The 120,352-nt window shown below is 48.5% G+C and overlaps 4 protein-coding genes across 16 annotated transcripts; 2 read left to right on the plus strand and 2 right to left on the minus strand.

Moving 5' to 3' along the window:
- The first annotated feature begins 3,737 nt into the window (after positions 1-3,737).
- GLYCAM1 (glycosylation-dependant cell adhesion molecule 1) lies at positions 3,738-6,625 on the plus strand. The gene is made up of 4 exons (XM_004006268.5): positions 3,738-3,801; positions 4,777-4,821; positions 5,638-5,862; positions 6,356-6,625. The coding sequence occupies exons 1-4, from the start codon at positions 3,738-3,740 to the stop codon at positions 6,484-6,486; spliced, it is 465 nt and encodes a 154-aa protein (XP_004006317.2). The 3' UTR covers positions 6,487-6,625.
- A 25,605-nt stretch (positions 6,626-32,230) lies between these two features.
- PPP1R1A (protein phosphatase 1 regulatory inhibitor subunit 1A) lies at positions 32,231-40,280 on the plus strand. Of its 2 annotated transcripts, XM_027967219.3 has the most exons (7): positions 32,231-32,428; positions 36,069-36,129; positions 37,113-37,150; positions 37,490-37,553; positions 38,155-38,310; positions 39,243-39,349; positions 40,143-40,280. In XM_027967219.3, the coding sequence occupies exons 1-6, from the start codon at positions 32,345-32,347 to the stop codon at positions 39,317-39,319; spliced, it is 480 nt and encodes a 159-aa protein (XP_027823020.1). In that variant the 5' UTR covers positions 32,231-32,344; the 3' UTR covers positions 39,320-39,349; positions 40,143-40,280. The 2 variants fall into 2 exon arrangements, with proteins under 2 accessions (XP_027823020.1, XP_060270012.1); XM_060414029.1 differs by having other exon boundaries at positions 37,490-40,280.
- An 835-nt stretch (positions 40,281-41,115) lies between these two features.
- On the minus strand, positions 41,116-67,798 carry PDE1B (phosphodiesterase 1B). 10 transcript variants are annotated; one of them, XM_060414025.1, is made up of 17 exons: positions 56,071-56,241; positions 54,269-54,329; positions 53,987-54,030; positions 51,580-51,693; positions 50,255-50,437; positions 50,008-50,074; positions 49,563-49,679; positions 47,080-47,220; positions 46,562-46,662; positions 46,349-46,474; positions 46,130-46,231; positions 44,971-45,091; positions 44,587-44,668; positions 44,185-44,293; positions 43,673-43,803; positions 42,861-42,979; positions 41,116-42,407 (listed from the first exon to the last, which is right to left on the minus strand). In XM_060414025.1, the coding sequence occupies exons 3-16, from the start codon at positions 54,028-54,030 to the stop codon at positions 42,876-42,878; spliced, it is 1,542 nt and encodes a 513-aa protein (XP_060270008.1). In that variant the 5' UTR covers positions 54,269-54,329; positions 56,071-56,241; the 3' UTR covers positions 41,116-42,407; positions 42,861-42,875. The 10 variants fall into 10 exon arrangements, 9 of the variants coding, with proteins under 9 accessions (XP_060270008.1, XP_004006318.1, XP_042102561.1 ...); XM_004006269.5 differs by lacking the exons at positions 53,987-54,030; positions 54,269-54,329; positions 56,071-56,241 and adding exons at positions 67,483-67,605; positions 67,693-67,798; XM_042246627.1 differs by lacking the exon at positions 53,987-54,030.
- A 5,100-nt stretch (positions 67,799-72,898) lies between these two features.
- NCKAP1L (NCK associated protein 1 like) lies at positions 72,899-116,927 on the minus strand. 3 transcript variants are annotated; one of them, XM_004006271.5, is made up of 31 exons: positions 116,792-116,927; positions 115,613-115,723; positions 114,824-114,916; positions 109,996-110,052; positions 109,218-109,360; positions 108,211-108,301; positions 107,983-108,120; positions 107,133-107,181; positions 106,877-107,033; positions 102,015-102,071; positions 101,634-101,730; positions 100,970-101,079; positions 100,662-100,794; positions 100,204-100,285; positions 99,970-100,028; positions 99,291-99,436; positions 98,006-98,138; positions 97,574-97,693; positions 94,888-95,033; positions 94,451-94,582; positions 91,423-91,641; positions 89,803-89,933; positions 87,385-87,482; positions 87,164-87,257; positions 86,926-87,008; positions 86,544-86,624; positions 82,215-82,308; positions 81,233-81,349; positions 80,805-80,914; positions 78,786-78,875; positions 72,899-74,370 (listed from the first exon to the last, which is right to left on the minus strand). In XM_004006271.5, exons 1-31 carry the CDS (start codon positions 116,891-116,893, stop codon positions 74,239-74,241), a joined length of 3,405 nt encoding a protein of 1,134 aa, XP_004006320.2. In that variant the 5' UTR covers positions 116,894-116,927; the 3' UTR covers positions 72,899-74,238. The 3 variants fall into 3 exon arrangements, with proteins under 3 accessions (XP_004006320.2, XP_042102558.1, XP_042102557.1); XM_042246624.1 differs by lacking the exon at positions 114,824-114,916; XM_042246623.1 differs by lacking the exon at positions 78,786-78,875.
- Positions 116,928-120,352: the final 3,425 nt, after the last annotated feature.

The following is a 120,352-nucleotide window of genomic DNA, read 5'->3' on the forward strand; positions in this document are numbered from 1 at the left end:
GGGTGCATCCCAGACTTATTAAATGCAAAGGAAGGGGGAGTTTCCCAGCGGACCCTGTGTGCACTGAAGTTCAAGGCTAACCAGCCTAACGCTACTATCCTTTTAGAAATGGCAATCTCCAATAAGCCACTACACCTGACCCAAGAGAGTGTCAGATCCTGAAAAACAGGAACCCTAGAGATCCTTGGAGATCCCTCAGGACCCTTCCTCTCCTTGCTGGAGAGGAGAACGAGGCCTAGAGGTGGGGAGTGGCTGGCCAAGGGCCGTACAATGAAGTCACGGCAGACTGACCTTTGGACTTGGGTGTCCCGACTAAGAGCTAATTTTTAAAAACAAAATAGGCTTTTCCAAGTTTATAAGATTCACTCCAATTACATCAGCTGACACAGCAGGAAGGGTGATCAGGAAAGCATCTCAGCAGGCCCTGTAGAGTGCTGAGCAGGGAACAACCAGGGTGGGCTGTGAGCCCCTCCAGCTGCTCCGGGGACGCTCGTCGTGCCGTGACATCAGCCCCAGGGTGCATATGTCAACCTCCCTCTGTCTCATTGGCATTTCTCTGCCTCCCCCTTCCTCCTCTGCAACGACCACTTTTACATCTCATTGACTTTTCATTCTGTCGACCTCACATTCAGAATTCACTGAGAAGGATCTCATTGACTTGGTTAGAGACCATCCTGTATGGAGTACCAGAAGTGGACACGGCTCTCACCCAGGTATCCTCAGAAGCCACTGGTCTTCTTTATGTCCAGCCAGGTGATAGCTCTCTCTGGATAAGACCCAGGCTTCCTCACCAAATATGAGTGGCCAGAGGAACAGGGTCATCTGACGCAATCGGGAACTTGTGCATTAAGAACCACTGTGACCTCTTTTCTCAGAAGGAAGCTACAGGCCTGGCACCTGGACTTCAGTTCAGTCCATTGTTCCCCTGCCTGTGAGCCCTCAGGCACAGAGGACAAAGCTCCAGCTAGTAGGGACAGGTGGCAGAGGGTGGAGGCTTCTCTGGAGCCTTGGGGTAGGATTGCCAAGCTTAGCCAGCAAAATACACAACACCCAGTTAAATGTGAATTGAAGGAAAATGATAAGCAACTTTTTAGTATGAGCTGGTCCCATGCAATATTTGAGTATATACTTACATTAAAAAATTATTCACTGCTTATCTGAAATTTAACTGAGCAACTTGCATTTTGTCTGGCAATCCTATCTAGGAGAGCAAAAATCCCAGAAGTTTTGCTCACTGTTGAAGCTCAAGTACCTATCACATACAATTCTTGTTGGAATATTCAATTATTGAAGAAGACCTCTCAGAGGTCCCTCCCTCCCCACTAACAGTAAACATATCCTCCAGGGGCCAACTTTGAACAGACAAATTGACTCATTCAATTTACCAAGCTGGAGCACTTAGCAAGTGTCAGGATCAGTGCTAAATAAATTGAGATACAGAAATAAACTATGGCTCCTGTCCTCAAAATGGTAATTGACCAGTGGGAGCAATCGATCAAAGCAGAGAATTACAATCAAGTGTGATAAATGCTAGACAACAAAGCCTTTGAGACAGGGCCAGGAGATTTTGCTCACCACCGTATCGCCAAAACTTATAACACAACAGCTACTCAAGAAATAGTACTGGGATGGAATCACAAAAAGACGAAGATGTGAACTTTATCATGGGGACCACAGGGGTGTGGCAATTAACCAAGGGAATCGTCATGGTGAGAAGGTGGGGCTCACTCGAGGGAGGAGGTATCATTGATGTGGATTGTGATATAGAAGTGCAGCTGGCAGATAGAGGGACAGCTTGAACAAGAACACTCCAGTGAGCGAGGAGTAATTCAAAGGGCCAAGAGATAAAGTCAGAAAGGTGGAGCACCTCGAACACATGCCCAACGCGTTTGGACTTTACCCTGTGATTGGTGGATGGTCATTAGACACTTCTGAGTAGGGAAGAGGGCTTGATTAATCCTCCAGCATTAGCACTAGAGTGGAGACAGACTGGACGCCAGAAGGGCAGTGAGAAACAGTGGGAATTAGCCTAAGCTGGAGATGGTGGAGGCCTGAACCTGCCAATCATGAAGTGTGTTAGAAATCAAGCCCACAGGGCTACAGACACGTACCGGAGAACACTGTGAACACCCTCCTCTGTCCCTGCCCTGTTTCCAAGTGCCCTCTAAGAGGGGAGGTGGCCCATCAGTGGGGGAAACTGGGGAGGAAGGAGAGGTGCGAGGCAGCCCAAGACAAACTGCCTTCACTTCACAGCCTCGCTTAGGGAGAGAGCAGTGCCCAAGTCATTGGAGGAGGACTGCTAGCCCCCTGGGCTCTTCCCTCCTGCAGCCAGAGAGAAGGGAAGGCCCTGGTTGACACAACTCACAGCTCTCTGTGGTCCACAGGTGGGACCTTACCCTCTGCGGGACCCCCACATGCCCAGCAAGCCATGCTTTCTGCTGAGGACAGGAAGTTCAGTCACAGGGACAGCAGCCCTCACCTTCCTGGACATGATCCAAAAACAGGCTCCAGAGGGATCATCAAATCCTCCAGCCAGAGGAGGGCACAGGAGGTCAACCGGTTCGGTTCCAGGCCCAGGAACAGGCCTCAGGCCCTAGGTGCATCCCCCACCACCTCTCCAGATGCCTCTGGGAGTCCTGCTATTCCATCTCTTCTGCTTCTAGAACTACCAGCCCCTGTATGATAAGACATAGGGTCTAGAGTCAGACTAACATAGGTTCAAATTCACCCAGGTGTGTGACCTTGTGTAAGTTGCCTCACCTCCATGAATGTGTTTTTTTGTTTGATAAATAGCATATATTTTAACAACCATCATGACTTAAATAAAAGATCCCATATGCACAAACTCAAGACAATGTCTGGCATATAGCTGGAATCCCTATAAAAGCCTGGCCCTGGAACTTCCCTGGAGGTCCAGTGGTTAAGAATTTGTCTTCCAACGCAAGGGATGTAGGTTCAATGCCTGGTGGGGGAACTAAGAGCCCACACGCCATGGGGCAAATTAGGCCTGTGCACCGCAACTGGTAAGTCCATGTGCCACAGTTGGAGAATCCACACGTCGCAACAGAAGGTCCCGCATGCGACTAAGACTCAGTGCAGCAAATATATAAATAAAAATAAATATTTTTTAAAAAATCCTGGCCCTTTCTTTCCTGAATGCCTGGGGAGTGTTCATCTGTAGCCCCAGAGGATAGCCTAGCCCTTTCTTTATTCATTCACTCTGCTCATCTAATCTGTCCCTACTCTCCTGGGGAGATAGATATTAATTTAATGATCACTTAAACAAAAGTAAAATTTTATCAGTAATACGTACCATGAAGGAGGGAAACTCAAACCCTGGTAGTTACTTTGAATGTGTTTTTTTGTTTGACAAATAGCATATATTTTAAAAACCATCATGATTTAAATAAAAGATCCCATATGCACAAACTCGAGACAATGTCTGGCATATAGAGAGCCTGGGGCTGGCTCCCTTGGCACATTCCAGGCCAGGGGGAGTGCTGGCACCTTGCTTTCCTGTTAACTGGTTTCCCAGAAGTTCCAGTTCCCCAAAACATATGTATTCAGAATAGGGAAATGGGGAGGGGAAACCTGGTTTGTTCCCAGGTCCAATCCTGAACTAGGTTCCCAGAGCCGATCCCTACCCTCAAATAAATAAGGCCCCTGCCAAGCAGCAGCCTCCTCAGCAGCACCAAGCAGCCTGCCCCGGGGAAAACGGTTGCTGCTACAGCCCCACCATGAAATTCCTCTGCGTCTTGCTTCTGGCCAGCTTGGCCGCCACCTCTCTCGCCATCCTTAACGGTGAGTCTGGCTTCCATCAACCTCCCCCTGTCCCCTGGGGTCATTAAGCCTTGGCTGGAGAGGCCGCAGTGCTCCAAAGGCCTTTCCTTAATCCTTGTGATGTGTTGTGTGAAGAGGTCAGGAGATACAGTCAGAACCAAACATTCACACCTGGATAAACTTAGGGACGGAGGCAGGGAGCTAGGACACGTGACCCCAGGAATCCTGCACCCTAGAAAACCTGCAGCTGGGGCCAGAGGGGCCAAACAGAACCCAAATCAGGGCAGACTATGGGTCAGCAGAGATTCAGATTAGATCCCAGGTTCAGATGATGCTGGAAACCCCCGGTAGAGTCACTACCCCTCCATGGAGCTTTCTGCTTTCCTCTGTACAGTGAGGCCAAGACATAGACACACATACATTCAACAGCTATTTATTGAGCACCTAATGTATGCCAGACACATAGTTCTAGATGCTTGGAATACACTCTCAAAATACAGAGATATCGGTCATCATTGAGATTACACCCTAGGGGAATAAACCAACAGTAAGCACATTAACGGAGAAGACGATGGCACCCCACTCCAGTACTCTTGCCTGGAAAATCCCACGGACGGAGGAGCCTGGTAGGCTGCGGTCCAAGGGGTCACAAAGAGTCGGACACGACTGAGCGACTTCACTTTCACTTTTTACTTTCATGCATTGGAGAAGGAAATGGCAACCCACTCCAGTGTTCTTGCCTGGAGAATCCCAGGGATGGAGGAGCCTGTAGGCTGCTGTCTATGGGGTCGCACAGAGTCAGACATGACTGAAGCGACTTAGCAGCAGCAGCAGCAGCAAGCACATTAAATAAGGGCCAGTGTGTTAGAAGTGCGAAGGAAAACATAAAACATGGTAAGGGAGAGAAGAATGCTGGGGCAAAAGGGGCTGCATAAGAGCATCTCACATGTTAAATGTCTTCAGAACTTTGGAAAATTTAACTGTTTTATTTTTCAGAGCCAGAAGATGAAACCCACCTGGAAGCTCAGCCCACTGATGCCTGTAAGTCTCACACTGGCACCCTTTAAAGTAAGTCAGTGGTGGTAAAGGATTGTTCAATGAGTGACGAACAATGACGAATTCTCCACCTGAGAAAGAGGTGGAGCAGAGATAATCCCTTCTGATGTTGGATCTTAATCCTTCCTACAGCACTAACTGGCCAAGCTCTAGGGGCCAGAAGCTCTTTGAACAGCACTTCATGCTGGTTAGTCATTGGAGATGGGTATGGAGACTACATCTCACACCTGAATGCTAGCAGGTGAGGAGTTTCAGCTCACCCTGAGGTGAGGCTGCTTCTGGGGCTCCTCGGTCCCAAGCTCCCTATCCCACAAAAACCTTGAACATTGCAGGATTCTGCTTTGTGGATTATCCGTAAATATGGTTTAGTCTCAGGCTAACTTCCTACACACACACACACACACACACACACACACACACACACACACACACACACACACACACAATTTACATGGCAAAAGCCAGAGAAGGCAGACTCAAGCAATTCCCAAATGAATTTCAGGGGGAAAAAACTGAACCCCCTCCTATGCACCAGACAATGGGACAGGTATTTGCATAGCTATTCTCTTTTCACTAGGAAGGTAAATTTGCTAAAAGTGCAGTTCCTAGTCAAAGGCATCCAAAACCAGGTGCTTGTGGATTTGGATGCTGGCATGGGACGTCAACCCTGCTCTATGATAACTGGGCAATGACTCAACCCTGGCGGCCACCAGTATTCAGGGAGATAACAGAGCACCGACTGGCTACTCCTCACCATGAGCTCTTTCTCTGCCCTCACCTCCTCCATCATCTTGGTCCCAGCTGCTCAGTTCATCATCAGCAACCTCCAGATCTCCACTGAGGACCTTTCTAAGGAGCCTTCCATCTCCAGAGAAGATTTGATTTCCAAAGAGCCAAATGTGATCAGATCTCCCAGGCAACCACAGAATCAGAATCCCAAGCTGCCTCTATCCATACTCAAGGAAAAACATCTCAGAAATGCTTCCCTTGGATCAGAAGAGACTACAGAGCACGCTCCCAGTGATGGTAAGAGATGGGGGAAGTGGGAAGGGGCTGGGAAAACAGTAAGCAGCAAAGGAGGGTGGAAATGGTTGGGTTAGAAGAGAAAGGAAGCTGTAGCAAAAAGGAATGAGAGAGGAATTGAGAGAGTAGCATTGAAATATATACGGTACCATTCGTAAAGTAGACAGCTAATGGGAAGTTGCTGTATGACACAGGGAGCTCAACCTGGTGCTCTGTGACAGCCTAGAGGGGTGGGATGCAGCGGGAGGTGGGAGGGAGGGAACATATGTATACCTATGGCTGATTCATGTCGATGTATAGCAGAAGCCAATACAACCATGTAAAGCAATTACCCCCCAATTAAAAATAAATGAAAAAACATTTTAAGAAATGAGAGTGAAAAGCAAATCAAAGAACCCATTAGTTGCCTTTGCCAGCACTGTGGCAAAGTGTGGGGGAGCTGTGAGGGTGCAGGGCAATAGCTCTTCCCTGACTTTTCTCTCCTGAAATTCCCCAGCATCCACCACAGAAGGAAAACTGATGGAGCTCGGTCGTAAAATCATGAAGAATCTGGAAAACACAGTGAAAGAAATCATAAAATATCTGAAAAGCCTATTCCCTCCTGCCTCTGAAGTCGTGAAGCCGTAGTAATGGGGATGCCCACAGCCCAGGTGGGCCGCTGCCAGTGCCTGCAGCACCCACACCACTTGCCCCATCACCACCACCTCTCAGCTCCTCCAGTCCTTTATTAAAGCCTTGCATCCCAAGCCTGGCTCTGTGTTGGCTTTGTAGCACCAGGAAGGAAGGCCCAAGGCCCCCACTCTGCCAGGATTCTTCCTTTAGTCACCCCATTTGATTTTAAACTCCTCCTCCACCACCACCGGCTTCTCTGATGGTTCCGTCGATAAAGAATCTGTCCGCAGTGCAGGAGGCCTGGGTTCAGTCCCTGGGTGGGGAAGATCCCCTGGAGGTGGGCATGGCAACCCACTCCAGTACTCTTGCCTGGAGAATCCTCATGGACAGAGGAGCCTGGCAGGCTATAGTCCATGAGGTTGCAAAGAGTCGGACATGATTGAGCAACTAACACACACTTACTTACTTACTTACTTACTTACTTACTTCCTCCTCAGTTTACAAATGTGTTCAAGTCTCCACATCCCAAAATATTCTTTGTGAAGTCTTGGCCCTTCTCTCCAGCTGCCCCTCCACCTCACACACCACTGCCCCCAGGCTCCCTCACCCACCATGCCCACCTCACTGGCCTGTAGTCTACCTTGCCCACCCACCAGCCTGCAGCAACTGCTCTCCCAAAGCCCACTGAGCCCAGTGAAACTTGTGCCTGTTTCACAGTCCTGATGCTCTTCACTCTGTCTGTAGAACTGGACAGAAGATTCTAGAATGTTCTTCTCAGGGAGATGCTGCTCTGCCCTGGTTCTCCAAGCTCCAGGTTCAGGTCCCTGCACATTCTGTGACTGCATGCTGTGCTCCCAGGCCCCATCCAGTGCCTTCTCATTCCTTCTTCACTTTTCTTCCTCATCTATACCCTCATCTGCCAAGACTTCTGCTTCTACTCAGGGTGGGCGACTCCATCTATACACACAACAAACATCCACCAAGTGCTTCCTACGTGCCAGATTCATCTACAAATGTGTGCCAATCTCCCTCAACTGCAGCCAGTTTTCACTGTCAAGGCATATGGAACTCATTGTGGGGGGAAGAGCATGGGAAAATAAAGTAATACACCTCTTTTTTCTTGCAACTGGAGAGAAGACTCTTCACTCCAGGACAGATGGGATGACAGGAAGGGAGACGTGAGATAATAGAGCTTGTTCTTGGCATAGAGCTCCTAAAACCCTCATAACTTCCTAAGTGATGAGCACATTTAGGAGCATCTCTTATTCTAACATTTGGTCTTTGGCCACATCTATGACAGGCCCCTAAAACCCTTGTATATTCCTAAGTGATAAGGGCACTAGGAACATCTTTCATTGTATTGAAGCATCTCTGGGTGAGCTCCTGGATGGCAAACCGTGGGTAGAAGCTGGGAATTTTCAGCCCCTCCCCCCACTTGTCCAGAGTGAGGGCAGGGCCTGGAAATGGAGTTAATAATTGATCATGCCTATGTGAAGAAGCCTCCATAAAATCCCGATAGTGCTGGATTCAGAGAATTTCCAGGTTGGGAACACATCCACGGACCAGGAGGGTGTGCAGCTCAACTCCATGGGGACGGAAGCTCCTACCACGGACCCTCCCAGACCTTGCCCTGTGTATCTCTCCACCTGGCTGTTCATCAGTATCTTGTATCACATCTTTTAATAAGTTGATAAATGTGTTTTCCTGAGTTCAGACATCAGGGCCATTATGTGTCCAAAATCTAGTGCATGGCTATTTGTAGGGTTTTTTCCAGGGCTAAGGAGGAGGCCAAGAAACTCTTAGTGAAGAGTTCAGAGTGCAAGAGAAAGATATTGTGGAAATGCCTCTTGAGTGCACAGAGGCTCTCCAGTACTGCTGCGCCTGCTCCTTGGGGAAGAGCCTGTCTGGTCAGTGCTCCTTTTGAATGTGGTCTTCAGTGGGCAGCTCATGGCAGAACAGGGGCAGAAAGCTAGCTTACTCAGTCAGGGCAGAATACAGTTGGAACACAAGAGGTGATGGCTAGGCATCTCCACAACAGTTTCCTCCTGACAGGTGGGGACACTGAGCTCAGCCAATCAAGCTGCTAATGCTTGCACCGCACATAGGAGAAACTCAGTGGTACCTGAGAAAGTAGCACCTCACCAGGATGCTCTCAGTCTATGCCATCTCTTTCCCAACATGTGAATTTAAACTCCAACCAAGAGAAACCTCCAACTGTTACGGAGTCCAAGCTCTCTGTGCTAGCCACATGACAAGCCAGTGAATCGGAGACAAGGCGTTGAGTCAGCTCACCAAGAAGACGGCAGACTAATGTCTCAAAATAACCACCTTATAGGGGTCTGGATGCCAGGTTCTTTTGAACCCCCAGAGATGGGGGGAAGTGAGGAAACAAACCATGCTGCTGCTGCTGCTGCTAAGTCGTGTCAGTCATGTCCAACTGTGTGATCCCATAGACAGCAGCCCAACAGGCTCCTTTGTCCCTAGGATTCTCCAGGCAAGAACACTGGAGTGGGTTGCCATTTCCTTCTCCAATGCATGAAAGTGAAAAGTGAAAGTGAAGTCACTCAGTCATGTCTGACTCTTTGCGACCCCATGGACTGTAGCCCACCAGGCTCCTCCATCCATGGGATTTTCCAGGCAAGAGTACTAGAGTGGGTTGCCATTGCCTTCTCCATATAAAGGCCATTAATCTTGTAAATATCTCCTAGAATGGCAAGGGGAGGGTGTGGGGAGAGGAGAGGGATGAGTTAGTTTCTTCCTTCCTGCCATCTACATGTAGACGGGGTTCTGAACAAAGGCACTTTACTTTAACAGCCAGGCAAAGTGGCTGGATTCTGAGGCAGACCATTATGTATGATTATAATAACAAAAGCAATGGAAAGCAAGTTAAGGAAACAGTTCCAACCTGGAGTCAGAATTGGCTTTTCTCTGCAACACAATGGAGGATTGATTTGGGTGTCAATTTTGCCATAGAGGGATGAGGGCATGCCTACTATGTCTTCTCTCAAAGAGGGGCACTTAAGACATTTTGTCATCCTGCAATACGTAGAAATTTAAAATAATTCTGCCGGTAGTTCCAATTTAACTCAGATGTGACTACATCTATTTCTTTCCTGATTAATTCCCCTTCGTGTATGTTTCATCTTCTCAGTGACTATGTGTCCTGACGCCACAAATTCCTAGGTGTGGGCATGGGCAATACACACACCACTCAAATAACCATGGCTGTTTAAAAGTTATCTACCTAATGACACTCACACTGCTCCCACCAAACCACCTGGTCCTTTCCTCCCTCTTGCTGGGCAACTGTCTACACTAGTTCCCTGGGTCCATGCTCCCTCTAGCGGCCTCACTCCACTTTGCATTGTCAAATCTACCCCTTCGTCCTTCATCATCTAGAAACGAATATTGTGCTCCTTTCCAGTTCTGCCCTTAAAATCATTGAGGTGTGAAAATATTTCCTTTTTCTCTTCATACATCCCAAGCATACTCTCTAAAATCTCAACATTTTTCTCAAGAAAATCTTCTTTTCCCCTAGTTTGAGCAATAGAACTTCCTTCTTTTTCTCCTTCCCCTTACTTGCTGACTTTTCTCACTACGAGGCCAACACTTGTATCTCACATGGACCCCACGCCTGCTTGATTTCCTGAATAAGTCTGATTTCTAGAGACAGAATGTTCCAGGTACAAGATTTGTTCATTTCTCTCTTATCTTTCATTTTGTGATAATTCCAAATTGAGTTTTTTTCCACTTTCACACACATTGGCATTTTCTCCATATGGGGGGTCCTGGTCTGTTTGTCAGCATGAGGTCCACCACACCTCTGTGGTTAATCCCACAGCAAGTTGCATAACGTCTGAATACACAGGGCCAACTTAATAAAGGTACAACTCCAAGCCAACTTGAAACTGTGTAGCAGGAAATAATTCTAGGAACCTGGGGACAGGCCATAAGCAAAACCCCTCCACGGTTCCTTCTGTGACCCTAGGTGAAATTAACAATAGCATAGATAATCAGGACCTGGGACACTCAACTGAGCATCACTTACTCATGCTCCTACTAAAGATGAGCACAAATAATCTGAAGTAAAATTAAGTTTCGTGCTCTGTACCCACATGGAACTGTGATAATTTCCTTCCAGCTTCAACTGTACCTATAAAGCTGCAGGCCAGAGGTAACTTCAGAGCCTGTTGCCTTTTTAAATCCACTGTACTGGGTCCTCACAGGCTTCCCCGGTGGCTCAGTTGTAAAGAATCCTCTTGCAATGAAGGAGACTGAAGAGATGGGAGTTTGACCCCTGGGTTGGGAAGATCCCCTGGAGGAGGCCACGGCAGCCCTCTCCAGTATTCTCGCCTGGAGAATCCCGTGGACAGAGGAGCCTGGCGGGCTACAGAGTCCATAGGGTCGCCAAGAGTCGGACACGACTGACGTGACTGAACACACAAACACGCAGGTACTGGGTCCCCATAGGCCAGTCCTTGATTTTACCATCAGGGCCATAGGAAGGCCCAGCATGTTGTCATCCCTCCCCACTCTGAATCTGGTCTGTGGAGAAAGCACCCAGAGAACAGAGGGCAGAAGGGAGACAAAGTATCAGTTTTATTTATGACGGTTCCAGAGCCAGACAACAGCACTCTGCCCTCCCTGGCCAGCTGAGCTGGAAAGTACAATTGAGACAGGAGACTGAAAAGGGCATCCTCTCCTTCCTGCCTGCCTAAGCCCCTGCACAGAGAGGGAAAGAGCAGACATTCTCAGGGGAGAGGCGGGGCGGGGAAGCCTATCCAAGTGTGTATGTTTGCATTAGGAGAGGGCAGCAGGAAATGGCAACCCACTCCAGTGTTCTTGCCTGGAGAATCCCAGGGAAGGGGGAGCCTGGTGGGCTGCCATCTATGGGGTCGCACAGAGTCGGACACGACTGAAGCAGCTTAGGAGCAGCAGCAGCAGAGAAAGAGACAGTGCTATTCAGGAACGTTCCTGTTTATGCATCAACTCCACTCCTGGGTGAAACATGGCCTGAGAAATGTTCTGCCGTACCAGCTGCCATAGAGTCTCATCCCACAGACACCGAGAGAAAAAGTTTTTCATCTTGTATTAGTTTTCTCTTTTTTGTTGAAGCATAGTTGATTTACAATGCTGTGTTAGTTTCCGGTGTGCAGCAAAGTGATTCAGTTATATATATATAGGTATGTACGTACATCAGTTCAGTTACTCAGTCATATCCGACTGTTTGCGACTCCATGAATCGCAGCACGCCAGGCCTCCCTGTCCATCACCACCTCTCGGAGTTTACCCAAACTCATGTCCATCGAGTCAGTGACGCCATCCAGCCATCTCATCCTCTGTCATCCCCTTCTCCTGCCCCCAATCCCTCCCAGCATCAGAGTCTTTTCCAGTGAGTCAACTCTTCGCATCAAGTGGCCAAAGTATTGGAGTTTCAGCTTCAGCATCAGTCCTTCCAATGAACACCTAGGACTGACCTCCTTTAGGATGGACTGGTTGGATTTCCTTGCAGTCCAAGGGACTCTCAAGAGTCTTCTCCAACACCACAGTTCAAAAGCATCAATTCTTCGGTGCTCAGCTTTCTTCACAGTCCAACTCTCACATCCATACATGACCCCAGGAAAAACAATAACCTTGATTAGATGGAGGTACATGTATACATACATATACAGTGGCTACACTTTGCTGGAGCAGCTGTGAAGAGATACCCCACATCCAAGGTAAGAGAAACCCAAGTAAGACGGTAGGCTCTGAGAGAGGGCATCAGAGGGCAGACAGACTGAAACCACAATTTCAGAAAATTAGCCAATCTGATCACATGCACCACAGCCTTGTCCAACTCACTGAAACTAGGCCATGCCGTGAGGGGCCACCAAAGATGGACGGTCACGGTGGAGAGGTCTGACAGAATGTGATCCACTGGAGAAGGGAATGGCAAACCACTTCAGTATTCTTGCCTTGAGAATCCCATAAATGGTATGAAAAGGCAAAAAGACAGGATACTGAAAGATGAACTCCCCAGGTCGGTAGGTGCCCAATATGCTACTGGAGATCAGTGGAGAAATAACTCCAGAAAGAATGAAGGGATGGAGCCAAAGCAAAAACAATACCCAGTTGTGGATGTGACTGGTGATAGAACCAAGGTCCGATGCTGTAAAGAGCAATATTGCATAGGAACCTGGAATGTCAGGTCCATGAACCAAGGCAAACTGGACATGGTCAAACAGGAGATGGCAAGAGTGAACATCGACATTTTAGGAATCAGCAAACTAAAATGGACTGGAATGGGTGAATTTAACTCAGATGACCATTATATCTACTACTGTGGGCAAAACTCCCTTAGAAGAAATGGAGTAGCCATCATAGTCAACCAAAGAGTCCAAAATGCAGTACTTAGATGCAACCTCAAAAACAACAGGAAGATCTCTGTTCATTTCCAAGGCAAACCATTCAATATCACGGCAATCCAACTCTCTGCCCTGACTACTAATGCTGAAGAAGCTGAAGTTGAATGATTCTATGAAGACCTACAAGATCTTCTAGAACTAACACCCCAAATAGATGTCCTTTTCATCATAGGGAACTTGAATACAAAAGTAGGAAGTCAAGAGATACCTGCAGTAATAGGCAAATTTGGCCTCAAAGTACAGAATGAAGCAGGGCAAAGGCTAATAGAGTTTTGCCAAGAGAACACACTGGTGGTCATAGCAAACACCCTCTTCCAACAGCACAAGAGAAGACTCTACACATGGACATCAACAGATGGTCTATACTAAAATCAGATTGATATATTCTTTGCAGCGAAAGATGGAGAAACTCTACAGTCAGCAAAAACAAGACCAGGAGCTGATTGTGGCTCAGATCATGAACTTCTTATTGCCAAATTCAGACTTAAATTGAAGAAAGTAGGGAAAACCACTAGACCATTCATGTATGACCTAAATCAAATCCCTTATGATTATACAATGGAAGTTAGAAACAGATTCAAGGGATTAGATCTGACTGAGTGCCTGAAGAACTATGGATGGAGGTTTGTGACATTGTACAGGAGGCAGTGATCAAGACCATCCACAAGAAAAAGAACTGCAAAGAGACAAAATGGTTGTCTGAGGAGGCCTTACAAATAGCTGTGAAAAGAAGAGAAGCAAAAAGCAAAGGAGAAAAGGAAAGATATACCCATTTGAATGCAGAGTTCCAAAGAATAGCAAGGAGAGATAAGAAAGCCTTCCTCAGTGATCAGTGCTAAGAAATAGAGAAAAACAATAGAACGGGAAAGACTAGAGATCTCTTCAAGAAAATTAGAGATCCCAAGGGAACATTTCATCCAAAGATGAGCTCAATAAAGGACAAAAATGGTATGGACCTGACAGAAATAGAAGATATTAAGAAGAGGTGGCAAGAATACACAGAACTGTACAAAAAAGATCTTCATGACCCAGTTAATCACGATGGTGTGATCACTCACCTAGAGCCAGACATCCTGGAATGTGAGGTCAAGTGGGCCTTAGAAAGCATCACTACGAACAAAGCTAGTGCAGGTGATGGAATTCCAGTTGAGCTATTTCAAATCCTGAAAGATGATGCTGTGAAAGTGCTGCACTCAATATGCCAGCAAATTTGGAAAACTCAGCAGTGGCCACAGGACTGGAAAAGGTCAGTTTTCATTCCAATCCCAAAGAAAGGAAATGCCAAAGAATGCTCAAACTAACACACAATTGCACTTATCTCACATGCTAGTAAAGTAATACTCAAAATTCTCCAAGCCAGGCTTCAGCAATACATGAACTGTGAACTCCCAGATGTTCAAACTAGTTTAAGAAAAGGCAGAGGAACCAGAGATTAAATTGCCAACATCTGCTGGATCACTGAAAAAGCAAGAGAGTTCCAGAAAAACATCTACTTCTGCTTTATTGACTATGCCAAAGCCTTTGTTTGTGTGGATCACAATAAACTGGAACGTTCTGAAAGAGATGGGAACACCAGACCACCTGACCTGCCTCTTGAGAAACCTGTATGCAGGTCAGGAAGCAACAGTTAGAACTGGACATGGAACAACAGACTGGTTCCAAATAGGAAAAGGAGTATGTCAAGGCCGTATATTGTCACCTTGCTTATTGAACTTATATGCAGAGTACATCATGAGAAACGCTGGGCTGGAAGAAGCACAAGCTGAAATCAAGATTGCTGGGAGAAATATCAGTAACCTCAGATATGCAGATGACACCACCCTTATGGCAGAAAGTGAGGAGGAACTAAAAAGCCTCTTGATGAAAGTGAAAGAGGAGAGTGAAAAAGTTGGCTTAAAGCTCAACATTCAGAAAACGAAGATCATGGCATCCAGTCCCATCATTTCATGGCAAATAGATGGGGAAACAGTGGAAACAGTGTCACTTTATTTTGGGGGGCTCCAAAATCACTGCAGATGGTGACTGCAGCCATGAAATTAAAAGATGCTTACTCCTTGGAAGAAAAGTTATGACCAACCTAGACAACATGTTCAAAAGCAGAGACATTACTTTGCCAACAAAGTTCCGTCTAGCCAAGGCTTTGGTTTTTCCAGTGGTCATGTATGGATGTGAGAGTTGGACTGTGAAGAAAGCTGAGTGCCAAAGAATTGATGCTTTTGAACTGTGGTGTTGGAGAAGACTCTTGAGAGTCCCTTGGACTGCAAGGAGATCCAACCAGTCCATTCTAAAAGGAGATCAGTCCTGGGGGTTCATTGGAAGGACTGATGTTGAAGCGGAAACTCCAGTGCTTTGGCCACCTGATGTGAAGAGCTGACTCATTTGAGAGAACAGCATTGAAACATGTGTGTTATCATATGTGAAACAGATCACCAGTCCAGGTTCAATGCATGAGACAGGGTGCTCAGAGCTGGTGTACTGGGATGACCCAGGGGGATGGGATGGGGAGGGAGGTGGGAGGGGGGTTCAGGATGGGGAACACATGTACACCCATGGCTGACTCATGTCAGTGTATGACAAAACTACTGCAATATTGTAAAGTAATTAGCCTCCAGTTAAAATAAATAAAATTTTTTAAAAAGAAAAGACCTTGATGCTGGGAAAGATTGAGGACAGGAGGAGAAATGGACGACAGAGGATGAGATGGTTGGATGGCATCACTGACTCAATGGACGTGAGTTTGGGTAGGCTCTGGGAGTTGGTAATGGACAAGGAGGCCTGGTGTGCTGCAGTTCATGGGGTCGCAAAGAGTTGGACACGACTGAGTGACTGAACTGAACTGAACTGACTGATATACATACATGTATATCTGTTCTTTTTCATATTCCTTTCCATAACAGTTTATCAAAGGATGTTGAATATAGTCCCCTGTGCTTGTACAGTAGACTTTGTTGTGTATCTGTTTTATATAGCATGCATCTGCTAATCCCAAACTCCTAATTTATCCCTCCCCTACCCACTTTCCTCTTAGTAATCATAAGTTTGCTTTTTTATGTCTGTGAGTCTGTTTCTGTTTTGTAAGTAAGTCCATTCATATCCTAATTTAGGTTCCACATATAAGTGATACCATATGGTATCTGTCCTCCTCCTGACTTATCTCACGAGGTCCATCCATGCTGCTGAACTGGCATTATCTCATTCTTTTCTATGGCTGGATAATATTCGCTGTGTGTGTACCACATCGTCTTCATCCATTCACCTGTTGGTGGCCATTTAGACTGCTTCCATGTCTTGGCTATTGTGAATAGCACTGTTACGAACACGGGGGTGCATATATTTTTTCAAATTAGAGTTTCCTCTGGATGTATGCCTGACAGTGGGGCTGCTGGATGGTGTGGTAGCTCTATTTTTAGTTTCTCAAGGAATCTCCATGCAATTTTCCATAGTGATGGCACCAATTTACATTCCTACCAACAGTGTAGGAGGGTTCCCTTTCTGTCACCCCTTCTCCAGCATCTGTTATTTGCAGATGATGGCCATTCTGACTGGTGTGAGGTGACACTTCATTGTAGTTTTGATTTGCATTTCTCGAATAATTAGTGATGGTGAGCATCTTCCCATGTGCCTATTGGCCTTCTGTATGTCTTCTTTGGAGAAATCTCTATTTGGGTCTTCTGCTCATCTTCTGGTTGGGTTGCTGAACTTTTTTGTTATTGAGTTGTAGGAACTGTTTGTATATCTTGGAAGCTAAGCCTTCGTCGGCCAATCACCTGCAGATGTTTTCTCCATTTTGTGCGTTAGGTTTTCATTTTGTTTATGGTTTCCTTTGCCGTGGAAAAATTTATAAGTTTGATTAGGTGCCATTTGGTCTTGGGGTGTTTGTTTTTGGTTTTATTTTGGTTTTGATTTATCTTCTATGGCTTTGGGAGACTGATCTGAAAAAACACTGGTATAATTTATGTCAGAGAAAGTTTTGCTGAGTTCTCTTCTAGGTGTTTTATGGGGTAATCTTATATATTTAGACCTTTAAGTCACTTTGAGTTCATTTTTGTGTATGGTGTGAGGGAGCTGTATTCGTTTTCTAATTACAAATGACCACAAATGTACTGGCTTAAAACAACACAAATTTATCATCTTGTAGTTCTGGAGTTCAGAGGTGCAAGATGGGTCTCACTCAGGCTAAAACCAAGATGTCAGCAGAGCCACATTCCTTTTTGAAGGCTCCAGGGGAGAATCCACTTTTATGTCCAGCTTCTGGGGGTCACCCACATTCCCTGGGTCATGGTCCCATTCTCTCACTTTCAAACCCAGCAACATCCAGCCAAGTTCTCACTTTGCTATCAATCTGTTTCTCTATTCTGAATCCCTCTTCCGCACTAAGGTGCCTTATGATTTCACTGGATCCACTCAGATAATCTGGGATAATTTCACTGTCTTAAAGCCAGTTGATCAACCTTAACCATCTAAATCCTTATTTCCCCTTTGCCACATAATCTCAGATATTCACAGGCTCTGAGAAATCTCCAGTTCAAGAATCCCACGCTCCACCTACAACCTCCTGAGAAGTCCACGTGCATTCACCTTGCCCAGACCTCCAATCTACTGATTCTGCCATGATTTCCATGTAGCTAATGACTACATTTCCCAGACTTCCTTGCAGCTAGATGTGACCCTGTGACTAGACTGTGGCCAGTAGGGTATAAGCAAATATGACAAAGGCAATTATGGGCGAGGTCCTTGACAAAGGAGTGTGTCCTCCCCTTCTCTCTTCTCCGCTTCGCAATGACTGGAATGAGATGAGGGGTGGGCGTTGGAGCAGCCATCATAAACCACTAAGTAGAAGCCACATTAAAAAAAAAAAAAAAAATAGTAGCAGAGACTTCCCTGGCGGTCCAGCAGTTAAGACTCAGAACTCCCAATGCAGGGGGCTCAGGTTTGATCACTGGTCAGGGAGCTAGATCCCACATGCCACAACTAAAGATCCTGCATGCGGCAACTAAGACCTCGTACGGACAAATTGAAAAAAGGAAAAGTTGCGAGACAGAAAAAGCCTGAATCTTGACTATTGCAGAGCCACCACACTACCCCTGTTTAACTTTTGTTAAAGCTGCCAGTATTATGACCTTATTACTGCATCTGAACTAGTATCTTAATATACTTGTCCACTTCATCTTGCTAGCTCACTAAATATAACCTCCATATAATCAATTATTCAAGCCAAAAACCTGAGTCAGTTTTGATTCGTGCTTTTTCTTCAGTCCTCACATCAATAAGGCTTTGAATTCTATCTCCAGGATATATCTTGACTTCCTCCCTCTCTCACCTTCTCCTTAGTTCCACCACCGTGATTCATCACTTGGATGTCAGCAACAGCCTCCTGACTAAACCTCTCTACCTCCACCCTTACCCCTTCCGAGCCACCCTCCCTTCAGCATTTAGACAAGTGATATTTTCAAGGTATATACCTAATCAGGTCAGCCAGTCTGCTGCTTAAACCCTTAAGTGTTCTCCAGTTGCACTTTCAGGCAGAATCCAGACCCTTTCCCTGGGCCTGCATGCTGCCACCTATATCTCCCCCCCACCTCATCCCGCCCTACTTTTCTACTCCATACTGCACAGCCATGCTGGCCTCCTTTGTGCGACACGGTGTTTTTCAGCTCAGAGCTTTCACCCTCATGGCCGCGCCCTCTGCTTAGAACCCCATTCTTCTTGCTCTTTGCTTTGCTGACTCCTGCTCATCCTACACGTCTCAGCTGAAACATCTCTTCTCAGGGAGAGCTTTCTCAGCAGCCCGACTCAGTGCCCAGCCCATCTCCCTTTCCACCAGTTACTTCTGTCACCCACCCCTGTTTATTCCCTCATTGTACTTACTGTGCTCCGACATTATTTATGTACTTGTTTACTTGTGTATATGGTTTCCACCTCAGGAACATGTAAGCTCCATGAAGCCTGAGAACTTGTCAACCATTAGCATTCACCGTTTTCTCCCTGGTGCCTTGAACAATAATAACTGGGCAAACAGTTGGAGTCCAACGAATGAGGCTGAATTGACTTCATGAGTGAATGGAATGAATGAATGACCGGATGAATGAGTGATGAATTTAGCCACTCCTTTCCCAGGAAAGAACAGGTAACAAACCAAGAGAAGCTGGAAGTGTTCACTCAAAATCCCATGCCCTGGGGAATAAGGGAGCAAAGTCCTCTAATGGAAAGAGGCACGGGGAGAGGGCTGCAGATAACGGTCTCCCTCCCTGACAGTGGTTGGGAAGAAAAGATCCCGGGAAGGGCTGAGAAGCCTTTGCTCAGAGGTCCGGTGCTCGCTTCCCCAGCCTCTACAGGATTAAGGCAGATATGAGGCCACCTTCCCAGAGAACAAGGTGCAGCATCAAATATACAGGCTCTGCAGCGTGGAAGCCTGAGGTTGCGTCTTAAGAAGGGCTTCTCAACACATGTACAGATAGTTGCTGTTGTTTAGTCTCTAAGTCTTGTCCATCTCTTTGTGACCCCATGAACTATAGCCCATCGGGCTCCTCTGTCCATGGGATTTCCCAGGCAAGAATACTGGAGCGGGTTACCATTTCCTACTCCAGGGGATCTTCCCGACCCAGGGATCAAACCTGTATCTCCTGCATTGGCAGGGGAATTCTTTACCACTGAGCCACCAGGGAAACCTCTGTACAGGTAGGGGAACCCCAGAATCAGGACTTTCTTTTACTGGGGGTGAGGGAAGGATCTTTAAAAAGAACATCCCCCTCTAGACTTCCTACATAGAATCTGCAGTTCAATCACGGGGAGACAGGAGGGAGACAGAACACCTCCACAGAGCCTCCTGCCTGCACTCCCTCACCCAGTGAGACAGGAAAGCTAAGGCTTCTTTCTGGGTGTCTGGCCCAGGACCAGGACAGACACTGGTTCCCTCCACTGTCGGCTCCATCTCCCCTGTCCCAGGGGCCCTTCTCCTCCAAGGGGAATCACAGAAGCTTCCATTCATAGACTCCAATGCACAGTTTCAGAACAACGTAGGATCCCAAAGAAGAGTCCTTAAAGGTCCAACTCTGGGCCTAATGTATGGAGCCCCCAGACAGCCTCTGGGTACTTCCAGAGACTGAGATCTCCTTATACACATGCAGCTTCTTCCAGGTTTGGGCAGCTCTGCTTACAAGAGGGTCTTCCTCCCAGGCAGCTGAAATCTTTCTTTCACACCAGCGTCACTAGTTCAGGCTGGTTGTTCCCACGTGACAACCTTTGAAACATCTGAAGGCAAGTATCATTCTAATAATAAATGCTGCCATTTAATGATGCTTACCAGGCTAAACATTAGCTTACCAGGCTAAATGTTTACTGTGCTAAACATTTTATGTATATTATCTCATTCAGTCCTTGCTGCATCCCTATCTTGGAGGACTTATTGGTCCCATTCTGGAGATTAGGGGAAAAGCTTGAGAAGTAATCAGCCCAGGGTCACCCAGGTATTGGAAGAATCGGGATTTGTTCCAAGGCCAATCTGACTCCATCCAAAGCCCATGCCCCCACTTCTCCTGTTATGCAAGGTCATCCATCCCTAACAGAGTTGTCTTTAGTCCTGGCTGGATGACAACAAATCCTTCAAGTGCTTCTTCTCTGAGAAGCTCAGGGCACCCATCTCCCCATTTGCTCAGAGAACTTCCACTTTCAATAAAACCCTTGCGATATCTAGTCTCAGACCTTCTTCTGGAGGCTGGAGAGTGAAAAGGGAAGCTCTGCTTCTGTGACAGCAGAAAATGGGAGTCTTTCCAAAAGTCCCCCACTGGGCCCCAGTGCCCCCTCAGTCCTCAAACAGCCCTGATGACCCACCAGTTTCCACTACCCCTACCTCCCTTATCACCTATCAACTCCCCTGTCTCCCAGGATTTGTCAGTCTGGCTCCTCCTTATCTCATGCCTCTTCTACCCTAAAGGTCCACTCACCTTTAAACAAACCCAGCTCCAATTTCCCCTCCTCCGGGAAGCCTTCTCCAGCTCCTTCCCCTTCCTCAGTGCTCCCAAAGCCCTCACTCTTCCTATTTCCAGCTTCACTGAGATATAACTGACATATAACACTGTATACACTTAAGGTGTACAATGTAATGACTTGAGATATATATATATATATATATACATATATATATATATAATGAAATAAGTACCACAATAAGTTTAGTTAGCACATCCATCACCTCACATTGCTACAATTGTATGTGAGTGTGCGCGATAAGAACATCTAAGATCAATTCTCCTAGCAACTTGCAAACACGCAATACAGTATTGTGAACTGTAGTCACCATGCCGTATGTTACATCCCAGAACTTGTTTATCTCACAGCTGGAAGAAGGCCCCTTTGGATCCCCTTCATCCATTTTCGCCTCCCCCACCCCTGGCAACAGGTAGCCTACTCTCTGTGTCTATGGATTTGCTGCAAAGCCCTTGTTTCTGCCTCTACAGCAGCAGCTGCTCTTTTGCATTTCATCATGTCTCCTGCAGCTCCGGCTAGGCTTCTCTGGGGCAGAAAGTGTGGATTTAATGACTAGGCCCGTCACAGAGCAGGTGTTTGCTAACTGGATGCTACTGTCAAATGCAGACTGACATCTTTGATCCTTCAACTGGAAGAACGGTGGTTAGACTGCAGAAAGTCAAAAAGCAAGGCCAACACTGAAGAACCAGTTGAGATACCAGAAGAGTGAGCCCCTCCACGTGGCCCAGCACCTGAGCACCACCTGGTCTCCAGGAATTGAATGAAAGAACCCAGCCCCAATGAGTCCAAGGAACAAAACAAGGTTTGAAGCAGGATCTGCTTCTCTCTGGTGACCATTCCACCTCAGGGCTATGTGCTTGGTATTCTCTCCTTCCTGACACAGAGAAGATGCTAGTATGAATTTAAAACCTAATGGCCCTTTCTCCAGGCACAATCTTAACTGTCCCAAATGATTTTGTAACAGAATACTAAAATCAGAATTTCAACTGGGCACCAAGATACCATAGATGACATTTCAAATCATCATATGAAGAATTTCAAAAGAAATGTTTAAGAACTAGTTTCTGACCCCCAGATCAAGGCTACAAAAAGGATCAAGGATACAAAAAGGCATCATTTTAGGGAGAGGAGGTATTAGCAAGACAGTAACAAGGAAGTGTGTGTGCGCTTAGTCGCTCAATCGTGTCTGACTCTTTGCAACCCCATGGATTATAGCCCACCAGGCTTCTTCATCCATGAGGATTCTCCAGACAAGAACACTGGAGTGGGTTGCCATGCCCTCCTCCAGGGAATCTTCCTAACCCAGGGATTGAACCCAGGTCTCCTGGATTGCAAGCTGATTCTTTACCATCTGAGCCACCAGAGAAGCCCAAGTCATTAAGTCATGTCTGACTCTTTGGGACAACATGGAATAGTCCATGGAATTCTCCAGGCCAGAATACCAGAGTGGGTAGCCATCCCCTTCTCCAGGGGATCTTCCCAACCCTGGGATCAAACCCAGGTCTCCCACATTGCAGGTGGATTCTTTACCAGCTGAGCCACCAGGGAAGCCCAAAAATACTGGAGTGGGCAGCCTATCCCTTCTCCAGTGGATCTGCCCAACCCAGGAATCAAAGCAGGGTCTCCTGCATTGCAGGCGGATTCTTTACCAGCTGAGCTACCAGGAAGGGATGGGGTTAAACCAGAGTATATCATATCTTACAGCAGTAGAATACCAGGCAGTAAGAGAAATTGCAACATGCACTAGACAAACTTAAGAACCAGAGCATACATTCCAGAACCCTTCTGTGTTCTCTTTATTGATGCTTAGCGGAAAGGTGAACTATGACCTCCTAGGTCTTCAGGTGGAAAGAATAAGTCTCAGTAATTAATGATTTTAAAAAGAAAAAGACTGCAGAAACAAACAACTATTTTCAGGAAAAGAAGTAACCATAGGAAAGATAATAAATCAGTCTAAAAACGTCCAATTCAGAGACTTCCTTGGTTGTCCAGTGGTTAAGAATCTGCCTTCCAATGTAAAAGACATGGGTTTGATCCCCAGCTTGGGAACTAAGATCTCACATGCCGCTGGGCAGTTACTGAGCCAGGCACCACAACTAGAGAGAAGCCACAGCAGAAAATCCTGCATGCCTCCATGAAGAACCCTCTAGGTGCAACTAAGACCTGACACAGCCAAATAAATAAATACATTTTTGAATAACAAAAATGAAGGCACTCAGTTCTGTTTCAAAGGTAAAGATCAACCTGAAGCACATTCTTGAGCTGTTCTGCAGGATCCAAAGCCCCTCAACCACTCAACCAGCAGATTCACTGGAGCCCAGGGAATGAGGATGCTGACCTTGGCTGACCCTCATGACTTCACTCAATGAGCTGCCCGGATTTTGTCAGCCTAGAGTGCCCTGTGCCTCATTTTAATGCTAAAACCTCCCCTCCAAGGACCGGAATTGCCGCCATGTTTGAACATGCAACCTATGTTTGAACATGTCACACTGCACATGCATGTCTGGAATTCCACATCTACATGGATGATCACATTCAGCCTTTCGTGAATATGCATGCATTTTAGCTTAAAACTTCCCTGATCCTGCTGTTATCGGAGACAACACTTTGAGAGCTATCTCCGTGTCTCCTTACCTGTCACAAGTAATAAATTCTTCTGCTTGAATCAAAAGTACTTGATGTGTTCATTGGCTAAGCACCCCAAGCAATGGATCCATTGCATCCGGTAACAAAGGGAGGATTTTGCAAGGAGGAAATGCATGCAGGAAGCTGTGCTGTGAACCCCATCCCCTCTCTCCAGGGAAAGGGAGGGGACCTACCCCCTTACAGGAAGCCTAGTGGATGCTAGCATGGTTTCCCCAACAACAGAATATGTGGCCCCTAGAGTGAGGGGGGTGGAAGTATCCTGGGGCATGGATGCTTTCCAGAAGTTTAGAAGGAGAGACAAGGACGAGGGATCAGCCTGTGAGCAGGCTAGCTAAGCTGGTGCCTTGTGGCAGCCTGGGCTCCCAGAGTTTGCCTGGCCAGGGAAGAACCGAGTCCCCGGTCCTGGGAGAGAAACAGATGTGTCCCCATACATCCATGCTGGGTGCTTCCAACACAGCTTCCTCAGGGCACAGAGACCTTAGCAGCTGAGGAAGGAGGCTCAAGTTCCCAGGATAAGGACATACAGGTGGACGGGGCTGCTCGCAAAGCTCTGAGGAGCCAGGAAAGCACCCGTGCGAGAATGGTCAGCAGAGAACATCCGAGAGGAAGGGCAGGAGCACTGCCAGCTGAGGGAGGAGGAGGCTGAGCGCCAAAGGACGTAAAGGCTCACCTACCCCTTCCTGTCTGCTCTGCACCACCCGCACCGGGCAGGGCTGGGAAGTGGGGGCAGGGGAGGAGGGAGCCGAGAAGCCCGCCGCTGGCCCCTTCACAGCCGCCAGCTGAAGCAAGGCCCAGCAGGCTACGGAAGAGTGGTGGTAAATAGAATATTATGCTTAGTGAAACGAGTCAGAGAATGACAAATACTAAATGACATCACTCGTGTGGAATCTAAAAAATAATAAAATCAATCTATATGCAAAACAAGTAGACTCATAGACATTGAGAACAAATTCATGGTTACCAAAGGGGGGAGGAAAGGAGAGAGGGACAAATTACAAGTATGGGATTAACAGATACATACTACTACACATAAAATAGATGAGCAACAAAGATGTACTGTATAGCACAGAGAATCATACCTAATATCTTGTAACAACCTATAGCAGAATGTAATATGCAAAAAAAAAAACCAGAAACAAAACTGAATCACTATGTTGTACTCCTGAAACGAATGCAATATTGTAAATCAATTGGACTTCAATTTTTTAAAAAAGACTAAAAGAACAGCAAGCCAAAAAAAAAAAGAACACTTAAGTTTCAGGTTTTGGTTCATATATTGATTGATGTGGTCATTGTAATTTCTGAATTGAGCCTGTCTCTTATCTGAGAGCAAGCAGAACAGTTAAAAGGCTTTCCTGGGTTTTCTCCAAGGAGCAAGCAAATAAATTCTCCCTGCCCACCAGCCCGATAAAGTATAAAGGATTGCATCATGAAATCAAACTCATCAGGTATTCAAAGTGCAACTTTATTCTCCTATTACAGGACAAGTTGAGGTTTTCATATAATATATAGTATATAACATACACAGAAATACGTGTAATATAGAATATGTACAATGTATAATGTAATGGGGTTACACTCTCCCCTGCAACGGGACTAAATTACAGGGACCCAGGGTTTCCCCTTCAAAGTCCCTTCAGCCTTCTTTCCTGCAGTCCAGAGCACCCCTACTCCCATCCCTTCGTCTCTGTCCCATCAGTAGCCTTTCTTTCTAGGCTTCCTGAGGGCCAGTCCACCCCCACCCATGGGTCCTGAGCACTTCCTCTCCTCCTTGGGGAGGGGAGAGATCTCCCGCACCAGCTCCAGCACAGCCTCCTGGAGCACTCACCACCTCCCTGCCCCACTAGGCACTCTCACCATCTGTCATGGGTTGAAGAGTCTCAAAAATGTTCACGTCTACCTAGAACCTCAGAATGTGAACATACTTGGAAACAGAGTCTTTGCTGCTGCTGCTGCTAAGTCGCTTCAGTCGTGTCCAACTCTGTGCAACCCTGTAGACAGCAGCCCACCAGGCTCTGCCGTCCCTGGGATTCTCCAGGCAAGAACACTGGAGTGGGTTGCCATTTCCTTCTCCAATGCATGAAAGTGAAAAGGGAAAGTGAATTCGCTCAGTCGTGTCTGACTCTTAGCGACCCCATGGACTGCAGCCCACCAGGCTCCTCTGTCCATGGGATTTTCCAGGCAAGAGTACTGGAGTGGGGTGCCATTGCCTTCTCCAGGGTCTTTGCAGATGTAGTTAATTAAGGATCTTGAGGGGAAATTATCCTGGATTTAGGGTGGGTCCTAAATCCAACAACTGATGTCTTTACAGGAAGAGGAGAGGACGCAGAAAGACATACAGTAGGGAAGAAAGCCATGTAGAGAAAGAGGGAGAGACTGGAGTTACGTTGCCACAGCTCAGGAACGCCTGTGGCCATCAGAAGCTGAGCGAGGCAAGGAAGGATTGTCTCTGAGAGACCTCAGAGGCAGCAGGGCCCAGCTGACACCTTGATTCCAGGCTCCTAGTCTCCAGAACCGTAAGAGAATAAATCCCTACTGTTTTAAGCCATCCAGTTAGTGGGACGTCGTGACAGCAGCCCGAACTAACACACCGTCTCCCCCTGTTCTTCTGGCTGGAGCCGCATTCAAGGGCCAACCCCTGGCAAGAGGAATGCCAAGGCTTGGGCTGGGGCCCAGTGACCTCTGCCAAGCCTGGGAGGAGTCGGGGAGGAGGATGGGCTGTGACTTTCAAATGACCCCTTCCATCCTGCTCTTGCTGAGCAGCCCCAGGAGAAACCAGGCATCTGCTCCCCAACCACCCACCCTCAACAACGCCCCATCCCTCCTAACTCGTAGTAACCTACCTCAGTCCAGTCCTGTGGCTGGGGAATTTTCCATCCCACTCCCAAGTCAAAGTCATTAGATTTAATCATTAACAGGGCGGGTGTTAATTAGCAGGACAGGGTGATCATCCATGCTGATGAGGACACAGCTGGCCATCAAGAACAGCTGACCAGATAAGGGTGCGGAGAGCAGGCTCTGGCTAAAAAGGGGCAGGGGGTGCTCTGCAGACCCCTTCCCAAAGCCCCCACTTCTTTATTTTTCTTTTTTTTAAATTTATTTTAATTGGAGGATAATTACTTTACAATATTGTGATGGTTTTTGCCCTACACCAGTATGAATTGGCCATAGGTATACAGGTGTGCCCTGCACCCCGAATCCCCCTCTCACCTCACTCCCCACCCTATCCCTCCCGGTTGTCACGGAGCATCGACTTCAGGTGCCCTGTGAAGCTCCCATTTCTTTATCCCTGCCTTTTCCGGAGTCAAAGGAGAAAACACTAACTAAGGTGACCTCCTTGCTACTCATGTTCATTTCTCAAGAGCTTGATGGGTGCCAGGCACTGAGCTAGTCACTCCTGTGGACATCACCTCATCCCATCATCACTAGGATAATAGAGGCATTAATACCTGTTATTTACAGATGAAGAAACTGAGGCTCAGAAAGGGTAAGCATCTTGCCCAACATGGCAGAGCTGGGATCTGAACCCAGGAGACTGTTATCCAAGCGATCAGAGGTCACATTGACCTTCCTCCTTCCCCAACTGCACCTCATCCTTGCACTTTCACTTTACAATATCTATCATTTATAATAATATAATATATAATATCTATTATTATAATCACTTACTCACCCGACTCCACCTGGAGCCCTGCTAGGCCGTAAGATGCCAGTGGACAGAGACTGTACTTGTTTTGTGCTCCACTGTATCCCCAGCACTGAACACAATGCCTGGGACACATGAATACCTGAAAACAATTTGTTGGAAATATAAATTCAACCTGTTAGAGAATTGAGGTAGAAGGCGAGAGATTGGGTCTTCTAGACTGGTGATGATCACAGGGCTAAATCATATCTCAGGAGGTCCTGGGGTCCATGCCTCTGTGTCAGGTCCGGCTGTGGCCCTGCCATAGCCTTCAAATCTGGGGAAAGTATGGCCTCGGGTTTGAGTCCCTGAGAGAGCTGCTGCTTCTCTCTTGGCCTCAGTTTCCCCTCTTGAGCTCAAGGGGGTGGGTTTGGCTGATCTTTAAGTCTCTTCCATCTCGACCAGTCTTGTGGTTCAAGAAGAGGCAAAGCACTTGGGAAATGAGCATTCCTCGGTTTGAATCACCAGCTCTGGCCCCATTCCCAAGAGTGCCAGCTGCAAGGGGGTGTGCACCCAAGCCTGGTAGAATTGCAATGACGGGATTTTTCACAGGCAAGCTAGGACCCATGCAGTTGGGGGAGGCTGGGCCTTCTGAGTCCTCCCCTAAGAGGCCACACATCTACCCCAGTGGTGCTGCTGGGGCTCGCAAGAAGCTCTGGAAACTTCTCTTGGGGAGATGCCTTCTAGATGGGGCTTGGAGCCCAGGGAACAGACAGTCTCACCACAGGGTGCCCACACCTTGGCTCTAGGTCCAGTTCTGCTCCTCACCTGCTTCCCCTCCTTCTTCATAAGGCACAGCCCCTAAAGACTCTCCCTCGTTTCCAGAACAGCAGAGCCACCCCAAAGGAGAAAGATTGGCTCCCCAGTAAGGATTTACAGAGCAGATGCCACACATTCTGAGCTGATTCCAAAAGAATTTCCAGAGATGTTTGAGAAACTGCAGCAAATTGGTGGGAACATATGGCTTCCCAGGGGGACCACTTGGCTAGAGCTCTCACTCCTACGGGTGTGTAAAGTCTCAGCTGAGTGTGTGCAAGTGTGCACGCATCATGTTTTCAACAGACAGGAATTCCGCCCTGCCACACTGGCCAGCAGGGAGACACAAAGATAGAGGTAAGGGCTCCAACTCCTGGGTTCTAACCCTAATTCCGAGACTTCCTGCCTGTGTGACAGTGTGTGTGTTCAGTCACTTCAGTCATGTCCGACTCTTTACAACCCTATTGGACTGTTGCCCACCAGGCTCCTCTGTCCACGGAGTTTCCCAGGCAAGAATACTGGAGTGGGTTGCCGTTTCCTTCTCCAAGGGATCTTCCACACCAGGGATTGAACCCGTGTTTCTTATGTCTCCCACAACAGCAGGTGGGTTCTTCACCATTAGCACCACCTGGGAAGCTCTTGTGTACATGTGTTGGTCGCTCAGTCATATCCAACTCTTTGCAACCCCATGGACTGTAGCCCACCAGGCTCCTCTGTCCATGGAATTCTCCAGGCAAGAATATTGGAGTGGGTTGCCACGTCGTTCTCCAGGGGATCTTCCCAACCCAGGGATCGAACCCAGGTTTCCCGCATTGCAGGTGGATTCTTTACCATCAGAGCTATCTGGGAAGACCGCCCACGTGACGGGAGCATACCTAACTCAGAATGACAAAAATTAGAACAGGAAGAAACCTGCACAATCACCTGGTCTTCCTCATTTTACAGATGAGGAAACCAAGCCCAGTGTGTGTGTGTGTGTGTGTGTGTGTGTGTGTGTGTGTGTGTGTGTGTTGGGGAGAAGGGCGAGTGATTGCTCCAGGATGGCCCAGAGAGTTGGAAGCAAGGGGAGGAATTGAACTCTGACCTCCCAAATCCCAACCCAGACAGACCTTCCCAGCATCACCTCTCTACACGCCCTTGCTTTTGAAAAGTAAAATAAAGATCATAATTCTACCCTTCTTCCTGGTTGGGTGTGGGGATTCGTGAATTAACATGGGAGAAGGTTAGTGAGGAATGAAGAAGATAGACAAATAAAAGCAGAAAGTGCTGAGAGCCACAAAGAGCAGCCCCCATTAAGCCCGAGTCCAGCTCCGGAGAGTCGGAAGGGTGGGAGGTGCAAAGTAATTGCGTGGCCGCCACATCCCTGTAACCTTAAATATTTCATGGACCCAGAAGTACACCACGTGGAACAGCCACTGCTCCTCCAGTGGGCCAGGACTGCAGCAGGGGCGTGAACGCTTGCACACACACACACAAGTACACCTTGCACAGACACGTGCAAGCGGGGAAGGGCTGGGACAGGGCAGGCACTGACTCTCACTCACTCTAGGAAGGGCTCCAAGAGCAGGCATGGCAACCCCCTGCCCCGCGTGCGAGCAACACACGTTGTCTTCTTCCACCCACAAGCAACAGACACCCACAGTCACGCGCCCAGCTCTGGGCATTAGAAAGGTCAAAACAACACCACCCAACACCTTCACAGACAGACACCTTCCAGCTCGTGCGGCAACCCCAGCACCCAAGGCTGCAGCCAGCCACACTCCCCTCCCCGCTCCCCCATAAGCACTTGCCCCCGCCATCCCCAGCCTCCTCCTGGAGCCAGAAGCCGGAGCTGCCTCTCCTCCCTCCCGCTCTCGCCTCCTCTGCCTCCACCCCAGCACCGGCTGCTCCCAGGACCCCTCGTCCCACGCAACCCCCATCAGCCATCTCTTCAAAGCCTGAGCGCTCTGGGCCCTCTCCTGACCTGAAGCTTCCAGGGAAGGGAGTCTGAGAATCTGAAGCTTGAGAAGGGAACACGAAGGGTGGATGTGAGGTTTTGATAGGAATTTCCAAGACTAAACCCAAGTTTGAAGGGCATGTAACAAATTGGGTGACGGGTGGGTATGTAGGGTCTTCTTATGAGAACCTGGAAAGGTGACTCCCCTAATTCTGCTGTCTGCCAGGAGATACCACGACAGTAATGGTGTGTGTGTGTGTGTGTGTGTGTGTGTGTGTGTGAAGTTGCTTCAGTGGTATTGACTCTGAGCAGTTATCGGTTAACTGAGAGCCTCCTACATGCTAGATACCTTACCTCCTATGACAGTCAATCCTATTGTAGGGAAAATTCTGCCCATTTTAAGTGTGGAAATCAAGCCTCAGTGAAGGGCATCTGAGGGCCTAGATGTCTTGATGTTCAGTCGCTCAGTCGTGTCCATCTCTTTGTAATCCCAACATGTTGGGCTGCTCTGTAGGGCTGTGGGAATCCTGACTTCAAGTTCTAGGTTCCAGGGTCCTGGCGGAATAGGCGAGGGGAGGGGAGGAACAAGTCACCTATATAAAGGACACTTTGGCCCCGGTTCTGTGTGCATGCGGTTAGGAGAGAAGTGAGTGCAAGGAAAGCCAGAGAGCGCGTCCTGTTGAGCCCCTGTGTCTCCCACCCTACCCTATCCTCTTCGCTTCAGGGCCTGCACATGTACTCCCACCACGGCCACTTGTGCGGAGGAGAGGAGCAACTGGGGGAGGGGGGTGTCTGGGGCTCACAACCAGCTGTTTTCTGGTCTGGCCCTGCTACATCAAAGAGAGCACAAAGGGACCACGCAGTCATAGGTTGGGTGTAGGAGGTCATTCCTGGAGCAACAGCGAAACAGAGGTTAGTTCACAGCAGACAGACCCAGCTGACTGGGTCCCTTATAACCCCAGCCTTGCCCTGAGAAAGCTGAGCCAGGCCTGTGGTGTGTAAAGGGATACGTTAGGGGGAAGGCCAGAGGTTATTTTGGGAGGTAAGAGGGAAAGGGGCAATGTGAAATCCAGGCCACGGAAAGGCTGCCCGGGAGAGGAGGCAACTGAGGATTTAGGCTGACCCCTTAGAGGGGAGGATGATCCCAGGGTCCCCAGAGGACCAGGCGTCAATCTGTGCAGAAGGAGCCAGTTGTTTGGTTTAAGGTTAAAGAAACAGATCTCTGGCCCAGGCCCCTGCTCAGCGCCCCCTCAGAGTTCCCTGTCCCTGCCCCCTGAGCCCAGTTCTCCCCCTCCCCCAAAGAGGCATCATCCAGCCTCGCCCCGCCCCCGGTGCCCAGCGCCTCTCCTCCCTCTACCCAGTGGCCCCCCAGCCCCTGGCAGAGTGCCCAGCAGGTCTGGTGAATATTCCGTCTCCCTCACTCACTAGTATTGGCATCTTGGTCCTACACAAAACTAGCGAGTTCTTCGCAGTCTCACCTCCATCTCCTCAATTACGGCAGATCTTTTCATTACTCTGCCAACAGTGGAACTAGAAACCAAACCCATCTGTAAACAAGCCACCCCACCAAAGGCATGCCCCTCTCCACCAGCAAGGAATACTCTCCGCTGGCAGGCCTTCCACCTGCTTTACATCCCCAGAATTTAGCAAGCAGAAACAGAAACCTATTTCACAAGCATTCCTGGCTCCCCACCCGTTTCTCCTCCTACTGAGTCCCAGATGGTCCTCCCTCCCTGAGCCCTCCACCCACTGCCATCAAGACAGAGGCTCCGGGGACCCTCTAAGATCTTCGTTTCCCCCTCCCCCCACAGAGTGAAACCAGACCTGTGCCCAGACCCCAGACCTCCCCTCCAAGCTTTCACCTCCGGGCTAGCGTTTTCCTTTCAATGGAAAGTCCCTCTCCTGGTCTAACTTTAATCCCTCCTGCTGCAAGCCTAGATCCCCTTTCTTTTCTCTTTGAAGCGACCCCTTTAAGATCAGAAAGGAAATCTTCCTCTCGCGTGTGCAGCCTCCTCTCTCGCAGCGCCCCTCCACCTTCCCAGCCCCTCGATTTTGCCCCAGGTTGGAGAAGTTCTTCGTGACCGCTCCGCACCTCCACCCCCCACCTCCCTCCACCCCACTAGAACTCAGGATTCCCCGCCCGAGCCGCGTCTACTGCGACCCGGGCCGGGCCACACCCGCCTCGCCCTTCCGCGGGGCGGTGACCCCCGGCAGCCGGCGGCGCGGCCACGACGGGGTTAAGGCTCCGGGCGGGGGGAGGCGGAGGGGGCCGGGAGGGGCGGCGGCCGAGCCAATCGGCGGCGGCGGAGTCCCCTGGGCCGCGAGCCGGGACCGCTGAGCCGGGAGCCGGGAGCCGAGCGCGCCGGGCTGGGGCCGGGCCGGAGCGGAGCGGAGAGGCAGCGCGCCCGCCCCAGCCCCGAGTCCGCCGCCTGCCCGCCCGCAGCCGCCGCCCCCGCCATGGAGCAAGACCACAGTCCCCGGAAGATCCAGTTCACCGTCCCGCTTCTGGAGCCGCACCTTGACCCCGAGGCGGCCGAGCAGGTGCGGAGCGGGGCGGGGCGGCAGGGGTCTCGCCCGGCAGAGGACGAGGGACCCCGGACTGTGCGACCCCAGACCCCCGCTCAGTCCTCCCTTGGCGGTGCGCCCTGGCGAGGGCCAGCGCGGTGTTGGGGGGGGGGGTCTTCTCTCCCCTCCCCCACCGTGGGAGCCCCATCTCCCCATCTGTGTTTCTCCAAGATGGACAGAAGGACGAACGGCTGCCCTCGAAGCCGGTCCCCACGAAAGTCTCTCCCTTCCTTCCCCAGCCCTGGGGGAGGGGGCTTGCCTGAGCACACGACCCCTCCCCCCCTCCACCAGTCTTGCATCCCCCACCCAGTCAAATCCCGCCAGAGTTTCTGAGCTCGGTGGGGACGCTCAAGGGTGTCGGAGGGGTTAAGGGAGAGGGCAGGTAACCGAGGGAGTTGAAAGAGGAGAAAGAGCCCCCCAGCCCTCCCCTAACTGGAGGCGATCCTGCCGGAGTCCAGAGAGTGAGGACGAGAAGGGGTTGAGGAGAACTGGGAGGGCTGGGGCTTTGGGGCGAGGAGTGGTCGTGCGTGCAGGCTGGCTCCCCTCTCTGCAAGTCTGGACACGTGGGTCCTTGTTCGCAACTCCTGCCCTTTGGATCGGTAGTGGGGAGGGGGGGCGGGGAGGGCATGGGAAAATGGCCTTCGGGAGACCGAGGCGGGGGCTTTCTGGAGGGCTAGGGTCCAAGCCTGAGTGGAGACACGGAGAAGCACTGTGCTGGCCTGGGCTCAAGGGTGGGAGTCCAGGGCCCTGGCCCAGCCTCCCGTCCTGGCCTATTTTTAGCTCAGAGCAGCCTGGCAGAGGCGGCAGTGTATGAGAGTGTGTGAGCAACTGTGTGTGTCAGGGAGAGTGAGCATGTGTGTGGAGACAGTGACCACCCGTGGTGGCTACTACCACCCATTTGCCAAATATTTGCTCTTTGCTCCATCGCTTTTGGTGTTCTCTGTCCGTTTGCCTAGACATCCCTGCTCCTAGAGAATATTCGTTCCCGCAAGGTCTCTGCCCTCCTTCCCCACCTAGCTGCGGGGGCTCTGGCTGGGCCTCCCCACCTGAAAAGGCTCTGAGCTCTTGGGATGGGCTGGAGAGCGTGTTCTTCCTGCTGCTCCAGCTGTTTGGGGAAATAAGGTCTGGATGTGAAGGTTCAGTACACTCCCTGTAACTTTAGCTTTCCAGAGTGTGGGGAGGGGTTAGGGACCTGCATCTCCATCCCTCTCCCTGGCCTGGTGGAAGCCACATCTCCAGACCTCAAAGGTGTGACAGCAGGGAGGGAGGGTGGGGAGACTGCAGACCTCCTGAGGATGAGGAGTGTGGAGAGCCAGGAGCATGGGGAGCATTCCCTTGGGGTCAGGGAAAAGGCTGTTATGCCTGGAGGCAGGAGACTGGCTAAAATAACCTCAGATCCAGGGAAAGGGGCCCAAGAGTGTGAGTGAGCCAGGGGCTTAGGGGTGAGGTTCCAAGCAGAAATGCCTGCCACTGACGCAGCCAGTGCCCATGCCTGACACCTGCCTCTGTTTGGTGTTAGAGGAGGCAGGTGGAGGTGTGTGTTGAGAGGAGGAAGGGGTAGGCCAGCTGGCCTAGAGATCTGGGGGGACAGGGGAGGAGGAGGAGGCCATGCTATAAAGCCAGAGAGAAAAAGAGGCTGGGACTTCAGCCTGCTTTTCTCTCCTCTTCAGAAATCTGTGTCTGCTCGGCCTGAAATTCTACCTGTAGTCCAACTTCAGCCCCTCTTGCTGTTACCCAAATGTGTAGGCAAAAAACTCCAGGCTTGGCAGGAGCACCTAAGCCAGATCGACCTGAGAGGGTGGCAGGGTTGGAAACTCTGAGTTATGGAGCACAGAGTGGCAGGGGATGGAGGGGTGCCCACAGCTACCAGGTCCTTGGCATAACTGGTTTGGAAATAAATCAGAGGCAAAGGCACCAAGCGTCCTTGAGAGCTAGAATTTGTGATAGGGGCAAGGAAAATGAAAGAGACCGACACTCGTTTCCTAGTAGTTCAGGGACCTGGGAGTACTTCCAGAAGTCTAACTTCCCTCCTCCTGTAGGACATCAAAATTCTCAAGGACTCTGAGCGCTTAGAAATCTTGTCCAAGGCAAGGATTTGGTTATGGAAGGGACCTGTCCAAGGTCAGAGTCCTCCTGCCCTCTCAAGGCCCTTCCCATCATACTTGCAGTGTCCTTCTCAGGCTCCCAACTCCCACTCATCCCCACCCACCACACCCTCTGCCTGCCTCAGCGCCCCTCCCCCAGGGCGGACGAGTTCTCTCCTAGGAGAATGGCCTCACTCCGCTTGCAGGAAGCATACTTGCCCACCTGAGGGCCCCCAGCACGTTTGCACCAGGAATAGCCAGAGGTGGACTCACAAATAATGTCTGTGCAGCACATGCCTATATGTGTGCACGATCACACACACACAGAACTGGTATTGCAGGGACCTTAAAATGTCACCCCAAACAGACACTGCTGGCTTGTCCTGAGAAAACAATGCCTACCCCAACCTACCCCTATTCCCATTCTTCTTTGGGGAGCCCCTCAATAGATTAACCCTGCCCCCTGCTATACTTGATACCCACTTTCTGGGCTAAGAAAAGGGCAGGCGTCTTTCCAATCCCACCCCACCCCTTTACCCCACTCCGGTAATGATTCTAAATAATGGATACAGAGAGATAGGGATGTGATCATTCAGTGTCCTCAGCCTACTCCTCTCAGCCCTGGATAATTTTAGCCTCTTTCCTAGTCCCATTAGTCTTCCCTCCCCTCCTCTGCCCTGGAGGGAGTTGCAGGGACTCCAACCCCACGGTTCCCTTCACTTCCAGACCTCCAGAGAAAGGGGGAAAACTACACGTCCCAAGAGTCCTTGGACTGGCTTTGACAACAACCAACTTTATTGGCAGCAAAACCGAAGAACAGAGGCAGGGGAAGAGGGGCTCAGAGGCCCGGCAGTCAATCAGCTGTTACCTGTTAATTTCTTAGACTGGGACCTGGGAGCCCAGGATAAGATTTTTCAGCTCAGCTTTAGTCCCTGGCCATGGTCCTGCCTCAGGCTCCTCCTCATATGATATTTACCATGACAAGAATTTCTCCAGACCGTTATTTCCTGTGTGTGTCCAAAGACAGGGAGGAGATGAGGGAGGGAGGGGCACAGGCCAGAAGAAGGTGCATTCAGATCAGACCTGCCTTCTCTGTGCTGCCCCTCCAGGCTGGGTGGGGCTGGAGGGGTGCTCTCCGCTGGTGCTGGCCCACAACAGGTTCATGTCCTTTTGGGGAGTGGGCTGGGACACTGAGGGGAATGCTTTCTTCCCTCTCGGGTTATTTCTGACCATTGATCCAGGATGGACGGAAGGACAATGGGCCGGAGATCAATGCATTAGCACAGATATAGATGCTGAGATGGAGAGCTGGGCCAGGACCTGGGGAGATGCAGAGACAGAAAGGGGGCTTGGGGAGCAGCGAAGAGTGGGGGAGGTCTTCTGGGTCCCCAGGGCAGAGGGAGGGCCCAAGAATGTCCCCCAGGGACCGAGGGTTCAGTGTAACGTGGCGTGCTAAGTGGGTGGTGTGGATTCTGTTGCTGAGTGTGCGTGGGGCCGTGACGCTTCCACATGTACTTGACCTCTTCCCTCAGATCCGGAGGCGCCGCCCCACCCCTGCCACCCTCGTGCTGACCAGTGACCAGTCATCCCCAGGTAAATCCCAGGATGGCCACTAAAGGGAGTGGGGGCTGCTGAAGACAGCTTGGTCCCCGTGAGAGAAGGCGAGTGCTAGATACAGCAGGGCAGGTCTGAGGAGCCAGAGGTCTGCTCAGTCCCAGAGGCACGAAAGTAGCAGCTGGATTAGCAGGAGGGTTTTCTTTGCCTTGGAAAGACCGAGCAGGAGACCACTTGGTTCCTAAGCCCCCCAGCAGTTGGGGTGGTCAGTGGAGTGCTGGTTGCTAGGGCAACAGCCTTCCAGGTTTCTCCAGCAACTGAGAGGCCGCTGCCCCCATCCCCAGAGGCGGTGACAGCTGTGAGGGGGAGGGACCGCCTCCATCAGCTATTTTCACAGCCCCCAGAGGGGAAGGGGAAGGTTAGAAACAGCTTAGGGAGCAGCTGGCATTCTGGTCACCAGTGTCCCCATCAAGGTCTGGAGAGACAGCAAGGTCTCAGAGAATGTCAGGGGCGCTGGCTGGAGAGTGGAAGAGAGATGGTGATGCTAAGAAGCCCGACTGGCAATCCAGATGCCTGAGCCTCCAACTTCCCTCCAACTACTTAAAAGGATTGTCCTGTACAGGACAAGTTTGCCGTTCTCTCCTCTGCTCGGTCCAATTCTCGAGCCAGGGTAGGGAGAATGGCTGGAAGGAGGCAGAGATGGATATTTCAGGAGGAAAAGAGCAGGAGGACCACAAAGCCTGCCTTCAGGAACCTCCAGGTTTGAGGCAAGGATGTAGGTGCAGGCTAACTACAGAGACAAGGACCAGACTAGAAGCAGGAGATAAAGCCAACCAGCAGAGCAGGCTGGGGCTGGAGGGAGGAGGCCAGGGCAGCCCATCAGGACCAGCTTCCTAGGGGCAGATGTGAGGGACCAATCACAAGGGAGGTGATTGCAGGGGCTCCTCCCCTTGAGAAGTCAGACTGCCCAGGGCCCCTCTGGACCTCCCATCCCCATCACGTTCTCTCTCTCCTTCCCTCAGAGGTAGATGAAGACCGGATCCCCAACCCACTTCTCAAGGTGAGCTGGCCCCTCCCGCTCAGCCCAGTGCAGAGAACCCCCAGGCTTATTAGAGGGTTATACCTCCAGCCACGGCCCCCACCTGCAGGACCTTGTCTCCCTCCTGCTTGTGCCCTTCGCATGTTCTTCTTGAGTGGAGGTGCACGCGCAGTTCCCTGCATTCCCCCGACACAGCCGTCTTGCTCACCATCATGGGCAGGGCAGGGGCTGGGGAAGCGAGAGTTTCCTTCCCCCTACTTTCTGAAGCCCACGCCTCCCCAGTCCCCATCTACAAGCATGGCAAGGCGGAGGGGAGGGCGAAAAGGGTGGGCGCCCACCTGTGCCCTGTGCCCTTCACAGCCCACTTTGTCCATGTCTCCACGGCAACGGAAGAAGGCGACGAGGACCACACCCACAATGAAAGGTTGGGAAAACCCTTCCCCTCCACACCTGATGCTGAGCAGTAGCCAGGACGGCATCCCTTTGGAAGGAATCCTTGGGAAATCATTAAACCTGCCTTTGAGAAAGGAGAGTTGCTGGAGCCTGAGGGGGGAGGCGGGGTGGGGAGGTGTTGCATTCCAGCTCTGCCACCGACTAGCTGGAGAGCCCGGGAGAACCCGCTTAACCTCCAGGGCCCCTGGATACTACCTCACTTTGGCCGTTAAATAAAGTATGTGCAGTCACCCAGCACAGTGCACTGCACAGAGAAGGTACTCAAATTTTTCTTGAATCTAAATGGAGTCTTTTCTCTTGCCCACAAGGGAGAATAGGTATCCCAGCAAGTCAGGAGGATCTTTTGTTCTTAAAGGCTCTCCCCTTCCCCTCTCTCAGCTTTGAAGAAAGTACATTTTATTGTCTAGCTTTAGTCCCTCTTTATTGGCCAATGAATGTCCTTCCTTGATCAGGAAAGTCAGATCACACAGGCAGTGTGCACTGGCCCTCTAGTGGAGCTGTTGAAGCTGAGGGTCCACAGAGGAGACAGGGCAGTCTCGTCCAATGCTCTCCCCCTTTCTCTTCGCCCCCAGAGCTCCAGATGATGGTTGAACATCACCTGGGGCAACAGGAGCCGGGAGAGGAGCCTGAAGGAGCCGCTGAGAGCACAGGGACCCAGGAGTCCTGCCCACCCGGGATCACAGACACAGCAGCGGAGTCACGGCCGGGCACCTCTGGGAAAACATACAGTGCGTTCAGGCTGCGGAGGGACCAGCCCAGGGGAGGCCAGTCTTATTGGCTATGGGGAGGGGCCTAGCAGTAGCCAGAAACTGTCTTGAGAATATGGATCCTTTGCATAACCAGCATGTGTTTGCATCTCTTCACCTTTCCTTACTAAATGACACCATCCCCTCCCACTTGGACTTCCCAGCTCCCTGATATATGGGGGCGGGGGGGGGGGGGGGGGGGGCGGGGGCAGGAGGTGCCTGCCAGAATGGAAGCAGCTTTCTGGGCTTGAATTCTGGCTCTGCCACTACACCAGCCCCGAGGCCTTGAGCTACCTACTTAACCTCAGTCAGCTAAGTGATAATGATGGCGCCTATTGCATTGGGTTGTTTGTGAAGATTAAATGAGACTGGTCCTTAGCTCAGCAGCGAACACACAGAAAGCACGCAAGAAATGGAAGCTGCATGTCCATGGGTCCTTATCCCAGACGTGGGTCAGAAGTCAGAGTTTTTCCAGCTTTACCAAGGTGACAACGGAATGTATACTGTGTGTTCCATCATACTCCCAGCAGAGTCCCCCTGTAGTCAAACACATGAATATTTCTGCAGGGAAATGATTGGGCACACTAAGTGGGATACATACGCTATCAAAAGCTTCCTGTCTGCTCAGGTCAGGTTTAGCCACACATTGAGATCATACCCAAATTTTTAAGCTTTTTTTAGAGGTGTTGGTTTGTTTTTTTTTTTTCCTGATTGCAGACTTCAAAAAACTAGCTAACCTAAGTAGTCATTGAGACCAGGGAAAACCCTGTGGGTCTTGCCCCCTTGCCCTCAGCTGGCCTTGGGCTCCTCTGAAGGGTGTTGGAGTATGGGATGGGGAAAGCAGAAGCACCTCCCTCTCTCCAAGCCCTGGTGAACTCTAGCTCTCCCTGCTGCCACCTGCTCTCCCTCCTCAGAGCCTGCAGAGTCCATCCCTAACACTCAGGAGAGGGGCAGTGAGAAACCCAGCACAGAGGGGCCCTCAACCCAATGACCACCGCTGGATTCCCAGGGAGCCAACGCGGTAAGACCCCCGGGCTGCGTGCCCAGTCTGCAGGGGAGCAGGCTGTGTGAGGAGGGCAAGGGCTGAGATCTAGAGTCAGGGAAAGGGAACAAAGGACCAACTTCAGCCTCCGAAAAGCCGTCCTCTGTGGCTGGCAGATTTGCATCTCCTCTGATGGACAAATGTGCTTCCCAGGTGGCTCGGTGGTAAAAACTCGGCCTGCCAGTGCTTAGGAGAGGCAAGAGAAGCAGGTTATATCAATGGGTCCAGGGTTATATTTCCCCTGGAGGAGGAAATGGCAACCCACTCCAGTATTCTTGCCTGGGAAATCTCATAGACGGAAGAGCCTGGTGGGCTACCGTCCACGGGGTCACAAAGAGTCAGACACGGCTGAGCACATACACCTGGTGGATAAAGAGAAATGGGATTCAGCTGCAGCAGGGGTCACTGAGGTTAGACTCGTCTGAGGACTTCTGGCTCCTGGAATCGATGATGGAAGTAGACCATGGATTTTCTGATAAAGGGCATTTGGAACCCAAAGGGAGAGCCTCATCTGTCCAGGCTGGATGACTGCTCCAAGACCGTTCCAAGTGGTCTTGCCTGGAGTGGAGACATGGATGAAATGACCCCATGAGCTCTGATTTGACATTCTCCCCTCCACTGTGTAGACAGGACGAGGGGCCAGTGACTGGTATGGGACGCTACACTTAGATGCCTGACTAGCGGGATGGCTGGGCACACCAGCGGGGGAGGGGACCGTAGGACCTCAGGCCTCTCACTCACTTTCTCTTCCTACCCGCTTCCCTTGCAACAGGTCTGAGAGTGAGGAGGCGTCTTGGAATCAAGACCGCAGTTGAGAATGCATGGACACTGGATTTGTTTCTTATTTCCTCACTTTGGGGGAAAAGTCTCTTGTTTTTAAAAAGTGATAAATTTGGTGTTAAGTCCTTGACATTTTCCTTCTTTCCCAACTTGAAGAATCTTTTCTCTCTCCCCTCTTGTCCTGCCTTCTCTGCAGCCCCCTCCCTTCTGCCCAACTGCCTCCAGGAAGGAGGGAAAAGGGAAGCTGGGCAGGAGCCTTGAGAAGGGAGGTGTTTTTCTCCAGCCCTACCCTTACTTTGCTGGGAGAAGAGAGGCCTTGGAACCCTAATGCCTGGCCAGCTGTGATGGTGCTGTGCGCGCCCTCTGCTGGACAAAGCCCGGAACTGCACTCTGGCCCTTGGCCCTTGGGAAAGAGGGTCTGTTGCTTCAATGCTTCCTTGCCTGCCCTCTGAGACTTGGTGATTCCCAAGCTTCAGGATGTGTTCCCTCTGCAGCTGGGAGGAGACCACCACCCAGATTCCAACCTGTTAGCCAAGCTAGATTGAGGCCACGGGAGCCATTCACGAAGAGGCGCTTGCTGGGAACTGGAAAGGTCACCTCTCCCCTTGTCCTTGGCACTGAGGGAGCAGGGTAAACGACAGAAGCTGAGCAGAGGTGAATAACCTTTCTCAGACACCACAGCCAGGCCTCTCCTGCCCACCGCTTCTGCTTTTTCCAGGCAGTGGAGGGAAGGCAAGATTCACCCCTCTTTAGAAGAAGTGGTATGCTGGAGAGAATAAAAAGCGCTTCAGAAGTGGAAGGTCCCTTCTGCCAGCCCTGCTGTGCACCCTCAGGCAGAACCTCCCCTCTCTGGCCTCCGTATATAACAGGGCACACACAGCACCAGGGTTTTGTCCGCTTGAAGAGACTTTGCACGTGAAGACGCCCAGTGCACTTTCACCCGGCAAACAACACACACAGCCAGGCCTGGTCTCCCTTCTTTATTGACCTCTGGCTATAGCAGGGTTCCGAGAGACCGAGGACAGGGGTCAGTCACATGCGTCTCTACCCCTCTCTGGGTGGGGTAGGAGGAACGAGTGGCAGGTGGCAGGTCTCAAAGACCGTGGCTACGACTTCACACGCACAGGGCCCACTGTACAAATGCATGTCTGGTATTTACAAGGAAGGAGGAGGGCAGTCACTGGACTTGGGCCTTTCCTGGGACAGAGCGGGGCCAGAGGAGCCTGAGGAGAGGAAGGGGCGGGGGCCTGGCTGGGCTGCCGGCTGCCTTCCAGCCGCCACTCCCCACTTGCCCCAGGAAGGGGCCTCCTGGGCCGGGGCTGGAAGGGCGGGACCCTCTCTGTCAGCAACGCAGGACTGCTGAGGACACCTCACCCTCCCCATGCGCCCTTGACCCCAACCCAGCTCTCCCGCCTGTGCTCTAGGATGCATCCTGAAGGTGCTCTGCTGGGGAGACCTCAAAGCACTTTACAGACATTGGTCGGATGGGAGCCTCCCGGCCCCAGGGGAGGGGAAGGAGGCGACAGGTTCAGGACTCGGCCAGGGCAGGTGACAGGTCCTTGAGGACCCCCCCACTCAGCCCCCTCTCTGGCTCCTCCTCCCCCAGTCACCATTCCAGAATGGGAGGGAGGGAAGACTACAGAGTCTGGGCGGGGGTGGGGGTGAAGCAGTGCAGGTCTGGGGTACAGAGGATGCCCCCATTCCCAGGCCCTAGAAAGGTGCCATGCCCTGAAGGAGCCCACGCCCCTCCCTGTGCAGAGCTCTGAAAACCCCCAGCTTCCTATCCTGTTCCAGCCCCTCCCAGGGGAGGAAAAGGGGAACCCAGACCTGCCAGCTAAGATCTGGGGTAGGGGGCTGAGGAAACCCCCAAAATGTATTGCTTAGAAACTTGGAGGCAAAAAGGATGGGGGAGGGCCCAGGGGGCTGGCATCTCTGACCCTCCCCCCAAGCCCTGGGAAACCTCCAGGAAGCTCCCCTCCAACCAGTCATCTGGCCACGGGGAGAGTCCAGAGGCAGGGGAATGGACACAGTGACCATTGGGAGCCCGAAGTTTCCCAGTCTTGCCACCGGGAGAGTATAGTGCGCCCCAATGGGTGTCGGGTGGGGAGGGGCCCTTCCCCCAACCCCACAATCTCTCGCATTCATCCTTCGGGTGGGTTTTCTGTTCCTCGACGTCCACGCTCCCTCGGAGCATATGGGGGAGCCAGTCCCGATGGATGGTGCTGATGACATCGAACACTCTGGACTCAGTGAGGACCTAAGGGAACAGAAGACCTCAGTGCTCTGATCTCTGCCTTCATCTCCAGCCTGCCTTACCTTCAGGCCCGCCCCCAATCAGCGCCTGGTACAGCTGCACAAAAAATGTCCTGCAGAAGAAGGGCACGGGGGGTGCTGGAATGAAGTCATGCCCTGCTGAGCTCCGGAGCCTGGGGCCTGGCTGTGCCTCCCCTGGCCCTCACTCAGAGCTGCTCAGCCCCACCCCGAACTGAGGAGCTGCCCCCTCTCTTCCTGCAGGGCCTGGACCAAGAAGCAGGACACCCCTGTGTCCCACCTAGGCCCCGGCTTGGGCCTTTGTGTTCACTTCCTCCAGGTTCCCACCTGGAAGGAGCGAGGGAGAACCTCGCCTCTGCTGAAGCCCAGAGATGCCCCTTCCGAGAGGCCTGTCGGACGCCCGCCTCGCCCTCCTGCCCGCCCACCGCCACAGGCCCACCTGGGCCAGGCCCCGCTAGTCCAGATTCCCGTTCTGGTTGTGCTCGTCTTCGGCAGGGGAGGCTGGGGCCTCTTCCTCACAGGGGGACAGCTCGTCAATGGACATCTGGTTGGTGATGCCTGCAGGAGAGCGGGAAGGAAGCTGGGACCAGACCGAGCAGGAAGTTTTCCCCAAACTCAAGGAATATGTGGAGAGAAGGGAGTGATTCTCACGCACTTCCCCTTCCCTCAAGCTGAGCTACATTCACCTGTGCCCACCTGGGGAGAGGCTCCCCAGCCTTGCTAAAGTGCACAGCCCTCAGCCCCCACATTAAGGAAGAGATGCCTCAGCCAGGGCCACCTGGTTACCACAGCCTCAGGGCACCACTGGCAGGCCGCCAGTGTGCACGGGGCCCCTCGGGCGGTGCAATACTGCTGTCCCTATCTTTCTCCAGCCCCCATACTAGAACATTCCAGGTGGGTCAGCCTGTGCCTGATCCCTTTTCCCAACCCGGGGAAGGCGTCGGACACAGGGCTGCTGAAGGGGTGTCGGGAAAATGGACCCACTGCTGCTTTGGCTTCCCTGGTGGGTGGCTCAGGTGGTAAAGAATCCGCCTGCAACACGGGAGACCTGGGTTCGATCCCTGGCTTGGGAAGATACCCTGAAGGAGGGCATAGCAACCCACTCCAGTACTCCTGCCTGGAGAATCCCCATGGACAGAAGAGCCTGGCGGGCTACAGTCCACGGGGTCGCAAAGACTGAGCGACTAGGCACAGCACGGTTGCTCCATCAGCCGCCCTCCCGACAAGGCCTTATCCTCCCAGTGGACCCACCGCTTGCCGCCCGTTCCTTCCATTTCTGCTTGTTCTCCTGAATGTATTTGGTCCAGGTGGAGCGGAAGCTGACCACATCAGGGTTGGGGTCTCCCACTTCTACATCCAGAGAAGGCTGGCGCCACTGGAAGCTATAAGCAGGACCCGCCCACATTGCGGAGGTGAGACCCCGCCCGCGCCAGGATGGTCTTCCCAGCCCTCAAGAGCAGAGGGGATGGAAGCTTCATCCTTCTCTTTTCCCTCTGCTAAGTACCTCCCAGTTCCCACCCCTCTCCATACCTTCCCTTCTACTAGAAGGAAAATGAAAACAGCATTAGCCAAAAAGGCAGAAAAGACAGCTAATAGGAGAGGTTAAAATATGGTGGAGGGGGCGCGGGCGCAGGCCACACCCTCTGCCCGCATCCTTTCGCCGCCACGTGTGGCCCACAACAGAGGAGTCACTGTTTCTCCACCTCCCCCACCAGTCGGTTCTCTCCGTGGGCCCTCAGGCTACCCCAGCCACCCTCACTCACCTGGGCTGGTTTTTAGACTTGGAGTCGTCGTCCCCGGTGGGCTGGACACTCTTCTCAGCCACATCAGTGAGCACAGAGAACGTGGGCTCCACAATGAAGTCGATGAAGCCTGCAGTGCAAATAACACACGGACAAGGCTGACCTGGGGGCGCTGCGCAGAGGACTCTGCCTGCACGCCGGTGCCCCCAGCTGCAGGGAACAGTCACCTGGGGCTCAAGAGCTCCCAGTGGGGGCAACCTTTGTGATGATGTATGTGACCCCAGAGAACTCCACCCCAGCCCTCCACACTCCAGCAGAGCGGCTTGCCTTGACAGGAATGGGGACTGGGAGCCATCTGACCTGGCCCAGCCAGCATCCTTGACTTTTCCGAACCCTCTCCTCCCTGCAGGAAGGGACACTCACCAATCTGGGACTGTGCCACGAGGGTGGAAGTGCGGTCACAGAGCGGAGAAAAGGGCAGGCCCAGCTCGGCCTCTTTGTCACCCTGGGGGAGCAGACAGGGCGGGGACTTATTTCAGTCTACCTGGTTGGGGTGCAGCTGCGGGTAGAGGGGCTGCCAGGGAGAAGAGGGGGCTCTGTGCCTTTGACCTGGAAATGAGCCGCATACAAATACCACTGCCAGCAATGACTGTTAAGCTTTTCGGAGATGACATTCTATCCCATGGGTCTGGGATCAGGTTGGCAGCTGCAGGCAGCTGAACAAGGAGCTGGAGGAGCAACGGGGAACTTGGAAAACATGGGGGAGAGAAGGCCCCGTGGACAGGGGTGGGCAAAGATGCCCCCTACCTGGCGGAAGAATTCCTCCATGAGGGCCTTGGTCCAGCGGCTGTGAACCGACCACTGCTTGGTGGGGTGGCTGATGTCAGCAGCATGAAGCAGCAGAGAGAGGGCCTTGGACTTGTCAATCCTGTCGGGGCAGGCGGCAAGGGAAGGGAGACTGATCGTTTAGGAAAAGGAAGCCTGGACCATTCCTAACTTCCCATCACACTCTCTCTCTCAGATCTAATGTCAAATACCCTCTGAGATGAGATACACACACACATACACACACACACACACACACACACACACACTTACATATGTATAGGAAACACCCCAAGTTCTCAGAATCAGAGGGCCCAGAATCGAATCCTCACTATACATTTCATACATTGGCTGTGTGATGTGCAGCAAGTTACTTAAAATTTCCATATTTCATTTTTCCCAGTTCTAAGTAGGAATCAAAACAGGATCTGCCACAGAGAGTTGTTCTGAGAATTAAATGACATACAACATATAGGTATTTAGAATAGTGTCTGGCACCTAATAAGTGCTTGGTAGATGTTAGCTATAATTATTATAATAATAATTATTATTATGATTCGCCAACAATGACACGCTCTGACCCTGCCCACTCTCCCACACACAGACACCGTACATTAACACATACCTTCAGGACACACACAAACACAGTCTGTTCTCTCTTACATTCATATACTCCCACCCACTTTTAAGCAACATTAGATGTAATTATGACATTTGTTCTGTGTTTTTTTTTTTAACCTCACACAACTCTCCCAGTAGCCCTGTTAGAGCGGGGGCTGGCAGTGAGCTGTTGTGGAGGGGGGGCACATCATTTTCACTTCTCACACATGGGGAAACGAGTCCAGAGGGTTGAATGATTTTCCATTACATTCTAGAGTATGCCTGTCCTGAAGCTTCCCTGAGGACACCAATCTCAGACCCTCGACTCAAACGCTCTCCAGTAGTCCAGCTGCCTGAGCTGTCCACAAACCCAAGGCCAGGTGCGTACATCCATCACATACACCAGATACCCTCAGACACCTGGAGCCAGGAGAGTATCTACATCCTGGTAAAGACCTGGCACACTCACTGCCCTATGGATGCCCTCCGATTCACAGCCCCCTCACTCGCCTCTCCCCAGCCACACCCCACCAGAGGCCACCTCTCCAGCTGCTGCAAGGCTGTCTTCATGGACTTCACTTGCTGGAAATGGCAGGACATGTCTGTGGCCAACACCATCTCGATGACCAGAGCCCGCAGCTCTCTGAAGGGACAGAACCCGAGGAGTGATCAGCACTGCTAGACCGGAGGCCTAGGGAGCAGGAAGAGGGGGCCGGGGGGAGGGGGTCTCCAGGGATGCCCACGCCTGGCTTCTGCTCACACAAACTCATCCTTGGTGAGGTTGATGAAGATGTTCATCTCGTCGTCCTGCATCATTCGGAAAACAGAGCTGATGTGGTGATTCTCCAGCACGGAGCGGTCGTTGTACAGGATGGCACACTCCGACCTGCAAGGCACAAGGTCACCAGGCCCAGCCCTCTGCCGGCCACCGCTGCCCACCCTCCCCCGCCCCTGCCACATCCCCACCCCTCACTTGGTCTGGATGTGGAAGCTGTTGGTGGTGCCAGTGTGCTCGTAGTCGTGGATGGCTGCAGCAAAGATGATGGCCAGGACCTCAATCTCCGACAGGCAGTGCTGGGAGAAAGAGACAGACGATGAGAGGGGGCTGACCCCCTGTCGGCCGCCCAAAGACCTCCACACACAGGCTGGACCGCTCACCCCAGCCCGTCCATTCTTCATGTCCAGCTCTTGGGCTAAATGCAGTCAGGTTTCTCAGCTCCCAGAACAGCCAAAGACCCTCCTCCATCCCTACTAACAATATTCCCTCTGCATCTGGCCACACAGCCCCAGCGCTGTCCAGGAAGTTACGGTCCACCCAGGAATTCTCTAGAGTGAATAAGTCCAACCTGACTCTGTAAAGACTTTAGGATGCCAAAGAAGACGACCCGAAGAGAGAAAAAAGGAAATGAGCGTATTGACTGTAGGCTGGACTCCCCGATTCTGCAGCCATAAGACCCTGAATCCCAGAAGCGTGACCTCCGGGGCACCTACCACCATCCCTGTGCGGAGCAAGAAGCAGTGGACCGTCTGGGTGACGTCAGCTGCGTGGATCTGGTTGTGGTAAGGGTTCTTGTACTTCCCGTAGCCTGTCTCCAAGGCATCCAGGAAAGTCATCAAAAACACAGTGGGAATCTGCAGCGGGAGAGGGGCAACTGAGATCTGTGGAGGGTGTACAAATGGCAGGCCACCACGGACAGAGGTCAGTGAGGCCCTTTCGTGAAGAGACAGCAGGGCTAGGGGAGCACTGGCCCTGCAGTGAACCGGGCTCGCACCCTGGCTCCACACCCGCTGGCTGCGTGACCCTGGGCAAGCCACGCGCCTCCCTGTGCCTCTGATGCTTAATGGAAGAGTGAAGATACTACCACCTACCTTGAATTTAATGAGATAAGTACAATACAAGGTACTTAGCAAGTGCTCTCCCAAGGGTAATTATTATTATTCCCCTGGAGATTTTTAAGAAGAGGAAAGAAAATTTCCCTCCTACCTTCCAATCACCCCACCCCATCCCCAAACCAATACCATGGAGAGGGGCTCAGAAGCAGGGGAAAGAATAAGAAGGCCCGGAGAGGACCCTCTAGCCAAGGTAGATCACCCCTACCTCTGAGAAGCCTTCCCCCATCCTCTGTCCACCAAACACACACACACACACACACACATACACACACACGCACACGCACGCGCGCGCGCACTTGCCAGCGCCAGGAGCCAGAGCTCTATCGGGCTCAATCCTGTCTAGGTCTCTGCATATGCCCTGGGGTATGTTCACCTCCTTCCAAGGCCCAAGGCCCCCAGAGGGCAAGGCTGGTGTCTGCACCTGTCCCTGGATCTCTGGGGCTGCGAGGAGAGCAGGGTTCAGGGCTTGGGGAACCCTCTGTAGAGATGAGCAGCGGTGGCGAGACACAGAGGCCGTGCCCTAGTCAGTCAGACCCTAACATCCCCCGCCCCCACCCCTGGAGGGCTGTGCCCCAAATTCAGGGAATTTTAAAGGACTGTTTCCATGACAACTGCCCTTGCTTTTGCGTTGCCATGGAGTCCCTGGAGGAAGGGAAGGGAAGGGGAGGGGCAGGAGAGGGGCCGGGTGCCCAGAAAGGGAATGTGGAGCTTAAAAGAGCTGCTCCAACTGGGGTCCCTACTGGGCAAGGACGCTAGAGCACGAAGACTCCTCTCTCTAACTGCCTTGAGGCAAGGCGATTTGGGGCTGGGCCAAACCCAACCTGAGGTAGTGACTCTTGGGGTCCCCCAGAACCATCCTTCCTTGGTGTCTGGAGGAAGTCTGAGAGCCAGTTTGGAGAAATGTGAGCTGAGAAAAGTCTTAGGAAAAAGAAGACCCTGCTATTCTCTGTCCTGGAGAGGGCAGGATTGCAAAGAAGAAAATGAAACGGCAGAAGAACAGGCCTTAGGGAGGCCTGAAGAGAATCTCAGAGCATCCTACCAAAGTTCTGGGGACTCCCTTGAGAGTTGTTGGGAAAGGAGGAGTCAAGGGTCAAGGAAAGGCTCTCACACACCAGTACTCTGCTATAGTGAGGTGGAGGCAGAGGGTGGCAGGGACCTTCCAGAGCCCTCTGGGAGGGCCTTCCTACTGGACTCCTTTGACCATCCCTCAAGCCCCTCCATGGGACATGGCAACCCACTCCAGTATTCTTGCCTGAACATTTCCATGGATGGAGGAGCATGGTGGGCTATAGCCCATGGAACCGCAAAGAGTCAGACACAACTGAGCGACTGAGAGCACACTCATACATCCCCCTCAAAACACACACTTTCTTCTCCGACCTAACGTCTACTGTCACTCCACCCAAGTGCAGACCTAATATCCCCCTCATCCTCCAACTGCGGTTTCTCCACAAGGAAGTGATTTTTTTTCCAGTCCCTGTTCCCCAAAGACGCTCTCTCCTGGCACAGGATCTGAAGAAGATTTTAATCCCATATTCTTCCCGGCCAGCCAAGCTGAAGAGCAAATGGAGTTCACACCCTCCCTCCCCTCCTCCAGCCCTACCTAGCCTTGCCAAGAGCTGATCCTTTCCATAAAATTCCTTGGACAGAGCCGGAGGGGGAGGGGAGAAGAGCCCCCCCCAACCCCCCGCCAAAAAAAAAAAAATGGAGAGACATTAGTCCTGCAGGGCACCAGCTGACAGCCTCTGGACCCCAAGCCTCCAGTGTCCACGGGAAGGAGGGCTGAAACAGGGGGCTGAATTGCAGCCAGGCTGGAGAGGACGAGTTAGGGGACAGAGCAGAGGAGGAGAAGGCAGAACCCTTGGCTGGATAGCCACAGGCTAGAACCTTCCCCTGGAAAGCAATACATGAAGCCAGAGGCTGGGACTGCAGCAAGAGGAGGAAAGGCCAGACTGCAGTGGGCACAGGGTGACTTCCCCGACAGTGAGACCGAGCCAGAGAACCCATAGAATCTGCCTGTAGGAGCAGGGCGGTGGGAGTGGAGAACCCTGCCCAGAAGCAAAGGGAGGAGGCTGCCCAACCTTAAAGCGGCTGATGAGGTTGTGCCGAGTCAGCAGCTCAAAAACGATGGTCCTCAGGGCGTGGTCATCTGCTGCCCGGTTCAAGGAAAAGACATCAAAGCACCAAAGGTCCACGTTCTATGGAGAAACAAGGAACTAAGCAGGGAGACTCCCGAGAGGGACATCCCAGCAGCAGCAAGGGCTGCAGTTAGACTTCAAGGAGGACTTCCCAATGATTACAGACACATGGGAAGCAGGAAAATAAGTGGTAAACAGGCCTCTTTCTTCCCGGATATCATTCAGTACGGGAGTGACAAGAAGTCAGGAGTTTGGCTCTTAAGTGGGTCAAAGTTGTTTTGAGAACCAAGGAAATGACAATTTAAAAAGGAAGTAAAAATCGCCCCATAGGAGTCTGAAAGTCCTGAGGACTATTCTGCACAGCCCCCAACCTTCTCCCCAGGATCACCTTGAGACAGTTGAGGACCGCAGTGGAGTGGGTGGGGCCCACAGAGGTGTAGGTTCTCCGGAACATCCTGAGGGAAAAGAAGGAAAGGAGCCTGGGAGTGAGATGTGATCGTGGGGTCTGAGCAGGCGGGGCTGGGTGGCTGGGCCAGGGGTGCGTGGGCTGGTGATACAGCGGAGTGCTGGAAGACCCCACTGGGAAAGAGGGCCACAGCCGGGGGCCGAGGGAGGCGGGACGCGGCGAGCCTCACCGCTCCACGAAGATGCCAGCCTGCACTGCGTGCACAATGCTCCGGAACTTGGGCTTCTCTTCCGCTCGGCGGCCTTTGGCCCGGGTCTGCTGGGTGAAGGTGGAGGCCAGCCAGTCCCGCACCTCCGAAGGCACCGCGTCAGACCGCAGCTCCTGCAGCTCATCCTCCGTGTCCAGGATTTGCCTGAGGCCCCAGAGGGGGAGTCACAGAGGAAAGACTGCAGGTGCTTCCACAGGCTGGAGACCCTGAGCCCAGCCACACCCCACACCCTGGAAACTCTCACAGCAGCCTCTCCCTTCGCTCGTCTCTCTTTTGGTCTCCCTTGTCTTTCTTTTGCTAAGCCTTTTTACTTCCGTTTCTCTATCTGATGTTGCCAAGGATGAAACAGGTCACTATGTGAGAGTGAACACCCCAATTCTGGAAGCATTCAAGCAGCCAGTGGCATGGATATCACCTATCAAGGATGCTCCAGACCAGCAACACTGTCCAGCAGAAACAAAATGCAAGCCATATATAAGTGATTCGAAGTTTTCTAGTGCTTGTGTGTGCTAAGTTGCTTTAGTCACGTCTGACTGTTTGCAACCCCATGGACTGAAGCCCGCCAGACTCCTCTGTCCATGGGATTCTCCAGGCAAGAATAGTGGAGTGGGTTGCCATGCCCTCCTCCAAGAGATCTTCCCAACCCAGGGGTTGAACCCAGGTCTGTTGTGTCTTCAGCATTGACAGGTGGGTTCTTTACCACTAGCGCCACCTAGCTCAAATTTTCTAGCAGCCATATTCAAAAGGTAAAAAGAAACAGGTGAAATCTCCTTAAATGATAACTTTCCTTTAACCTAATATGCTCAAAGTACTATCATTTCAACATGCAATCAATATATAATATATTAATGAGACATTTTACATTCTTTTTTCCAAGTCTTTGAAATCCAGCATGTTTTTCTACATACACATGCACATCTCAGCTCACACTTGCTACATTTGAAGCCTCACTAGCCACGTGTGACCCGGGCAGAGCAGGTCTGGAAGGCCTCTGCCCTGGGAAGAAGGTGAGGACGCGATGAGCTTTAAAGTCCCTGCCAGCTCTGGAAAGGTCTTCTCCTCCTGATAATCTGTGTTTGTCTCTCTCTCTGCAAGTCTGTTCCTCTGCCTCCTTATCTCTGCTGATAATCCTACCTACAGATCTATCTGTCCTCACTTCCCGCCTCCCTATCTATCTATCCCCAGCCTTCTGTCTGACTCCCCGTCCCTGGATCACTGTGTCTGGCTGGCATCTTTCTCCTCTGTGTGTGGGTTTTCCCCCCGCCGCTCCGCGTCACCACTCTCACCGAGTTTCATCTATATAGACGGCCTCCAGCAGAGAAGCTGTGTACTCCAGGTTTTTCTTCAGCTCCTCAATGTTTACCTCCCCGTTCTCCAACTGCTTCACCATGTAGCGCAGCCTGTGGAGGGATTGGGGGTGGGTGGGCACAGAGAACCTGCTTAGGCGCCGCTACCTTGTCAAAAGAACAGGATACCTCTAATAGGATGCGTGTTCCAGAAACAGCCACAGCCTTCTATAGCGCATTAATCTTTCTAACAGAATAACAGCAGCTAATGTTTTTCATCACAGGCCATTGCCATCGCCTGTACTAAGATTATCTACCCTCCAAAGTTAAACCCCAGGCTCTTCCACAGTCCCCACCCACCTTTGACCTCTCAACACCTCCCCTTTAGTCAGTGTTTCCTGAAAACTCTTGTTTAGATTGCCTGGGGCCCAGCAGAATTAGGCAGGTACAAGCCCCTGGGGTGATGTTTTGAGGATGATCTGTTTCATAGTCTGAATAACCAAGAGATGAAACTGCCTATTTCCCTCTGATGGAGGGCTTTGGGAACAACAGCCATCAAAAGGGCCCCCAGCATTCTTTTATTATGTCTCTTGGTTTGGGCAGGGAGGGGGTACATGTCCACAGCCCCTCTGTCCCTTGCAGGGATGGCGAAGACACAGAACAAAGACCAATCTGAATGCTTTCGCCTGGCCTCACTCCATCCAGGCAGAGCTAATGGATTATGATTCCAGAAACCATCAACCGGGACAAAGCGCAAGATTAACCCCTGCCTCCCTGGTGTCACTCCAGAGAGAGCCTCTGGCAAAGAGTGACTATACCCTTCCCCTACCTCTGCCGTGAGGCAGCTTCCCCCAGAGCCAAAGTGGTGAGGATGGGGTCAGGGGTCTCACTTACTGGATGCTTTGCCTGAAGAGACCATCCCTCATATTTTGCACTCGCGAAGTCAGGGATTAACCGGGTGGTTTCTTAAAAGTCTGCTTTATGACTACCTGAGACCAGCCCAGGCAGTCATAGGTACACAAAGCTCTCTGACTTTAGGTGGTGATTTTAAAGAAAGCGATGAAACATCCCCCTCTGGCTCCTTCTCCCAGCTCTGCCCCACCCCACCTAAAAGCAAGGTGAGGTGAAACAGTGGCCAGCACAATTCCCCACTGAGAGGGGCTTCAGAAACCCAAGGTCACCCTATGAGTCAGGGAGAAGAGTATGAGTCAGGGAAGAGAGGCTGAAATTAGCATCGATTCCCAGGGATGCTGGGGGAGGGAGAACAATGGCATTCCTGAACAGAAGCAGCTCTAGAATCCTGGGGTCTCAGCAGCTTTGGAATAGGGGCGCCCAAAATAGCCAGCCCCAGGAAGCATCACCGGCCAACTCTCACCCCAGGGACCAGCAGTCCTGGCCAAAGACAGGTCTGAATTGCAGATGAGGCAGAAAGGAAAAAGGGAAAATGGCGGGGAAAGAAGCTGGAGGAAGGCTGCAGCCTCCTCAGTGGGTTATCCTCAAACTGCACCCCCAGCCTCCCTGCTGCACCTTCTCCACGTGAAAAGAGCAGGCAGTTCCATGAGGAAGAGCCCTGGTTCCGTACAGCTCAGCCCCAACCCAGGCTTCACTAGGGAGGAGGCGCAGAGGCTGACAACATAAAGGCTTTCCAGCCAATAAGCTGGAAAGTGGCGACTGAGAGCCGACCAGGGATCACACAGCAAAGAGGTACCGCTGTCTCTAGGGCCCAGGCACAAGCTGGGGCTGCCCTCTCCCGGTCAGTCCCCATGGCCAGGGACACTCGAGTCTGGGGACACAACCCAGGAAGAAGGCCCCTGCTCCGATCTTTTCCCATCCCAGCCCTAATCTTCCACTTCAATCAGCCCTTTTTACAACGGAAAACTCTACCCACTAGTGGTCAATGCCCACCACCCAAGTTCTGCCTTCTTTCTGGAGCCACCCTGGGAAACACACATCCTAGCACGGGCTCCCAAAGTGAGCAGCCAAGCCCACGGGTGCTCATTTGCATGTATTCGCATAATCTCTTAACAATGCTGCCAGCTCTACATTTTAAAAACTGCTTTCTCCTACATTATCTCCTTTTATCCTCACAGTGGGCCTAGAGGGAGGGAGGGGGGGAAAGCTGTGCAACCCTATTTCCAATGCAGAAACGCAGGATCCCAGCACAGCTCTGGGAGGTAGAAACCCCACATTCAAACTTTTCACTTCCTCAATATGAGCCCTGGCCAAGTCACTTCTTCACCAGTGTCTACCAAAGTGTGGCCTATGGACCACCGGCATCGGAATCACCTGGGATACTGGTGAAAAATTTTATTCTGGGTCTCCCCACACACCTACTTCACCAGATTTTCTAAGGTTTGGGTCCAAGGATCTGTGTTTTTAACACACATCCCAGATAATTCTAACTCACCCTAAAGTTTGAGAATCTTTATTTTCAACCTTCAATTCCTTCATCTGTAAAATAATGAGGATTATAATAAACTACCTGTGGTGGTCACGTGGGCAGCACTAACCACCCCCACCCCCACCGTGAAGAGCTGCTGCTTAGTAGCTCACTCGTGTCTGATTCTTTTGCAACCCCGTGGACCGAAGCCTGCCAAGTCCTCTGTCCATGGGATTTTCCAGGCAAGAATACTGGAGTGGGTGCTATTTCCTTCTCCAGGGGAACTTCCCGATCCAAGGATCCACGCACCTCCTGCTTTGGCAGGCAGATTCTTTACCACAGAGCTATCCGGGAAGCCACCTGGGAAGAGCTGTTAATAAGAGAATTAAACGCAATAACTCATGCAAAAAGGCCTGGCATATACACTGAGGCTCTACAAACATGATGTGTATTAAAATTAACTGACCAGCATCATGCCTGCCCTACCCAGCTCACACCTCACTCCCTTCGAATCCAGCAAGCACCTGCCTTCTTGATCCAAGTCCAGGTGAAGAACAGTGAGCCTAATTTGGATGGAGGCTGGTAATTAGGAAGCCCTCTAGCAGAGGAAATGAGAGGGTGATAATGACCATGATCTCTCCTTTATAATTACATACCACAGTCACCTTACGGGGATGGTTATATGATTCGTCTAGGGTCACACAGCTTGTCTATCTCAATCAGGTTGGCCAGCCTAACACTCATTCTACTGGAGCCTAACTGTGCCCCAAACACCAAAAGTGAGGAAGGACCCCACTGCATCATAGCTCCTTCAGTGTCAGGCATCTGTCCTTCACGGGGTGATGTTGTCTGTGAACACCATCAGACTCACAGGAAACTGGGGGTGTCTTGATCGCACTGACTTGTCTGTCCTAGCAGCTGTGCTCAGACCACACAGCATGTGCTCAGTAAATGTTCATTGAACAAAATAAAAGGGAAAGGGGGTAGATTAATCAGGTGGGGGGCTATCTGCCAGTGCTCACAATTGAGATCTCAGCCTAGGGAGAAGAGCGTGGTTGTAGGCTGGCTTTCAACACACCCCTCCCCCCAAGTTCCTCCCGCCTCCACCCCTCGATCTTGTCCAGAAGTTCTTTTACAGCTCCTGTTGAAATCTGAACCCAACATGATCCAGATACCAGAAGGAGAGGGGAGGGACGGAAAGAAAGATTAAAGAGTAAATTTGACAAGCCGGGTGTCCAAGGAGGGGGCCTGGACTCGGGCAGCTGGAAGGATCCAGGTGCTAAATTTCCCCCTCTTGGAGTTACATAACCTTCCCCACGACACTTCCTGGCCTGGTGGGGGGCCTCTCGGATTCTGACGCGCTTTAGAATTAGGATCTCCCCAGACCCACCCAAAGTCCTCACCTCGCCATTCGTCTGCTTGGATGGGTAGGATGCTGACCCCTGTCCAGTCCTCATCCAGACCTAAGGAAAACTGGAAGCTCCCTTCCCAAGAGTCCTCCCACTCCACTCCTAGCGCTGGTCCACCATCTCCCCTTCTTCCTCCTTTACCTTCCCCACACCATGGGAAAGTCTCAGGGCCTGACCCCTGGAGGACTCAGTCTCTCCCAGCTCTAGTAGCCAGCTGGAAAAGGTAGCTTCTGGGCAGTAATAATCCCAATGCCCCAGACAAGTGCAGCTCTCCAGCCCCCATCAGATGCTCTGGTGATTTCCAAAGCCCCTTCCCATTACTTCTGGCACCCACACTCCCTGAAGGATCACTGTAAGTAGAGAGCTTAGGACAGTAGCCTCAAGCTAAGGGACTGGGAGTTGAAAGAAGAATCCTATCTCCTTTTTGTGTTTTTAAGACCAGATGAGGAGATACTGGAGGAATGTGAGGTCTTAAGAATGCTGGGGTTCAGGAGGGAGAGAAAGAGGGAAAATACTGCTAAGTCACCTGCCACTGCTTAGTCACACACACACACACACACACACACACACACACACACACACACACCGATATGGGACTGTCAAGTCTTGATCCTGCTCTTCTACCAAACTACAAGTAGTAGACCCACAGCAGCCTGTCCTCCGGTCCTCCTCCTCCCCTCTCCCTTCCTCCCTGGAGCCTACCTGAGGATAGGACCCTGGAGGTGACTCCTCTGCACAGGAACAGGGCTGGCCATAGGAATCAAAGTTCTCTACTTCAGAGTATCAAAATGCTGCCCCCCAGGCCCCTGGGCCCCTGAGGGGAGTGGTTCCCTTTTAGGCCCCTGACTTCCTTCTCTAGGTCTCAGCAAAAGTGACTGACTGACTGAACAGAGAGAATTTAGGGGAGGGGAACAGGAGGAGCCTAGCCGGAACAAGTGATGAGGCAGAGACCCAGCCCACAACTGGGTGAGAGGCCGCGGGAAAAGTTTCACATCTGAATCGGACTGAAAACAAGAATCTGTTCTCAGAAGAATCCCAGAAAGGACAGAAATAGCATAAGCCAGCCCCTTGCTCTGAGGAGGTGGGGCTCCTCTTTCCGGGGAAGGAAAGGGTTAGCAGGAGGCTTAAGGGGACAGGGACAGGGAGCCATCCTGACTTTGTCCTGAAGAGGAAGTCTGCAGTGGAGTGGAAGGAGCCCTCCAAGAGCGCCCCAGCTAGGCGAAAGCAGATTTGGCTCCCTCCCAGGGTCTTTTTTCCGGGGCCACTCTTCAAAATGAGCTTTAACCCACCTGCAAGGACGGAAGCAAGACAGGAAGAGAACTAGAAACTGCAGAAAGGGGGCCTGCTGAAGTTACGGATCCGGGTATCCTTACCCAGAGACCCGCTCAACAAGGAGGAAAGCCCCCACCCAAGCAGTGACTGAAAGTCAGGACTTGCTCATCGAAACGAAACCGAGAGGCTAGGAGAGTTGAATACTCCCAGCACCAGTTTTCTCATCTGTCAAACGGGGACTGGGAAATAACCGTGAACTGACTGGAGAGAGGTCTTTCCAGCCCAGAGGCAGAATGACGGGATAGCCCACGAGGAGCCTGCGGGACCAAGGCCCCCTCTCTCTCTTCCAGGCTTTGCTCGCGCTCAGGTTCTAGGAAAAAGAACCCGGCCTCTGCGGTGCGGGGTGGATGTGCGCAAACAGCCCCAGCCCGCCTCCCGATTGGCTATGGGGTGACGTCACCAACACAAGCGCATGGGGGCTGCGATTGGTCAGCGGAGGGGCTGGGCGGGGCCTAGGAGAGCCCGGGTGAAGCCTAGCGCAGCCGGTGAAGAGGGTTCCGCGCAACTACAATCTCCTTCATCGACGGTCTAGGGTTGATGTAGGGGTGAGGAAAAGCGACTAGAGGGGATGAGTATGACAGAAGAAAGAGAAAAGAAACGGGCTAAGAGGCAGGATTTTATGATGGGAAGTCTTGCTTCATCGTCCACTGCACCCCTACCCACCAAAAGCAGGGAGAAACTAAAATACCCTGTCACTGTGCTATAGCCTTGAAGGATTATAACCAAATGAAGTTTGGAGAATTACTGGGACGAGTGGAAGTTGGCTTCAGCAGCAAAGAGGAACGAAGGTTAAATGTCTACAAGGTTGTGTAAACTCTTGGTAGCCATGAAGCAAGTGTTTTTAGAGAGAAAGGACCTGGAACTGCCCCTCGGGGATGAAAGACAAGTCATTCGGCCTGCTCTGTAGAAAAGCTCGTTTGGAGAGAGAGAGACGGGGTGGGAGTGGGGGCAGATGGTACACCAGCAAACACCAACTCAGGGCAGTGTCCCCTCCTCACCTGACTCCAGGCCCAGCCCCCAAGCCAAGTAGGCTCTAACCCCAACCCTCCTATTGGAAGGTAGAGATTTCTTAAACTAGAAAAGCTCCAGAGAGGATATCCTGTCCATCCCTCTGCTCCCTTGCCCAGTAGAACCAAAACTAATTGGACAAATAACGGTTTACCACATCACCCCAAGTACAGACATGCTGCATCATCCCAGTATGCATCCCACCACGCTCATCTCACCAGCCTGTTATTAACTCTTCCTAATTAGAAAGGACATTGATCAACCACTGTCCCTTCCTGGGGGAAAAGGGTTCACACATACCCACTCACCCTCACATGAGCACACATGCCACACTCTACTTCTGAGTTAAAGAGACTGAGAGCAAGAGCATAGATGTGATGACCCCAGCGTGAATTCTCCTCTAGCCATTAAATGTAGTTTTAAAACAGCAAGCAGCCCAACTATCATGCCTCCCTCCTTGGTCTATCCGCACCCTTCCTCACCTGCCCTGAAGAACAGGAGTTGGGATAAGGGATGAGCAAAGCATAGGTGACTCTGCCCCTGGTCAGAAAAGAGGGGTGTAAGGGGTAGTGGCTGGAGGGCTGTTGAGGAATGCATTAACTGGCTGATTTAAAGGCTTAAAAATCTCAGAAACTGAAAAAAAAAAATCAAGGAAATCATCTAAATCCAGTAGAAAGAGGATATTAATTAAGATCAGGAGACCTTGCCTGCCTTTTAGCACTATGTATGACCTTGAACAAGACACCCTGGGCTCCATTTTCCTTGTCTGTAAAATGGGTAAGTTCAAGCTTCATGGATTTCTCACAAGGGATCATACAAGAGCATTTGGGGAACTGTAAAGTGATGGGTGAATGCGAAAGAGTACCATTGAGTTTTTGTTTTTGTTTAATTCAGCAAAGGTTCATTACAAGTGCTCCATGAACAAAGCCCCCTGTGCCCACCCTTGTACCCAGGGCCCCTGAAATAGAAAAGCCTGTATCCCCACCACCCGCATCCCAGATGTCAGGGGCTCTTCCCTGGCTCCTTATTCCACAGAGAGCAGGGAAGCAGAAACTGGGGACATGCCGAGCACGGAGCTCCAGAAACCAGGAAAAGCCAGACCCCCACCTTTCCCAAGCACTGCCACACCCCTGGTTTCACATTGCTACACAGGCAGCCCTGGTTCGGGCGGCTGGCTGGGCATGGTGGCGGAGGTGGCTCCAGAGATAAAAATAGCCCCCCTAGTGACAGAGCTAGAGTGCCATCCTTGGAGGCAGCAATCCTCAGGTGGACACGGCAGCAGTGGTGCGAGCTCTCTAGGCACTGGGCAGAGGAGCTGGACGGAAGGAGGGTGGAGAGCGGATGGGCAGCACCTGGGAAGGGGGGTGGGTAGTGGGGGAAGGAGAGAAACCTGACAAGTGGAGCAAGATGGGGGGGGGGGGGGCGGTGGCAGGAGAAAGGGACAGGAAAGGAGATTTGAAAAGTGCTGCAGAAGAATGTTTGGGAAACACTGAGGAAGAGGGAAGGGAGTCAACTCACACACACACACACACGTGTGTGTGTGTGTGTGTGTGTGTGTGTGTGTGTGTGTGTATGCAGGCAACTCCCCCTCTGCCTCCTGCCTAGAACCGTTTCTAACAGGTGTTCCGTGCAACAGCCCGGCGCAGCTCAGATCAGTGAGGAAGTGGGTAATCTAAGTAGCTAGAGCCTTAGCCCAGAAAAATAAGAACCCAGACATCCCAGCTCCCTGCCCAGTACACAAATGAGTCACCTCTCCCTCCAGCTTCAGCCCCTGAAAGAGGGAGGAAAATAGGAAGGTGGGCAGGAAGGTGAGGGGAAGACTCAGAACTCTGAGCTTTGAACCCAGCTCAGAACTCTGGCTCTGGTTCACTTGGCCACACCTCTTCTCCCTCCCTGCACGATTTAATTCTGCTCATTAACCACCTCCACATGGACCACCCCACCAGCCCTCCGAACCACATCCCAACAGATGTTCCCAGCAGATGCCCTGCTTCTGGGGAACCTAACAGATGTTGAAGGTGGCCTGAGATGGGAGAGCGAGTTGGAAGCTTGGCAAGGGACTGACTGCCAGTGCTATGGGAGTAGCTCTAAATTGTGGATCAGCAGGATTTGAGTCTGGTCCCAGCTCTGCCCCTACTTCACCAACTATTTCTGGGCATCAGTTTCCCTCTCTGTAACACGATATGGTTCTCAGAGTCAGTGCCTGGGTTGGAGACACTAGGAAAATAGGGTGCCTGAGTAGGAGTTTATCTTTTTTGACTGGCTCACTGCTTCACCCAACTTAGCCCCGAAACTGATGCTTTAAAGGAAAAGTGTGGCTTTCTTCTTTATCCCAGGGAGATTACATTCTAACCTCCATGAACTTTCCAGGAAGTTCTCCTGCATGTCTATCTTCAGTCCATCTTGCTTCAGTGAAAAGAACAGCATATTTTCTTGGCATTTCATAGAATATAAAGGAAGAGAACAGTCAGGACAAAGAAGTGTTTGGGATGAGTCTGGTGCAATTTGATTTATTATAGTTCTCTCAGACTGGGGTTGCTAAAGCTACTGCTTGTAGACAGGAGGCTGGGGTTTAGGGAGCCTGGCAACACTGTCAGCATGCGTGCTCACTCAACCCGACAAGTTTCCAAACAAGGTGGGCACAGAGGCGAGAACTAGGAGGATGGTGCCAAGTTAGATGTACAAGAGCTGATGAACAGAGAAGCCAAGGAATAGGAAGGAAAGAAGCTTCTCTGGCCCCCAGGTCCTGCCTGCCAGAGAATCATTAAGCCCCCCTGGAAGGCAAGCTCCCTTCTCAGCCTAAACGGTGCCAACACCAGCTGGCCGCCTAATCATCCCACTGCAGCCACTGTAATTATTGGCAAGTCTGACTTCTCCTTGCAGCTGTGGAATCAACTGACCTGGGGACTTGGCTGAATCCAACATGGTACCACCTGAGCACCCGCTTTGCAGCTTTCCTCCCAGCCCTGAGCCCCTAGGCCTCTCCCTGGATATGCCCTTTTCCCCACCACACCTGCTTAGCCATCAAAACCCCATCGCAGCTCCCTCAGTGGACTTCTGCCAGGTCTGGGATGCTGAAGTTATATCCTAACCTGCTCTTTTCTTCCCAGACAGGGAGAAGATGTAGTAGAAGATGCTGAGGGGAGAGGAGCCTCTGTAGGACTGGGGACGTGGGGGACAGAAGGGCGAGGGCTCTGGCACTAGGGACCTCCCTGCAATGGGCGGGTCACAACTCACTTTTCTACTTTTCCCTTCTGAGTAGCCCTTCTTCCCCCTGAAGTCTCCTCTTGGCCTCACTCACTGTTCCCAGGATTCTCTCCCAGTTCTCTTGGACCATTAAGTCTTCCTCCTTTAGGGGACAATCTCATTATCTAACAACTTCCAGTCTCCCAGTGGTCTCGCCTGCAGCCCACCTGCTGCCCTGGTTCTGTCCCCCTTTTCCCTGCTGCTGTCCTGGGGACAGCTGGAAAATAGCTACTCAACTTCTGTACCTGTGAAAATCAGTCCCCTGAGACTCAAAGGCAATTACCTGGCTTTCTCCCTAGAGGAGCTGGGAGGATGAGGTCACTGAGAAGGCAAAAGAAAGGCCTTGTAGAATACAGGAGTTGAGGCTGAACTCCTAAGGTGGCCTCAAAGTGTGCCTGCAGCAAACTTGCCCTGAACCATCACAAGGACACCCGGGCCTGGAGAAGCCCCACCCCCGGGGTGGGCAGGGATATTTCCAGACTCCTGGCCAGGGTGAGTGGGGACTAGGAGCACAGAAGGCCAGAATGAGGGGGTAAGCCAAAGGGAACAGGGAGAGAGAGGAAGAGGGACACGAGAGGAGAGCACCATAGTGCCCGGCAGAGAAAGAGAAGCCAGAGAGAGATGGAAACAAAGGCGGGAAAGGGCAGAGGAAAAGATGCAGGAAAAATCAAAGAGGAAAACAGAGGGAGCAGAAAAGCTGAAAACAAGTCCTTGATGATCCCTTTAAAGACACAATAAGAGGAAAGATCTCTCTTGAGTTTCTTAGTTCCTCCGTCCCAGTCTGATGGGGGTGTATGAAAAATAAGAGGGGAAGATGTGAGAGAACCCCTGGCTTGCATTGACTTCAGGAGCTCCCTGCACAGGGGGGCAAGTGGAAGGGGTCTAGAGACATCCACGCTTCCCTCCCCCTGGGTCTCTCACCTAGCCTTCCAATTCCAGCTTCATCCCCAACCTACTGCATCCTCCTCCTGGCAAAAGTGCTAACTGCAACCTCAAATGTGGGATCTCCATGGTCTTTTTAACCAGCCTCCAGGGCAAGCAGAGTGGTAGTTGGGTTCTAAGGGACTACACAGATTCTTTAAAATAGAATGTGTCATAGCTGATCATATCACCCCAGGCCTAGAGACTTAGGATAAATGCCAGAGGGGAATTTCCCCAGTGCTTTTGGAACTCACCAACAGCAGTCCCTAGGTACCCTGCACCCACTACATCTTACAAGGGCAATTGCTCCATCCGCTTCTAGTTTGCCCAGCTGAAAAAAAAAGATGATAGAGAGTAAGTCTGTTATCTTTTCTTTTGACCTTAGAAGACCACGCCTTTTGTGGGACAGCCCTCCTCCTAGCCCACCCAGCCTCCTGTTCCCTAAGCTCAGTCACCTGCCTCACCTTCTCCAACCATTCATCACCAAGACTCTTCCAAATCAGGCCTCAGACGCCAGGACTCAAACCTACTATATCATTCATATTCCTGCCTCTTGAATCTTGATTTTTCTAATCATCCAAACCAATGACTGCCCATTTATTGCTATGCTGCTGCCTCTTCACCCAGCAAGCTCTCCCAGGCTGAAAGTGCATCAGAGTTTATCATTTAAAAACCACTTTCATATGGATGATACCAAATAAAGAACAGGGACGCAGAGAGACTATGTGACTTCAAGATCATGCAGCTAGCCTTTGGCAGAGGGGGAACAGGAACTCAAGCCTCCCAATATTCCCTCTGCCCCTCCACTGCCACCGCCCTGCCTCCCCGGTCTCTCCCCTGAAGCCACCTATTCTGACCAGAGGTTGGTGAAGTTGAAGAACTTCACTGCTCGGAATTTGAATTCCCCCTCTCTCTGCACATCCCCCTCAGCTTACTGCAGGAATTTTCCACACTCAACCATCAAGAGATGCCTCATTCAAGACAAAGTTGATGGGGGAAATAGAAACCTCTGATGGGAGAGGGGATATAAAACCCAGGGAGGAGGGATTCCCTTTGCCAGGGTTGGAAATAAAGGAGGAAGGGGCGACCCAGGGAGGAAGGAACTAAAAACCCTTCCCACCAAGGCCTCAGAGAAATGATGCTCCTTCTCCAGAGGCCCAAGAAGCCACCGTTTATCCCGCAGTCTTCATGGCAGCTCCACAGCCATGTGCAGAGAAAGAAGGAGAGCAGCACAAAAGGAGCCACAGAAGCTCATTCCGTGGGGCACACCCAAAGCGGGGGCAAAAGCTAGAAGACGCCAGTGAGGCGCCCAGTCCGGCCCTTCGGCTGCTTTCTCCTGTGCATTTGCTCTCCCCAGGATTGTCCAAAAACCTGAGCGTGTCACAGACACATACGCAGATCACACATATATATCATTCCATTACCTAGACACACTCACATGCACAAATACATCATCTCATTCATACATAGGGCAATGTCGGGTATTCAGGTAAGTGCATATTTATTTTCACACATACTGTTTCTAAACATACAAACAAAGAGACATCATTATGGAGCTCTGACGTCACCGGCTGTCCTTGTCAGACACATCAGCCTTTACCTAGATACACCAGATACATACGTATACATGTCAGGCATTCACAGTTTCATTCTGATACATCTTGTCCACATACCTAGATTGTTTCTGTAACTCCTTCAGTTCCAGGCTCTGTTCGGAGGTTCTCAAACCCCACCACTTTTGAGCATCATCCTCTAAAAACAATAACAAAACCAACCTCTCCTTTTCTCCAATTCCCATGCCTACTCCCCTCCCCCACTGGACACAGGAACACACGCACCACAGAATCAGAGACGGAACTGGGCTCTGTGACATGTATAGGTATACTCATTCATTCACGTGTTCATTCCTTTAATTAAGAGCAATTATTGAGTGCCTATTATGTTCTGGGTAGCACACTAGATTCCGATGCAACAAAGATGGGTAAAAGTAATCCCCGACTGTGTCCTTGCTCCAGCTCCCCTGAAATGACCTTGAACCATAGCTTAGGACATTGAGTCTAAACCATGGAAGCCTGAGCGTGCACCATGTGGAGAAAGGAAAAGAGAAAGGGATTGTTTTATACTATCCCAAGGAATAGGGAAGTTTGTCTGTAAAATTTCAAAAGAAACTGGAGCAAAGAGAAGAGAGTGAGTCTTGTACTATCCTGAGAGGGAGAGAGAGAATTCATATATGTCCTTGTACTGTGTATACCCCCCTCCAAAGTAAGCGATGAAGCAGAAACCAGAATGGTTGAATTTTACCACTTGGGTGGGTGTCATAAAACAAGGAGCAGGGGGCCTCCCCTACTCTCCACTCTCTGTGATGGCGTTGAACCATATGACAAGCTCCACAGAATCAGGGACTGGGTCCATTTTGCCCTCCACCATATCCCCGGCATCCAGCACCTCACCTGCCCCACAGGAGGCACTCGATTAAGAGCTGTTGGATGAATGAGTGAGCTAAGGATGGCAAACCGATCTCCACTCATAGTTTTTCTTGTTTTGCAAAAGACACCGAAAAACCTTTCCATTTCTACTGGCCCTCCCCCACATTCCTCAAGGCTCTCTGGTCTCAGAGAAGAGTGGGCAGACTAGCCCAGTCCTTCATCTCAATGTTAGAGATGCTGAAATTTGTCCTGGTTCACCCATTATCCCTGAAGTGCCTCGCTCAGTGTCTCTCATGCCTCAGCTTACGAATCGGCTTAGTTAGGAAAATTTCCCCTAGGTAGAGGTGAAATCCAACAGCTAATATGCTCCAGATTCTGAATTTATCTTTGGCAGAGTGCTAGTATGGAAAATAGAATTCCTGGATACCCTTCCCAAGAAGAAATTGCCCTGCACAATTATATTCATATGGGCTTTTTTAACCAGAAGAAAAAATATCAGGCCCAGTTTCCCTGAAGAGACCCTCAGTGTCCCAGATTAGAAATTAAAAGGGTAGTTGGGATGGAGGAGATAGGACATGTTAAGCAGCAGAATATATATATTCCATCTGTCTTCATTTGACTCTGTGCGACCCCATGGACTGCAGTCTGCCAGGCTCCTCTATCCATGGGATTCTCCAGGCAAGAATACTGGAGTGAGTTGTCATTCCCTTCTCCAGGGGATCTTCCAAATCCAGGGATCGAACCTGGAATCTCCCGCACTGCAGGCAAATTCTTTACTGACTGAGACACCAGGGAAGCCCGTTCAGCATCTAGTCCTGAGATAATCATGCCCATCTCCCTGCTTCCAGACTCCATAGCCCCTTCCCACCTGGGCCTTTTTGGGTACAGGTGATGACTGGGGTGGGGGTGGGAGTTCTATTTCTGTTTAAGGTGGAAATGCCCTCTTTGCTCACCTCTTCAGAAACCACTCAACCCTGAGAGCTGTCTCCCTCTCCTACTCAGCAAAAAATCCTCAGTCCTTTGCTTTCCCTTCATCTGACTGGCAAAGCCTCCCCAGGATTCAAACAGGGCCAAATCCAGTAAGCTATCAACTTCAGATCTCCCTTGGTATCAAGATCTTCCTCTGCTTTGAGACTGGGACTCTATCCTTGGTAATTAATATTGAGAAGATGGTACTTCTCTGGATAAGTTATGACAAGTAGCTGGCACTCTTAAGGACCAGATTGCTGAAGTGAGTGAAAACCAGAACAATCTCATAAGTAAGATTAGTGATCCTTGTCCACCGTGATCTCCTGCAAGGATGTCTCAGCTAACAGGCTCTGTAGGGGCAGCTGCCTCCACTCCCTTCCTGCCCTGGGTGTCAGTGCCTCCTTCTGAGGGTCCTGTTTTCTTGCCATAGACCACTTCTCACCCTAGAGGAAGCAACTGCAATCTGCTTCCAGAAAAGCTTCGTGGTTAGAAAGGTGTGGGAGAGAGTGAAACGGGTAGACCCACCTCTTTTGCAGGGCCCCTTACCTGGAACAGAGGCAAGGGAAAGATATGATGAGCCACTCGTGCTGTGGGAAAGCATCCTAGGATGCTTGGGTTCTCCTATTTCTAGACCCTGAGGTCCCTTCTTTGCCTTTCAACCACTTCCCTACCTACTCTTCTTGCCAGCTTCGTTACCATCAACAGAGCAGGGTTTTCTATCAAGAATCACCCGGGTGCTCCTCCCAACAAAAACTGATTCAACCCGATTTTCCATTTCTTCATCCCAGAACCTCATTCCAAGGATTCATGGAGCCTGCAAGTTGCCCTGGCCAGAGGCAGCAAAGGAGGGGACCAAGAAGCACATTTGGATTCCAAGCCTTGTTGCCCAATGTGCCTCCATTCTCCCTAAGGCCTTTCTAAGCAGCTGGTATGTAAATCAGACCCACCAGCCCAACATAAAGGCATCATCTTATCGCCACAGGTGAAGTATTTTTAAAACAACACAATCATAAGCATCTATCCATATTCTATCCCCATCTCTCCCTCTGCCGGAACCTAGAAATGAAAAGCTTCAGTGCTCACAATTGAGAATATTGGGGAGCAACTGCGTGTTGAGGCTGTGTTCCCTGTATTTCCTCACCAAACATCTGCAGCCTCTCTCCTAGGGCCATGGGGAGTCATAGCAGGGAGAGCAGCACTTTCTCTTGTTTTCTGGTTAAGGATCAACAGACTGCAGAGATTATCGGGTGGCAGCTGACGGAGAGATAAACATGGTACATGGCTTGTCTTTGAACCAATCCTCTTCTTCTCTGATAAGCAGGAAGAAAACTTCCTCTCCTTCCCTAGAACTGGAGTATGGGACACCTGAATCTTTCCCTTTCCCATTTATTCCTTTCCACATGCCCTCTTCCTACAAAAATAAGAAAAGATGCCTCGATGTGCTTGGAGATCCTTGGGAGACCCTACAGTGACAAAAAGGCTTTGACAGTTATTGCCCCAGTCAACCAATCTCCCCTCACCACCACCCCAGCTCCCAGGCTGGGGCTCTGCCCCCTCTCCCCCAGGACAGGGTTGCCCCCTTCTCTAGATCCTAGGTGGGTCCCCCATCATTAATATGCAGAGTGTGTTTCCAGGCCCCAAGAGAGATGAACAGCTCGGGAACGGGGCAACCCCACCCCCCCTACCCTCTGTAGGATGCAGGAGGCAGAAACCACCAATCCCAGCCAAGATTCGTATGACCCACAGGTTGGCACAAGTATCCCCATGCACTGGACCTGCATCTGTGTGCAGTCACTCTACAGACCTCTCTGTGACCCTGGGACACTCATGCACACACATGTGATGTGCCTCACATCTACCCAACCCTGGATACTCACACATGGATACGTGTGAGTCAGCCTGGCACCTCCTGAAAGCTGCCCATCCGCAGCCCTGCCAACACCGCAAATATTGTGCCGCCTCTCTGCGCGGCATGTGTCACCCAGGGGTCCGCAGGCACCTCGTTAGCTCTGCAACTCCTAAACCCGCTCCAAGCGGCCGGCTTGCTGTGCACATGCCTTGCACATGTGGCCTGGCCACGCGTGTCCGGGCAGCTTATGTCCTCGCACCTGCCAACATGTGTGCCCCAGAGAATCCACCGGCCCGGCTCCAGCTACACCCCCCCTCTTTCAGGCTCCCTGAGATCCCTTCCCCCGCTGGCCAGGAGACTCACAGAGACCGGAGCTTAATCCACATCTTCTTGCTGGGGGCTGACTTCAGCTCCAGGGGTGAAGGGCAGTCCGACTCTAGCATCTCCGGAGGGCTGCGGGGGGACAGCTCCATGCTCAGCCTCCGTCTACGGAACCGAGGGAGGAGACAGCACCGCGGCTCAGCTCAGCCCCCAGCTGGCAGACCCGGGCCCCCCAGCCCAGCCCCTTCCCACCTGCGGCTGGCAGGGACCAGCCAGGCCGGGGTCTCTAAGGCTCGGCCCAAGCCCGCAGAGCTGCAGTTCCTGCGGCTCCTCCTCTCCCGCTGCCCAGCCGAGCTCTGGGCTCCCAGTCCGAGCTCTCCGCGCCGCCGCCGCGCGCTGCCGGAGCCGCCTCCTCGCTTCTCTCCTCCTCCCCGGGCCGGCTTCCCCTCCCTCTCTCCCCCTCCCTTCTCCTCGGCCTGCCGGCTCGTCTCTCACTCCTCGCAGCCTCTCCTCCCCCTCCCGGAGGAACGCCTGGCAGCCGGGGGCACAGGGAGACGGCAGCGCCCAAGGGCGAGCGCACGCACCCAGGCGCCGGGTGCGGGAGGCTGCGTGTGCCTCGCGCGGGTGGATATGAGTGCGTGTTGACAGAGCGCAGCGCAGGCGGCGGGCGGCAGGACTTCGCTGTGGGCGGTGGTGTGGGCTCCCTGGGAGTGTGTTTTGAGTTTCCGTGTATGTGCCTGTCGTTTCATGTATCCCCGCGTGCCTAGCCGCCGGTGCGTCCCAGGCGTGAGGGAGAGGTCGGGGAGGAGTCCTGACACTCGCTGAGTGAAGCCACCTACCCCCAGAATCCAGCCCCAGACGAGACCCTCACACGTGTGCTCCTGCCTTTGAACGGAAAAGTACAGCGTCTGCTCTCAGTGGCCACGGTCACCCACTCCTCTCCCCAGTTCCCTGAGCTGGTCTTCCTGACACTTCTCCAGCCTGTGGCCTTCTCTCTGGTGCCTCCGGCAGGGGGTAGTTTCTCCTAAGCCCAACGCTTTCCAGAGAGAATCCACCAGAGCAGGCAGCACCCTGTCTTGACTTGATTATAGGTAACTCCATAAGGGCCAGGAAATCATTCCTATATTATCTCAGCCCCTGCAGTTGGCAGCCTTTCCTTTTATTCTGTCTTCTCTGAAAGAAATCCAATGGCTAAAGACCCAACACAAAACATTTTAGCTGCTTAAAACATCTATAGAATGAATGCTCTGGAATCTGAACTAAAGACTTGTAGCAGGGCAAAGTCTCTTTCATCAAAGTGAGTCCTACCTAGGACTCTGGCAGGAAGTTAGGATTCCTTTAAAGTCTCCTCCTTAATGGCCACCTACTTTGGCATTGGCGAAAATCTTTTGTGAACAGAAAGTGCATGTGTATTCACTAACTAATCCATGATCCACTAACTAATTAAAGAATGTGAGCTTTAATTTCAAGAACTCTGGAGGCTGGAAGGATGAGTGATGAGGAGAAGGTATGGACTCCATCCTAAATATCAAGTGGCAGCTCCCTCCTTCCCAAGCAATGGAAGAGAAAAGAACAGAAGTAAAGTGGACAGGGTGAAGATTCTCAACATAGAAGGACTGCCTTTTAGGCAGTTAAGTCAGGCCTTCAGATCTGACAGGACAAGAAGTATCAGCAGAGTCAGCTTCCTGGAAGTACAGGGGCTGAAGGTGACAGCAAGCCAGAGAGGGAGACAAAACCAGAGAGAACACTGGACTTCAGCCGCTCTGTCCATATAACTTTCAGTTCAGTTCAGTTCAGTTCAGTCCATATAACTTTAGCACACACCATTTCCTGTCCTGGCCAGCAGAACTGTCCTAACCAAAACACATGTGCATCTAAGATGTGGACCAGATTCCTTCACAATTCGGTCCTCAGAATTTGAGGGCAATCACCTTCTTTCTTATCAACTGAGAAAGAATGGGCTGAAAAAGAACCGTGAAATAAAATTAGAGCGAAAGAGCTCTGAGTAGGAAATTAGGGTTAGAGCTAAGGAGCTTCCCAAATTGGGCAGATGTTTCAACCAGAAGAGGTGGGAAAGAGGCTTCCATTAAGAGAGGGATCTGTCAATGTTTCTTCTTTTTTGCCCTCAATGTTTCTTAACACGGTGACATATTTCACCTCTGCCTTCCCAGGCCCCCAACTTCTAACCTATTTTAAGAAAAGGAAAATTCATACACACACACACACACACACACACACACATATTCATGAAAGATGCTTTAGAGTCCATCAAGTCTAATCCCATTTATTTAACACATGGGAAGGAACTTCCCTGGTGGTCAAGTGGTTAAGAATCCACCTGGCAATGAAGGGGACATAGGTCTGATCCCTGGTCCGGGAAGATTCCACATGCCTCCTGACAACTAGGTCCGTGTGCCTCAACTGCCGAAGCCCACGCGCCTGGAGCCTGTGCTCCACAGAGAAGCCACCGCAGTGAGAAGCCTGTGCTCCACACCCAGCGAGCAGCCCTGGCCTGCGGCAACTGGAGAAGGGTCCACGCACAGCAGCGAAGACCCAGCGCAAAAATAAAATCAGTAACTTTCTTTAAGTAGGGAAACTAAGCCTAGAAAAATTATGTGGTCCCACGGAGATTAACAGACTGATCACCTACTCACAGAGAGTAAGTAACAAAGCCAGGGCCGAGTCTCCTAACCCTCTTCCATTCTGTGTTGCTTTCTTTAACCACCAGTCCTGGGTTTTCATCTCAACCTCATCCGGCTTGTTTTAATCCAATCTCATTTCTGCCTTACTCTACCCCTAGAGAGGTAAGAACAGGATATGTCTGCTCCATTCATTGTCTCGAAAGACCACCATTCTTCTCTCCCTGTCTTTCCCCTTGTTCCCCACCCCCAGGTTTCCCAGGCTTCTCCCAACCTCACCCCTCTCTCTTCAGCTTCCAAACTGCCCCTGCCTCTTGGAGACCCTTCCTCCTCACTCCCCTAACCCCACAACCCCTTCCGACAATCTCTGAGTTTGATCGAGACTGGGGGAAAAAAAAAAAAAAAACACCCCGATGCTTTGGCAGCGGGTGAAGGCTGGATGTGATCTGCCTCCTACAGGAATGCTATTTAAAGGGGCGGCCTCACAATCCTCTCCCTCCAAAGTGACAAGAGAAAAGCCTGCTCCTCAATCTCTCCAGAGCTGCAAACTCAGCTCAAGTTAACTTCTGACTTCCTCAACCTGCACCCTGGCCTGCTGCTCCTTTTTCCTATTCAGGTGGGAGGGAGAGGACTTGACAACTGAGATGTGGGGGCTGAGGGGGGACTCATCTTCGTCTCCTTTGATGACAGGTACTTAGGAGGAGCAGGAGGCCCTGTGGGGCGGAGGACTGGAAGAACACTCTTCCCCCAACCACGTGAGTGACTTCAACCATGTGCCAGCTTCTTCTCAAAGTCGAACTTTGTTGGAAGAGAATTGATCTAGGCAAGAGGATCTAAGGTTCCGGCGCTCTTGTCCCTAGCGGGGACCTCCTTCCCCTCTCGGTGTCCATGCTTAAACCACGGGTGTTCTTTTCCTCCCAGGCCAAGTGCCAAACGGTGAGGCCCCCTTGGCCAGGCCCAGTTGTGTCCCCCCATCCCCATCCCCTGCTCATGAAGGCTACCCTCACCCACTCAGCCGACTGAACAGCATGGTGAGGAAACACTGTCTCTACTGCCCAGAGGAACAGGGGCTCCCCTGCAAGCATCTCACCCCCAAGTCTGGTGGGAGAGCTAATTCTATCTCATTAGAGATAGAATTATCGCAAACAAGTTAATGGAGTTTTTAATGAAAACACTGCACTAATGAAAATGCTGAGGCTAGAACCTACTCTCTGCCTGCAAGACAAAGCAATCGGGGTCAGAATTTCTTCTTGATGTTCATTCAGCAGTTCCTTTTAGGCCTAAAGTGAGCTGGGGATCTGAACACAGAAAGCGGTTCATCATGGACTGCGTCCCAGACTGTAGGAGGTCAGAGACCCTCCTGGCTGAGGAAGGAAACTGCCTAAAATGCTGATGCTGCTGCTCCTGCTAAGTCACTTCAGTCGTGTCCAACTCTGTGCTATCCCATAGACGGCAGCCCACCAGGCCCCCCCATCCCTGGGATTCTCCAGGCAAGAGTACTGGAGTGGGGTGCCATTAAACGCTGACGGGTCCTGTGAACTCAGCCGTCCTTCACCTCTAGACAGTCACCTTTTGTTAAGGTGGTCAAGGCCACATGTCCTCACCCTCTTCTATTTTTCTCATTCTAGGTTCTCTGGATTCTAACAGCTAAGTCTTCCCAGATGAAGAGGCAGTCGGGGCAGGTAGCAAACGTCCAGGACTGAATGTCATCTTTGAGTCCCAGTTCCGAATGTACTGATATGCATGTGACCTTCATTAAGTCATTTAACATCTCTGAATCTGCTTTCTGGCCTGAAATAGGAAAGCCTTCCCTGTTACCCTGCAGAAGGTGGTGAGAGCACTTTGAAAAAGTATATGTGATAGAGAAGTGTGTGTGTGTGATGATATGTTTATAAAAAACATCATGTCACATGACAAAATTTTATAAAAGGAGAACAGATATGTGTTGCCAAGGGCTAGGGAAGGGAAAGGGGATTGTGGGAGGGACATAATGGAACAATAGGAGGAAAGCCCTGTAGTGATAAAACCATCCTATGTCCTGACCATGGAGGCAGAGGCCTGAACCTACACATGATGAAGCTATACAGAACGAAATACACACAGTGAAATGAGCATAAAAAACTGGAGAAATCTACATAGATCAATGAGTTATGCCAATGTCAATATTCTAGCAACAGGTCAAGGAGATTTGGAGATTGGGCTTGATAAAGTGCTTTTAACAACTTGTGAAAAAAAAAATATATATATATATATATATATATATAAACATGAAAAAAAAAACCTCCTAGTTACAGTGGCATAGGATAGTTTTGCAAGATCCTACCTTTGAGGAAAACTGGTAAAGGTACACAGGATCACCCAATATTATTTCTCAATAAAAACTAATTTTAAAAAAGGTATTATATGTCTACTCTGTATTCCCCTGCAGCAACTTGTCTTGCTGTCCTCTAGGACGGTCCTCTTAAGCATTCCTCATGCATATGGAAAAAGGATCTCCTGGCTCCTCAAACAGAGGATCCCAGCAGAGATATGAGTGAGTGCAAGGGGAGCTGCTCAGATACTTCTGAGCTTTCTCTTCTTCATCAACACTTCCTCAGTCTCAAGAGGCCTGACCCCCATCACTCCTTAGAACCTAACATTTTTTCCATAGTGCGGAAGGACAATTAGTTGATGCATGGAGCAGGACCCTCCGATGATTCTATCCTAAAGAATAGACAATTGTTGCTAAGAAAAACTTGTGTATTAATTATGGATGCCAAGTTCAATAAGTATTGACTAAGCCTGGGTCTCAAGAAATAAAGATCAAACACACACATATCTAAACACAGCTAACAAATAGCTTTAATGAACTCCGGATGGATTTGCTGAAAACCAAAAATTGCTTCCCTTTTATCCTAGAAGTATAGACATGACCCTAATTAATCAATTATTTACTTATATTGCCCATTCCAACCACTCCAGACCTGTGACATATATGATCTGTTGCTCCAGTCCTCCCTGGCACAGAAGTGATGGATGGCGGGAGGTGGGGGGGGAGGGGGGGGCACTGTTTCCTGCCAGGGAGTTAACTAAACCTAGTTTAATGCTATCTTAAATGCCTGGGGCTTTGCAACACTTGAAATTCTAATTAGCGCAGGAAAGGGCTAGGTTGAAACAGCTTGTACTCCCTCAAGTATACCCACTCTCAGGGCCCTGTAACCTAATGAGGTCTGTGAAATTTAAGATCCAGAAGAGAAATCCCTGCCTGGAGCAACAGCTGTACCCAGGATGACAAGGGGATTTGGGTTAAGTTAGTCCCTCCAGTTAGGAGGGAGAATACCCCCAAATGGTATGTGACGGGAACTCCCATGACACTGGTCCAATTAGTTGTCCTAGAATTACTCTGGACTGACCCTCTGCCCTGGTTTGTAGCGATGTCAAGCGAAAGAAGGAGGGGTTCCAGTTAGAGACGTGAGAACTTACTCGTTACCTACAAGGGTGTGGTAGGGCAGGTGAGGTGGGGGGCGGTGGGGAGAGTTGGGGCAGTGAAAATCGGGATCCCAAGAGCACTTCCTCATTGCCCCTGCAGGCTGGAGAGCTGAAGGCAGACAAACAGACCCACAACTCCTAAAAGAGCCCCCACAAAGGAAAAAAGTGTTCCTCTGCTACTACTTGGCAGTGCAGGAGGAGCAGGCTGAATGCTTGCTGAACACATTTGGAAAAGGAAGAGAGATAATCGTCCTAATGAATGTGCAGGAGACAATAGCAGCTCCAGTGGGAGGGTTATAAGCTCATTATGGTTTAATATGATGATTGATCATCTCTGCCCGCCAACATTATCCTAGAATAGTGATGAAGGTCGGAGAGACCCATGCCAGTCAGAACTCAAGCTCTGGTCCCCAGGAGATAGAAAACATACTTGAGGGTCACTTTTTTTTCATTGTAAAAATTCATACACCTGGCCCCAACACCATAACTCCTTTCCATGAAAAAAGCCCTCCACCCCCTGCCCCAGTTGGCCCCAGTTCTCTATGATTTCTCAGCCCTGGGCTGTTTCTCCATCTCCCTCTTCACCAGTTCTGGCTGATCCTCTCCCTAGTGACCCCACCTCATTCCCACCCTCTGAGAAAATAGCCACAGCTTCCAGTGCAGCACGGGTTTAGGTAGATCCAAAGACCTTTCAGTGGGTACTGGCCGACACTCGGTTCAGGTAGAAGGCCCGGGAGACCTCCCGATAGGCATTTCGAAGCAACACATATGGGAAACAGGACTCCAGCATGTCCAGGGTCAGGAAAGAGGACTCCTCCACCACCTGGAAAAGAAAGGGCCAAGGGAGATGAGGACCCCAGGTAGGACATCCACTGTGACACGCTGTTCCTCTTCATTTGGCTCCCTGGGCCCTCTAAGGCCGTTAGAGTTACAAGCAAATGCGGTACCAAGGCACTGCCACTTCGCTTCACTCTCAGAAAGCAATGTTCTCTTCAGCTCCATTATAATGACCCCTGAGCCCCTCCTCAGGGTTATATGCAGGGCTCAGAAGCAGAAGGCAGGAAAGAATCACTTCTCTAGGGCAGAAAAACTCCATTCTCTCTCATTCTGGAGGCTAAATGAGGTGTGAGTGGGCAGCACAGATGCAGGTAAGAACGCATAAACGTGCTAATGACAAAGCTCTGCGGAGAAAAACACAATTCCCACTGCAGGCCAAGCAAGAGGGCCCGGAGCCCACGCAGTTCAGTCTCCTCCCTCCCTTAGCACAGTGCTTGGGGAACAGTATGGATGCTGTATAAAGGAGCAGGCATGATTAATTAGTTTAATTAGAAGGCCTGTATGCTGTGGAAATCCCTGCAGCCCCCACAGCCAAGCAGAAAGATAGATCAAGATGCCTGGGTAAGACGGAGGGTAGGGGGCAGGGGGATATTACCGTAGAGCCGTACAGCCTAGCCTTGGGCCAGAGGGTTTCCTTCCTTGAAGAAGGAACAGGGTGTCTCCTTCCATACTCTCCTTGCCCAAGAGGTTACGGGACTAAAAAACACTCTGGAGAGAAGTGTCCCATATCCTCTGGCATTTCACACAGATGGGCCATCCCAAATATGTCTGGGGTTTCAAGTCCTGAAAATTCACTCAGGAAAGAGATCTACCATCTCTATTCTAATGTTTTTCTCTCTCTGAAGCCCTTTTCAGTTTTTAAAATTTGTAAGGTACTGCAATACTCAAACCATGCACACACAATACACACAACAGCCTCAGAAGAGCAGACATCACAGGCTGAAGGAGAGAAAATCCGCCCATAAAACTGTAGCTCTGATCTCAGGTTGGATGGCAGAAAGAATTTCTTGCTAAGCAAGATTTTCAAAACCTTAAGCCAGTAAAGAGATAAGATCTCTTTTCCAGGATATGACTCTTGGGTACGGGGAAATGAGTGATGGCTTCAAGAAGGATCCACTGGTCCAAGACTTCTATTCTCTGCTCTGTTAAGCACAGAAAATCACAGGGCTCCCAACTGGAGGAAATTCATGGCAGTGGAAATAGCTCGGAAGTGAAAGCCAAAAAATGGGTTCTAGTCCCAAATCTGCCCATGTATTTGGGGGGAGACCATGGATGTTATCTTTGCTTCCCTCTCCTCGGTTTCCTCACCTAGGAATGGTGAGGACTGGACTAACCGCCAGCATCTGATCTGTTTCTGACAACACCTAGGATTCCATGAGTCTATGAGAGAGTCATTCCTTCCCCCGTGAAACCCACTCCAGGAAGTCTGACAATAGTGGGGGTGGGCACGGCCCAGGCTTGACAGCCAAGACAGACCCCAGGGAGAGAGGTGCATGAACAGGATTTGGGGCTACATGAGTAGCCTCTTTACACAGAATACAGCTCCTTCCCTTCAGTCAGTTCCAATTTCTCTGTGGAAACATTTGCATTTAAATTGCTTTGCAGCAGCTCGTCCCTCTGTCTCTTCCCTCCTACAAAAAGCGCTGGGTCCTAGGGCTGTTCCAGCCACTCTGCAGGCCTGTGACGCCACAAGGGGCAGACACCTTGCCACACTTGGTGGGGTGGGGGGAAACACAAAGCAGAGGGAGGAGGCAGTGGTGAGCAGCTGTACAGAATCCCCTCCAACCTCACAGAGGTGGCAACTGTCCAAGGACAAGGAACAGGCGTGCCTAAATCATTCAGAAACTAAACTGAGCAGCAGAGAGAGGGAACATTTGTTTAGCATCTATTATGTACCAGGCACTATTATATAAACTGTCTCATGAACCCTCACCCCTCTAGCATAAGGATGTGAACGTGAAAGTCACTCAGTCCTGTCCAACTCTTTGCGACCTCATGGACTATACAGTCCATAGAATTCTCCAGGCCAGAATACTGCAGTGGATAGCCTTTCCCTTCTCCAGGGGATCTTCCCAACCCAGGGACTGAACCCAGGTCTCCCACATTGCAGGTGGACTTTTTTACCAGCCGAGTCACAAGGGAAGCCCAAGAATACTGGAGTAGGTAGCCTATTCCTTCTCCAGCAGATCTTTCTGACCCAGGAACTGAACTGAGGTCTCCTGCATTGCAGGCGTATTCTTAACCAAGAATCCCTGAGCTATCAGGGAAGCCCATCATAAGGATAACTGCCCACTTTTAAGGCTAAAGAATCAGAGTCTCAGAAAGGTTAATTAACTTGCCCCAGGTCATGCTGGGCTTCCCAGGTGGCTCAGCAGTAAAGAATGTGCTGCCACGCAGGAGCCACAGGAGACTTGGGTTCGATCCCTGAGTAGGGAAGATCCTCTGGAGGAAAGCGTGGCAACCCACTCCAGGATTCTTGCCTGGAGAATTCTATAGACAGAGGAGCCTAGCGGGCTATAATGGGGTCGCAAAGAGTCAGACAGGACTGAAGCGACTTAGCACACACGCACGCAGAGGTCATGCTGCTCTGAGACCGTGCTCTGCCGCCCTCCTTCAGCCCTCCTCGGCCTCCCCTGCCCTCTCACCTCCTCACCACAGCCCCTCACCTCAAGTCCATTCTCTTCTCTTCCTCATCATGACCCTTCATCAGCCCAACCTAGGCCTTTTTGAGCTAGAGAAACTGAGACACAGATAGCACTGAGTGCCTATGTATTCAAAGAAGGAGACCCAGAGGGAGTCCCAGGCATGCTCACCCCTAACACTCGTGGGCCTGGCTGAGAGTGCAAGTGGAAGCCCATGAACCACATGATAAAATAGTATATTCTTTCTTGCAACATCTGCAACATGTATTCATCCTTCAATGTCATGGGGCACTGGAAGGGAATTAGTTTCCAGACCACCTGTGGAACCAATTCAGGGGAGATACCCGAATCTGTAGATACCCAAGTTACTTTTATAAACAGGCATAGTACCTGCCTATAACCTATGATATCTTCCCATATTCTTTAAATCATCTCTAGATTACTTATAATACCTAATACAACATAAACGTTATATAAACAGTTATAAATACCATGTAAAGGCTATGTAAATAGTTGCTGGTGTGGGCAATTTGAAGTTTTGCTTTATGGAACTTTCTGGAATGTTTTTTAAAATAGTTTCAATCCATGGTTGGTTGAATCCATAGCTGAGAACCTATGGATATGGAGGGCTGAGTGTACCTTTACAAATTCATGGAAGACAGGTTTGAATTTAGAATCATTAGACCCCTCAGAGTTCTGTACCAGAGCAGGGAGAAGGGAGGGAATCAGCCTCCAGCCAGGTACCCCTTCTCCTCCCACCCCAGTTTGGGGGGTTTGTAGACACACATAATCTTCCTGTCTGCACATCTAAACTCCAGCCACACATTCCATGGGCTCTGGAGCACAGTCTGCCTCAGTAGGATGGACTCGAGTGCAGGACAAGGTCTACATGTGGGCTGGAGCTGCTCAGGAAAGAATTCTGAGGCCCGAGAAGTCTTTAGCGGGGGCTCTGAGGAGGGGCACAGGCTCCAGGTGGACCTGTCCTCTCCCCACAGGCCAGAGGAAGGGTCACTTAAACCCAGGGCCCAGAGCAGGAGCCCCTCCTGCCCACCTTTAAGTGCAGAGCTAACCTAGGGAATCAAACTTTAGAACAAGAGTGAGTAAGCACGTTGAAGAGGGAAACAAGATCAACAGTAAAAGATTTTTTAAAAGTTAACTGAGTCAGAGTTCCCAGAACTTTCTACCGAAGAAGGGGAAAGGCCAGAGCTTGGGAAACAGAAGAGATAGCAGGAGCTGCCTGATTCATGTCCCACCTGGTTCCCTGCCTTACAGCTTTTCAGCTAAAAATCCCTTCCCTCTTCTGGGCTCCCCTCCTCCTCCCCCAGTTGAACTCCCCCAGTTGAACCTTCTTCATGGTTCTCTTAAGGACAAGAAATACAGCGGTAGGAAGTAGCCAAGTAAAATCAAAGATGCACTGGACAGGTAGTTATGGATGAGGGACATCCCTGTCCATGAGCTCATCCCCATGGTGGGGGTGAGCTGTTCCTCCATATCACACTCAAGAGCACTGCAGGGAAAGGGGCCCAGTCAGCTAGGGGCCAGGAAGACACTGTGCCGCAGAGAAATCCTCAAAGACTCTACCTTGGGATGACAGGACAAATCTAGAATGTTAACCAGAATGTGAGGATTAGACCCCTTCAGGCAGAATTAAATTCTTAGTTAGTGCTTTTGGGTGATAACCACGGTAGGGAGCCAAGAACCCTATAGAGGATCCTCCCTCTGGCCCTTCCTCTCCGACCAACTTAGAGCAGATACATACCAAGCGCATGAGCAGAGAAATGGACTCCCGGTTTCTGGTTTTAAGCTTGTCAGTCTCTTGGCCCAGCTGCAGGAGGCTGACAGAAGCCACCTGTAAGGGAAAGATTTGTGAGGAAGCAGATTTTTATGAAGGTCAGAGGAGGACAGCCTCAGGCTACAGGAAGTCAAGAGAAGATCAAGGAGGTGAGTTAAGAAGTGCTGGGAGGCTTGAGGTGGGAAAGCGGTGAATCCCCCAGGCTTCAGAGACACACGCTGCCTCCAAACTAGCCAGCGCAGATAACAGCCGGTTGCCAGGGATGCTGGAGGAGCAGTAGAAAGAGGCGAAGAAAGAAATTGCAACAGAGGCAGGTAATACTGTATGCCAGGAGATTAATCTCTTTTCCAAGGCGGCCTCCAGACACCACTGTCATCAGACTGTTTACAGCTGACTCCCCACCCGACTAGAGACAGAGCTGGGCCGCTGACTCAGACACAGCGCTTTTGGTATTCTCCTTCTGTCAACTCCCGAATGGCTGTCCTCTCCATTCACCTTCAGGTCCCCAATAGATCAAAAAGAAAGAAAGAAATGTGACTAATTGCATCCCAGACCCAGATTACCAGTATTTAGCAAACAGAGAGGGTAAAAGAGGCAGTGGGGTGGGGGGGTGACTCCTTTCTCACCCCATCTTAGAGATCTGGTGTGAATCCTCTTTATATCTCAGATGCTCGGAGCCCATTCTGTCTGCTCTGCTGTACCAGTTTAAAGAGAGACCCTCTCACTAAGCTTCCAAGTCCCTGACATGTACTTCTTGGGACCAGGATGTGATTCCCTGGAGAATATGATCTACTGTTTCCTCCAAAAGAAGACAGATGAGGCTCTAGTTTTTAAATCAGAACCATGCTTTGCAAAAGAATAAGCTCCCTTCAAACCGGCAATCTGTTAAAACCTAGCGGGGTGGGATGGAGTGGAAAGGTGAGAGGGAGGTTCAAGAGGGAGGGGATATATGTACATCTATGGTGAATTCATGTTGATGTATGGCAGAAACCAACACAATATTGTGAAGTAATTATCCTCCAATTAAAAATAAATTAACTTTTTTTAAAAAAAAGAATAAGCTCCCTATTGCTGAGTACGCTCAAGCAGTCAGTGGGCACTGGACCACATTTCAAAGAGTATGGATGAGATTCCTCCATGGAGGATTTAGAATGGAAAGCTCTGGGACCTCTCTGAACAATGGAAAGAGATTACTTATTCTGTGTTTTTCCAGAGGCAAAGCTTAGATCAATAGTGAGAGTTGCAGGGAGTCAAACTTCGGCTAAAAAAATTTTTTTAACAACTTCTTTCAAACAAATTGAACATAACCTATAGTAAAATCAGCTTCCTGACTGTAAGTTTCAGTCCCTAGAATTCTAGACCAGGGGGCTCTCAAAATAAGATCCCAGGATGGGCAGCACCAACATTACCCAGAAACTTGCTAGAAATGCAAGATTTTCCAGCCCCACCATTAATCTACTGAATCAGAAATTCTCCATGTGATTCTGATTCACGGTGAAGTCTGAGAATTTGAAAAAAGTTTGACTTTTTATCAGTATTAGAGTTGAAAGGGGCCTCATAGATGATAAAAGTCAGTGTCTCGAGTCTGTATTTTAACAAACTCCTCAGGATATTGTAATGCACACCAAGGAAATACATCATGGATTTGGTTTAATATCTCTATTTAATAAATGGGAAAACTGTGGCCTCAAAAGTTTGGCTTTTCAGAGACCATGCAACTTCTCAGTGGCAGATCCAAAACTAAACTCAGATTTGCTAACTTAGTCCAGCACTCCTTCCAAGTATCGGGCAGAGGCTGAAATACCAGCTGTTAGGGAATTTAGAAGAAACTCTTGCCTTTCACAAAGCTGTCTCTCACTATTCAATGAACAAGATGGGAGGTTAGAATCCGAGGCCTGCTCAGTAATAACTGTCTATGGATTTAAGTCAAACCACTTGCCCCCAGACTTCACAATCGTCCATTCCTTATAACCTAGACCCACTCACCACGAGAAATTCCTTGAGGTGGGTTTCAATGTTCTTGTTGTAGACTGTGAAGAGGGCAGCAGATACCTGGATGATGGCTTTGGTCAAGCAGTGAATATTGTTGCTGTAACCTAGATTATTATTGACAGAGAGGGAGAGAAAGGAAAGGAAATTGAACCATGCCAGGTGACCCCAGCTGGTAACTTGCCATTTTTTCAGTCTGGGCCAGCCCTATGTGACGCCAAAGGATGAGGAACCATTCGAGGATTAGGAGAAAGATAGATAGTCTGATGGAATTTCACCTGAATTTAATTTTACAGATTGTTTATTCTCAAGAGCTTTCTGAAACAGAACTTTGCATCTGAGTCAGAAGTCTGTATTTTCCAGATAGATGTCTTGGTCTCATCTCCTGACCCCAGGACACTAACCTAAACCCACTCCTTACTTACCATCCTTCTCAATGCTGTAGAAGGAGGCAGCATCCATGGCAAGGAGTGGGAGGGAAACGGCCAGAAAGATCAAGAGCAGGCAGGCCACTTTATATTCTTCCTCAGGGGATGACAAATCTGGGAAAAGGAAGAGAGAGTAAGGTCAGTAAACAGGAGCTTTCTTCCACGGGGTCCTACTTCACAGAACTCCTAGGAGTGTCCCATGAGAAAATATCTGTGAAAAGACTTTGTAGAGCGTTATAGGCAAGTCATTACTGCTGTTAGTGAGAGGCCTGAGTCCCAGAGGCTTCCACTGGTGACTGAGCAGAGCTTTTGGGAAAGAGTTCAGCTGACACGCAGGCTGAGGGCACTCTGTCAGCTGCCTGATGGAGTGGAGAGGCGGGAAGGAGAGCAAAGACTCTCATCAAAACCGAGAGAGAAGAGGGAAAGCCAGTCTGGCAGCTTGAAAAGGCTTCATATCAACCCCCTGGTTCCATCCTATTCGGAGTGTGTGCAAGTATGAATGTGCTAATCAGAGGAAATGTGTAATGGAAATATAAGAGACAAGTGTGAGACCAGGGGAAGAAGTGAATGGTGTCAAGATAATTAGAGGGGAGGGGAGAAAGTAAGATCATTCTGGGGAACTGGGACACTATATACCACATAACTAGGCATGAAATCATGTCTGTTTCCCTCACTGTTTCATCTGCATTAATCTTATTTCCCTAACAAGACTGTAAGTTCCTTGGAGCACTTGCTGAGTACCAGACTCACTTAATACTTTTTAGCTGATTGACAGATCTACTGGTTGGAACCTGACTAGAAATCAAAATTGCCTGTGGAAGTATTTTCTGGGGATTAGGGACTGTGCTTTAAGTTTTTCCTTAGCTCCCAGTTTCTACCCTCTGAATTCACAATCCCAAATAAAGACTTCTTTGACACTGACATTTTCCCACCCCAAAACAGGGCCCAAGCCCTCCGCCACCCCGTTCCCCAGTGGTACCAGTTTTCAGATTGGCAATGGCAGCCACCAGGGCTGGATCAATGTCACAGTCCACCCCCGCAGCAGATGCCAGCTCAAAGATGCTCAAGGTCACCTGGTGGAGAAGAAAACAACATTCTGGAGAGCATTCCCTGGAGAGAAGTACTTGGCAGAAGCTACAGGTGGCCAAGACCCCTGGATCACAGATTTTAAACTTTTGGTATACTATCATCTTTTCTAGGTATTCCTTTCATAGGTCTCCCTAACCTGCAGGGAAAATACATTCTTTTTTTAAAAGCCCAAGGCTTTAGCATGGCCTTCAGATTCTCCACAGCACAAATTTACTTTTCCAACTTTATTTCCTCAAACGCTTCCTACAGGCAATGCAGATGTATTCACCATCTCTAAGCTACAACTTACTTTCTTCTTTTCATACTCCGGTTCCTGTGCATCCCTCTTCAGGAGTGTCCTTTCTTCTTGAGAGACCATAGGAAATAAATTGGTCCCTGCCCCTGGTTCCTGACATAGGGCTCCTAAAACCCTTATAATTCCCTAAGTGATAAAAACAGCATTTTTTGTTCCTATGCAGCAACTCTGGTTGGGCTCCTGGCCAGCTCCTAGATAGAGGCTGGTCACCAGAGAGACCAAGCCTTGATTAGAAACTTGGAATTTTCAGCTCCACCCTGCACCCCCCAACACACACACCCACTTCTACAGAGAGAGGAGAGGGCCTGGAAATGGAGTTAATCATGCCTATGTGAGGAAGCCTCCATAAAATCCCAACAGCATAGGGTTTAGAGAGCCTCCAGGTAGGGAACACATCCACGGACCAGGAGGGTGTTCAGCCCAAAGGCAGAAAGCCAGAAGCTTATGTCATCAGGACCGTCACAGGTCTCGCCCTGTGTATCTTTCCATATGGCTGGTCTGAAAGTAGAAGTGAGTGTTAGGCGCTCAGTCGTGTCTGACTCTTTGGGACACTATGCACCGTAACCCACCATATCTCCTCAGTCCTTGGAATTCTCCAGGCAAGAATACTGGAGTGGGTGGTCATTCCCTTCTCCAGGGGATCTTCCCAACCCAGGGATCAAACCCGGGTCTCCTGTATTGCAGGCAGATTCTTTACCTCTGAGCCCCTGGGAAGTCCAGATAGCTGTTCTGCTATATCCTTTATCACATCCTTCAATGTGTTTCTGTGAACAGCTCTAGCAAATTAATGGAAACTAAGGAGGTGGATGGAGAAGGCAACGGCACTCCACTCCAGTACTCTTGCCTGCAAAATCCCATGGACAGAGGAGCCTGGAAGGCTGCAGTCCATGGAGTCGCTGAGGGTTGGATACGACTGAGCGACTTCACTTCCACTTTTCACTTTCATGTGTTGGAGAAGGAAATGGCAACCCACTCCAGTGTTCTTGCCTGGGGAATCCCAGGGACAGGGGAGCCTAGTGGGCTGCCGTCTATGGGGTCACAGAGTGGGACACGACTGAAGCAACTTAGCTGCAGCAGCAGCAGCAGCAAGGAGGTAGATATTGGAACCTCTGACCTATAGCCAGTTGGTCAGAAGCACAGGTTTGCAGCTGGCTTCTGAAGAGGGGCGGGGTGGGGTAGGTGTAGACTTGTAGAAGTGAGCCCTAAACATGCGTGATCTGACACCAACTCCAGGTTGATAGTGTCAGAACTGAATTAAGCTGCAGGACATCCAGCTGGTGTCGCAGGGAACTGGTGTGGGGACATCCTCCAAACACTTGGTGACCAGAAGTGTCAGAAGTGACATGTTCTGTGTGAGAGTAAAGGAGACGCTCAGCAGAGAATCACACAGTAGGGGAGAACAGGGTTTTTCCCTACATAGGAAGGGAAAAAGGCAAGTTTTTCCTATTTACTTCTCCTCTGCTATATCCAACTGACACCCACCCTTGAGGCCTACCTTGAATCTAACATTCTCTATAGAGCCCTCCCTATTGACTGCAGCTCATGCTCATCTTTCCCTCCTTAACTTGGCACCACTTACTCGGCACTGATCAGAGGCAGCACCTGGTATCATCAGTTATCTTCTCAGCTTGGAGGCAAGACGTATGGTGTGTCTCACCAACGAGATTACAATATGTTTTTAACCTCCCCTCATAGAGAGGGGAGAGAAAGTCCTGGAGTGAGAGGATCTGGGTTCAAATCCTAGCACCACCACTTACTAATTGCGTGACCTTGGCTAAAAGTGACTTAACCTCTTGGAGCCTCCATTTTCTCATCTGTAAAACTGGAATAAAAATATTCACCTTACAGAGTCGCTGTGATGATTAAATTAGATCACATAAGTAAAAGGACTTCCCTAGTAGCTCAGCTGGTAAAGAATCTGCCTGCAATGCAGGAGACCTGGGTTCAATTCCTGGGTCAGGAAGATCCCTTGGAGAAGGGATAGGGTACCCACTCTAGTATTCTTGCCTAGAGAATTCCATGGACAGAGGAGCCTGGCAGGCTACAGTCCATTAGGTTGCAAAGAGTCTGACTTGACTGACTTCCACTTTCACTTTTTGCATATAACGCATCTACCCCTAATTGGGCTTCCCTGGTGGTTCGGCTGGTAAAGAATTCGACTGCAATGCGGAAGACTTGGGTTTGATCTCTGGGTTGGGAAGATCCCCTGGAGAAGGAAAAGGCTACCCACTCCAATATTCTGGCCTGGAGAATTCCATGAACTGTATAGTCCATGGGGTCACAAAGAGTCAGACACAACTGAGTAACTTTCACTTTATTACCCTAATGACTCCCAGCATCACTGAGAGACTAATAAACCTTGTCCCTTTCGCTCTGCTTCCTTTCCCTCAAAGCCAGGAGCTCTGCATTCCTTTCATCCTCTCTAGGTTTGAACACAATGCTAAGCACATAGAAGGCATTCAGTTAATGTTTATTGATTGACTCCTGAATCCTTCATTGTACTTAGAATCAGGTTCCCAAGATGTAGCTCCAAACACCCACACCCACTAAAGTACTTGGACTTTAGAGGTTAAGAAAAAAAGACTTCAAAATGTTCTGAGAGGACAAGGATAACTGTTTCAATAGCAGATAACTAAGTAGAGTATCTTATGCAAAGAACCCCACGGATATAACAGTAAACACACACTGCCTACTATGCTAGACCCAGAAGGTAAACCTCAGCATTCTGCTCCGCCCTGTTTAAATTCCCTACTAACTAAATAACCCTGCTAGAGGCAACTGTGACCTAGGAGATCGGGGAATTTGGTCCATAATCTGTGGTTTTCTAGAGGAAGAAGCTGATGGTTGAAGGAAACTTCTTCACCTTTTAACCTTCTTCTGTTCTCATCTTCTTGCCCCTCAGAGGTAGTAACAGAATTTCTGATGGACAGGCCAGCCCCATCTCCACACACCTGCTTATCCTCACAGGTAGGCAGAGCCTAAAGCTCAAAGCTGCCAGGAATATACCAGCTAGACACTCCTGACAGACAGGAGCATTCCGCCCCAACATCAACAGCTGCCAGAAACCCGGGGCCCACAGCGAAATCCAAGCCAGGGCCTGAAGGAGCAGCCATCCAGTGAAAAATCACCCCTCATGGCCCATGACCACTTGGCCCTCATCTGATTTCAGGCAGAGAGAAGGGAAATTTTCAAGATTCTTCTGACCTCAAGGTAAGGGAAGTTGTTTTTTCTCTTAGCATCTAACTACTTCCCATGGGGTCGGAAAGAGTCAGACATGACTGAGAGACTGAATAGCATCTTCCTGTTAACCAATTTCCTCCTCTCATAGACCTCCTTCCATTAATGGAGTCAGTTATAAGAGAAGTGCCCTGCCCTGTGCCCTGGGCAGCTGTATTTCCTGTGAAACATTCTTGTTTGCTCCAGGTGATTCAAAAGGCAAGCTGGCGCGAGGAGGGCGAGCGGAAACGGATGTTTAGGTTGGGCGCTGACAGAGGCCCCTCCCCCTTTCCCCATGCCTACCGGAAATGAGGCCTGAGGGTGGGTGGGAATGGAAGAACCAACTTTTACAGAAAGTTCCCAGGCTCCAGACTAAAAGAGGGGACTTGTCTGCACATCGTTCAGAATCTAATTTGCACATCTAAGGAAAAAACCTATAGATACTATGATCCTTGCCCTTACTGCTCTCCCTCCAGTAACGTTCCCCAGCCTCCACAGGATCTCCCCAGGGCTCCCCTACTCTGAACTCTCTTCTCTGACCAAAATTCCTCCCTCCACAAAACCTCCCCAGATATTTTTCTGTTGAAAACCTGGCTTTTGTTCCTGTGGTATTCTTCAGAGCCCTCTCCTCCCTTCCAAGATCCTAGCTCTATCCTTTGTCAACAACAGAAATCTCCTGGTTGGATTCCACTTTGCATTCCCCAATACCTTGATATCTGTGTCTGGAGTGACAAACTCCTTCAGGCATTCGATGGGACCCATGAGAAACGGGCAGTGGGCGGAGAAAACCTGGAGGAAAGAAGACAAATGAGTCCGAGGACAGAGGCCAGCACCTTCAAACATAGGTGGAAACAAAAAAAAACAAAACAGGGCCTCAGCTTAGATGAGAACTTAGCCAACTTTCTGTGTTACTTCCCTCGTCACACGTCCAGATTTCTCCAGCTCATCTGTCCTCAGAGATCTTCCAGGACTTCTACCGGATTAAGCTCCTTTCTTCACAATGCTTGCCAACCCTTTCCACAACTTCTCACACAAGCCCCACCCAGCGCTTTATTCTGCTTATCCTGTGGCAGCCCCCGCCCCCACTCACCTCCCGAAGTCCCTCTTGGGCCATGGCCCTAAAACTGAGGATAACGCCAATGATGGTCATGCGCTTCAGCACGTTATCAGCCCCTAAGGAGAAAGAAGAGCACGAGAGAAGAGAATGTGGGAAAATGGCGATGGTTTTGCTTCTTCAGACCCAGCCGAGGCCTCATAGCTCCAACAACCCCTTGTGGTCCACAGTGCTTTTCCCGCAGCTCCTTCTCCCTTTGGGGGGATGTGCTCACCTGTCAGCTGGGGCACCAAAGAAGCCATCAAGTCCACCTTGTTAAAGTTGGATCTGATCTGAACAAGTACATCCATGTTTTCTACCACCAGCTTCTGCAGTCAGAACAGAGACATTAGCAAGAAAAGACAAGACCCATGGTACATCTCTCTCCAGTCTCCTACGCCTACCCTGCTTCCCCCGAGGCTGGACCTTCTTCCCGGGGCCTTGCATCCACAGTACCTTCAGCTCCACAATTTGCGAAGTCACATGCCACATCAGGTTTTCACTCAGGAACTTCATGCCGTATGGGCCCAAGAGTTCAGCTAAGGCCCGCATCTCTGGAATAGAGTTGCAGAGACCCCAGGTAGGACCCAGAGGGCACTGGGGCATTTGCACAATAGCTATAGGATAGTCTGAACATTTCTAATGTTTTTCTGCAAGGAAAGGAAATGGCAAGGAAGGGAAGTAGGGAGCAAATGTGGCCTGAAATCTGGCATTCTGGTGACAGGCCTGGCCTGCCTATGGGACAGTTAACCTTCTACCCACTGGCACTCACACCAAGATGTACCACAAATAATAGCTATTTACTTTTCATTCTTACAGGAATCTGGACTTTGCCAAGTCCCTTTACCTGGTATCTGGACTTTCCTCTTGCTGTACTAGCTGCACTAGCTTTATGAGATGGAAGACCAACTCTGAGCCTCAGCTCCCTTCTCTGTAGAATGAAGAAATTAAAATCCACCCTGAATACCTCACAGAGTTGCTAGGAGAGCAATCAACACACATCCCCATTATCCCAATTGTTTTTTCCTCTAAACCCTTCTTTCCTCCAGTCTGCTCCATTACCTTATCCCTCCCTAACCAGCCTGCTTCTGGCCCTTTGTGGATTAAATAAAGCCTGGCTGGGGAAATCCCATGTTGGAAACCTGAGGGACAAATTCAGACAGGAAAGAGCTCCAGCTTTGATCTCTGGCTATGGACCATCCCAGCAGAGAAAACCATCAAGACCAGAAGTAACAAGAGATGAGGAGAGGAAAGGTGAGTTTAACCTAGTTAATAAGGGTTCAGAGGGAAAGGGAAGTTGAGGCCCCCATGCTCAAGGGTTTCAAGGCGGGACCAGTTGATCTCCACCTCCACCACTGACAAAAGCAGTGGAGCTGGCCACAGCAGCTGACATGGAGTCTCACGTGGAATAAAATATCAGACATTTTTAGGGCCACCTATTTACAATAGGAACAACTGAGCTGAGAACTAGGAAAGGAGTTCCTAACTGGTCACCTTAGATAATGCTAAAATGCTGACAGAGAGGCAGAGGGGCTGAACTACCCTTTCTGGAGAAAAGACCCGCGGATCCACCAGTTTGGATCCACCTTACTCTAGTCCTCTCTAGGCTAGTAACCCTAGGGCCTCCTTCTCTCTCCATCTAGCTATTTTTGCAGCAGCATTGCCCCATCACCATGGTAACCCTAGGAAATTGGGGTGGGGGTGGCAGGAGGGGAAATCAACATTACCTCCTGCTGCTCGTCAGTTGTCAGCAAGACCTAAAGCTGATTTTAGATGCTGCCTACAGCTTGTGGGAGGAGTTGATGAGAAGGGGACATCTGAAGCCTCCAGCAGGTAGAGAGTAGGGTCAGCTCACTGATGGAGTCAGTGTGAGGGCAAGAAGAAGGCAGAGCTGGAGAATAGAGCTTCGTGCTCTGCCCTCCATAACACCCCCTCCAAGGAAGGGGAAGAATGGAGAGGGCAGCATCACTGAAACATCTCCTACCTGTCTCAGATCCCATGCGGGGTCCATGAGAGGAAGGAGGAAGCAGTTGGATAGTTCATGAATCAGTCAGTAAAACAAATCTATTAAAAAGGATCTGCATGGCTTCAAGCCGTCTTTAAAAAGAGAATAACTTCCCAATTCATTCATGACACTCCTCATCTGCCTGCCTTAAGACACTAAAGCACTTCTAAACACTGGGAAGCAGCACGACAAAGTGATTAAGCACCTGGGTTCTGGAATTTGACTGCCTTGAGCTGAAATTCCAGTTCTACCATTTATGAAAGTGAAAACTTAAGCTCCATCACCTCTTGTGTCTCAGTGTCCTCATCTGTAAAATGGGGATAATAACAACCTCAAGGCTGTTGTGAGGAGTGAAGGAGTTAATAAACGTGAACATTCAGAACCTAGCCCACACTAAACATCATTGGTTATGTTATTATCATTATTAAATATCAGTTATCTAAAATGTATCCCTCAGGAAGAAGGTGCCACAACATGAGATCACTGTTTAATAATTCCAAACATCAGAATGTCCTTACATTTATCCTTTACCCTTCATCGTATGTCCTACTCTCTACTTTTTGTGGAAATGGAAAATACCCATTTACTACCCTTTGGAGAATAAATCCTTTCAATGACTTAAGTGCCCCTGCCCAGCTCTTAACTCCCTTCATCTTCTCTCTCCACCATCAACCCCCAGGCCACTTCCCAATTCTGGGTCTCACTTGAAATCTCTCCTATCGTCCCTAAGGTAGAGTCTAGCAGAGATCTAGAAGAGTATAGAATGAGGCTCTGGGAAAGCAGGAGAACACAGATGGGGTCCGTCCATTGGGATATTGTACCGAGGGGAAAGCTCGGCTCCTTGACAGGACACCAGACTCTGAGCTCACCAGAGACGTCAGAGAACTCCTCTGCGCTGAAGTTCTGCTCCCCCTCTCTGGGGAGGCTGATGAAGGCCTGCATGACTGGTGAGTGGATGATGGTCCCGCTGCTTGCCTGTCTAAGCAGACTTTCTAGGTACCTACAGGATTGGCCAAGAGAGCACAGAAGATGAGTGTTCACTCCCTTCCTCCTACCACCACCACTGGGCTCAGGAAGAGGAATTCCACGAAAGGCTGGGGTGGTGGGGAGAGACTGGGGCTGGAGGAGGAGACACCATGGCACTCTGATAAACATTCCAGGCTGCTGGCTCAGAAACAACTGGCAGTAATGTGACTCTGCTTTGCCTCTAATCTGCTGGACATTGGCTGTGCTCTCAAAGGTAACGGTGGACATGCCCCACCACCTTTTCCAGCTATAGCACACCCCACACTCTTGGCCTTTCTCTGTCAGGTAAGACAAGCCTAAGCTGACAAGACAAAAATTCCTACTAATCGGGCTCCTCCAAAATATACTTACCCTCAATCTCCTCAGTGAGAGTTTTCGACTAAGAGCCTAGGAGCCTGGAAATGAGTCTCAAGTCAAACCTCCTGGGCAGAGAGAAGCCCAGTGAACACTTGTCATCCAGTCTCCAAATATCCCCTCCTGACCTCTGGGCAAGCTAAGAAGGCTTCCAGCCAGTGACACCAGAGGGCTTGGTAACCCCTGTCACTCACCCAGGCACTAGCTGTAGGCCTAGGTCTTACAGAAATCACAAGCTAACACGGGTAGGTCAAAACCAGCACTCAACGTGCAGTTTTTTTCCTTTTAATTTGAATTCACTGTCAAATTTTTTAAGTGGAGATTTTATATTAAAAATAATAATTTAGTGAGGCAGCAATCAGATGGTACTAAGTGGTGGCTGCCCCTTTAGAAGGGCATGCCCTTACTACTCAAAGTTCCCACCCAGCCCACAAGACCCATTTCCCTTACCTGCCAGGCCCAGCTTGATATGTGTATTGCAAACCCTGTCTCAGGCTTACCCCCCTTCTCAGGGGGGTTCTTTGCAGCCTGATTCATACTAAGCTGATATTGGATTAAGAGCGCCACCCAGTGGCTTAGGGAGGTAGGAATACAGCTCCTTTCCATCCTTAAAACCTCAAAGGAAGTATTGCTGATTCCTGCCCCCTCCAGTTTGGGGGAGGAGGCCCCTTTCCCTATGAAAAACACTCTACTAAACATAATATGGTCATGTTGGAAGATGAGGAGACAGTGCTCTGGAGAGAAGGTATGAGATAGAATGGTCTTCAGACAGAGAAGTTGGGTGAAAAGAAAAATAAGAGAACTTCAGAAAGAGGAAGAAAGATCATTTGAAATGAAAACAGAATCCAGAAAAGAAAGGTCAGGAACTGCAGATGAAGAGGAAAAGGGCAGGTCAATGGGTGTCACATGGAAGCTTGGAAAGAACCCTCATGGTGGAGAGAGGACATCTGAGTTTGCCCCAGCTCATAGCTCTAGTCCTCGGGCAGAAACAAGCCTCTGGGGGTCTATGACCCTAGGAGCTGAAATGCCTGGTCTTGAGGTCCTACCCTGTAAAGGAAAAAGTGCTAACAAAAAGAGTAAGGCAGAGAGAGAGGATAAGCAACACTGACCAGTTTGTGTAGAGAGTGGTGATAGTCTGCTCCCCACATGAGTCCAGTGGCTGTGTCTGCTGCAGGAGGGCATTGCGGATGACTCTGGACACATCTGCACCCAGAAACTGGGCCAGTGACTGTATGAAACTGATGTACGCTTTGACTCCTGCCAACAGCTCAGAAGGCCTGGCGATCTCCTGGGTTGTAGCATTGTAGCCAGCCAGCCACACAATGGCTCTGCGTGACAAAAACCATAATCACAGTCATCATGTCCAACATAGTAACAGTTATCATACTTATACTGTGTTCTAGGTGCCGCACTACGATTTCACTACACACATTATCTCATGTAAGCCTCATAGCAACCCAAAAAGGTAGGTACACTTATCTCCACTTCATGGTGAAGAAACTGAGGCACAGAGAAGTTCCAGTGACAGAGCCAGGACTTGACTCCGATAACATTTGATTCTCAGTCACCATGTTCTTCCGCCTCCTCTAGGGAAATTTAGATCAGGTGGTAAAAGATGTAGGCTCCCAAACGCCATCTAACTGTATGAGCTGTCTCACAACCTCCTGTATTCTCAGGGCCAGCATTTGTCTTTTCTCTTTGGAAAGAATTAGTTCCAGTCACTGTCAGAAACGGAAAACCACAACCAGAAATCCTTAGATGTGCAGTGCAATGCTGAGCAGCCGTGGGATGCCAGGTGGAGAGAGTGCACCTGGCAAGCACGCAGCTATAGCCACCCTTAGAGGAGGAAGACCTGTCAGCACTGTATTATTTCAGGGGCACATCAGCAACACCCCCTCCCCCTTGGACTCCCAGACCCTTCCAAAATACCTTCCCCGGGAACCTGAGAATTCACAGTGGGAGTCAGTCCTCTTCCTTCAGACTTTCTTCCTTGTTAAACTGTAAACAGGGGGCTTCCCTGGTGATCCCGTGTTTAAGAACCCGCCTTGCAATGCAAGGAACACCAGTTCAATCCCTGGTCTGGGAAGATCCCACATGCCGCAGAGCGACAGAGTCCGTGTGCCACAATAATGAGCTCTCACTCTTCAGCTGAAACTGCTGAAGACCACGTGCCTGGAGCCCATGCCCGCAGCTAGAGAAGCCACTGCAATAAGCCTTCACACCGGAACAAAGAGTAGCCCCACCTGCTCCAACTAGAGAAAGCCCACGAGTAGCAGTGGAGACCCAAAATTAAATAAATAAATAACTATGAAAACAACAATAATAAAAAATGTCAACAGAAGGAGAAAAAGGAACACCACCAGCTTTTGTCAGTCAGCAGCACATCAATATGAATGAGTCCATCAGGTCCTCCCTAAAGCCACAGGCGTTTGGGAGTTTTGTTTGTTTTGCATTTTGGGGAAAGTGTTTATGGTGGGGAGGGGGGGAACAGGAGCACCTGCTTTGTGGATGAAAAGGAAAACCACTTGAAGGAAAATACTACAGAAAGGACAGACTGGATGCAAGCCTAATCTACCTAATCTATTTTAGAGTTCTCATTGAGGCCAAATCTTTAGGCCACCTTCGGGGCTTTAGGAGCAAGGATGTCAATGAAGAAAGCATTAGAGATGTTCAGGAAAAACTAAAATATCACACCCATGCTGCCCCAGGGCCTAGAAACCACTGCCAGTTTCTGAAGGTTCGCACATGGATGATTATCAAATTGTCATCTTGACATTTTGTATGTGCCTGAGACACTTCCTTCCATATAGCTAAAGTGTAAGGTATGAAAACAAACTAATTTTTACTGTCACCAAGGCAAAAACCTAATTGGAAAAACAAGCCTGCATCTCCTGCAATCAAGGTACAGACTCCTAACTATTCTCCCTGCTTCTGTCCTTGCCCCGCTAGTGCAGGATGAACCTGCTGAGATACTGAGTGAGATCGCGTTCCTGCTCTGCTCAAACCCTGCCAAGCCTCCCTGTCTCACTCGGAATCAAAGCCAAAGTCCTGAGGGTGGCATAGAGGCAGCTGAACCGTCTGTCTGCCCCTCCTCCAGCCTCTCTGACCTCGCGTCCTACCAGGTTCCCCCTGATCACACTGGCCTCCTCCATGCTCGCTGAGCACACCAGGCACGCTCCCACCTCAGATCCTTCACACTTGCTGTTTCCTCTGCCTAGAATGTTCTTTGCGCAGACAGTCCTCCACTTAGCTTTCTCAGTTCCTTCAGGGAGCTCATTCAAATGTCACTTTCTCGAGCAGGCCTTCCCTGTAAAATTCTGCCACCGCCGCCACCGCGATACCCTTCCTAGCTCCTTCTCCTGCCTTTCTAGTGCTTATCATTTTCTAATCTAATACTATATACCCTTTGTTCTTATTTTGTTTGTCTCTCCCATTAGAAGGAAACTCCATGTGGCCAGGAATCTTTATTCCTTTTGTATACTGCTGTATCAACAGCTTAGAGAACACTGCTAACACACAGTAGATGGCCAATAAATGCTTGCTGAATGAATATGGGAATATACTAGTATACATACTGTAAAAAGAAATACAGAAGACTAGCAGATTATTCATAAAAACGTCTTCCCCTCATTCCCTAATTTGCTGACTATAGTGGCCAATTTCAATACAAGGAATGTTCCTGCAAATTTCGGGAGCAACAGAATGAAAGGCAAAGTGAGGGGAAGGGAACTTATTTCATTGAGGCCTATAAATGTCTCTCAAGATGATCTTTAATGCTCTACCGATTCTCAATTACAGGTAATTCTCATAACAAGGTAAATATCATTATCCTTACTTTATAGGGTAGGAAATTGAGGCTCAAATAAGAGAGATAACCTGCTCTGGTGTCTAGGTGAAGAGCATCAACACAGACCTGCTGACTGCAGAGGCCCCATTCACTCTACTAAATCATTTCTGGTTGTTTATCAAAACAGCCTATAAAGGTTTGGGCCTCTCTTCATTTATTTGTTTTAAATAGAGATGCCTAGGACCTATGCCAGATTAGCTGCTTCAGAATGACCACCAAGATGGAGCTAATGGAACCCAACTTTGAGAACTACCCTACTAAGCAAGGAGAAGACAAGGAAAGAGCGATACCTGTTGAATCTGGCCTCCAGGTGGCTGCTGAGATACTCAGAAGGGAAGATGGTGTGTTCAAACACAGAGAAGCTCTGTACATGATTCATTGTCAGCGCCAACTCCGTCAAGTTTAGGTGTAGCTTGTCCATGCTGGGTAAAATTAAGAGAGCAAAATGAGCCTCATTACAGGTCTGGCCCTGCCTGCTAGTAGCTGGGAAGGATCTGTCAGGCCCATCACTCCTGGATTCCTTTCATCTTCTCAAAAAACTCATCCTAGGACAGTACACATTAACGCTGACTTCAAACGCAAAGGAGAAAATTCGCATTGACTTGCTTCTCCCTATCTGCCATTCCCCACCGCCACTCCCGCTCCCCTTTGCTGGCATCCTTTCTCTCGTCCCTGCCTCCCTTCCTTGAGATGGTGCTGGCTGGCCCTGCAGGGCCCAGGGCCTCACTTGGTGACAACGCTGCGGTTTTTCCGGTGGCTCTCCGCTCCTGGCTTGTCCCTCTCAGGCTCTCCTTTTCTGGGAGTCTGCCTCTGCTTCATGGTTTTCTTGTTCTTGGCCTTGCTGATGGTAGTGGCACAGTGCTTCGGGAGAAGCTTTAGAAACAAACACACATGAATGGAGAAATGAGATCCCTTCCTCAAACTGCTGGGAGTCCATCCGACAGTTACAAGCGGGTCCTTCCACTGTTGCCTGCTCTTTGCTCGCTCAGCCTTTCTCTCTCTTTCCTTCCATGCTTCTCTTTCTCTAGTGGGGGCCTACCTAGCGTATGCTCACCTCTGTTAGTTTTCATTAAATATCTACCCATGGTTAGCTTCAGAGTTTCAAGATGGTTCCTTCAGGGACCAGATCATCAATTCCCCCATCCACTTCCCACGAGAAAGTCTTTCCTAGTGGAAAATTTCTAGTAGAAAGAATCTAAGAGCTCCACTCAATTGTGCTTTCAAGGGTCTTCCAACCTAGGAAGATGGTCTGTTTTTTGCTAGTGTGGAATTACCATCTCACCTGCTATATTCCTTCCTAGCCTATCTCGTGGATATGGAACATGGACAGACACCCCAACTACCACAACCCTCCAAAGAGGGGGGTTGCAATCCTGCATCTCTTCTCTTTAACAAGATACCCTCAGAGGTCACAACGTTGCCAGCACTCTTTCCGCTTCTTTTTTTCTGCAATTGTATTTATTTCTGGCTGTGCTGGGTCTTTGTTGCTTTTCTCTAGTTGCGGGGAGTGAGGGCTGCTCTCTAGTTGAGGTGCTCGGGATTCTAACTGTTGCAGAGCACAGGCTCTGGAGCACTCAGGCTTCAGTAGCTGTAGGACATGGGCTCAGTAATTGTGGCTCCCGGGCTCTAGAGCATAGGCTCAATAGCCGTGGCGCATGAGTTTAGCTGCTCCGAGGCATGTGGGATCTTGCCAGACCCAGGATTGAACCCGTGTCTCCTGCATTGGCAGGCAGATTCTTTGCCACTGAGCCACCAGGGAAGCCCCCACTTCTTCTTTTTTAAAAAAATAAGATACCACATTTCTTGTTACTTAAACATCAATCCTGCATCTCTTCTCTTTAACCAGATACCCCCATTAGCCATACAGAAAATATGATAGAATTATATATTCATCTCCTTCAAGGTAATCACTCTGGAATTCTCTCCACTTAGTCCAATGACACTGAGTATGTGCAGAGCAAGACTGGAAACCCCTCATTTGGAATTACTCTTACAATAGGATAATAGCCATGAGTAAGCTGGTTTTCTTACTTTATAGTCACAATTGGGTTTTTTTTAAGTGCAAGTTCCTACTATTTCCAAAAAAATCAGGTCTACCTTGATGGGCAAAGATGTGTCAATCTTTAAATTATGCAAAAGGGTCTGTGGATAGATTCTGAAAATAATTCCAAAAAATGTAACTCCGTTAGTAATGCAACATCATTATTTATTCAAAATGACAACTTTGGAGGAGCCAGTATTCATTTGCAAAAGTTTTGTTGTGTGTGAAAATAATACTCACATTGTGTTTTAGTCAACCCTGACCCAGCACTGAGCAAATATCTTAAACTGTGTGCTTTTGCATGTAAAGTAGGTATTCAAGTTGAGTGATGAATATACCCATAATTGTACTTGTTTACATATCTTCTTTGCATTAATTATTTAAATGTCTTTCAAACATGTATTTGTACTTCTTTTTCCATTAAACTGGAACATTCCCCAAGGGCCAGAACTGTGTACCTTTCCATCCCCAAACCCCAGCACAGGCCTTAGTGCCCAATAAATACCAAATAATAGAGCAGCTAACATCTATTGAGAATCACATACCAAATACTTAACATACTCTATTTCATTTCATCTTTATCTTATTTCTATTAAGAAACTATCTTTATCCACATTTTACATATGAGAAAATGGGAAAGTTAAGTAATAATATAACTGGGCATATGTACACACACACACACACACACACACACACACACACACACACACACACACAACCTGACTCCCCTCCTACCAAAGTTGCTACAAAGCCTGACTCAAACCCAGGAAGCCTGGGTAGTCTAGGAAACCTGAAGGACTCCAGGGCAACAGCAGAACGAGTCCCTCATTTTCAAACGTTCTATAAATTTCGGTTGAGCTAATCATGACCAGGTGCTATGAGTCAGTCAAGGGAGGGGAGGGGAAAACAACAGACACAGACATAAAAGCAGCCCTGGGGATAAACACAGAGGAGGTGCCTGAAAATGTTCAGATAGCTACAGATTAGGGTGCAGATGGACAGAACAGTGAGACAAGACAGGTGATCTGGGGGCCGTTGTTCTAAGTATGTGTACACAGGGCAGAAAGAGGAGGAGAAGCAGATTAGAAAGTTAACTCATCTCTTGAAACTTCAGATGAAAGACCAGATTTTGTTGAAGTGCAACTGTTCACATGAGGGTATTTTTAGACACTTCTATCAAGTCCCAAGGGAGTGAAGACTAAAGGGATGACACTAAGAAAAGAAGCCTGCCATAAGCTCGTGCACACAAAAGCCCTAGCCTTACCTGAAAGGCTTAGAGAGCTTGGTATTTGAGAAGAAGACAGGTAGATAGCGAGGAAGGCACGGCGGAGCAGCAGAGGGGAGACTGAATCAGAGAGAGGGCTGAACCCACCTGTTCGCTCAGGTTTCGCTGCTCTGCACAGATCTCCAGGACGCAGTTGCTCGTCTGCTTGGCCAGCTCTTCCAGGAAGGAGTTGCAGTGATGAAGGCCATGGTTCTTCAGGTGAGGGTACTGCGGGAAAGGGGACCCGAGGAAGAAAGCGTCATCACCAAGACAGCCTTGCCTTCCACGTAATACTGCTCTGACCCCAGCCTGAGCCACCCACTTCTACAGAAGAAGATGAGACCCAGAAAGAGGACACACTGCAATAAAGCTGAGACATTCAGGGACTGGCACCAGATATCTACAGGGCCAGAAGATACCCAGGTATCCATAGGTACCCAACCTGGGGCCAAAATCAACCCCTAAAATTGTGTTTTGAGGGAATGATAGTGAGACGTGGTTAGAGAGATGATGACAGGGTTTGGAGCTCAGGATACTCACCTCCTCTGGGCACATCTCATGCGTGCAGTGGACAAAGTGAGCACAGATGAGGGGGAAAGCAATGGCATAACGGAACATGGTGGGTTCCTCCAGGGTCACAGCAAACATCTTCTCGAAGGTACGGAGATGAAAGCTATGGAACAGACAAGGAGACTCAGGACCAGGGTTCAGGAGCTGCTTCCTCTGAGGTGGAGAGATTATCGATTCTTTCGACAAAAGTTTTTTTTTTTTAACTTTTTACTTTGGAAAAAAAAAAAAAAAAACTTTTTACTTTGTATTGGTGTATAGCCAGTTAACAATGGTGTGATAGTTTCAGGTGGACAGCAAAGAGACTCAGCCATACATATATATGCATCCATTCACCCCCAAACTCCCCTCCCTAAACAAATATTTATTGATATTCATCCCTCCCTCTTTAAATTCCCTACTCTTAAAGTAGAGAGAAAACCAAGAAACTCAACCCTTTCAGTCTTTTTTTTAACTGGATCCCAGGGCAGGCTAGTAATGTCTCCTTCCCTTTTCTTGTACAAAATTGCTATTCCTTCCCCAGAAGCTCTGCATGATTTGGGCCCTGATTTAGAAGTCTCTCAATACTACTAATTCACATCCCTCCCAAAATTTGACACTCAGGCTCCAGAAAACTTTCTCAGTAATTCCATGAGACTGATCTTTCCTCAATCCTGTATCCTCTCAACGGCATGCATATTTGCCATTATTATGTCCTTTTCACATGTGGGTATTATACCTCCCTAACCATGCAGAGTGCAGACAGCAGAGCCAACATGCTGTATTGTATGTTTGATTCCTCAAAGGGTAGAGTTATGCACAACAGTGGTTACTGAGAAAGGCCAAATGATACCTAAGTAAGACAAACTTAGGTGCACTCTCTAAGGGCCCTGTTCCCAGCCCTCCCAATTATTTTCAGTCATCTCCACTCAACTTCCACCTTTTCCATGTCTCTTTTAAATCACAAGGTCCAAAAACAAAGATGCTAAAGAAGTTTCCAAAGATAACAGTGACGAACAAACAATTGATGAATTATCCCAGAGAAAGCAAGTCTGTGTGAAGTCCAACTGGCTTCCCTAAAGAAAGCCAGCACAAAAGGGAATCAGCTTCAAATTCCTACCATTTGATAAGAACTGGAATGAAGAAGCTGTGGAGTTATAGCATCTACCTCTAAGGAGGTCTCAAAGAAAACAAGTCTTCCCAGTGTCTGGGGGAATTAGAGTGCTCCACAGAGGCCAGGCAAGAGATTAGGTAAATTGATAAAGAGCTCAGGACATACCAGAAAGTAGATAAATCAGAAGTTTCCTCCAGCATACTCTCTACTGAGTCCAGCATTCGGGAGTGAAAGACAATGAGGTTCATCACCTTGGCTAAGTCTGGGTTCTCATGCAAGTGCAGGGGAGCCTTAGCCACACTGGTATATGCCTATGGTTGGAGGTGGGGAAAGAGGGGAGAAAAACAAGATAAATGAAAAAGACTCCCCAGTCTTGGGACTACAGTTTGACTGGGATTTGTCCTGTCCAGTCAGCAGTTTTTATTCCATACAGCGGAACTTTGGAGTTAAAAAGAGGAGGAAGGGGAGTTTCCTGGTGGTTCAGTGACTCAGTGGTAACGAATCCGTCTGCCAATACAGGAGACACAGGTTTGATCTGTGGTCTGGGAAGATCCCACATGCTGCACGTGGAACAGCTAAGCCCATGCATCACAGTTACTGAGCCTGTGCTCTAGAGCCTGGGAACCACAACTACTGAAGCCCACGTGCCCAAGAACCCATGCTCTGCAACAAGAGAAGCCACTGCAATGAGAAGCCCACGCACCACAACTAGAGAGAAACCCATTCAGCAATGAAGATCCAGCACAGCCAAAAAATAAAATAAATACAATTCTAAAAAAGAGAGGGGGGATTGTGAGAAGGAAAAACCCTAAGAATGGAGGACCATTAGCAGAAACAAACCTACCTGTAGACGGAACCAGTCTAGTCTCAATCCAGAAAATTCAAATTTCTCTCCATTATCAACTGCAAGAAAAACAGACGTTTAAAAGGAAATAATAAAACAGCACCTCTATCCAATTGCATGAAATGGTAGGTCCTCTTCAAAGTCATCTTGGCTACTCCCTAGCTCAAGAGACCCATATTTCTAGAGAAAAAAATGTTCGCCCTCACTCTTTCTCCCCCATTTCCCTCCAGTTACCTTGTTTGAGATTCAGAGAGGAGAGAGTACTGACGAATGAGGACATTATGATGGACTCCTCCTCAGGACACACAGACAGGTTCTAAAAGAGAAGGTGGAGTCGAGGGGGCATAAGTTTCACCAGGAGAGAAACGAGGACCACAGGGCTTGGCCAGTGCATGAAGGTAGAAGGAACTGCCAAGTGTCACAAACAAAAAAGAGCCAAGCAAAACATGGCAGGAACTCCCTAAGTTCAACACTAACATCCAACTGCCCTTTATTTTCTCTCCTGTTAGCATCACTTGGGAGGACAATTACTAAGATTCTTGGTGCTTTTTTAAAATTTTAGCAAATGTAAAGGAGGAAATTGGGCTTTTGACACACAATCTACACAGCATGAGATTCAGTCAAGGTAACCCCCAGAGAAAAATGACCAGGGATCACCCCCAAATTCCCAAAGTATCATCAATCAAACATACTTGAATGATGTCACTGAGCACGAGGGCATCAAATCTGGCCAGGTACTGAAGGTGGTACTGCTGAATCACCTTGATGTGTCTTCGGACCAGAGCCCTAACCTCCTCCAACAGGAAAAGCAGTTCTGCGATGCTCCTGCAAAGTGGAGGATGAGAACAGAGAGCAGTGTGAGACTGGAAGCATGAGCTGGGACGAAGACAGCGGCGACAGGGCAGAAGCCGAGGCCTCCCGCGGCCGTCCGATGCACCCTTCCCCGTCCCTTTTCCCAGCCCATCTAAAGTCAGGATTCTTAACTAGGCCAAGAACTAACGAGTCAACGTAGTCCTCAGGCGTCTTCGTCTTGGTGACATTTTCTGTGTGGCGAACCAGCCAAGTGACTTCATCACGAATGAAGGACAGGGCCATGAACGCATAAAGGGCCTATGGAGGGGACAGAAACTATGAGAATTTTCAACTTTAGAAATGGATTTCAAAGCACAGAGAAAACTATCGTGAAAACGTGCCTATAGATACAACTGTGTAGCCATACCAACAATAATGTCCCACATTAAACACAGAGAGGCACAAAAAAAGCATCCTACAAGAATCAGACCTAATATACATTGACATTAGTTCACAATACCACCTTATCAAATTAAATTTTGGAAATATTTACTAGGCCAATACCATCTTATCAAATTAAATTTTTTTAATATTTACTAGGTCAATACCAACTTATCAAATTAAATTTTTATGTTTTTTTTTAAAGCAAGCTCTGTCTTTAATTAGCTCACACTCAAATAGAGGATAAGACAAGTACGCAAATAACTATAACATATGATTACTATATGATAGTGCCCAAAAGAGAGATACAACAAGTTTTAGGGTACTCTAAGAAGATTCAAGGGAACCACACACACAAACAGAACAAAAAACTTAGAAATGCAAAAACTCAGGAATGCCAAATCATGCTTCCCGTCCTCTCTTTCTCTTGCCTTGGGACCCAGTAGTCCTGGTTCATCGGTTAACACAGTCTCCAGCTCCTTCACAGCTATTCGTAGAAACTGGCGCCGTTGAGAGTGAAACTGGCCACTGAGGAAAGAAAGCAGAAGCTAGAGAATATTGCCTCTCCTGCCCTCAAAAATCCTCCAAACGCAGAGCAGAAGAGATCTACCTTTAGGAAGGGGTGTCAGCCAGGAGGAAAGTTCAAGGCCACAGTTAGACTCAGAAAGGAAACACAAGACCCTGTGGGGCAACAGCAAGTTCTCGGGTTGAGACAATGAATCTGTGTAGAAATAGGGGTGGCTTGGGTGACAGCAAAGGTCAGGAGAGATACCTATTCCATCCCCTCTGAAGAGCTCATTCTTTGCCTTTACCTGTTTGCAATTGCATGTTCCTTGCTTTCCTTTATGTCAGCCACTCGCTTGCCATACCTGAGAATTGACACAAGCACAGAAGGGTTGACCACACCTCCGGTTAGAGTCCTCATCCCACCTTCCCAGTCCTTGGAGATTCCAAACTACAGTCTGCAGGAAGCATGGACAGTGCTCACCATCAGGATCTTTCTAAACACTACTTTTAACCCCAGCCTACTAATAAGAGACTCATGTCACTTCAATTCAGTCAGGTCAGTCACTCAGTCGTGTCCGACTCTTTGTGACCCCATGAACTGAGTATAAGTAACATGAAGATCAAGGTAGATCATTTATGTCAAAGAATTCCCTAAACAATAAGTCTTACATGTTACTGTTGTTCTTAATGATGGGAAGCTAAATACCCTTCAAACATCCCTTCCATTCCCTAGGAGCAGGAATCATTAGAAAGTTTTTCTGCATATCAGTATCAATTTACCTCCTGTAACTTCTAATTATTAATCTTAGATTTACTCTCTCAAATCTTGCAATGAGTTTTTAATGACAATACTCAGTTGTTGAAAGTATGAGGAATAAGTATTCTCATAGACTGTTGATAATATATCTATTTGGAGGATAATTTGGCAAGAGGTATTACAATTTGAAATATGCACATCCTTTAACCCAGCAAATCCACTTCTAAGAATTTACCCTATAGAAATGTTCACAAAGATACATGTCTAAAGATATTCATTACAACAGTATTTGAAAAGGCTTTTTTAAAAGTAGGGGAGGGGTACAGTTCAAATGTCCATCAATAGTGGATTGGATTAATAAATTATGTTACAACCACATAAGGAAATACTATCTGACTCTTAAAAAGAAAAAGTGTCTATAGACTGATATGCAAAGATATACAAAATACAGTAAGTTTTTTTTAAAAAAAAAGCTTCACAATATAATATAGAATGTGGATCCATTGCTTTTTATCAATTGCTTATATAAGGCTAAAGCTAAGCACACCCCTCTACATGTTCATATACATACACAAGCATCTAGAGGACATGCACCAAAATATTTGGGGACGTGAGACTGTAGTCAACTTCCTCTTGATATTTTTTACATTTCTGGTGTTAGGTTTGCAACTACAAAGATAATAAAGGTATTTGACGCCTTCCTTAATCCCTTACCTCCTTCTTATTATAACCCTGTCTCTTTTCTTCCCTTCAAGGTCAAACTTCTTGAAAGAGTTACTTACTAAATTCCTTATCTACTATTTGGTCCTAAACTCACTGCAATCCAGGTTTTGACCTCAATACTCAATTGAAGTTATCCGTACGCAGGTCAGGAAGCAACAAAGAACTGGACATGAAACAACAGACTGGTTCCAAATGGGGAAAGGAGAACATCAAGGCTGTATATTGTCACCCTGCTATTTAACTTATATGCAGAGTACATCATGAGAAATGCTGGGCTGGAAGAAGCACAAGCTGGAATCAAGATTGCTGGGAGAAATATCAATAACCTCAGATATGCAGATGACATGACCACCTTTATGGCAGAAAGCGAAGAACTAGAGCCTCTTGAAAGTAAAAGAGAAGAGTGAAAAAGCTGGCTTAAAACTCAACATTCAGAAAACTAAGATCATGGCATCTGGTCCCATCAGTTGAGTTCAGTTCAGTTCAGTTCAGTTCAGTCGCTCAGTCATGTCCGACTCTTTGTGACCCCATGAATCGCAGCCCGCCAGGCCTCCCTGTCCATCACCAATTCCCGGAGTTCACTCAAACTCACGTCCATCGAGTCGGTGATGCCATCCAGCCATCTCATCCTCTGTCATCCCCTTCTCCTCCTGCCCCCAATCCCTCCCAGCATCAGAGTCTTTTCCAATGAGTCAACTCTTTGCATGAGGTGGCCAAAGTACTGGAGTTTCAGCTTTAGCATCATTCCTTCCAAAAAACACCCAGGGCTGATCTTTAGAACGGACTGATTAGATCTCCTTGCAGTCCAAGGGACTCTCAAGAGTCTTCTCCAACACCACAGTTCAAAAGCATCAATTCTTCGGCGCTCAGCTTTCTTCACAGTCCAACTCTCACATCCATACATGACGACTGGGAAAACCATAGCCTTGACTAAACGGACCTTTGTTGGCAAAGTAATGTCTCTGCTTTTCAATATGCTGTCTAGGTTGGTCATAACTTTTCTTCCAAGGAGTAAGCGTCTTTTAATTTCATGACTGCAGTCACCATCTGCACTGATTTTGGAGCCCAAAACGATAAAGTCTGACACTGTTTCCCCATCTATTTCCCATGAAGTGATGGGACCAGATGCCATGATCTTCATTTTCTGAATGTTGAGCTTTAAGCCAACTTTTTCACTCTCCTCTTTCACTTTCATCAAGAGGCTTTTAGTTCCTCTTCACTTTCTGCCATAAGGGTGGTATTATCTGCATATCTGAGGTTATTGATATTTCTCCTGGCAATCTTGATTCCAGCTTGTGCTTCTTCCAGCCCAGCATTTCTCATGATGTACTCTGCATATAAGTTAAATAAGCAGAGTGACAATATACAGCCTTGATGTACTCCTTTTCCTATTTGGAACCAGTCTGTTGTTCCATGTTCAGTTCTAACTGTTGCTTCCTGACCTGCATACAGGTTTCTCAAGAGGCAGGTCAGGTGGTCTGGTATTCCCATCTCTTTCAGAATTTTCCACAGTTTATTCTGGTCCTATCACTTCATGCCAAATAGATGGAGAAACAATGGAAACAGTGACTTTATTGGGGGAGGGGCCTCCAAAATCACTTCAGATGATGACTGCAGCCATGAAATTAAAAGACGCTTGCTCCTTGGAAGAAAAGTTATGACCAATCTAGACAGCATATTAAAAAGCAGAGACATTACTTTGCCAGCAAAGGTCCATCTTGTCAAAGCTATGGTTTTTCCAGTAGCCACATATGGATGTGAGAATTGGACTATAAAGAAAGCTGAGCACCCAATAATTGATGCTTTTGAACTGTGGTGTTGGAGGATACACTTGAGAGTCCCTTGGACTGCAAGGAGATCCAAACCAGTCCACCCTAAAGGAAATCAGTCCTGAATATTCATTGGAAGGACTGATGCTGAAGCTGAAACTCCAATATTTTGGCCACCTGATGAGAAGAGCCAACTCATTGGAAAAGACCCTGATGCTGGGAAAGATTGAGGGCGGGAGTTGAAGAGGATGTCAGAGGATGAGATGGTTGGATGGCATCACTGACGCGATGGACATGAGTTTGAGCAGGCTCCGGGAGTTGGTAATGGACAGCAAGGCCTGGCATGCTGCAGTCCATGAAGTTGCAAAGAGTTGGACACAACTGAGTGACTGAACTGAACTGAACAAGAAGGGGACTAAGACCATCTTTACAAATAAGTTAAATGAATATTTTCCAGTCCTCATTTTATTTGACCTCTCAGTACTGTCAAACATAGATAACCAGTCCTTTCTTCTTGACACGTCTTCTTCCCTTGCCTCTGTTATTCCTCTCACTGATTTCTCTGCCTCTGCTGGCCCTTACATTTCAACGTCTCAGAGGTTCTACCCGAGTCTTTCCTCACTTCACACATTCTCTGTGAGTAATCTCACCTACTCCCGTGGCTTTGATCACCATTTTGCCAAACTTAATCTGAACCCAAATCTCCCTCCTAAATTCCACAACCAAAAGGTAAAAGGTCTAACATACATCTATCCTCAATGGTCTGCAAATACTTCAAATTCAAACTGCTCAAAACTGAATTCACAACCTTTTCTCTCAAACTAGCTATTATCATATGTTCTCTGTCTTAAGGAATGCCAAGTATCCATTCCAGAAACCTTGACTTCATCCTCAGTTTCTCCTAATTCACTTCATTAATCTCTGCCTCTATTTTTTCCCATCTGACTTCTTTTCTTCCCTGCAGCCAGAGTGACTTTTTCTAACATGTAAATATGGTTGTGCCACTGCCCTGTTTAAAAATCATTCAATGACTCCCTATCCCTTTAGAATAGGCTCAAATAGAATAGATGGCAGGGCATCTGAGGCCCCAACTTACCTCTGCAAGTTTGTCTTAACAGCTTCTTCATTTCTGTAACCAGAGCTACATGAATTTCTTAGAAAATGCTATGCTCCCTCTTGCCTTGAAACCTTGACAGTTTCTCTGCCTAAAGCATCTTTCTCTGCCTTAAGCAACTTCCCTGCCTCTCCAGCCACGCCCCCACGACTCCTAAACACACACACACACACACACACACACACACACACACACACACACACACTTCACTTGTTTAATTCTTCAGGTCTGTCTCCAGGTTTTGCTGATCCTCCAAAGCCAATTTAAAGCAGTTTGTGTTTATACATCATAATCCCGTATTATATCACAACAGTTTATCTATTTTTCACTAATTTGTAAGCTCTTTGAGAGCAGAGATTCTGCCTTGGTTTAAAAAGCACATAGATTGAATTACAACATACCAAGCACTTTTCTACATGCTTTACAAATAGTTACTCTTTCATTCCTCCTAACAACCCTAGGAGGTAGGTCATAGGGAAGTACTATCATTATTTATAGATAAATTGAGGCCTGGCATAGAGAAGTTAAGTAACTTGCCCACTCACATAGTCAGTCAGTGGCAGAGCTGGAATTCAAAGTCAGGTAATCTGGTTTCAGGGTCCATGATCTTAACCTGTATGCTATCTTATTAGTTACTCTATCGAGTAAAGTACTTAGTAAATAGTATGTATTCAATAAATATTTCTTTGATAATTAGAACTATTCCTTAATACCTATAACTTGAGACACTTGTGGAGACTAGAAAAGGATGTTAGGAGGGGCTAAAAATCCCCAAAGAAGATTAGCTTGGCTCTCAGATCTCACCCTTTCAAACTGCTAAACAGGTCCTCGGTGACTTTGTGCACCTGGAGCGCATCCTCCCGGATGAGGGTGATGTACAGGGAGCCCTGCAGACACAGCTTCCACAGTTTCTGGCAGTCGGCATTGGAGTTGAGGCACCCGTGACAAAGAAGAAACCCAACTGCAGGTGGGCAAAACAGTGCAAAGGCAGACGTTTAGGACTTGCTGTCCATGTAACATGCTGCTGGGTCTAGTCCCAGCTCAACCCACAAAAACTTACGGACAATCCAACGCTCCATCACTTCCACAGACAGGTACTCACAGGCCATCTATGAGAAGGGAGGCAGAGATGGTTTAACAGCTACTTAACTTGGTCTCAAGACTAAGGTGGTCAAGACAAGGGCAATCAAGCTAGAATTTGAGTATCAAACACAGCTCTCATCTTACCAGATTGGATCAGGATGCTTTGATAAGCCAATACCTGGGAAAACATGCCTATAATGGAGGTGAGGCACTAGAAGTGGTTTGAGGGGAAGATATATTTGGAAGGGGGAAAGGAACTTCAGCTAGAAGTCAGGACAAACGGTTTGACACAACTTTTCTTCAACAGTTCAGGAGAGTAATACTCAAAATCTTATGATTTCCCCCTCCCTTGGATTCTTTCACCATGTAAAATATAAATGACTTGTCTGGTGCTTCTCATACATCTTGAACCATCAGTTCTATTTTTATGACCACATGGCCTATCTTCCTACTAGAAGAGAAATTCTTTGCAGCAAGGACCTTGGGCCGATAGTAATTGAATAAAAACATTTGTTAATTAATTGACATCTATGCTCAAGTTCCTACTGGGCTAAATAGGTGCCTAATTACTCAGTTTCATCCATTCATTCATTCTGTGAATATTTATTAACTTCCTTCTATAGGCAGGCACATCCTAATCCTGATCCAAAGAAAAGCTTCAACCTAATCATGATTTTTTTAGCCACATAAGGTGATCAACACAGAAGCATATCCTAGCAGAGGGCTAAAGCACTCTTAGGGCTGATATTTCCTGAAAAGAAGAAGCCTCTACAGAAATGGTCTTGGAAAGAGCATGCTTCCACTGATAAGAAGAAAAGAGAACTCACAGTGTCTGAATTAGCAGGGTTAATCATGGCTGAGGCTGTGCCGATAAGACTCAGAAGCTGGACACTGCGCCACTGCTCAGCCCCTTGGTTCCTTCGGACAAAGAGGCAATGCAAAGAGAGGAGGGCTTCACTCACAGCCTGCGAGGGGAAACGAATGAATCCTTAAAGTCAGCGATGGGGACAACCTACTTCTGCCTGAGAAATTCTCCAGTCTCTCAAGAAACTTACCTTTGTGTGAGGCCCAAACTCCTCTGTCAGCTTCTTCAGAGGGTGGTCATACTCCAAGACCATCTGAGCCAGACGGGCAAAACTGGAGTCACTTGAAGAAAGCACAGGGGAAATGCTTACAGCCCTCCATTAAGCATGATGTAAACTCTCATGTTTGCATATAGGTTAAAGGTGTGTACGTAAGCTGGTATTCTCCACCACCTACAAAGATACTAAACTGTAAATTACATATAAAGATAACCCACTCTAGGCCCTGGAATATTAAGACAGAATCACATGATTTGGGGCTGTTCCAAGAAAGTTTCTTCCTTACAAGCAACTGAAATAGGGTTGAACACACGATAGGTACTCTACAAACTTGTGTTGATTAGTTATCGCTGGACCCAAATCTGTATACAGACCAAAAGGATATACACAAACACACACACACATTCAAAGCAAATGTAAGTCACGTGCCTAGGTACTCATGTAGGCATGTAGGAATATACATCATACATAGAACAATGTTCAACAGCCCACTCTGATCTCTCTGGTCTTCACTTTTTTAAGCCTTTAAATGCTTTTATTTGCACTAACAGAAAGGCAAAGAACTGTACATAATCCAAAATCCATTTCTATTTGGTTTCAAATGTATTATCATATATTACTTACCTCTAAAGGCTTTAACTTTACTAATATTATTCCTACTAATATTAAAAAATGTTTTCTTTGCTTTCTGCAATAACCTAAAAAGGAGAGTGGCAGCAGCCAGCCCAGGATTAAAAACTCACTAGAGATAATGCAGACTGGATAGCCCACTAGCAGATATTCAAGAGCTAACTATATGCAAAAGTGCACGTCTTAGTGTATGCCCTTGTAAGTATTCTAAATTGGTTTATTTTGCCTGTCATCACGTATATTACAGATTCTCACATGGGAAAGCATGCCATCTACTTCCTTTGTATCCACTTTTACCTCATAGCACCATGTATGAGATTCATCATCTTGTATACATCTCCTTAACCCACCTGTGTCCATGCAGCATCTCATGGGCACAGTTGAACATGCCAATGAGTACCCGTCGATCCTCAATCCGTGACAGAAGTAAAATAACTGAGGTGTAAGTCACTATCAAGTCCAGGTAACTCCGAGTGAAGTCGAAGTTGAGATTCTACAAGGTAAATACACAGAAACCCAAGAACAGCAAGGCCTGTTAAACTCGATTTCCCCAATCATTCCAGACAGTGCTAACCAGACTCTGGAAAGGTCTATTTAGAAGAAGAAACTGGGGACTTCCCTTGAGGCCCAGTGGCTAAGACTCTGAGCTCCCAGTGCAGGGGGTCTGAGTTCAATCCCTGGTCAGAAAACTAGATCCAACATGCCGCAACTAAGACCTGGTACAGTCACATAAATAAATATATATATTAGAAAAAAGAAGAAGAAGAAATTGACACGACTGCAAATTCAGAAGAAAATGGGTAAAAGTGAATTCAAGATACAAGAAGGCCAGGAAATTACAGCTGGCCTAATTAGGTGTTGGATGAGGTAGAATAACAACAGTTTTAGGTGAATTTTGTATTAAAAAAAAATCAAAGTGCTGATCTGCTTAACATGTAAATGCACTTTAACTTCCACATTTTTACAGAAGTATAGTCCTGATTAACAGCCATTCATTCATTATGCAGAATATATTACATTATAGTGCTGGAGGAGCAGCCATTCCTCTAGTCCCATCTCACCCCACACTGTCCCAACAGAGACCATTTCCATGGCTCTAGGATAGAGGAGAATTGCAAAGAATCTTACGATATCAAAATGGCACTGGCAGGCATCAATGGTGTTGAGAAGTTCATACACATGATCCTGAGGGGTAGAATTGGAGATAAGAATCAGTGAAGAAGAAAGAGAAGATGACATTGTACTACCGGAATCTGAGGGAAAGGCTCTCTTCCTTGGAGGTCCTAAGGGGCCACTGAATAACGTACAGGAGGCTTGCTGAGTTCGGGAAGTTCCTCCTCCATAAGCTGTCGGTGGGCCCCTGTCAGGCTACCCTACCGGATGCCCGTGTCTCCACAGGCACAGGTCCCTATGACACTGCACGCCTTCCCTCATCTTATTGTCCCAGTGCCCTCTTTCTATACACACACACACACACACACACACACACACATGCACACACACACACATACACAAGGTTACAAAATGCAGATTATCTAATCATTTGTTTCTAAAATACCAAAAATCAGGACCCCCTCTTTTTTTAATTGATAAATCCCAAAATCAATCTGTTCTCTGATTCTATCTCCTGTTCTCTTTAACAAATGTGAATACTACCAAACTTTCTACATGTTTCTACTTACTGATCACCTACCACAATATGTGCTGAGTACTTACTAGGTTATCTGCATATGCTTCATTTAACCCTCATTCCAGTGTGAGAGGGATTCTTTCCTTTTCATACCTAATTTTGCCTAAATAATAAGCAGTTTTACTGTGGTTACTTCTCTCCTCCCCCACATCAGCACCCGCTCTACATCCTGTCCAACCTTCAGGTAGACAAGTTTAACAACCTAGTATGTCCTTTGTTAATTTTCGCCCTATTTATATAATCCTATTCAGGCAGGGAGAAAAAGAGAGAGGGTTTTTCTGAAAATCGTTTGTGTTAAAAATGAGATAATATCACACACTTATTACCATTTTTTAACTCAGTCATACCTGCTAAAAGTCCTCAAGTCTCTGGTAGAGCCCTAATGCCCTTCTTTTTAATGGCTGCATAGTAGGCCATGGTACAACCAATTCATTCCGTCTTTTCCCAACTGATGCCCTAGTCACTGCACATTGATACTGTCAATTCTACACAAGCTGAACTACTAGATCAAAGAGTATATATATATTTTTGTTTTTAAAACACATTGCCAAAAGATTTGGATAGGCTGTTTACAATTAAAAATATAAAAATGGTATGGCTCACTCCATTCTCTGCTACCTGAAACTCATAACATTGTTAGCCTGCTATACCCCAACACAAAATTAAAAGTTTAAATATATACATATAAATGGCCAATATGAATATGAAAAGATGTCCAATAATACTAATCATCAGGAAAATGCAAATTAAAATCACAAGAAGATACCACTACATACCCAGTGCAGCGCAGTGCTCAGTCATGTCTGACTCTTTGCAACCTAGTGGACTGCAACCTGCAGGCTCCTCTGTCCATGGAATTTACCAGGCAAGAAATACTGGAGTGGATTGCCATTTCCTCCTCCAGGGGATCTTCCTGGCCCAGGGATTGAACCCGCATCTCCTGCATTGGCAGGCAGATTCACACACCCATTAAAATGACTAAAATTCGGGAGTTCCCTGGAGGTCCAGTGGTAAGGACTTGGAAGTTTAATTGCAGTGGCCCAGCTTCAATCCTAGTCAAGGAACTAAGATTCTGAAAGCCACTCAGCACAGCCAAAAAAACAAACAAAGAATGACTAGGGACTTTGCTGGAAGTTCAGTGGTTAAGACTTTGCTCCTAATGCAGGGAGCATGAGTTCAATTCTTGGTCAGGGAACTAAGAGTCTACATACCACACAGCACATGGCCATGAATGACATGAATAACTAAAAGCAAGTTTGATGAGAATGTGGAGCAACAGGAACACTGATATATTGTGGATGGGAAGAGAAAATGGAACAATGACTTTGGAGAAGAGTTTGGCAGTTTCTTATAAAATTAAACATATACATACCATATGATTTAGCAATTCAACTTCTAGATTATTTATCCAAGTGAAATGAAAAATATGTCCCCACAATTATTTGTACTCAAATGTTTATGGCAACTTATGCATACTGGCCAAAAACTGGAGATAATCCAGAAGTCCATCAACAGGGAAATGGATAAACAGATTGTATCCATACAATGAAATAGTGCTCAGCAAAAATAGGAAATGAATTGCAGCTATGTAAAACATAAATAAATCTTAAAAATATTATGCTGAGTGAAGGAAGCCAGTCACAAAGGAAAACATGGTGTATAGATCCTAATTACATGTATGAACCTCTAAAAAAGAAAAATCTAATCTGAAATGCAGATCAGTGGTTGCCTGGGGACAGGATAAATTGGGATTGACTGAGGATAAAAAGGTGCAGGGAACCTTTGTGTCGATGAAAAGTATTCATATTTTATGCTGGCTGTTACACAAGTGTATACATTTGTCAAATTTATTAAATGCATGAGAAAAAAATGTTTCCAAGTTATCTTCCCCAAAAGGCTGAATCTAAATTAACATACAGGGAAACTGAGGCTGAGAGCAGTTAAGAAACTCACCACAGATCACAAAGCTAGTAAGGACCAGAACTAGGACCCAGAGCCCATGACCTTCTGTCTGTACTACATGACCTCAAGACCTCTGTCTAGGTCTATGCTACCTCCTTTGCTGGGAGGGCCAGTCTACAACTCCTTGCTGCAACCAAATTCCCAAGGGATAATATAACTGAGGTTTGCTTCCAGCCACTCACACAGCCAATGTCACTACCCAGATTTTATACTTAAAGATGGAATCAGAAAGGAATAGATTTAACATCTGTTGGCCAATTACTCTATTATACACTAAACACTGTGTTAAGTGTTTTCAATGTGCTGTCTAATTTAATTTTTACAAATACCCCATGTAGTAAATCTTACTTCCCATTTTACAGATAAAGAAGCTGGGATTCAAAGAGTTTCTTACCAAAGTCATATAGTTTATAAGTGATAAAGCTGAGAGCTGAAACCAGGTCTGTCTGATTCAGAGCCTACCTCCTTCACAACACACAATCCCTGTATCTCTATTTCCCTTCCAGCCCTGAATGAGCTGTACTAAACTCCTTGGGCTCAGAAGTTTACCACTGCAGCACCCAGAAGGTATCTTTTGGACTCTTAGTGAAAAACCTTTTTATATGCTTCCAGCATTCTTCTACTACCTCCACCAGTACCTACATTCTTCCTAACCATTACTCTCAATTTCAAATAAATAACCTCTGATCTGACCCTCCTTCAGAACTTACGATCTTCCGTGTCCCCCCTTCTATCTTCATTGTATGACCTGATGACCAGCCTGGATTAGCTCCCTAGGACACCCAAGGCAGGGCTCCATACTCTTGTACTAGCTAAAGAAATACTGTAATACCATTACAAACTTACACGGCTCAAATGACTAAAATTTGTATTATTTCTTGACTATATAAATAATGTGTTCATTGTAGAAAAACCAGAAAATACAAACATAATTTTAACTCATTTTTAAAACCACTCATAATCTCATCATACAAAGAAGTTCTAAGCTTCTTCATATGCATTTTTATCTATGTAAATATACATTTTAGGGACATCTCCTCTGTTAAGCTACACTGTAATTTGCCTTTATACTAAAGAACATGTGAAGAGCATTTTTCCCATGCCAAGTAATATAAATATGTATCATCTTTAGCATCTGTATAATATTCACTTATAGACACATACTCTGAACTTTTAATTAAGCCTCTAGTTATTGAACATATCAATTATCAAGTTGTCACTATCATAAATAATGCAATAGAAATGCAAGAGAGTACATTCTTGTATATATACCTTAGCACTTCTGATGGTTTCCTTAAGATAAATTTCTAGAATTAAAATTATTACATTTAAAAGTATATTTACTAAGACTTTTAAAACATCATATCAATTTGCCCTTCAAAAATAAAACACTAAATATTTTTTTTACAGTTTATGGCTACAAAATAGTACATATTCATTGTTTAGAACTCAAATAAAATATCATCCATATATTATGCTACCAAACATTGTTAATAATTAGATAAGCTCAAATTGAGAGAAATTCTGAAAAATAATTAGTCTGAACCCTTCAGAAAAGTCAGTGGCAAGAAAGACAAAATAACACCGAGAATTATTCTAGATTAAAGACTAAAGAGACACGACAACTGAGATATAATATCATGAATTCAAAGTATGATCCTTAAGAAAAGTAGAGGAATGTGAATATGGGCTATAACTATAACATTGTAGCAGTTTTACATTTCCTGAGTACAATAACTGCATTAAGATTATGTAAGAAAATATTCTTGTTCTTAGCAGATGTATGCTAAAGTATTTATGGAGAGAAATGTCATGGTGCCTGCAACTCAAATGGTTCAAGGGGAAAAAAAAAAGATAAGCAAACATGGCAAAATATTAAAAATCAGGAGATCCAGGGGGAAAATAGACCAATATTCATTGTACTGTTCTTGAAATTTTTTAGTAGATTTGTAATAAAATTTAGGGGGAAAATGCTTAAAATTTTAACTCAAAGAATACAAAAATGTATAATGTAATAAATTAAAGCCAATCATAATAATCCAGCTCCAAAGTCAGGTATTTTTAACAGCTTAATGTATAATATCCCAAATCTCTCCTACATATATACTAACACTATGTGTATATAAATTTATGTATCTTTTAAAACAAAAATAAAACTGTATCATACACTATGCTGCAACTCACTTCCACTTAATACAACTTAGACATCCTTCCACATCAATACATCTGATATTTTAAAGAAACAATAATAAGGAACACACATGAACATCCAAACATTGGGTACTTGGGCTAGAGAGAGCTCACCCGAAATTCCATAACATCCACAAATGACTGGTAGTAGTTGGTAAGGTATCTAATTATCTCAGATTTTTCCCGCTGTACTGGTCCTAAATGTTGCTGAAAGAAACAAAGTAAGAAGACAAGTGATCACAGCAACCCAAGAGAACAGGGGTTATACCTAAAACATCCTTAAAGAGGATTAAAATATGCAGACAGAGGAAGCTGGAAAATCTCCAAATTCTGAAGTTTCGGAGAGAATATCCTCTATCTAGGCAGGACGGTTGCATGTAATCCTGACTAGATATTGAGTGCTAAATGAGAGGAAATTTCAAGGTCTCAAAGTGGTTTATTACTCATATCTAAGCCAAAAGTCAAAAGTAGCTGAATGAGAAGATATTATAAGTAAGATGGTAAGAAATCTAGGGGTGACATTTAATAAGGGAGAAGTAAGGCATATGCCACTAGACGCATAACTCTAAGACAATAAACAAGAAAACACTGAATGGGAAACAGGAACAACAATAAAATATATGCAACTGCTACATCAGTAGAGCTCTCCTTCTCAGTAAGAACAAAGTGTGCTTGTGAATAGGGTCAGTGTTTTGCTCCAGGTTACCCTTAGGAGAATCTCATCTTATCTCAGAAATCTCAAGACTACAACAACCTGAAGCCCTGTGGTTTAGCTTAGGAAAACTGGAAAAAAACAGGCCACTCCATCCTCTGACAAGTTCAAAGAGAGGCCATCAAAAGAGAGCTTGAACCACTCAAGCCCAGTTATTTTGGAGAAAGGACAGAAAGGGACATCATTCTTACCGTGCTGTTTCGGACATCTATGTTGGGAAATTTCTTGTTGATGTACTTGAGAGATGATTCCATGGACTTTTCCAGTAAGAAAGGGGGCTTGGATTTGGGGTCTGAACAAGTCTGCACAGATAAATAACATTATGTTTATCAACCCTTTCTCCTGTTTCTCGGAAACATACCTCTTCCCACATTGTGCATTCTTACATAATCTCTCTTAGGAAAAGAGGATCTGAGTATTAGTTATAAAAGAATAAGAGTAAGTCAGGAAAAAGTTCCAGGACATTAAGCCAACCATCAGAACAGCTAAACAACCTGGGCATTTCATCTTGCTGGATAAAGCCTAACGTCTGCTTGGGCCCGGCACAAAGAGGAAGCTCTCTCCACCCCTCAGCCGAAGCCGGAAGGAGTGAGAAAAGCAATTGCTCGGGAGTTAGACTTCGTGGGAGAATTAGTGTCCTAATTATGTCCATTATATAAGCATCTCATCCCAAGGGCATTTATAGGAGGCATGAAGATGAAACTGTATCTCAGTGATTTGTTTTATTATGAAATGCACCGAGGTCCCCTCCCCTAAATCCCCCATTTTCTGTCCCAGAAACCCCACTCCCACCCATCTTTATTTCTTAACTTCACTAGGCCCAGCACTAGCCCACCTTTTGTCACCAGCTCTCCCAATTCCACAGTTCCTATCCAAACACACACATATAAGACCACAGTGAGACCTGTCTCAGACTCTGAATAACTCAAAGGTAATTACTCTTTTTTTTTTTTTAACCCAAATGTCTTATCTATTTATCTCCTTTCAGGGAAAGTACTTCCATTTAAAAACTTTTGCCAGACACCCAGCTCAATTTCTTCAGAGTGTGGGGGCCAGCACTAAACGGATTCTAGACCCAGACTTTTATCCAGGCAACTCGGAACATAATCATTTCTCATCCCACCATTACCCCCAGCAGAAAGCAGACGTTCTCTCTGGGGTGAGAATCGTACTCAAAAAGGCGGAAGCCCTGAAGACAAGCCTCCCCTTCTGCCTCCCAGCACCAGCTGTCCTATATAATCTGAGGGACTGAAGGCCAGTTAAACCAGTGGGAAAGACAAGGGAATCTAAGAGCTGGACCTGCCAGTCTCAGGGGTCGCCGCCCGCCTGCTGCTGGAATAGTTAGTGCTAGACCAGCTGCCCACACTTACCTTCTTGATGTTATACATCCGGATGAGGACCCCCTGACCGCGGTCATTCAGGATAGTGAGCTTCTCTGCTAATTTATGCTGGTATGCAGAGGTCAAAGACATGATGGCCACTGAGAGAGAGGAGCATCCAGACAGCAATGTCTGACCTCCCCAAACACTTTCAGCTAGGGTGGTGACACCTTCTGGGCGGAGGCACCCAGCCTGGTTGGTGCGCTGGTCTTCCTGTTACCTCTACAATTGGCTCGTGGCTGAAAGTAGTCATTATGCCTCATAGGCCCTCAGAAATCTTCTGTACTTCCTCTTGCACACTCAGCAGGGGAGACTTCCTCTTTCTAGCTCTTCAGTATTTTTGGTAAGACTGTGAAATGAGTGGAGTAGGGGAGAGGGGCAGGATTTCAAGGCTCTTCATAGTCTGGCACCAACCTTTTTGGCCTTAGCCTTCCAGAGTAGGACATGACTGAGCAACTTCACTTTCACTTTTCACTTTCCTGCATTGGAGAAGGAAATGGCAACCCACTCCAGTGCTCTTGCCTGGAGAATCCCAGGGATGGGGGAGCCTGGTGGGCTGCCGTCTATGGGGTCGCACAGAGTCGGACACAACTGAAGTGACTTAGCAGCAGCAGCAGTGTCCTATAAGAGGCTTCCCAGGTGGCTCAATGGCAAAGAATCTGCCTGCCAATGCAGGAGATACAGATTCAATTCCTGGGTTGGGAAGATCCCCTAGAGAAAGAAATGGCAACCCACTCTAGTACTCTTGCCTGGGACATCCCACAGACAGAGGAGCCCAGTGAGCTATAGTCCACAGGGTCGAAAACGAGTCAGACATCACTTAGCAAGTAGACAACAGCAATGTCCTATATAAAGCTCCACAGCAGACAAACAAGTACCAACTACCCGAGTCCCATCCACCTTTATACTTTCCCTCTTCCATATCCCCATCAAGAATGCCTGGGCTTCCCAAGCGGCACAAGTGGTAGAGAACCAGCATCCCAATGCAAGAGACACAAGAAATGCAGTTTCGATTCCTGGGTTGGGAGGATCCCTCAGAGAAGGAAATGGCAACCCACTCCAGTATTCTTGCCAGGGAAATCCCATGGACAGAGGAGCCTGGTGGGCTAGAGTCTATAGTGTCGCAAAGAGTCAGACACCACTGGAGCGACTTAGCACGCATACACACATGCAAGAATGCCGGTTATTCTCTCCTGAACCTTAGGACTATCCACCTGTCAGGGCCCAGACTAAATCCCAACTCCTCCAAACTACCCTATTCAATATCAAACATTATATATAACATGTATTCCTTGTTTCACTGTTAAGTGTATGTCTTATCTCCCCAACTACGTCATAAGTTCCTTAATGACAGGAATTGCATCTGATACTTCTTCACATCCCTCACAATGCTCTAGTATAGTGATTCTCAAAGGGTGGTCACATTAGCATCACCTAAAAACTTACCAGACATACAAATTCTCAGGTCCTAACCCAGACCTTGGAGAAGAAAATGGCAACCCACTCCAGTATTCTTGCCTGGAGAATTCCATGGAAAGGGGAACCTGGCAGACTACAGCTATGGGGGTCACAGAGAGTCGGACACGACTGAGCGACTAACACACACACCCCAGACCTACTAAATCTAAAGCAGGGGTAGGGTCCAGCACTCTGTTTTAACAAGCCCTTCAGGTTAACTTCAATGCTCTCTCAGGTTTGAGAATCACCACTTACGTACAATGATTCTTAAGGGTACTTAAGAAAGATCAATCCCTGTCTCCTGAGATTCAGGATTGGTAGGTCTACAGTGGGGTCTAGAAGTCTGAGTTGACAAGTACCCTAGGAGGTTTTGGTGCAAATGGTCCATTGGACACATGTTAAGAAACACCGATCTAGACCACCTCTTGGACACAGTAGCCATTCAATAAATATGCTGACTTATTTGCTGAATTATTAAGACTAAATTAGGGGCTTCCCTGGGAGTCCTGTGGTTGAAAATCCACTTTGCGGTGCACGGGACACCAGTTCGATCCCTGATCCAGATTCCATGTGATGCAAGGCGACTAAGCCCATGCACCACAACTCCTGAGCCCAGGAGCCCAGAACCAGTGCTCCACAGCAAGAGAAGTCCCTGAGACGCAGAGCCTGAGCACCGCAACTAGAGCAAGTAGTAGCCCCCACTTGCCACAGCTAGAAAAGCCCACACGCAGCAGCAAAGAACTAGTGCTGCCAAAAAAAGCAAAATCTATTTTATTTAAAAAAATAATACAACAAATGTCATGAAAAAAGACTAAACTGGGAAACAGGTCCCATGAAGAAGAATGAAATTAACTGAGATGAGGGAAAATTAATGACAGACTTTAAATCTTAGAAGACTAGATAAATTTTAGCACTAAAATATTCTTGCCATTCCAAGTTAGGCCTTATCAAGAAAATCAGCTCCCTTTCAAGTTTCTTTCAAGGCAAAAAGCAGAACGTCCTCAGAAAATTCTAAATCAAACAGAATTGTCTTCATATCTACCTCCTTCCCAAAACCTTTTCAAAGAAACAAGAAGATGGAATAAAATTTCAAATATCTCTAAGATAGGCTTTGCATTTTCAGAATATAGAATCTGCCTTCCAGTTTATTTACTGCAATTGAGTCCCTAGAAGGTTATGGGCCTAGTGGAAGGTGATAGCGGCCCCAGATATCTGAATCACTTGCTGTTACCAAAGAAACTCAATTTCTCTAAAGAGATCCATGAGGTTTCTATTGGTCTTTCACCTTGATGGAGGAGAATAAAGGGCAGGCAGAAAGACACCAATACCTAGGGAGCTGAACAGCAATATAACAGCAGCAGCCTCCCTATAGGTTAATATAGTCCCTATTGGATCTTTCTCACTTGCATTTCTTTCTCTTTTTTTATATATTTATTTTGGCTGCACTGGGTCTTCACTGCTGTGCGCAGGCTTTCCCTAGTTGCAGCGAGAGGAGGCTACTCTTCATTGCAGTGCACAGACTTCCCATTGCAGTGTCCTCTCTGGTTGCCAAATACAGGCTTTAGGTGTGTGGGCCTCAGTAGTTGTGACTTGGGCTTAGCTGTTCTGTGGCAGATGGGATCTTCCCAGACCAGGGATCCAATGGGTGTCCCCTGTATTGGGAGGCAGATTCTTGTCCATTGTACCACCAGGGAAGTCCTCTCACTTGCATTTCTTGTCCTCATCCTAAAAATGTTACTGAAGACACTCCATGCCAAGCCAATCTTGTATTCTACTGTCCCCTAGTACGTCCTAAATTAATGGAGACCAAGTTCTCAGTGCATTGTCAGTGTCCTATGTCCATTTTTCATTTCTGCCTTTCCCATTTATCTATGCTTTCCCCTCTTGCTAAACTGAATTCCTAGTCAGTCTTCTGGAGCTAACACGAACAATCCGAAGTCCAGCCCTTGTTGAACTCTTACAGCACTTGGTCTATATCACATATTTTACACCTAAATTAGTTTTCACCTTTTAATTGCCTATTTCATATTATGCTGCCACCTCGGCTAGAGCCTGGAAACACTTACTTGCCTGTACTTGACATATGGGAAAAGT

This window comes from Ovis aries, chromosome 3 (assembly GCF_016772045.2).
Source record: "Ovis aries strain OAR_USU_Benz2616 breed Rambouillet chromosome 3, ARS-UI_Ramb_v3.0, whole genome shotgun sequence".
NCBI classification, from domain to species: Eukaryota; Metazoa; Chordata; class Mammalia; order Artiodactyla; family Bovidae; genus Ovis; species Ovis aries.

Coding starts and splice junctions, on each gene's coding strand:
- GLYCAM1 (XM_004006268.5), top strand. CDS start 3,738: ATGAAATTCCTCTGCGTCTTGCTTCTGGCCAGCTTGGCCGCCACCTCT. Junction 3,802..4,776: donor CTCTCTCGCCATCCTTAACG/GTGAGTCTGGCT, acceptor TTTATTTTTCAG/AGCCAGAAGATGAAACCCAC. Junction 5,863..6,355: donor AGAGCACGCTCCCAGTGATG/GTAAGAGATGGG, acceptor GAAATTCCCCAG/CATCCACCACAGAAGGAAAA.
- PPP1R1A (XM_060414029.1), top strand. CDS start 32,345: ATGGAGCAAGACCACAGTCCCCGGAAGATCCAGTTCACCGTCCCGCTT. Junction 32,429..36,068: donor ACCCCGAGGCGGCCGAGCAG/GTGCGGAGCGGG, acceptor CTCTTCCCTCAG/ATCCGGAGGCGCCGCCCCAC. Junction 37,151..37,489: donor TCCCCAACCCACTTCTCAAG/GTGAGCTGGCCC, acceptor TGCCCTTCACAG/CCCACTTTGTCCATGTCTCC.
- PDE1B (XM_004006269.5), bottom strand. CDS start 67,592: ATGGAGCTGTCCCCCCGCAGCCCTCCGGAGATGCTAGAGTCGGACTGC. Junction 47,221..49,562: donor ACCTCATCAGCCGCTTTAAG/GTTGGGCAGCCT, acceptor CTCCCGCTGCAG/ATTCCCACTGTGTTTTTGAT. Junction 42,980..43,672: donor GAAGGAACGGGCGGCAAGCG/GTGGGTCCACTG, acceptor GCTCTCCTGCAG/GCATCACCAACCAGATGTCC.
- NCKAP1L (XM_004006271.5), bottom strand. CDS start 116,893: ATGTCTTTGACCTCTGCATACCAGCATAAATTAGCAGAGAAGCTCACT. Junction 95,034..97,573: donor AGCGAAACCTGAGCGAACAG/GTGGGTTCAGCC, acceptor TTGTTTCTAAAG/CTTCTCCCGAAGCACTGTGC. Junction 87,009..87,163: donor TTTGGTGCCCCAGCTGACAG/GTGAGCACATCC, acceptor CTTTCTCCTTAG/GGGCTGATAACGTGCTGAAG.